At 38.9% G+C, this 105,150-nt stretch overlaps 3 protein-coding genes and 1 long non-coding RNA gene across 17 annotated transcripts in view; 1 reads left to right on the forward strand and 3 right to left on the reverse strand.

Moving 5' to 3' along the window:
- rufy3 (RUN and FYVE domain containing 3) overlaps window positions 1-15,599 on the reverse strand; it is a 21,629-nt gene extending 6,030 nt beyond the window's left edge. For 2 of the 3 annotated variants that reach the window (XM_046075530.1, XM_046075529.1), the window contains exons 1-12: window positions 14,944-15,597; window positions 10,842-11,015; window positions 10,312-10,429; window positions 9,936-10,037; window positions 9,618-9,741; window positions 8,785-8,849; window positions 7,856-7,921; window positions 7,696-7,765; window positions 7,504-7,593; window positions 2,632-2,715; window positions 2,270-2,437; window positions 1,120-1,217 (exon numbers count right to left, since the gene is read on the reverse strand). In XM_046075530.1, coding sequence (XP_045931486.1) covers window positions 1,120-1,217; window positions 2,270-2,437; window positions 2,632-2,715; window positions 7,504-7,593; window positions 7,696-7,765; window positions 7,856-7,921; window positions 8,785-8,849; window positions 9,618-9,741; window positions 9,936-10,037; window positions 10,312-10,429; window positions 10,842-11,015; window positions 14,944-15,193 — 1,409 coding nt within the window. In that variant the 5' untranslated portion in view covers window positions 15,194-15,597. Of the gene's footprint in view, window positions 1-195; window positions 947-1,119; window positions 1,218-2,269; window positions 2,438-2,631; window positions 2,716-7,503; window positions 7,594-7,695; window positions 7,766-7,855; window positions 7,922-8,784; window positions 8,850-9,617; window positions 9,742-9,935; window positions 10,038-10,311; window positions 10,430-10,841; window positions 11,016-14,943 lie in introns of those variants that run through there. The other variant, XM_046075531.1, reaches the window with a different exon arrangement.
- A 7,626-nt stretch (window positions 15,600-23,225) lies between these two features.
- Window positions 23,226-98,710, forward strand: LOC123987013 (electrogenic sodium bicarbonate cotransporter 1-like). 6 transcript variants are annotated; one of them, XM_046075526.1, is made up of 27 exons: window positions 23,226-23,338; window positions 24,064-24,161; window positions 34,012-34,085; window positions 45,151-45,324; window positions 56,297-56,432; window positions 58,617-58,777; window positions 60,759-60,953; window positions 64,326-64,402; window positions 69,722-69,879; window positions 70,822-70,909; window positions 72,595-72,749; window positions 73,843-73,953; window positions 74,468-74,642; window positions 74,724-74,857; window positions 77,645-77,919; window positions 79,511-79,581; window positions 81,228-81,413; window positions 81,514-81,627; window positions 82,090-82,251; window positions 83,011-83,189; window positions 85,294-85,366; window positions 86,245-86,313; window positions 86,488-86,661; window positions 87,832-87,993; window positions 89,614-89,707; window positions 91,244-91,323; window positions 95,787-98,710. In XM_046075526.1, the coding sequence occupies exons 2-26, from the start codon at window positions 24,145-24,147 to the stop codon at window positions 91,285-91,287; spliced, it is 3,258 nt and encodes a 1,085-aa protein (XP_045931482.1). In that variant the 5' UTR covers window positions 23,226-23,338; window positions 24,064-24,144; the 3' UTR covers window positions 91,288-91,323; window positions 95,787-98,710. The 6 variants fall into 6 exon arrangements, with proteins under 6 accessions (XP_045931482.1, XP_045931483.1, XP_045931484.1 ...); XM_046075527.1 differs by having other exon boundaries at window positions 60,759-60,938; XM_046075528.1 differs by having other exon boundaries at window positions 60,759-60,911.
- Window positions 49,759-89,807, reverse strand: LOC123987017. Of its 7 annotated transcripts, XR_006829047.1 has the most exons (7): window positions 89,563-89,807; window positions 86,548-86,653; window positions 83,026-83,178; window positions 77,664-77,812; window positions 63,431-63,554; window positions 50,082-50,212; window positions 49,759-49,950 (listed from the first exon to the last, which is right to left on the reverse strand). It is a non-coding gene; the product is annotated as an uncharacterized LOC123987017 (long non-coding RNA). The 7 variants fall into 7 exon arrangements; XR_006829045.1 differs by having other exon boundaries at window positions 49,759-50,212; window positions 63,431-63,551; window positions 89,563-89,806; XR_006829044.1 differs by having other exon boundaries at window positions 49,759-50,212; window positions 89,563-89,806.
- Window positions 98,711-103,439: 4,729 nt separating the features above from the next.
- raly (RALY heterogeneous nuclear ribonucleoprotein) overlaps window positions 103,440-105,150 on the reverse strand; it is a 109,571-nt gene continuing 107,860 nt past the window's right edge. The window contains exon 6 of the mRNA XM_046029642.1: window positions 103,440-103,477. Coding sequence (XP_045885598.1) covers window positions 103,440-103,477 — 38 coding nt within the window. The remainder of the gene's footprint in view (window positions 103,478-105,150) is intronic.

Below are 105,150 nucleotides of genomic sequence, written 5' to 3' on the forward strand. Positions count from 1 at the left end.
GGGGGGGGGGGGGGGGGGGGGGGGGGGGGGGGGTTTGTCACGTAAACTTATGGTAAAATGAAAACTTGATGAAAAGAAACATGGTTGGAAAGAGAAGTCAACCAAAACTTAATAAAAAAACAACACAAAAATGACAAACAGATCAAGTGTGTGAGGACTAAAAGCCAACAAGGACAAAGAAGATGAAGCAGGCTGTGTTTGTTTATTGTTTTATTAGCCTAATGATTACTACAGTTTACACCAATGTTATGTTCACATACACTTCAAAATTAATAAATTTATTTTGCCCTTTTGTCGTCTTACTTTATCTTGCTCCTGTACTGGACTTCTACACTCGAATGTGGAACTCCAAATGATATCAGTCCCTGAACATCACTTTAGATTCTCTTTTTTTATTCCGTCTCTGTTGGTCGAAAATATTCAAGCACAGTCTCTGGTAGTGGTCATATTCTTTGGAGTAACATTACAGCAAGTCCACTACCTTCCAAATATCCAGAATGTGTCCGTTAATCATCAGTGCAATAAATCTTAAGTCTGTCCACAACAGACTGTCGAACACTTTGCCATCTCCTCGTCTTACCTTTGCCAGAAAGCATTAATGGGGTATTTGTAAGAAATGCCTACCAAATAAAAGTATAAATCGGATGTAGCAAACATCTGTTAGAGAACACAAGGATTAAGGGCTGCTATAAGGATCGATTCAGTCCACACTACTCAAAGCTGATGCTGGAGAGCCACTGCAGGACGTTGTGGGAAAATGAGTTTATTTTCAACAACAAAGGAGCATTGTACAGAAAAGAGAACATCCTAGTTTGGTTATTTCGATATTAGGCAGGGTTGTATGTTTGTATTCAGATTCATGAAAGCGGAGAGCTACTGCTGCAGCTGCAGCAGCTTCCCTGCTGCTGAGTTCAGGTTTTTGGCCTGCTTCACCAAATGTTTCTCACTGATGAACGATTAAAAGAAATAATGATAATGAAGAATAATGGCAAGGAGAGCGGGGAGAGAAATATGAAAACAGAACAATAAGATGTTTTTGTAGGCAAGTGATCCCATGAAGAAAAACTAGTGTAATAATTATTCAAAACACCAATCATGGCCGTGGAGAATCGTCCTCACCTTGTCTCCAGCTGTTTTACAGTCCCCGTCATCTGGTTTACTTTCTCCTCCAGGCGAGTGATTGCTTCACTCTTCTGTTTAGAGCTGGCATCTGCACTCTGAAGAAGATGACAGATGATGTTAGTCAACTGGAAACAATAACTAGTACAGTACATGATGTTTGTCTCATTAAAAACTGGAACAGTTTGGTGCTCCTTTATTTCAATGATTTGTCTGCAGCAGTGTTTTAATTAATTCGTTTTAATTCAGTGCTGCTGGTTCCAGAGGTAAAAGTAATTTTTCCCATAGACAGTGTTAGATGACATTTCTACTGCCTGGATCATATTAAAACTCTTCTGGTTAAATCATCAGTGCAAAAAGATTAAAAACTGTGCTGGCAACTATCTGACTCCTTGATAAAATGTCAAAGGTACAAGGCCATGCACGGAGCTTATAACTCTGCTACGTACAGCGGTGAAGCTTGAGATTACGGTGTAGAGAAAACTGAAATGAAGAAACAATAATGAAGATGTAATATTTATAGAAAGAAGTCAGGATTTTTGAGAATAAAGTAGTAGTATTTTGAACCATTACAAGAAAAAGTAATATTATAAAGCAGTAAAACCCTTAAAATGATATTCATGGCTGGAGTCTACCTTAACGCAGTGCAAAGACTTCCTACCTCAACAAAAAGTCTGACGGTAATTAAAAAAAAAAAGTCAGTGCAGTGTTCACCGTCTCGGTTATTCAGTTTTATTTATACAGCCCAATATCACAAATTTACAGCATACGACACCCTCTGTCTTTAGACTATCAGTAAAAACCCTCTGTTCTTCCCGGTCTTAAAAAGAATCCAAAGTGTTTTCATATAAGTCACTGTGCATTTTGCCACCATATCTTTTTGCCCAGTAAAAAGGAACAAAACACATTTGACATTTCAAACGCAGGCAGGTGTTAGGACCTGACTACCAAGTAATTTCTGTGCAGTATGAAAAAAAACACACAGCGAAGGCTGCTTAGTAGCCAAATTGCATCGCCAACATTTGACAGATAAACACTAAAGATGAAAAATAGATGATGACATTTTGATGTCTGTGAAACAGACAAACCAGCAGGTCAAACACGTTTCCTGCACAAACGTGAAGTGACTGGAGCAGAAAGGCAGCCTCACCTGTGACTTGTGGCTAAGCTGTTGGTTGATTGCACGAAGGTCCTCCAGCTGCTGTCTGAGCTCCACCAGGGCATCCTGCTTCTCACAGATGTCTTTCTCCAGCATCTTCATGGACATCTCCATCTCCTGCTTCATCCCGATCTGCACCTCCAGCTCCTTCTCTACATCCTGCACAGAGATCAGCTCCAAGTTCAGATACACACTTCACAAGCAGCAGACCGCTCACATTAAATACAGGGACAGGCACAACCGACTAGATTTACACCAACACATGTCCCAGTGTTTTCCCCAGGGAATATAACGCTTTATCAGAATTCCATGACAACGTTGAAATCTAAACATGAGAGAAGAAAAAGACGCACCAATCGAAGCAAAGTTTCCTCTTTGAGTTGTTTGCGTGTTTCACCCAGCGCTTGTCCGTCTGGTGCCGAGTCGCTTCTTAATGCCTGAAAACAAACATTACAGGACTGAAAAACAAATTTCCTTTTCATTGCAAATGTATATCGTACAAATATTTAACTTTAAAGCCAGTCCTGATTTGCCTTTGAGAATAGTAGTTAATCGGAAGAAGTCACGTAACATAATATCACCAGTCAAAATGGTATCAGGTGAATCAGGCCCGGCCAATATGTTTGAATAATGCCACGACATGAATATCAGTCCCATACATGCCAAAATATGACATATGTAGGATAAATTATAACGACATGTTTAATGCAATGAACAGTGTTCCACTGTTATTTCTCTCTCTTCACCTGTATAAAACAAAAAGTTTGTTTTACTTTTATGGACATTTGATCATTAATTTAAACAACATCGTTAAATATTATAAATATAATATATAAATATAATATTGTCCCGATACAATTGTAATAAAAGTTGAAAGACGCTACTGTTAAATTATGGAGTTGAAATTTGATGAAAAGCCACTAAATTTTGGTTAATGTTTAGTGAAACTAAAGTCAATATCAATCATTCCCTGAACCTATTTGTCAGACAGCTCAACGATACATACAAATCAAGAAACAACATACAGCCTGAAACTAGTCTACTGATAATTAACACTGGTGGAAGAAGTACTTAATTTTCATACTTAAGTAAAAGTACAGACACCACATGAAAAATGACACTCAAGTAAAAGTAAAAGTCATCTAGTATAAACCTAATCAAGCCAAAGTTTTAAAAATACTTAATTAATCAAAAGTACAAGTACTACACATCAAAATCTATTGATCTTACAAAACGCAATCTATCTTTTTAAATTCACTCAAGGCAGGTTTGAATACAGCATTATAAAGTATAGTGAATCACAATACGGAAAACTGAGTCGCAAGAGGACAAGTAGGATAAGTCTGCGTTATTGCTCTGCTGTTGTGGTAGTATCCCCTTCACACCGTCTGACAGACACAGAACCCCGTTTGACTTTGGGTATGTTAAGATGAGACAAAACTTACTGAAACATTTCTCAATTCACAATCTCACCAAAAACCCACATGTTAACTTCAGCACCTCTCATAAAGTGCAGCTCACGGACTCAAACAGAGCAAAGTTAGTTTCAGTTTTCAGATGTTTATATTGCAAAACTCTACCAGCTACGTAACCACTCGGTCACAAACTGGCTGCAACTCAAAGTGCAAAAACAGAGCTCACAGTCACACCTGACACCACAATGCTCTCACTAGTCCTCCCTCTTTAATAAGCCTGAATAGAAACCCAGAAAAGTCCAGCGCTGGTTTGAACAGACCTCTTCACACCAACTCAGTCCTTATGAAGTCTGTTAAGACTGGGGGCCAGTCTGCTGGGTCACTGTGTCATGTGCTCGTACTGGCTGAGGGTGGATGTGGATCAACTGTGCTGGTACTGGCTGATGATCCAGTATCTACTCTACTGACAAACTTCAGCACAGCCCCTGTAAATTAGCTATTTTCTATATTAATGTTATTAGCTCCATCAGGCCCATTCAAACTCCAGATTTCCTTCAATACATTTTCAAATATAAAAAACTATTTATAAAATGACTTGGCTGATTATGTGATGCTTCTCATTTACTGAAATGTGCATCCATATTGCCTGTCCAGCTAATCAGCATTTTAATAGTCGATGCGAATCCACTGCTTCCCATCTTGTATGAGTCCATAACTTAACTTCACTGTCTTGTTTTAAAGTGATGTATGACGAGTGCCCTCACATCCTGTCTGGACTGGTCCCACAGATGTTTCAGATGCTGGAATGCGTGAGTTTAATTACGTGCGCGCATATGAACGCATTTTTGCAACGTGATTATATTTTCCGAGCTGCAGTTTATAAACACCGTGGCCCGTCGGCGTTTATCAAACGTAGTAGTTATGTTTCACTCAACATTGTTTAGTCACAGTCTGACAAGCAACCAAGACACAGACAGACAAGAGCTGCGCTGCTCAGCTGGTTAGCAGGACAGACAGATTCACTGCAGCTGCACATTAACATTAGGCTACATGTTATCTGCTGACCTCAGACTTTGAGAGAAGAGAACACAAATAATACCAGACGTTCACTCTCATTGAGTTTTTTTCTTTTCTCGTTCCCAGAAGGACAGTCCCTCTTTATGCCCTCATCATAGTTGTAAAAACTCACTTTCACCACTGACATGAGAGTGAGGCGGGGCCGTCCAGCTCTGCGCTGCACTGTATGCCGGTGTCGCATTAGCTGGGCGAAGTTGATTCACACCAAGCCAGCTTTATCAGTTTTACAGTTGTTTTTAAATGCTGCTCCACTCAGGTGCGCTGCATAGGCGACTAATAACAATGTAACGAGGTCTCGTGCACAATGTAACAGAGTAAAAAGTCGGGTATTTGGTTTTGAAATGTAGCGAAGTGAAAGTAAAAAGTTGCAACAACTAAAATACTGAAGTAAAGTACAGATGCTGAAAAAAAACTACTGAAGTACAGTAATAAAGTACTTGTTACCACTGATAATTAATGATGACTTTAAACTTTCCATCTTAACCTTAATGACTAAATCAATAATTTTATGATCACAACATGAGTTGCCAAAAGGAAACTATATCCATTCAATGTAATGTTACACTGAGCCAGAAACATTTTTCTTTATTGTTTTGATGATGGTCAGTGGACTTTATATATTTAATACAGAGTGAACTGTCTGAAGGCGAAGAGTAATCCTTGATGTCCACATAACTGTATGTCTTTTACTTGCAGGGAGTTACAAACCACATTTCATTTTTACAACTCTGTTAATGTGACCGAATAACCTACCTTGTAACTTTTAAATGTCATTTAGTTTTTAGTATTCCTTTAGTGCTACTTTCATATACTTTTTTCTATTTTATATATTTTTCTATCCAATTTTTGTTAAATACTTGAAAATTTGTTTATACGTTTTATGTGTGTAGCATGCAGGAGGCTCCAACTGAATGTCATTGTGCAATCCTGTATTGTACAGTCCCCCCCAAAAGTATTGGAACGGTAAGGCAAATTTGTTTGTTTTTGTTGTTCACTGAAGACATTTGGGTTTAAGATCAAAAGATGAGTATGAGTATTCACATCTAGCTGTGTTAAACAACTCAGGACATACCACCGTTTGTTTGAACCCACCCATTTTTCAAGATATTTCTTGTTGCCCAGGTGTTGCCTTTTAGGTTGATTGTCCAAACATTAAATAACTCTGCATGACTAGTCTAAGTTTTCATCCTTGGTTCAAACCTATAAAGACTGCATTTCCTGTTAAAGAGGATAAACCAACATGAAAACCAGAGAGCAGTCTATGGGAGAAAAGCAAGCCATTGTCAAGCTGAGAAAAGAAGGATAATCGACCAGAGACATTGGACAAACATTGGGCATAGCAAGCACAATAATTTGGAATGTCCTGAAAAGAAAGAAACTACTGGTGTAGTGAGCAACAGACGTCGAACAGGTCGGCCAAGGAAAACAACAGTAGTTGATGACAGAAATATCGTGAGAGCTGTGAAGAAAACCCCCAAAACATCAGTAAGTGACATCAGCAACGACCTCCACAGTGCAGGGTGAAGATATCACAATCCACTGTTGGAAGAAGACTCAGAGAGCAGAAATATAGAGGCAACACCACAAGATGCAAACCACTCATCAGCAGGAAGAATCGCAAGGCCAGACTGAAATTTGCTAAGAAGTACAGAGATGAGCCGCAAAAGTTCTGGAACAAAATCTTATGGACTGATAAGACGAAGATTAATCTCTAGCAAAGTGATGGAAAGGCCAAAGTGTGGAGAAACAAAGGAACTGCTAATGATCCGAAGCATACAAGCTCATCTGTGAAGCCTGGTGGAGGTAATGTCATGGCTTGGGCGTGTATGGCTGCTTCTGGAACAGACTCATTAATATTTATTGATGATGTAACTGATGATGGTAGCAGCAGAATGAATTCAGAAGTGGACAGAAACATTTTGTCTGCCAATTTACGGAGAAATACATTGAAACTAATGGGGAGGAAGTTTATCATGCAGCAGGACAATGACACAAAGCACACTGCCAACAAAACAAAGGACTTGATCAGGGGGAAAAAAGGAAGGTTTCAGACTGGACAAGTCAGTCACCTGACATTAACCCAACAGAGCTGCATTTCACCTCCTTAAGAGGAGACTGAAGGGAGAAACACCCAGAAACAAACAAGAAGTGAAAGAAGCTGCGGTTAAAGCCTGGAATAGCATCACAAATGAAGAATGCAACAGTTTGGTGATGTCGATGGGTCGCAGGCTTGAGGCAGTTATTGCAAGCAAGGGTTATGCCACCAAATATTAAATGTTATTTACTTTAAGATTATTTGTTCCATTACTTTTGCTCACCTAAGAATGCTGCGGTCTAATACAAACGGTGATATGTCCTGAGTTGTTTAACACATCTAGATGTGAATACCAGGAAATGAGAGCTGAAATTCTGAACTCTTGTCTCATACTCATCTTTTGATCTTAAACCCAAATGTCTTCAGTGAACAACAAAAACAAAGGAATTTGCCTTATACTTTTGGAGGGGACTGTATAATGACAATAAAGCTGAACCTTGGACCACATGGCCTGGCTAATTATTATCATCATTTGTCTCATCCGTGCACACATGATTTTAAATTTGCAGCGTTTGGAAGACATTTATGACTAAATAGTTAATACTGTACTGGATTATCATAATGTATTTGTTCATTGTAGATTTATCTAAAATTTAGGAAGGAAAAAAACTATTTAATTAAACTGATGATGTGATCACCTTTCTGGACTCCAGCTGATATGAACTTTCCTCCTTTACCCTCTCCACATCTTCTTGTAAAGTGATGATCCTGTTATTGGCCACTGCAAGCTGTGGAGACAAACGACAGTTCCGTAAACGAAGAATCCCAGCAGCTTTGCAGAGAAGCAGAAAAGAAAGACAATTTGAAGTGCAGCTCTGTATGGCTCTCACCTCTTCTGTTAGCTTTGTGTTGGACTTCTCCAGTGCATCCACCTTGGCCTGGAGGTTATTTACTGATGCGCTGTAAGCAGAAACAGAGAGAAATATCACATTAGTCGACAGCTTGTTGAGCTGCAAAACACGGTGCAGAGAGACGGTCACTCTGACGAACCTTAAATGTCTGTTCAGCTCCTCCACATAATTCTTCTGATCGAGAATCGCTGTGATCTGACCGTCACTGAAGAAGAAGAAAAGACACTGTACCATTTACAATACATAATAATTTTAATAATCAATTGTTTATCAGTGATTGCAGCCCACTGAAGAATGGCTAATATTTTCTGTAACTTTCATAATGACAGAAAAGTTGATGTATGAATCATCTGCATCAGAATGGAAATACAGACTCAAAGATGATCCTATTTTTATGTTTTAGCATCTTGCTGAGCCATGTTCTGTTTTCCAAAGTTAGCAGCAGGGCAGTGACGAAACATGGGTGTTACAGTTACACCGAAAGTTAAGTTAACTAAAGTTAACTCTTTATTTCTAACAAAAGGACGCAGCAGATACAGTACAGTAGATCTCAAATCAGTTTCTAGATTTAACATTTTTTTAAATCCCCAATAACAGCTTGTTTAATGCCAGCAGAGCTGCAACGATTTCATGAACAGAAAATTACTCTGAAACTATTTCGATAATCGACACATTTTTTAAGTCAGTTTTCTGGCAAAAATGCCAAACATCTGACGGTCCCAGCCTCTGACATGGGAGAACGCTCTGCTTTTCGGTATCTTCACAAATTGAATATCTTCAGGTTTTAGTGACTATTAGTAAATTTGATGACACCAAACGAATAACCACTATAATAAGTGGCGGATTATTGAAACAACTGACCAGATAAACATTAAACTTAATGACCAGTCTATAAAAATAGATTAGATGTCACCTACAAAGATCAAATCAAAACAAAACAACTAAACCCATGAAAGAAAGGCCCGACCTGCTGACTTTACTGTGGTTTTACTGTTATATTGTTTGAGATCCTAAAATGGACTGACACAAAATTCCCAGTGGTTTTATGATTAGAAAGGCAGCACTCACCCCTCGGCGCTCTTACTACTGTGTCCGCCATCTTTGAGGTACATTGAAAAATCAATCACCCCGACCTGCAGAAGTAATTTAAGAAGAAAGAGGAAATCAGTTGTGAAACAAGTGAAAACTGCACTGCAGCTCTTATGTCCAAAAAGAAAAAGAAAATCCAAAAGTAAGATCCTCGCACATTTGCATTTTAATCCAAAAACGTTTTGCATTCAGGTTATCTAAAAACCTTGGCAGGCAGTACATCCTCCAATTAACAAGAGGCTTGTGACAGGAGAGGTTTCACTTCATTGTAGAATGACACTTGTTTACTAAGCTGATGACATACTGGCAGCCTGCCAATCCTCCCAGTCATTCTGGCCTCGTTCCCAAATGGTTGACCAGTTGAGCATGAAACAGAGATTCCTGAGCAGTTCTGGAAAGGCTACTGACTGTCTATGGAATTGCTGCAGGAACAATGATGAGGGTAAACACAACAACAGTAGAACATTTTAATGTAAACAAAGATGGACTTATGGCACACAGGTCCCATATTTTTGCCTGTGTGTGTTCAGATTTAAAGCTAAATCAAAGTGATTTAACTCCTGTCCACTGTCTCGCTTACTGGTGCTCATATCTATTTACACAAACGTCATGCGGTACCGTCAGTTATTTCAGAGACAGATCTGACAGTTTAATCTACACAAAAAAATGAACGCAGCATTGTGTAAGAACCAGGAAGTGGGAATTCTTCTTCCTGCAACCATTAGTCAGAGATTAGGTGCTTTCCAGTTTGGTCTTTCATGTGTTACTGCTGCTCTGAGCGGTGGTAGAAGTGGAAGTGAAAGCAGAACTACCTGAGAGTCCAAGTCCTCTCCCTTCATACACAGATTGGCATCGATGACATTTAGTCCAACGAGTAGCCCGGCGATGACGGCACCCTCCTCCTCCATCATCAACGCATTCGGCTCATAGAATTCACTACAGAGAAGAGACGAGAGTTAGAAATCCAGTCACTGACCGGAAAACTGCTTTTTGTTTAAGCATTTCTAAACGTGCATTATGTGCTGAAATACTTCTTGGGTAAAATAAGACCTACAATCAAGACGTAACAACAATGACAAATGTTTTATTCCAGAAGCCGTGGGCCTCAACTCAGTACGATACAAACACACCTAAGCAGGTCCTTTCTGTTGATGATGGTCTTCATGTAGTCAGACAGTTTCTTCTGCATCAAGGCCAGTCGTAACCAGGCACGCCCTCTTCCTAGGGGAGTTCTGTAATCGAACAAAGGAGAGGTGGGTATAAATACACCTGAAACTAAACAAGTGAAATACAATACATAAAAAAATACTCCTTGCAATCTTTACTCAACAATGGCAACTTGCAGCTCCAAATGGCAGCATTTAACTTCTGCCAAAAGGAGTCATTCCCTTAACATTACATCTTGTTACGGCATTGTAAAGCCATGACCAAGTATTGAGAAAACCAACGATATTTTAAGGGACAAATCTGTCGGCCTTCTTTAGGGAAGTGATATAATAGACTCACTTGAGGCCAGGCAGGTCTTTCACACTGGCAGTGATCTCTCCTGCCTCAGGCGTCAGCTTCTCCACCAGCTCCAACGCACCCCAAAATGACTTGTTCTGCCCTAGGAAGGTCTTCTTGGCTGATGATTGAGAGACAGTGCTTGTTGAGTTATTACATTTTTGAGGAATTGCGTTATCATAGTAGGCATAATAAAGAGCAACAGAAACCACCCAGGAATAATCTTTTAACAATAGCAAACACAAACGACTAAAAATAAATACACTAACCTCAGTAAATAAAGAACATTTAATCAGCAGATTTGTCATTATATTCACTCGTACATCCCTGTGGCTGATGGACAGTCTTAGCAGGTGGGGAATAAAATTGTAAACATTCCTCACAACTACACAAACTGTAGATTTTATGTGTGTTCTGGGAATAAACTACACAAACTGTTCCTATAGGCCAGTTGCCGAGGCCATTTTCAAACTTTACAGCCACTAATCACGCAGTTTTGAACAGATGACAGTACGACGTGTGCCATTACATACTTTTCAACCCATGTTTCAGACAGTGCTCCATCACAACAAAGAACTGCTGGAGAGGTGCATAGTCAGAGTCAAGCGTGCGCCCCAGGTTGAGAGCAGACTCGATCAGGCCCTTGATGCTCAGTTTGGCCATGTTCATCAAGTTAAGCCTTTCGATTGCAATGGGATCCTTGGGATCTAAAAAGAGAAACACACAGGAAAAGATCCTTATAGTCCTCATAGGAATGACACAGACTATGGCCGGGGTGGGGGAAGCATATTTCCTTTAATAACACAAGATCCAGTGTTTTCCAGGAAATGAAATATACATTTTAATATAAACCCAAAAGAATGGATAGCTTAGGTAAAGAGAAAATGGTTCAACAAGGAACATCTGCCAAACCATATAAAGCACTTAATTCTCGGTGTGATCCATACATCTACAGTATGCCTAATCAATTATTTATTTATTTAAGTAGTTAACAGACACTAAAAGGCTTTTAGTAGAGGAGTCCTATAGAGTTAAGCTTTCCTTTAGCGCTTGTTTACATTATCAATACATTCATAAATTTGGTCTGTAGTTTGTATTTGCATGGACTATAGTTATAGAGCATGAACATTTTTATTTATAGCACAAAATTATTGAAATCAAAAGGAAGTTAGAGCAATAATTTGGATGTGTTATAGCTACAATTGTGTAATTCTTCATCAGGATTTTAAAAAGGAAAAGCTTTCCTCATCAAACGGTAATTGTAATGAACAACTGATTAAAACCTTCTGGCCAACATTTCTGCATTTCTTTAAAACTCTGATGACTGAAGGAAACGAGTTTCCCCCTTTAAAGCAGAAACACACGTAAGTAAAGACAGTCAGCTTCTTCCACGGAAACATACAAGAATTCCCCTGCTAAACCAAGACAAACTGCAAGAAACTGGCACTAAACACCATCCACTGTCATCTAACTCAGAACTGGTGGTTTTTATTTATTTATTTTTATTTATTTTTATTTTATCTTATAGTAGTAAAACAAATGTTTCTGTCATTCTCTGTTAATATGTAATATAATTACAGTAGACAAAGTGCTGCAGTGTTGAGCTTGCCAGCTGGCTGGAGGAAAATCTGAGCTGCCTCCCTTCCTCAAGAAAACCGTGGACCTGCCGATCTGCCTTATCTGTACTCAGAGAACTCAAAGTGGCAAGAGATGAGGAAGAGGAAAGCCTTCGTGTTCAACAGATAGCGTGTTTGCCATCAAATGGAAGAAGCTACAGTACATACTGCAGCATCAATCTGTTCAAAACAAGTTGCCTATTCACTGCCAAAGCTAAAAACACCTGAATTCAGCTGTGTCCTCTCTTGTTACATCTCAGTGAGAGTATGAAAACATACAAATACAAACCTATTTCTGCTGTGTGACTGTTAAATTTTGTATAGGGAACACAGGGAAAACAGACAGCAAATCTATCAAATCCTTTTTTGATTTACTGCAAGCGAATACATTCTCACAACAAATCAACCGGCACTTCCTGGTTGTTTTGGTGCCCGGCCGCGGCTTATTTCCCCTCAACTCCATCATGACACAGCTCAAACAGGACACATTAGCACAGTTCACTAGATGAAACGTGTAGTGTCTGGGGACCTTGTGAATCACCACGCCCTAAAAGAGATCACACTGTGCCCACAAACCTCCTCGGATGCTGAGCTAATCTGTCACATTACCTTCATGGGCCGGCTCTGGGTCTGGGGTGAGGGAGATGTCGTTGAGCTCGCGGAGGCAAAGCCACTCGCCATCGACAGACACGCGGAAGTTGCAGAGATAAATGGTCTCCCGGGCAGCCTGGGTGATCTTGTCGGTGGTGGGAGTCGGGGTTTCGCTCTGAGGCGTCAGATCAGACATGATGACTCAGCTGATGCAAAGCAAAACCAACACCACCGAGGGAAAAAGGCGCAGTAGCTTTTGTTCCAGGAACCAGTGAAGCCCCCCCCCCAATAAAAATAAAGGAGAGGAAATTAGAGAGGATGAAAAACAAAGAGGATAAAAGGCCAAGACGGGGAAGGCCCACAGCAGCTTTCAGCAGGTGTTTGAAAGGGTGCTGCTTCTCCTCCTCTTTATGCCTGCATCATCCTCCCCTTCCTTGTTATAACTGAGTGAAATTCGCTGCTGTCTTGAGAAAGGCTACCCTGCCCTCTCCCCCTCAGCCTCCTCCTCCTTTTCGACCTCTTGTTATCCCTTTTGTGCAGGCCAGGGATTTAAAATGCAAGAGAGCACCGTGCTGAAAATCACAGCCCTTCTCCGGTCAGCTTCGCATCGGTTCACTGTGATTGGACTGCCTGTGCACCGCAGTGAATGCACTGGGTGGGTGTTGACCAAGATGGCTGACGGTAGTGCTGGGTACAGCAACACACTATCACGTGAGCAGATGGTGCATGCGTAAAAAAAAAAGGGGGGGGGGGGAGGGGTCCCCAGAGTACCCAGCCAATGCTAATGATGCAGCAGAGGACTCATCTGTCTCTCAAGCATCACCAGCGTCCCCTGACCTGAAGCAGGGGCCTGTGATTTGACAATGCAATTACTGAGCTGGCTACAGCAGGAAAGCCACACACCAACAGCAGTGAGCAACAAGGATAATAAGGCAGTAAGGCCAAAGGTCCGGGATGTAATGGTTATCATGTTTTTTTCAATTCCTACTTAAGAAATCCTTTTTTTAAACACCAGACAGAGCATTTTGCGCTGCTACAACAGTCAGATTAACTGAGAAAATACATTCGCTATGACTGCTTAGCAGCCTTAAAAACCAGGAAAGGCCAATATTTAAGATCAGTCATTTTTTATGTGTCTGGTTGCTTGCAGTCCACTTTCCATAATTGTTTGAAAAGTTGCTGTATAAAAGGCGTTAATAGGAATCACCATACCTAAAGAGAGAATCATAGGATTTCTTCAACTAATTTAATTAAAGAATTGCTGTAGGTCAAGTTGTTGTGTTGGAATTATTGTTCTGTCACAGATTAATGCAAAAGGAAGACCAGTGCACGGGTGTCCCTGTGGCCAAGACACTGACCATGTAATGGCAACTTCTCTGGTTTAAGCTAGGCAGCACGTCACCGCCTTACATTGATCTCATATTATTTTATTTTTAAATATGTTCAAAACAGTGCCCACCATCATTTCCCCACCCCAAACCAAAGATATTGAATTTACAATTACATATAACTAAGAAAAGCAGCAAATCCTCACATTTAAAGAGCCAAAACCAACGACTGTTCAGCATTTTTGCTTGATACATGACTTAAATAAGTAGTTATGAGCTATTAATTTCATTGCGACCAACTCATTTCAGTACCAAACTAATTCCCTGTAAAAAGTCTTAGTCGACCAGTCCACTAAGAAGAGACAACCCTAGTTTGAACCCAATCCCAGACAATTATTAGTTTACAGAAACAGCACAGATAAGGCGGGGCACAACCATTATTGAGCTCCTCACACATTAGTGTGTGGTTACTTCGCTTTTACTCCTGATATATGACATATCGTTTAAGACATAAACAATGTTCTGAAAATGTCACAGAGGAAACTTGCAAGTAACTAGTTTTCATGTATTATCTGTTCAGTTACATCAGTGAACAACTGTCATAACTGCAAATGTTTGGTAAGGTAATGTGGAAACGTGGGTGAAACATCTCAGATTTATCTCAGGCAGCTTTGATGTGAACAACAGATGACTCCAATCCACCATAACATTTTGCAAAGCAATCAACCAAGTCTGTCAAAACAACACATGACTCCAGCAGCAGATTTGCTCACAGGGCAGATGTTTACACACCTTGTTGACATGAGCTGTGTTAACTGACCGATACGCCACCTAGGCCATTTACTTCAGAAAACAGGTGTTTTGTTGTTTGTCGCAAGTAAATTTAAGGATGACAATCATTTGTCAAGAGAGTTTGTTATTTATAATATTCCTACAATAGCTAAGTTGGCTGTTTCCAGGGACAGAAGAAAGTTAGCTAACGACACTAACAAGCTAGCAACACGAACTGCAGGTAACGTTCATCTTAGTAAATTAGGTTATTAAGGAGGGTAACGTTAGCTACGCGGCTAACCATCTTTTCAAACTTTGTTAGCACTTACTTCTGCGCTTAGACTCGATTCTTTCAATCCTGAAGTCATATTGTCGAGGCAGGGTGGGGGACAGCGACCCTGCACTCCCAAACCTCAGGTTAGACGAGTTTAAAGCCTCCTTGAAGTATATAACCGAAGTCGGGGAGAGGGTCTCATCTGGACTGTCAACGTGTCCATTTTCATCTGAGGAATTAACGTTACGTCTCCCAGAACTTTCTGAAACCTCTGAAGACGACTGCAGTGTATCCCGCTCCGCCATCCTACGTCCAAATTCACTTCATGTGACCGGAGAGTGGGTCACGGGTCACTCCGCAGCGTAGACAGCGGTCAGCTAGCTGGGGGGGGCGGTTAGCTACTGCGGCCATGCACCGCCGTGGTTAGCATAACAATCGATAGACCAGTCACTTCGCTCCAAAATCTCTACAAAAATCTATCCGCCTTTCGTCCCGTCCTCCACAGCCTCCTCCTGACCCGGAAATAGCTAGGCAAAGCTAGCATTTTGGTTAAATCTGTTGTTAATTTCGCGAGACTTTGAGCGCTGTGTCAGCGGTCCAGCAATCCGTTCACATGACCAGAGATAATACACGAGAACAGAGATGAGTCACCAGTGGGAGATACATAGACATAAGTGGGTAGATCCATGAAAGGAGCTGAGCCTCTGGATCCTCCCATGATTCATTGCGACATACGCCGGAGCTCTTGGACCTCTCCTGTTTCTTAGACTCTCTGATTAACGATTTTTACACTCCTGTGTTAAACATTACGAAACAGCGCAGCTTGCTGGAAAACAATAAAAGGTACAGTTCACAAAAAGGACAACAGCAAGATTATTGTTTACATGTTTGTAGAAAGGCCTACTTATATATAACACGTGGATTGAGAAGAAAAGGTGTAAAAGATGTAAACCCAATGTTTATGGTCACTACGGTGATTAAATTCAGTTTAGATACCAAGTTAAAATCTAAACAAACGAATTAAATCATACAGCAATGCAGAATTGAATAAGGTTTCAATTCGGTTTAAAGTTAATGGTTATTTATAAGCTTGAAAAACAAAAGAGGGGGCTCCATCTCACATGTAATACCCAAAATGGACAATAGGAGGAGATGGAGGACTTCTATTCAGTCAATAATAAGAACACGGCAGAAGATAACAGAGTCTGAAGTCAGTGCTTTCTTTCTCCACTGACATTTCACTGACTTCATTCCTTTATTCTGACCAGCTGCACCTCCCAAGTGTGACATTTTTAATATTTAAGACCTGAAATGATATACAAAGACATGAATGTTATGTTTCCCATTCAAACTTGTTTCCAATGTGTTTCCAAATGTTTTTTTGTTTTTTTTAATGGAGAGAGTAGCTTTATTTAGCTCTTACAGAATAAGATATGCCATTTAAGGTTTTGTATTATCTGATTCTGGCCCCAGTGTTTCCAGTGTTAATCAGCATGACATCGGACATACTTTCCATTAAAGCCCACTTAATCCAACCACTGAGCCACATTAACCACTATAAAACACTTTTGTCATGATATAATCTTTTGAGAGCAATGACATAAAAGTAAAAATTAACAGGAAGAGTGCACCTTAAGGGACAGAAACCAGCAGTTCACATCTGGATGTGGCTTTCCTTTGACACAGGTTAACTATTGGCTGGACTGCCATGAAACTTGGCTTCCTCAATTTTAGTGATTCCCTTACTTTTTCATCGGGTAAACAATAATCATTTGTCTAATAGGCCTAACTAATGTATAATATGCTAAATGAATGACATTCCCATCAGCCTCAGCTGTACTTTGAGTTTAGTGTCGCACTGTTAGCGTGCTAACATGCTAAACTAAGATGGTAAACATAATACCTGCTAAACGTCAGCATGATAGCATTCATTGTAAGCTCATTAGCAAGCTGATGTTTGCTTTTAAGTGAAAACGCTGCTGTGCCTAAATACAGTCTCACAGAGCTGCTTGCACAACTGTTGACTCTATTGACAGTACAATGACTTTTCAACTGCATGTAGGATACTCACTTGCTCAAATACAACATATTACAGGATACAATGTCACTTGGCAAGCTAACCAACACACAATAAAGTAATTCTTAATTTGTTAATTTGGTATTCTTATGTTATGTTCTATAGGATCCGAGAAGCTTTTATTTGCAGAAGTTAGCATCAATATGAATTTAAAAAATATTATTCCTGAAACATGTGGCCTGAAAATAAGTACCCCATGTGTTTTTAAAGCAGTCAGTCAAAGGTGGGCCTGATAAGAAGCATGAGGGAAGAGGCATTTCTGTTTCCCCTCACAGGCCTCTGCCGCATAACTTACTGAACTGATGGTTACTACACTAGAAACCTCACATCTGTATGAGAACATCTGCCCAGCAAATTAAAGCATGCTGCCCTTTTCTCACTAGTCTAAACAATATACATTTATAACCGATCAGGACAATTGTAATTTTCATGACCTGATTATAATTCCGTGTCAAACAGTACCAAGTATCAAGTTGCATGATGGTTTTTCAAGGCAGTTCCAGACCATGTACTGAAATTCATGGAATTATTAGATTGTTTTCGGTTTTCCTTTCATTGTTTTCCCTTTCAGCACGTGTCTTGTCACATGTGTTTATGCCCTGCTTTTGCACAATCCGTCTCCATTTCCTTTGCCAGATTTCTGGCCTCCTGTTTGGCTTTATTCCAGGGGTTTTTGGTAGTTATTTTTCACATCATCTCTAGAATGTTCTTTCAAAAGTTGTTGTGTAACGAGGCTCACTTACCGAATTCAGGGTTAAATCAGGGACATTTTGAAAAGATCAGTGTAAATGTACCTTGTCTAGCTCAACAGTTTCTTTGCAACTAAAATGGAGTAATATTACATCAAAGGCATGATCTGGCACAAAATAAAACCCTGTGGAAAGATGGGATTTAAACAGCAGCATCGTCACAACATACTCATTTCAAACTACAAAGGGCCAACAAGCAAAGCAAATGCATCTCAAATCCTCTTTTAAAGGAAAAAATCAAGTCAAATACTTTATGTTTTGAAACTGAAATCTGAAGCAAATCTGGGGAACTATAAACCAACTTCTGTCTTCCTGTTCCTCTCAACTTTGTTGCCTTTTCCCCCCACAAATAAAAGTTGCCGTACATGGGCACAAACATGGAAATGCTGACATGCTTTGGGTTAAAAATGTTGCTGTTTTGCATTATACATTCATGTATGAGGGAGAATCCCTTTTCACACCAATTTGTTTGAGAAATGTTGACGATGTTAACCTTTAAAAATATTTTGTGTTATGAATAAAAACATAAAACATTGTTTTGAGAACAAATTTCAACTTGAGGAAGATTCAAGTTGTGAAGGTAAAAGCAAGACAGCAATCTCTTACTTTTGACTATGGCATGTTCAGATGAAAGTATTTATCTTGAAATAACCATTCAAAGCCATTACAAAATCATGGTTATGAATTAATTTCCCCAAATGATTTGGCATACAGCCTGAACTGATGAACAGCTGACTCTGACTCACAGTGTGAGGAACAATTCCTGTGCAATAACCCAGTAACTCTGTCTCTAATCAGCCACCTGTTCACTGGCTACCACCTATTATTTATTCATCATTCTCTATTTCAGAGCCGTTCATACTGTATATTGTCATATTGTATATTATACTGTATACCAAATCCACCTACCTCATGTACATAACACCGCACATAATACTTATTTATTCCAGCGTCCTTTGCACCATGCTCCATCACACTGTGTACGTGTATACTTGTATGTGTATGTGCACCTGTATATCACATCCACCTCCGACATGTACATAATAATAACAACAATAATGGTAATAATAATTTACTCCTGCATCCTTTGCACTCTGCTCATCGCACTATTGTTTCAATCTGTCTGTTTTGTTTATAGTGTGTATTTCTGTGTTCTCTATACTGTAGCCTGTGTTTGATTTTGTTACTGTATTATTGTGTTATTGTATTATTGTATAAGTAAGCACATCATGAGCATTGTCTCTCTTTTATAATTATCCATAGAAAATTTATTTTAAATTTGATTAGTGCTCAAATTCTGCGTAAGTGAAAATGACATAATATATTTTTCCCTGAAATGTTTACAATGTCATTTTTTTATTATGGATAAATATCTTTATATATTTATAAATAACGAACAATGTACGCCAATGTGTCAATTATTAATAGAAAATAAGGGTTGCCAAGCAGTATCCATGTGAAATGGCTTAATCAAATAACTTTTTGGTGAATCTCCTTTCAGACATACGTACCAATCTTACATAATGTGTTTTAAAGTACATGTGTAAAATACTTTTGATATACAGGACTTTTAAAAATCCTTTACAAAAATAACCAGTCTCAGTTTAGGTGGTGCAGACAGACGATGTCGCTCAGATGATAGTCACCTGACAGCAGAAGTCACAGCGTGTTTTGGCAATAAGCCCTAACTTTTCAAACAGTATCAGGTATCGGAGCGTGTCTTGCTGTAGATGACACGTGAAACATTTAACATCCCAAGCAACTAATGTTTAAACTTGACTTTCATACGAGTTAAATGTCAATCTCCAGTTACTGTAGGCCTATGTAATCCAGTCAAAGTTTGAAGAATGTGAGCTGAGTGCAGGGTTAGAATAATGACTGTAAGAATGTTAAACAGCAACCAAGGTTAGTGTGTGGACAGATAATGAAAAATGCTGAGTCTGAGTGTTATATAATAAAGACAAGATTTCTTGCTTTTGAACGATTGAACATTAATGGCATCATTGCACACCTCTCTTCAAGTGAGTCCCTTCTAATTCTAAAAAGTTAAACATTTACAAACCTAAACTGCACGACATGGGTGAAACCAATATCCTGATATGAATACAAACATTTTTCCAATATTAATGGGTAGATATGGGAAAGTATGCAAAAAAAGTAAAATGACAGTTCAATACAATGAGCTGTGTTCCAGGTGTTTGATAAACTTACAGGCAGGGCTGGCTCAGGTGAGTCCTTAACCATCCCTTAGTTTTGCTGCTATATGCCTAGACTGCAGGTCTGATGCACTGATGCATGCAACCTTATCCCATTAATGCATGTTACTAACTCCACTTCTTCCCTCTTCCTTAGTCTTGTGCTTGTCCTCCTATCTCTTATCTCTTTCTGGAGTCTGGAGCTGTGGGCTGTGTGTCACCTGCTGCCCTCCTGTTCCTACACAACATCTGCTTCTACTACGAGTACTATTATTATTATAATTAATATTACTATAATTATCACTACAATTATTCATTTTCTGTAGGCTACCAATACTACTTTTACTGTTTGTATTTTTTTTTGTAAGGATGTTGTGTTGGCTCCAGATGGCCAACCACCCTGAGCCGTGGTTCTGCTCGAGGCTTCTGCCTCTTAAAAGGGAGTTTTTGCTTGCCTATGTCGCCAAGTGCTTGCTCGTGGTGGTAACTGTTGGGTCTTTGTAAATAATATTACAAAGAGTACAATCTAGACCTGTGCTGTATGAAAAGTGCAATGAGATGACTTTTGTTATGAATTGGCGCTATATAAATAAAACTGAATTGAAATTAAATTATTACTCCACCAAAAATCAATAAACAATCATGGGCTATTATTAGAGACAAGACCTAATACATACCATTTGCCATAGGCCTAATGAAAAAGGGGTTGTTCATAGTGATGAAACCAAAGAGAGTAAACGACAATAACCCAGCTTAAAGATGTCCCCTTATCTTTTGATTCATTTCGACCTCATGGTCAGGGTCTCATTCTTTGTTGCTCCCATTAAGTCTTCCCTCTGAAAATGCATCTTCATCATAGACTGTGTAAAAGAAGATCTTGATGGATATGAGAGAGAATAGTGTTGCTGAGGTAGGCATGCTCGAACCATTAAAACCGCCATGAAAATTTGCCAAAATTGTGATAAATATTACCAATAACTGTCTGAAGCAACTCTGTAAAAGTTGTCAGTAACTAGCTCACTTTATTTTATTTTACTTCAGGCAGCCAATAGTGTTGGGAAATCCGCAAAAAACTTTTTTTTTATCTATCACGTAAAAACAGAGCTAATGTTATTTTATGAATGACATTAACTACTTTATAAAAAGCAGTAGGCCTACACCTATTTTTGTGACTAACAGGTTGTCTATGCTGTAGCCTGTAACACTTAAGGTAAACTATTCAGATATCAGCAAATTGGTTTGAGCTCAAGTCATTAACTAAAAGCTGAAACTGGTGGGAAAAGCAAGAGGAGATTATCAAGTTTAATGTTTGCTTTTTTTATTTCCAAGTAAAGTAATCCTTTAACTTTCCCTGGTAGGCTAATTCCCTTACTTGTGAAGGAAAAGAAACCCGTGACAACCATTAATCTATGTTCTTTGTTCATTTGCCCTGACTTAGCCCTGACATGCTTATATATGTTGAAACGTGGTAACTGTCACCTGATGGATTTTCCTGTTTTGCAGTAGGGTAACTTCAACTTAAGGACTTGAGTAAATGTGTGCTCTTTTGAAACCATTTTAAACCTGTTATTGATGGATAATCCGAAAGAGGCATGGGGGAGTTAGTTACACTTGAATAAACCTTTGACCCAAGAGGTTCTGGACCAAAAATAGACAATTAACTGCCTCCTACCCATCCATCCTAAATAACCTGTTTCAACTGTTTGACATTACACCAATTAAAGTGAGCATGACATAACAGGGCGCTATGGGTGTATAATTTATGTAATGAAGGTAATGACAGCTAAATTTACCACGTGCCTCCAACAGATGGCGCTCTAGATTTAAAATACATCGTCTGTAGCTGAAAAAAATAAACAATCCCAGCAAGTGTCTCTTCTGTGAAGACACTGCAGTAATCCTGCATACATTACAGAGAGATGCGGGACGAATATCCCTGAAGAGCAGTACGTGGCGGCATACGCATTTTCCTGGGGTGCAATACCAAAACTCAATCAATCATGTATCATACTAAGCATATGTAGCCTACTAAGGTATGGCACCTGTAGTTAAGCAAAGCCTAGCCAAGAATTCTTTGGTGCCTAAACCATATCAAACTTTTAATACTACATGTTTGAAACATTTTACATTTTCAACACATGTTAGAAAGCTTTTGGTAAGGGTTAGGGGAAAATCATTGATGGATTAAAACAATAAGTCAACATTAATTACACAGGAACCAAACCCACACCTCCAATATGAAAGTCCTGTGTCTGACCCACTCAACCACCCACCCTGCAGGAACGTTACACTGACTTCCTGAAGCCTTTCTGGCAGAATGATTTAGGAAAGCCTTTCTTTAGTTGCCAATGACTTTTTCCTGATTACTACAACAATTGAACAGCAGGCCTATTTCTCTTAATGACAGGATCTTGTTGCTCTCCGGAGTTGAGGTAACATTAGCCATGTTGCTCCTGAACGTGCACGTGGCGCTGCCTCATGTGATGTTGTATAAATCAGAAGAAATAGTTTCCAACAGTGCCTGCAGTTAGAAAGAAACTATCTTAACATGACAGTTTATCAGAGCGATCTGGGCGATTTTCAACCAGACTGTAATTGCCGGAAATGGTAAGTAGGCTACTTCATGGAACACGATGCTGCGGCTGATTGGACTTGGATATTCAGAGGCAGGATAAACTGCCTTGAAAATGTGTTTAATATAATAAAATCTTTTTAAAAAATATCAGCGATGATGACAATAATAAATAAATTAAAAAACATTTGTGGGATGGTTCATCTCTATTGGCCAGCTGCACCTGCTGTATCCCTGAGGAAATATACTGGTTTGGGATGCTGTATGTCTGTGTATCTGTAAAATTTGGGATTAAAAACCACAATAATATCTCATTTCACACGCCATTTTACCAGTGCCACACATAGGCTACCTTTTACATTTTTACTGGTGCAAGTACCAGCAGAGATGCTTACAGAAAGAATTTATTCAACTGTGTTTCCATATATCAGGGGTATATTAAGTTTCAGTTTTGTTTATCAAGAATTTAAGCCTCTTTATCTCTTTATTTAATTAGGAGAAATGTATGTATATCTTATTGTATGCACGTTTCATTATTATTTTATCAACCTGCAGTTTTTTAAAACTTTACAAAACTACCAATACCTTTTATTGTTGTGCATGTTTTAATAACGTCCAAAGATTGCTGACTTCATGATGAACTGGAGCGGAGGGTGTGGAGGGCTATGATGATGCAGCAGCGGAGCAGTTTGACCTCCCACCGGAGGAGTGGCGTTGACAGAAGGATGGTCCAGCTGATAGAGGCGGCAGCATGCTGAGCGCAGCCGCCGCACAATGCCATATACAAACTCACCCGCGCAGTGGAAGTAGACTTCTTTACCTTCATGCCACCGCAGCCAAAGATCAGAAAAGCAGCGGTAAGTCCTTTACTCTTGTTCCACCTCGAAGTTGTTGACAAGTGAAACTAATATTTTCAGGCCATGTGGTGTGAAGAGGCGTCTTGAATATAACCCACCATAATATTCCAGTTAATAATTTGTCTAGGCAACAGCGTGTCACTGATGCCTTCAGGACTTTAGCGACCTTGTTTGCTTTTATGTCGCTTTTATTATGTATTTTGAGTCACGCTACCTGTGTGGTCTAAAGTTTTAGTGAAACGCAGCTGGAGTGTGTTTTGTTTTGGTCAAGCAGCTCGTTGGACAAGTTAGCATGATTTATGATGATATTTGAAACGCCTGTGCTGTTTACTATTAGAGTTTTGGAGACAAAGCAGCTACAACATGATTCATCATTATAACGTCTGCTGTTGGTCAGTAAAGGGTCCTGAAATGTATCACTGGGTTGCTACACTTCTTGCAATGGTGCAAAAGAGAGTGTCAGCGTGATCTTTGCTGTATTTTTCTTTTTTTTAAAAAAGTGTGCCTATGGTGCTCCTGTGATGATATTTTGGTGCAATATGTTTTAAAAAAAAATCAAATCAGTCATTAGTTTTTGGACCAACAGCAGGCCCATAATACGGCTTACTATGATACCTGTGCTGTGTAATATCCTTCAAGTCAAGTGCTTTAGTTGTGAAAGACTGTGAGTGTTCATTGAGTCCACAGGGAGCAGAGAATGACCTCCCCATGTGTTACATTGTCAGGTTAAACATCAGCAGCCGCTCCGGTGATCCGCTCTGCTTAACACATTCAGTAAGGAGATTTATCACACGCAACCTGAAGAGATGAGCAGCAGCAAGAAGTAAGTGACTTCAACAAGGCTTACAGGAATGCTTTCACTCTACGCAGAGTTACTTGACTGTTACTTAACTGAAAAAGGGCACACCTGTGTGCAGAAGAGCCTACAAACAGCTACTGATGCTTAATATAAGTAGGAATAAATGCTTATAGAGTAGGTGCACTTCAGGAACAAGTGGTACGGTAATGAAGCCCCCGAGTTACAACATGTGCTCTGACTGCCAAGAAGGTGAAATCGATGCTTTCCAATAGTGATCTCAGATCTCATCTGATTTAAATGTCAGCTACTTTATTTACTTTGACGAACCCCCTCTATACAGGCAAACTACACAGGGTGGGGTGTTACCAAACTCCTTAAAGGTAATTGACGGTTTGAATATATTCAAAAGTTTAAGCGTCAAGACGTGAACAGCCATGTAATTGCTTTGCAAGGATCCCAGCCTTGGAGATGAACCCCAGATATGAGTGTAAACTAAAATGACACTAAACAGTGTCAAAGTGACACTGCATCACCCAAATGTTTCCCCTTCTGATGCAGAAGAAAACACTAGCTAGAGTTTGAATTAACTGCCTCACATTGAAAAATCTAAATCTGTTGTTATTCCAGTAATAGTGATATCCTCAAGTCAAAGTCCAAAACACAAAATGGGGTGGGGAGAAGGCGGATATTAAAAATTAAGAAAAAAAATCAGGCAGAATAGCATCAATCGAGTGATTTAAAGGCCATTTGACATTTGTCCTGATAACATTGGAATCACAGTTCCAGGATGTTAAATCCAAGCTGAGTCCTGCTTTTTGTTTCCCATGTGACCTCCATTCATTTAGAGTAAGCAGGGAAGCTTTTGGTGTGGTTTGTGTGACAACCTCAACCTCGTACACAGTCAAAACTAGTGTCACACGAAAGTGCAACGGAAGAAATTGTTAAACAGAAAATGTAGGCATCCTTTCATTGTATAGAGAAACCTTTATGACGTTCAGGGAAATCTGATATCTGACGGCATTTCGCCTTCAATGCATGAGGGATTTGACATTGCAACCTTGATTGGAGGACAGGATACTAGATACGTGACCTGTACACATTTATACATATCTTATGCAATGGCTGCAGCAGATACTGTATACCATAACACACTCAGAATGCCTTCAGGCTGTTTGATGTTTCCATGGTTTGGACACTCCGTCGACAGTTGAATCAGTTTGGGTGCAGAGAACACATTCTCCTCTCCAAACAGATAGTGAATGTAGGCTACATGCAGTTTACTGTAGGCCCTACAAGGACAGGGAGACTGATACGTTATCTGTGAAGAGAACAGATAACTAAAACACAATCAAGAGTGCAATATGACGGCGTATTAGGGCCATTGTAGATAAAATTAATAATAATTAAGGAAAAAAGACATTCCTAGAAAAAAGACATAAATTAACTGAAAAGAAACTTGTGAACTAGTGTAGTAGTTTTTCCCCCCAGTCATTTATAATACAAGACAAGAGTCAGTGTAGACAGAAGAGAAGAGGTGGAGCTTTCAGACAGATAAGCAGATATGAAGGACTGCAACAAAGCAACTAACAGCATGTCACATCTTAGTCATTTATTAATATGAAAAATCAAAAACAAGCCCCCCCCCACACCCTGACATGAGTTTACTACATATAGTAAACTCATGTCAGTGTTGCTAAATTCTGTGACCTAACAGCACTGACTGTTGTTACTGTGCATGGGGAATTTCTTGTTTTATCATTTAAAAATATCTTCTCCAATTGTTTTGCTTTTGGTCATAAGGAAGTATATTTTAATACTTGTTGGTGGAAGTAGTGAAGATGTGAGTGTTGCTGTTAATAGGGTGACCAAACATCCCGAAAAAATTGTGAGAGTCCCAAAATACTAGCCGTTGTTCCGAATCCCAACCTGTAACATATATTGAACTAAACCTGAGTTTTGATTAGTAATAGTTATATAATAAATCTTGTTGTGAAACATTCCCTATCATTCCGTAACATTCCCATCTACACTTTTCTAGTGTAGATGAAGACAGTAGAAGTTACAGATGCAAGGACAGGTGAGGTGTAGCCGCAGGCAGCCACGGAGAAGGAGAGAACCGACACAGACAAATGTGATAATACACTGATGAATGAAGTTAAATACATTTTATGTATATTATATTTAAGGGATCATGATTTATACCCTGTTGCATACATCACAGTCATTGTGTGTTTTCCTAATGAGAGAAAGTTGACTTCATGAACCAAAATTAGTAATTTTAGCCTTAAGTTTTGACTTTTACGTTTTGTAGTGTTCGTTGACACCGAATTTAATGTAGCCTCCTGAAGGCCGCGTCCATCCCCAACTCCCCTGCCTGGAACTTTATCCTAGGTGTTATTAACATTGCCATACCACACTTTAATAACACGAATTCCACTTATTTACAATGCCCCTAATATGCTGTTGTAGTGCAAAGTAACAGCTGATCAAGTTCTGATTGCTTGCACAACTTCTAATAAGGTTGTTTGAAGGTTGAGCTATTGATCATCAATACATGCAGAACTTAAAATACTGATTAAAGGAAAAATCCACCTTGAAACTTTTAAACTCCTAAAAGCACAGGTGTTGCTAGTGTAATTTTTTTGATAGGAGACCAATAGGTTAACATGAGCGTCGACAGGAAGCAGGGACTCGCGGCCGTTCCGCCTCCTGTGTTCCAGGACAATGACAATTTTACACCCAGCCTGCCCAGTCAGAGACAGGGATGTTCAAGTGGTGGCAGGTGACAAAAAAGTTTAGGTCAGGCAGCACAAGGGAGTGGGAGAGAGAGAGGGACAGCAGCTTGTGCAGCAGCATTGATTGACAATCTCTCGGGGCAGCAGTACATCGTCGTCCTCTCATGTTGGAATAAGATCACAAGTGGTGTTAGAACACAGGACAGGCCGAGGCTAGTGGGGTAGCATGCTAACTTCAGTAGATATTTCTGCAACACAATACATAGACATCTTTGTCAGAGCTTACTGCTTCACATTCTGTTTATGTTAAGACCTAAAATTCTGGCCAAATCTTACACATTGTACCTTTTTAAGGTCACAAAGATTACTGAGCCTGAAAATGAAAGTTAATCTGCACTTTACTTGCAATCAGGCCTTTTTACACACCTTATTATTTTCTTTTTGCATTGTGTGTGTAATATATAGTATATTATATTATATTCTGAACCGATGCTTTGTGCTGCAAAGTACAAGCCTATATCAGCAGCCTACCTAGTACACAAGAAATTTGCACCATCACTGTGTTTGTTGTGCTATTGCTGAACCTGCTGCTTTTGTGTTAAAGCCATTGCATGCACACATTATTAAAACGTGGTAGAATAATCAATCAAACATTCCTAACCTTTATTGCCGTAGCTTATCTTTCATTGTGCAATTTAAATTTTGTGTAGAATTTATTATATCCCTAAATGACATTGGCTTGTTGATTATAATATAATCTTTAAAGCCAATGTTTATCATTTTGGTAGAATGTCAAATCCACAAAAACTGCCAACTAATTTAATGGCTATCCGGCCATTCCCTGTCAGGGTTTATTCTGATTGTTGGCCTTCAAACTAAAACTAATTCTAGGAAAAAAGAAGAGTTTAGGAAAAGGTACACATGATCACCAGGCAAACTTAAAAATCTGAAGGTAAAAGCAAGCTGAATGCCTTGTGGGAAATATAGGAAATCACTTCTCAAGTGAACAGACAAAGCAGGGCAAGGGGGGCAAGGTAAATAAGTAACTTTTTTTAATCACAAAATAAATCCTGGAATAACATTTCAAAATTATAACAATTTTATAAAAATTTCAATATACAGCAATGACAGTAGATTTAGTCGTACACCATATCAAACATATAAACTTCACTAAAGCATGTTTTCCTCCCCTTGTCTGATAATATGTTAAGTTTGGTGTATAAATACAACTTAGTGTATGGAGTCATAGGAGTGCCATAAAAAATAATAAACCTGTAAAAGAATAAGAAAATAAATTTGGAAATATTAAGGGAAATAAAAAATATGGAAATAGAAATAGAAATAACAAAAAAAATTTTCACATGTATTTGTTCATTTATTTCTGTATATTTATTTTGAAAATGTATATATATTTTTTTGCATATATGACTCTTTTTCTGTTTATTTTAAAATGTATTTGTTTATGTTTATAAAATGTCTTTTATTTATTTTTAATGCATTTATTTTTCTTTATTCTTTCCGCTTTTGCTATTCCCAAGTGATCAATCAGCTGGCGTTGATTGGGCCTTCTTGCTCTGGCTAAGTAGTCAATTCCTGCACACGCGGGAGCTGGTTTTTTTTAGCATGAACAACATGAAATAGCATTGCAGTGTGAATGTGGTATCGGTTTGACAGCTGGCATTTCACTTAGACCATGCTGACACTGTTATTCTTGATTGGTAAGTAGCTTTCTACCTCAGACAATGTTCAGCTAATGCTAGCTAGGCCCAGATAAAGTTAGTAGTTTGCTAACAACCTATGCTAACGCTAGCACAGTAACTTAACTAATGTTAGCTAAGTTTTCTGCTGGTTGCTCACACTTTTACAATGTTAATGTGTATTTATTGTTCCTCACATATAAACAAGTCACATCAAGCCCACTGATTAACATTATTGGTAATCTATATTGTAAACAGCATTTATTATTTAATATTGATATTATACACTACACAGCTGGCCCGTGTTTTTGGAGAAAGGTTGGGGCAAGCATTACTCCCTCTCTTTGTCGTGAATAGTTAATGTTACTAGTCACTAACACGCTTATTATGTGTACGATGATTGTGGTTTTGGGATGATCCAAGTGACCCACCTAACTCCACACCCAGCCAACAGAAAAAGAAAGGCCACTTGATTCCTTTCAAGTGGGATGTCCTGGGATGCCCATTGCCGTCGGTTCACTTTCACCTTGGGCAAGATACTGAACCCCGAATTGCCTCTGGTGGCTGTTCCGCCAGTGTATGAATGTGTGTGAATGTTAGTTTCTGTCTGAGCCCTTAGGCTCAGTGTATGAATGTGTGTGTGAATGGTGAATGCAGATGTAGTGTAAAAGCGCTTTGAGTGGTCGAAAAGACTAGAAAAGCGCTATACAAATACGGAGCATTTACATTTACCAGACCGGTGAGTATTATTAATAATGTTCCAACTAGCTTCCTACATTAATGTAACACACAGATTCTTAATGAGTAAAAGAGCAACAAGTGTAAACTAGCTAGTAGATTAAACATTTTTTGTACTGCTTACTGATTCATAGTAATTCAATCAGTTTAGTATCATTCATTGTGAAGAAAAATGAGTGTGAGGAAGCTTGGGAGTCACAAAAAAGGCATTTAGCAATATAAGTTGACTGTAGTCCAAAATTTTAAAGATACATTAAAATTTGGTTTAGTGAATTCACACTATTTATGTTAGCAATCTTAACGTGGTGCATAAAGCATCGACAGTGACATTTACAACACAAAATACACATACACAATTAAGTTTAATTTCCTGTAATCATATTTTTTTTTATCATAATAGTATAATAGATTTTAATATCATATATAGCAGACTAATTTGGACGATATAATTCTATTCAGTATTTCTAAAACAGAGAATTCTGCAGTCATATTAACAAATGGTAGCTAGCTAGTCAGGGTTTTCAAACTTTTTTATCGCTACCCTACATCAGAATCAGTCCCTATCGCAATGCATTTTCCATCCGTAGCCAGTCTGTCTCAGCAGTCCATGGAGACCACGAGGACCAACTTTGGACTGGATGATATTTGGGTTGTTTCGTTGACCAGTCCCTACCAGTAAGAGCAGTACCAGATGACCTGAGGAGGTCACCGGCATCCGTCTCGGACCTGCATGACCCGCCTGTCATCGCTGCCCTCCACACTGCATTACTTGTCTCACCCAACGATGCAGGTGGAACAGCTGCTGCCAGACAAAGACAGACGAGCCCCGCATGTTTGTGGACAGTGTTATGGCTACATTTCCTCATTGTCAAGTGGCAGCTTTGTATATCACCATCACATAAGGTTTGGCTAGCCTGGGCTATTTTTGTGTTCAAGTTCATTTCATCCCTACATTAAACAGTATTTTTACACAGTAGCCTATTGCTAAGTGTGTTAAAGCCCAAATCCAACAACATTAGTTCTGTAATGTTAATGTTACTATTTCTACACTGTGTGTTATCATGTCAACTGTCAACTATTGATGCTTAATACTGTTTGTAATACAGAACTGAAAACCTACTACCTACTACTAAATTTGTCTTAGCATAATTAAGCTCACTTTGGCCTTTCACCATGGTAAAATCATTCTACTGCTATTTTTAATGTGCAATAACATTCTTTATTAAATTGTTGGTCTAAGTCAGTTTTCTACTATGGTACATATCTGCAACTAAGTTTAATATCAATTTGTACAATAATCAAACCACAGGAAGACATTAACAGCATTTGTTTGTCAGAATGGAGATTATTCATTAAAAGGCCATATTCGATGCTGTCGTATTCATCTTGCATATTTATAATTTTAATAGCTGGTCACTATTATTTTAAATTATTCAACATGATAGCAAAAAATATTCCCAATGCATTCTTCAACTAAATATAATTTCTACACAGCTCCATCTTTATTTACAGTCTGTTAATTTAATATCCAGACCTTGAAATGGAAACGTTTCCGCTGGCTGAGTGTATGACACAGTTGTCACTTTTAAATGCATTATGACATGGATTTAAAAGTGAAACTACTAAATAGTGAACTGTTTAATGAATTGACTGAAAAGTAAGTCTTATTCCTTGCAATTGACCTGTCTACCTGTATTATGGGGATTCCCCTCAAAGTGCTCAGAGTGAATTGAGAGGAGGAAGTGGGCCAAAAACATTATTTTGTATTACGTCTTTACATTCTTGTGTGTTGATCCTAATCATTTCTTTTAACAAAGCACCACGTCTACCAGGTGAACTGCAATGCAAATAGCTTTTTGACAAATATTTCTTGCTTATATTCACATCAAAGCCTTCAGATTTTCTGTTATGGTAGCTAGTTATTTCTTAAGTCTATGATTTTCTGAGAAATTTACATTATTAAGTGTAAACTTTATCAGCACACAAATGACTAGTGGGCTACATCTACTTCTCCAGTATGTTACATCAATGCTGTATATTAAGATCAAAATAACAGGAAACATCAGTCTCTCGCGCGGAGAGATGCTAGCTAACGAGCTTGTTGACAGCAGCCGACTGTTGTAAATTAGTGAGCTACCAGCAGTAAACTTGGCTAACTTTGGCTAAGTTACTTTGCTAGTGTTAGCTTAGGTTGTTAGAAAACTACTAACTTTACCCAGGCCTAGCTAGCATTAGCTTGTAATACGTCTGTAACGCAAAATGCCAACAACTGCCCTACTGTAATAAATTAAATTTAATGTCTGAACTTGTTGAACATATATAAACATTAATTTAGGTAGAAAACAACTTACGGATGAAGAAGAACAGTAGTGGTGTGGTCAAAGTGAAATGTCAGCTGTCAGACGTCTGCACCGTGTCTACTTCCTGTTGTCCATGCTAAACAGCTCCCGCCAATGCAAGATTCTCATGTGTGCAGATATTGACGCTCAGCCTGGGCAGGAAGGGCTGGCTAATGCCCTTTAAGGAATAGCAATACAAAAGGGGAAAAACATTAAAAAAATTAAAGGTATGAAAACAAAGAAATTATATAATGTAAAATAAATAAAACATTTAATTTATGAATTTATTAGAATTATAAAAATATATAAATATATACTGAAGTAAATAAATGAAAATGCTTAGCATAATATTTCCATATTTTTTTATTTCTCTTTATATTTCACCATTTTATTATTTACTTATTTATTATTTTATGTATTTCTCTTAATATTTGCACATTTTATTATTTTATTATTTATTCTTTTTTATGGCACTCCTATGACTCCATATGAGTGGGCTGTCAGCTCAGGTTGAGGGGAGTTTGGCCTGTTATGTCTGTGATTGTTCCATAGGTGGCAATGGAGGAAGTAGGAAGGCCAGTATAAGTTGTAAAGTCCAGAGATAAAGGACCACCTTTAACTAAATCATGCTGTTGTTTTAAAACTCTTTACAGGTTGAACCAGATCATTTACATAGTTTGAGAAGTTGGTGTCTTCTTAAAATGCATTTGTGTTGGTTGGAGATTTGTTTGTCTACACACAGAGCTGATATTATCACAGAGTAATAGCAAGTGTAATAGAAATAGAAATTCAGGTAAAGTGCTGATTTTTGTTATAATTACACTGATGATTTGGCAGAGGTAGCTGCTGCAAACGTGCTTTTCTTCCTGTTTACTCTTTTTCACTTTTCAAAACAAGAAGATGATTGACTAAATCTATTAGTATATGGGACGTGAAGATTATGCAGCGTGATGCAGTGAGCAGAGAATGTCATCTCGCGCTGAAACGTCCTTAAGCAGGTCGCAGAATCCCGACCAACTGGAAGTGTATTGTTTTGTAGCTGACCTTTGACCTTTTGAGACCGTTATGTCCAGGGTATCTTCCTGCCAATTTACTTAGCCTGTCCTGTACAGTCCACTTTTACCTAGAATGGACTAAGCTGCTGGAGAACATTATTCAAAGAATTAATGAAATTATCATATCAAATGTGATCAGTTCAAGGGATTACCGGACACAACATTAAATTACTGCCTCATATGAGTAGGTAAACAACTCCCCAATTAACACAACAGCTAATCCAAATACTTCTACCCCTCCTCTTCCTTCTACCAATGTTACATCATTGTTGATTTTTTTTTTAAATTGAAACACAACTATTAACCCTTTAATCTGGGGGGGGGGGGGGGGGGGGGGGTAATTTTACTCTTATTGAAAACTGTTCATCCTGACATAGCTTCTAATATAAAGATGCAAATATGTTTGTCTTAAAGACTTCAGTGATTTCTTTGTTCATTCAGCATGTATTAGCTGACTGAGCAACTGAGCTAGCTTGAATGAAAAATTTTAAAACTCTTTTTCACGTCGATGTTTGTTGGGAAACCGTACGAGGTGGTATGAGTTTGAAGATGTCTCAGAGAGCAGCGGAGGCTCCAACAAGCCGGCCTGTCATGGGCTTGTGTGTGTCTTGTCACTTAAGTAAAGCCAGTGTAATCCTGTAAGGGCGGATGAGTAGACAGACATGTGATGCCCCACTTGTTTCTTAGGTGGAGGGTAGTGGAGAGTGGGGGCTGGCAGGCATTACTGACCAGATGGAGAGGCTTTGTAGTGTGTGTGGGCGTGTGACTAATCAGACACAACACTAACTTGATACTTTTTCAGATCTGTTTTTCCCAGTAATAAAACTCCACACCTTGATTCAGTGTCTAATAGGTGAAGTGGAGGTGGAGCCAGATCCAGATTTTGTTGGGGTCAAATTACAGTCAGTAGGGCATTTTTTGCACACGAGTAGCACCAGTCACTCTGACCATCACACCCAATTAGCAAAGACTTCCTGTCCTGTCCCTCACCCTCCTCCGCTAGATTAAATCCATTCCACCGTACCTATCGACTGCGCAATTTGGACTCCTCAAGGACAACACATTTTCTCACACTTGAGGGTAGTTTACTAACTGTAAAGCAGATCTTAAGGTGCTATCTCAGAGCTCTGGGGTAGTCACATAGCTTATCTGTCAATGAGTCTTTAATGGGTGGATATGAGCGCCACCAGCAGCACCAGACTGAGCCCCAGTCCGAACTTACTGCAGGTGAACGAGCCAAAGCGCTATGGCTCCACGTTGTCGCTGGAGGAGAAGTGTGAGCAGTCTTTCTTCCTCTTTTACTACTACAGGATGGAGGATGAGGCGGTGCTGGACCGGGGGGTGTCCTTACTCAAGCATATCTGTGACGAGGAGGAGGTAGAGGGTAAGTTTGCCCATTCTAATTTCTTCCACAGATACTGAATCTCTATTTCTCTAGAAACTATGCTACCCGCCAGTTAGATTCTTGCTGGAGAACTGAGTTCTTCTGAATTGTTTTCAAAGCAAGGGCAGTCACTAAGAGAAACAGGAAGGACGTCATTAAGCCTTTTAGAGACTGCCAAATTTCACACACTTCCTGCATGTACACTGTGACGCTCACCTGTTTAGTGAGCTGGCATGAGAAAGATGTAGAACATGGAGCATGTGATCATGTGTTTACCTCACTAATCCTCTCAAAGACCTACAGGGCAACAAAAAGAAAATGTTATGCTAAACAAGTGTCTGCTGATAATTTGTAAGCAGCAAAACTAAAATAGTTATATTATAATTGTACTATTGGCATGTTTTTAAATGGATTAAAGCCACCAGGAAATGTACAGTAATTGTACAGCAAATATTTGAATTTCTCATCACAGTGAAGCGTAGATTATTATTTTTTTTTTTGACAAATTATTTATAAAATTATAAATTAATAAAATTAAGCATATGAACGTTTCTCTCTTAATAACACAATCGGATAAGGCAGGAAAAGTGGTCTTTTTTTGTAGTTGCTTTAGTATTTCTAAAGTTTCTGTCCCAGTGTCGTAGAGAACCCACAATTTATTGTAGCTTTTCATTGCAAACTGTCCAATATATGCAACATTTCTCTTATTTCTGACCAAGTTGACGTTGAGCAAGCTAATTTCAAATTGATTCAATGTCCCATTTACATTATTTCCCATTTTTAACCTCAAACTCTCCTCACTGCTCATGATACTTCTTGTTGCTTAGCAGCAAGGTTAGGTTTGCATGGTGATGACATCAGCCTACACCCAACATCACAGGTTTCTTGGCTCTAGTCCAGCAGCTGAAAGGGCCTGGCATAGAGCCAGTTTTACCACCCAAGAACCTCATGTTTTCTTTTGTGGCAGAAGTACTGTAATCAAAAAGGTTCCAGCACTACCATTTGCTGTTGTTGGTGATTTTAAAGGACAAAGTCCAGGACAAAATGAGAACAAAAATCCAAATTAATTCTCTCTAAATGTTGACACTAGGAGAAATGAATTTTTGTTTTAACTAAATTCCATAATGTTGCTTGATTAAAGGGCTGTGCCAGTAATTTAAATGTATATTCAAATGCATGGTGTAGAGTTTCATGTTATAGAATTTCTGCTCCATTACAGACAACCACTTGTTTCCATTCATTTCTATGCAGTATTAATCTATTAGACTCTTGAAACACGAGCTATGTCAGCCATCACAGTGAACAACCAAGTCTGCATTATTTATTTTGAGTTACATTATCAGTGCATGATAATGCAGAACAGATTTTTCAAATCAAACTGCCTTACCATGCAGCAGTAATGCAAGTTAGACAACAATAAATGCAGAGTTGAGGTACACTCTGATAGATGACACTTCTTAAGTTTCAAAAGTCTGCTTTGATTAGACTGTACAGAAATTAATGTAAAACAGTGGTTGTAAAACAGCAGTATGGTTTGTTAACCTTAATGTAAGGTACATTTGATTTTTAGTAAACGGGGTAAAACATGCAAAACCACTGGTATAAGTAACTTACTTGTATACATGAATACACAAACAGTCAACACTGGAATTTGCACAGCAGTGTTACTCATGTTGGAGGTCAACATTTTGTCAGGTGTCTCCTCAGCTAGAACCCTGCTTCAGCTTCATGTGTGTAACTAGCGTCTCAGCTGTGTCTGCGTGTGTCCTCTTCTGCTGGCTAAATCTCTTTTTAGAGTCTCCGCTGAGCTCAGTACCCTCCCCGCTGCTTGCTCAGAGCCGACAGCCTCACTCAAAGACTGACTGATAAAAAGAACAAAAAGGGATGAGGTAGCTTGACATTCCTCACATTGTACGAGATAAAGGTCTGTAAGAGGAGCTTTGGTCCAATGGCCAAATTAACTTTATCTAACACTGATTAGTCTGTGATTTCACTCAAGCAAAACATTTGATACCTAAACTCTGCATCACAGGCCGTATTAATGCTCAAGAGAGGCTTCAGTTTTCAGATTCAGCTATGCAGCCCAAGCTCCCATGCTTCTTAACACAATTTTAAATTGATGTTTTTACATTTCTGTGATATAATTAAACGTTTCAAGATATTGCCTATTACAGCTGAGTCAGAAGCGTAAGAATACTAATTTCTTCCCCCTAATCCAATATTACATAACTGTTTTATATTAGCATGCTGTCGGCGATGTGTGGCATGCTGCCATCCTCCCCACTGGTCTGGGCAGATCCCACCGATGCGGTTACTGGGGAAACTGGCGGTGGTGTTGCCTCTCCTTAGAAATCTAGTGAGCTAAACAAACCTCCCAGCAAACACAAGGATTTTATTTTATTCAGTATGCTTATGGGCAGCTCCAAAAGAAGTTCTTCTTCCACACAAAAAAAGAAGAGGAAGTAGTTACACAAAGCTGCTCTGGCAGTATGCAAATCTTCCTTTCCAGCTCCTTGACTCAACTATATTTTATTCCTTCTCCTCCATCACTCTCCTCTCATTCTCTCACCTCCTTTCTTGTTGTTGTTCGGCCTGTGCAAGCGTTGTCACACTCGGCTTTATTGCTCATCTATCAGCCCTAATAGCCCTATGGTCTTTATTTCTTTGTGTCTGTCTGTGTCTCTGTTCTTTTTTATTGTTGCTCTCCAGCCATCTGCTTCTTGGTCTTTTTGTAATGCCCGCTTGCTGTATGGCAAAACTGACTACTTCTTTGGTTGACTCCCAAAGGTAACACAAATAATACTGGGCATTTATGTAAATGTAATTTATCAATAAGTTCTGTTTGTATTACTTTGAATTAAGGCTGTGGAATTAATCAAAATATAATCACTATTTCGATTTTGGCTTCAGTTCATCAAATTAAAACCATTATTGTGCCGCATGCTGTTTCGCAATGACACTCGTTTTGTCTTGTGTTATAAATCCAGCGCACCTTTTCCTTCACAGCGGCGCCCCCTGCCCCTCCCTAAACACCCAAACTCACTCTCAGCCAGGCTGTTGCATGTTTACTTCAGCTCGAGCCGAAATGACGGGTTACAGTTGCTACAACTTGCTAGTCACCATTATTATCTCAAGCTTACGGTATCTTACACTGCAAAAATTAGCCTAGCGGCCATTGGACTTTTCCTCTACTCATAGCATAACAATTCACATATTATTTATGTTATTTATTATAAACCTGTTCGTGCTTGTAAAATATTCACCATGTCCCCGTTTTATAACGTATTACGGGATTTATACTTTTCTCACCATTAGTTTAAATAACTGGATCTCCCGACAGAACACCACGGTTGAATTACAGTCCAGTACACCAAAAATATAAACCGAGGAGCTGAGTAAAATCACATCATCATGAAGGATGTTTGTGACTGTGTTACACAGTTGTTATATTAGACTTTGCTGATTCATTGTTTTAATCCAAGCTTATGTCAAATTATTAACATTCCTATATATGAAATAGGTTGTATGCTAAAATACAGAAAATCTGATTTTTAGGGAACCGTAAGCCTTGTAATAAATATTTGCCCATCCGTGTCATCCACCTCCGACATGTTGGTGATTTCTTCATCGGAGCAACTGGAAACTATACACCCATGACAACTTTTTTTGTTTGCATATCTAATGTAGTTAAGTGACATTTAAATGTTTCAGAAATTTCATTGCTCACTGCACACCTATTGCACAGCCACATAGGTGTTTTTCCTTAGTCCTGAGAAGAGGTCCAATTAGCCAAACTCTGTGGCTGTGTACAAACTGAGCTCCGTTGACACCTCTCTCACTGTCCTATTAGTTTTATTGCATTTGTTAAAAAGGTGGTATTATGCTCCTTTTCAGGAGTCTGTCTTATCTTATTATCTTATTTAGGGGTTGTACCAGAACAGGTTTACGTGGTTTCATTTTCAAAAAACACTATATTTTTTTGTCATACTGCACATTGCTGCAGCTCCTCTTTTGTGTTAAAGGCTTTGTTTTAGCTATGGAGTGATACATCTTGTCTCTAAATGATCTTTGTTGGGAGTTGCACATGCGCAGTTCGTAGTTAAGGACTTCCAGCCAATCAGAAGCAGAGAAGGGTGGGTCAGTGAGAAGCCGGTAAACGGCTTCAGTTCAGCTGTACATGTTGCCGACCAGGTTGGCAATTTGGACTGGAGCAAGAGTTTCTGAGTGGTGAGTTATTAATCTGTAACAAAAGTATTTTTCATCCATAAAGTTTTAACTGAGCTCTGTCTCTACATCACAGTAACAACTTTATGTCCATTGACTGGCTGGAGGGTAGCTAGTGTTTGGAAGGGAGTTTTTAAAGGGCGAGTCGGACTAACCGCTTGGCGAGCGTTACATGAGGCGCATTCAGCTTTCATCCCTGTGATGTCACAGTGGCTGGACTACAAACAAGCTGTTTTCAGACAGTTCAGAGCAGTGTTTTCTGTGGGAGATGGGAAAATAGAGGGCGTCCGTTCTTATTTAGGCGTGAGCTGTGTCCCAATTGTATACTTCGTACTAATTTCAAGCAGGTTTCAAGTTGTAGTGTTTACACTTGAAAAGTATACTTGAAACAATCAGTATGCATACTAAAAGTGCTGCTGATGTAAACTATTCTCCCAAAATACAATGCACAGAGGAAAAGGAGGCACTGCTCACAGCTGGAAAAAATAAATCTATTGTGAATGGTGGTGCAATACAGTATCTCCAGCACTGGCCAACTTGAACCTGAGCAGAGGTGTTATCAGTTTAAATAAGTGAAACTCACCTATGTGGGTGTGCAGGGCCTTTAAAAGTGTAGCGTTTCCCTATAATAGAAAGGTGAGGTAGGTCATTCTGCGATAACGAGCTGCTTGGAATGTCTTTAGCAATTTGTTTAATCATTTTCACTGTGCTTTTGTGAGTAGTAGTATAAGGTGATGATTTAAATGTTGACATTTGTAATGCTTTATGAAAATGTCCAAAATTACAGATATTAAAAATAGGCACAGAATACAGCGCAAAAACATTTCAGAAATGTGATACAACCAAAATAAACAGTCTGCATGGACTACAAAAACAACATGCCATTTATTCACTGATCCAATCTTCAGCTTAATCTGCTGTGGTTTACTTTAAGCAACGTGTTTTCTAGAGATGAATTGTTTATCTTTATGGCCGGTGACGCCGTTAGTGTTTTAGCCACGGTGTGTACGATTGATCTAGTGTTTTTATGTTATTCGATAAACACTGGACAGGTACCATCTTTGTTGAACCAAAAGCCTAGTAGGCTGCAGCTCTGGTGTGGGTGATGCGGGTCTGTTTCCCAACTGTTTGTCTCTTTTTTTTTTTTTTTCTTTAGCGTTCTTCCATCTCTGTTTCTGTCCACTTTTTTTTTACTATTTCTTACCTGTTTACTAGCGTTACTCTCTTTGGCTTTCATTCATTCTTTGTCATATGAATGCTGACCAAATATTTATTCACATACATATTGTTATATATCTAGATATTATATCATTAACTTATTTTAAACGGTTAACACTTTTTAACAAAAAAAACTTAATAATGGTAGTCTAGAAACTAATGGGTATATTGGTTTAACTGAAATATGAACACTGAAAAATCAACCGTAGAAAGAGAAGCAGAAAGCTTGACCAAGTAAAGTATACCCTCTGATTTACACTAAGGCTTCATGTTTTAGGTTACTTTTTTAGATCCTTCTTGTCTCTGATGCTCAGCATTTGCTTGGGATGCTGAACCGTTGGTGTCCGTGAATTTAGATGAACCCTTAAAAAACAAGGCATTGTGGTACTAGTGAATAATGAATGCTGTTGTGCTAAAATAGAGATCATTGTTTGTTGTGTTGAGGGGTTCAGCAACTTCCTGGTTGGGTCATGTGCAGTGCTTGGCTCAGCATAACCCGGCATGCTCCAAAAGGATACGTTTGACACTGATTGCATTGAGCCTTTTGTTTCATGAGGACTTTTGATGTTTACTCTGAAATGTTGCTTTCAGTTGAACTGGGACAAGGGCAGTTAAATGAAAAGTATGCAGGTATTAGAGAGAAGGTGAAGGTTATTTACTTGAGATACAGTATGGCATTACTAAAACTAAACCCTGGAACTGAAGAGCTGAAGCTAGTCAGCTTACAATGTATTGATCGTACTGACCACAATGGCCATTTGGCCAGCTGTTGTGGGATGGGAAACTCTACTGCCATGTACTGTACAGTACTGCATCTATAGAAAACTAGTAATAAACTACTATACAATACTGTACACCTAATTACTAATATAAAATTACCTAATATTGTTTATTACACCTAACAAAAACTAATGCAGTCTAGGAGCCCATTTCAACCGCAAGAACTTTTCCCAGGAACCATTTATGGAAATAAAACAATCAGCTGTCTGCCAGAGGCTTCTTAAACTGTCATAAATTGACATTTCTATCCAGTTTTAAGTCACAATTCTAAACTACACGCTTAGACCTTGGTTGTTTTACCTATATGGTAACAGTTTGTTCATCCAACGTGTGACTCTGAAATGATGCTAAGCTGGCTGTCAACTGGACATCATTAGCTCTAGTTTGTATTTAGCCTGGTGTCTGGCCTAACTGGTCCCTTTCAGGATTTTATGCTTTTACCACTTTTACAGACTGGATTTTAGTTTTAATGAACTAACTTTCCTGCACTGGAGGGACCCTCCCATCTTTCAGCGGTCAAGTCCTTCTCCTCTCGGTGCACGTTGTTGAAAGAGGCCATGATCAGGAGAAGCTCTGAAGGTCTCACTTACCCTTGGTTAAAAAGGAGGTTGTCCCCTCTTTGCAGCAGTTCTCAGCCACGACCACCCCACGTATGGCTGCTACAACACAGCACTCTCCACGATCATCGTCTCTGCCTCTTCTTATCCCCCCAACTACGCTGATAGTTGGAGATTCCATAGTGAGGACTGTCCACTTTGTTAATGCAGTCACACACTGCTTTTCTGGAGCTACGACCCTCGACGTCCTCAATAAGCAAGGCTCATGGCTTCACCCCTGACGACTATCAGGAAAATTATATTCGTTGGCACCAATGATACTGTATGTCAGCAATCCAAGCTGACGCACCTCAGGTTTGATTTCCATGCTGGGTCGTGGAATTGGTGGTTTAGCAAGATCCAGCCTTCACACCTGGCTCTGGTCTGTCCTCCACATGTGACTATTTAAATCACCTTTCTAGCCTCGCTTTTTTTTTCTCTTCTCTGCCCACTAAACACAGTCATGCACCCTCTTATGTCACTGACTCCCCCTTGTGAAAGGATAGTGCTCCTATTATTTTTCCTGTCCATTCTAGGAGCCCAGATCTTTCTTGCACTGCCCCATGTAGTTTTAAGATTCCTAGTAATTTGCATTGGCCTGTAAAAATGAAACAGACACATCCTACACAGCAATGTTAATAATTTAATAAAAGTCCAGCCCTAACTGAGTTTCCCCTCAGGGGATTAAATATAGTGTATCTTCTTCTTATTCTTAAACCCAGCTCCAGTTTCAATTTCAGTTTTAACCCAGCACCGACTGTTAAAGATGACTCTTCTTAATCTTAATCTTTTTCTCTTAAAAAAATATGTATTTGAAATTATTTTATCTCTTCTACTGATTTTGCTCAACGTGGGCAGCATTATACGTTTGCCGGTCATTAACTGAGCAATAGCTCAAGACAGTCCATGGTAACTGGTATATGGTTAAAGCTGGGGGTATTATTTGCGTCGGAGCGACAGCCCCGCCTTGTTGCAGCCAGTTTTACGATCGTAAACAGCTAATACGTGCTTTACAGTGTACTGTGGGGCGGGTTCAAACATTTGACGCTGCCCATGTTGAGCACTGCCCAGATCTGCACACTGCAGTCAGCGGCACTTGGGCTTGCTAAACTGTGTCCCCCAGATTATAACTGCTTTAGCTGTCCTAGGGATTGCGGTTGTGGTGGTGACCTTGTTATGGGAAGCATTTCAAAAGCAACCTAATAGCTGATAGAAATGATTTTTCTTCCTTTGAAGTAGGGCTGGGCAATATGGCCAAAAATTTAACCAAGATAAGAAAATCTCATATCATTCGATATCAATAATTATTACGATAAATGTCAAATCATTATTTCTTCTGAGTTTAAAGGCTGACTTTAGCTCCCGAGTGAAAGTTGAAGAAACCAGGTGGTTAATTGTGGTTCTAAACTATTCTTTATGGTCAGAACAAACACTTGATGCCAAACAGCGGATCATTTAACAAATCTGAGGTAGAACATTCAAAAGAATTATGACAAAATCTTTTTTTCAACGAATATGCATGAATAAAATTAAGTAAAATCTTAGTCCCTTTATAAGTCATAATTTGTTCATGATTCAAATGAATTAAATCAAATATTGATTGAACATGTTGTTATTGAGGAAAATTGTATGGCGATAATTATCATTGTTTTATTGCCCAGCCCTACTTTGAAGTACTGTTTTAAACTTGGTGGCCCTCTCCTGGTCATATTTGCTGTTATTCATCACCTCACTAAACCAGCTGGCTCCTTTTTGATGGAGCGCCCTGAATTTTTAGAGTCTTGTTTCAAATTATGACAGAATTGTTCTTTGTGATGATTTTAATATTCACTTTGACAAGTCTTCTAATGTCCTACAGATTCTTAAAAAATATAACTAATTGTTTTAACTTTCAACAGCATGTGTCTGACCAAACTGTTTACCATAGCCGCACTCTAGATACACAGTTTTTATTATGGGTTTGTTGAAATCATGGACATTTGGTTAATTCTTTTAATTCTCTGTGTTCCTCAACCTTAGATTTCATAGCTTCTTTGAAGAATTGCCCAAACTCAGAGACTGGAAAATAGCCATGGTTAAATGAGTATTTGTAGTTGTAAACGGAAATACAGAAAAGCAGAATCTAAATGGAAGAAATCATGTCTCCAGGCCACTATAAAAGAGTGATTACTCCTTTATAATAGGATGGTGACAGATGCAAGAACAGCACAACCCTAGGTTTCTTTCTAAGACTATCAATCAGTTAGTTAACCCAGCCTCTCCTTGTGTCTCTGCTAATTGCAATGCTAACTGAAATGTTTTCATCACACTCTGGTATTACCAGATGTTAATCTTCTGCTCCGAGATTCCTTGAGCTATTTGTATTCTATTACTCTGCCTGAACTCATGTCTCTATGAAAGGATCCTCCAGCCCTCTTGACATAATCCCAACTAAGTTTTTATTTGAAGTTATGGATTGTATTAGGCCCCACTATTTTGAACAGCTTAGTGTTAAAAGTGAGCAAGTGAATTTCCCCAGTGTGGTATCAATAAAGTCTATCTAATCTTATCTACTGGTTGTGTCACACATTACTTTAAAACTGCTTGTGCTAACCAGTCCTACAAAAACCTTTTCATTAATGCTGACGCAGACATGTTCAGTTCGTGTGCTGCTGGACTAAAGTGCAGCCTGACACAGGATAGAGGCACTGGGTGGGCATATGTGGTAATACATATGGTCAATTATGGTGTGCCTCAGGGGTCAATTGCTGGACCAATTCTGTTCCCCCTATGCTCCCCTTTGGGTGATGTCATCCATAGACATGATGTTTCTTTTCATTGCTATGCGGATGACACACAGTTGTACCTCCCTATGAAGTCCACTGACCTCAGTATGCTATGAGTTCCCTACAGGACTTCCTGTCTGAAAAACCAAACAAAAACTGAATATCAGTAAATTGTCTTCAGCTCAATTCTAATTAAACAGAATTGTTATTGGGCCCCAACATATCACAAAAAAATACAGCAATTCACTGGTTACCTGTCACAACATATCGAGCCTTTTGCAAGAAATCTTGGTGTCTTTTTGATAGCAACACATCACTAAGATCAGAAATATTGAAAAAATAAGATCTATTTTAAATTTTAGATATGCAGAAACAGTGATACCTGCTTTTATCTCCTTGCACCTTGATTATTGTAAGAGCCTCTTCTATGATCACATGATCACACATGTTTTAGCCTTATTACATTGGCTCCGAGATTATATTTTGGACCTTTTAATCCCTTATGAACCTTTGCATAGTTTGACATCTTTGGGCAGGGGTATTCTGTCTCTTCCTGAGGTCAGGCTGAAATCAAAAGGAAGCAGAGCTTTTGCTGCCCTGAGGCTATAGAACGACCTGCCAGAGGAAATTAGGCTGTCTGAGTCAGTGTTTTCTTTTAAGTCTCTTCTAATAATGCACTTTTATTGGAAAGCATATCCTGATTTTGTCTGTGCTGCCTGTTTATTGGTTTTTATTTTCTTGTTATTATTTCTTATTTTTATTTTGCCCCATATGTATTCATATTTCTCTTTGTGTCTCTATGAAGCACTTTGCTTTGATAAGTACTTTATAAAAATTCATTATTATTATTATTACTATTACAGTATATAAAAATAAATGCCCCAAACCAGATACCTTACTTAAATATCAGTCACATTTTCATGACTAAAAATAGATGTTTAGCATGCTGGCATGAAATTCATGTCCATCTGAATGGCATGTTTTTAGCAAACAGCCTGGTCTGCTTGTTATTATTGACCCTAAACCACCAAACTACATGTAAAACTGCACCTCCTGTTGGTATTGTGCCAACATATATAAAAGGGATGTAGTCATGGCGTCTTCACTGCTATGTTCTACTTCTTTTTCTATCCAAATATTTGTTTTAACAGTGTGCTGCAACTTCTATAACCCTGCTCTGCTACACTGCCTTGAAAACATGAGAATCTTCCCTGCTTAACTGAATTCACAAGTGGTCAAGATTGTGTTAAATTGATGATGTATTTTACTTATTTAGCACCTCTGTAGTGCCATGTCATGATTTTCTAAATGTTGATACTTATAATTTTTCATTGCTTTGCAATCCTGGTAGGGTTTTTGATTGTGCCTTGTCATGTTCAGAAGGTGATCTGTGAAGTTCAGGTGCATAATTTGCATCATAATCTGGATTTGTCAGGATGTTTGGTGTCAGAGAGTTCATCTGCTGTTTTGCTTTTTGCGCAGGTCACCACACCGTTTACATTGGTGTGCATGTGCCCAAGAGCTATCGGCGTCGGAGGCGTCATCGTCGGAGAACCGGCCACAAGGACAGAAAGGAGAAGTTGACGGAGAACACCTCTGACAAGTCGGACACAGAAAATAACGATGAGGCCAGCAACAGCATCCTCAAACCTCTCAGTAAGTTCTGATGGACTCATTGTCGTGGCTGATTAGGGCGCATGTCTGTCTTTGCTGAAGGCTGCTCTCTTTTACAGTAAAAAGTCCCTGTAACTCCCCGTGACCCCAAGGAAGTTGCTGAGTCCACTTTGTGGCCAGAAATAGCCGTGTATGTCCTGCTGAGTGACAAGTCTGTTTCGACAGAGGAGAGAGAATTCTCTCTGGAAGTAATGGCTAGTTGGATAAAATTGTACTTGCTGATTTGAGTCTCTTGGGTACAGTGTGTAACTACATGCCGTCTTGTGCCTTTGTCCTTGGTTGTAGACATAGTGTATTTGTGTTTATGTGCATGCGGGTGTGTTAGCATCTATATGTGCTTGCGCTCTTGGTTGGCCCGTAGAGTGTAAAGTACAATGTGCCCTCAGGCGCAGCTGCTGCATTCTGCGGCTGCCTGGACAAAGAGCTCCGGACAGTTCGAGGAGAAACTTGAGAAAGGAAGGGAGGAGGAAAGTTTACGTTGGGTGACTGAGATGTGAGTTAAAGACTAAGCCCATCTCTTACTGATGTCAGCATTTTTTCAAAGTTAAGGTTTGAATTGCCGTAAGACTAAAGTCCTATTTGCATTAGTTAAACCTGTAGACGTTGTGTAGAAGTTTTTCTATTTTATATAAGCTAAAAGTTACCCAGATTAAACAATAACAAAAGGGAACATCAGTATGGTAAAACATAAGTATGCTCATAGACATAAAGGGTCACAAGCCAAAAAGATTAAGAACCACAGATTTATGTCTATATATTGGTGGAGACAGTGGGCTTTTGATAACAATAACATGCAGTCATTTTGGAGAAAACAGAGGATGGAGGATAATTCTCTGATGAGGCCCATGTCTAACAGCAGTCCTCTGTGAATAAGGCTTAAAATGTCCTTGCTTTCTGTCTAATCCATTAATGAGGCTGGCTACTGTTATTCCTAGAGAATGAGGTACTTTTACACATGCCTTCTTGCACATGAAGTGACAAGAGGACCAAAATACAGCAGAAATGGACACGTCACTGTGGGGGATTTTCTTCAGGACATAAATCCAATCAGAGAGTAGATTACAGACAGCCCATCTGGTTGTTGCTGCAGACTGATGATGCATATTTAGCAGGTTTTTAGATTTTTGTCTATGTTCTTTGATCACAGTCAGAAGTATTACAGTTAGAAGTAACTACTTTGGGAAACACCAGTCTTTAATAAGTGGCTGAAGAAGTGATTATTGATGGCGGTGTTTCAGATATCATGTTGCTAGCTGTTTGGAATGGGAAGCAGAAGAGAAGTGTAATCTGAGCTTTTCTCTTACATTCAAGTTTAGTTTTACCCTGAATTACACAGTTATACAGCTCCTGTGGTTGTCATAGGTTGATCATATCCATGGGAGTGACGTTCACTTCTCACATTATTAAAGGTAAAACTGCATTTTGTGTAGCAGAGACAGCAAAAAAGAAGAAAGGAAGAAGAAAATAAATATTTGTCTCGCCATCCCTCACAATTGACACGCAACCCCTTGGTGGGTCTCGACTCCCAGGTTGGGAACCACTGAAGAACTACTACTACTACTAAACAAAGAGACATTTAAAAAGGTATTAAAGAATACAGCCTCTTTGTTCGTAGAAACATTTTGGTGTTCTGGAGAGGCTGATCTGTCTGACTGACCCGGATGATGGGTCTTTGCAGCCAGTAGTTGAAGAGTGGTTGTCCTGTATTTCCTTTTCTTAACACATTTTAGACTATTTTGTATTTGTTTACCCTGTTAAAAGCCTAACCCTAAACCAAAGAGTTTGGTTATTGAGCATTTAGGCTGACCTGGCAACAATGTTGTACTCTCCAAAGCTAATGGATCGTGTCCGTGGGGCCATGAAGGCTGCGTTTTGGGTGGGGTAAATATTCCAACCTGTTGTGTGTAAACAGTGTTGCAGTTACTCTTTGGCCTTGCCGATTCATTTGCTCACACTTGGTTTAACAAGATTAGTCTTTTTGGAAACTTCTACCTGTATTTGGAGATAAGATGGATCATGGCCTGGACAGCATGTCGAGGAGTGTTTGGGAGTTGTTGTTTTTTATTGTGCCGGTGGTTAAGTTGATTGCCAAGTTCAACCTTTCTGTTAGGGTCATGGAAACAGTGTGCGGTAGTTTGTTTTTAATCTTTCTATTAGGGTCTTTCATTTGTTAAGTAGATTTATTATTTTAAGATTGATGATGTTTGAATGTGTAAGATTAACTAGTAAACAACAGCATTATTGTTTCTTCCTACCTTTATTTGAATTACATTAATTGTTATCGATACAATTAACCACTAGCCTTGCAGCTGAAGAAAACTATATTCCAAATCAGCCAAATGTCCATATTTCACTCTCCATAGCTCAAGTAACAGGTGCAAAGCAGAGACCAAAGTGATGTATGCGTAGAAATTAAGGACAATCATTTTTCATTTTACTTATTATATTTGCCATTTCTGATTCTCCTTCAAATCCAGACTATCATGGCTTCGTCAGGTTTTTACCTTTTGAATTCAAAATCCTTTTATTCTTTTATACATGCTGAACTTTGATTGCATAATACCAAAAAATATATGTATCCAATGGGAAAAAACCCACCCTTGATTCCTAAAAGGACTCAGTGAAGTCAGGCAAAGATGAGGAAACATGTGAAAGCCTACACACCTCAGTTTGTTTACAGCAACATTAGTAATTCTTCATTCATGGAAAACGCGACTGCGTTGGCAGGAGAATGTGCGCATTGACATTTTGTTAACAGTCAACACTGTGGTACTCTGTTGATTCATGGGGGAAATAGCCTAAATGCTGTTGATGTTTTGATGCTCTGTCATGGAATTAAGGTGTTAATGAAGTGCACAGTGACATTACATAACACAAACAGAGAGCACACAGTATAACTGATATTGTTGTACAGTTCAGTGGTTCCTTTACTATGTCAGCAGACTTTTGTACAATTTATTTTTCATTTGATGTGGACCGTTGAGTGCACTTTTGGACTAGTCCCTATTTAAATAACTAATTGTTTAGTTTGGCTGGATATAAGTGTTTTGTTCCTAATAATAGACTGTACTTTTCAATTGATAGTTTCCCCAATTAGAAAAGGCCAAAGTGTCTCAAAGTGAATCAAAGATTTTCAGCATTCTGAATGCATGAAAAAGACTCACACTTGTATTAGCAGAGAAAAGATAGAGAAGCCACTGTGATGGACACAATATCCTTCGCAATGGGGATATTTTCTATCTTTTGCAGAGTTAGTAAAAATATAAACAAGTCCCCTAAAAGAAAAAAAAAAGTCATGAGGAAGGCAAGGATGAGTCTGAGCCCACCTGCAGGGTACTGGGACAGATTGGAGTCCAAACATTTCTCAGCGGAAGAAACAGAAATGATCTTATTGGCTGAGTTGTGTTGAAAGAGGGCAGAGATTAAAATAAACACACACAGTTGCTCTTGCTAAATGACAGCTACATTTGCTTCATGTAGGATGGCAATGATTTGATGTTTTTTTCCGACTTGCAAACATACATGTTTTTAATAACAAGTGCAGTTTACACACTGAATTAATCTATCATTGTTGTAGGCTTATTTAGACAACCTTTGTAATACTAAAACGTGAATCTACAGGCATCTATCAGGCATGCAATTACTGACAGGGTTGCTGTATACCGAGTGTCCGACTGTTATTCACCGCACTCCTCTGGGTTACTCTCTCTGGTAAACATGGCCGCCCCCAGGGGAAGGCCCTTGTCTGTAATCCTCTTGTTTGGTCAGATGGACGCTGCAGGGACTGCAAGTACATCCTCCTGGTTACATGTGTCCACTGCAGGGCCATTTGACCCCTGCTCATTTTGATGAGCATGTCTCTTTTTCAAAGCGTTTTTGCCTTCCTTTCAGTAGGATCAAATGTTCTTGCAAAGTGGATTACAAAGATTACTTAGAAACTTGGTTCTTATACAAATGGGTTTAATTTCCGCAAGTCAGAGAGAGCAAGCTGCTGGGATGTATTCAGTTTTTTTTGTGACTACATCCCTAATTGAAAGTAGAATCCTGAGATTTATGAAGACTTTTAAAACTGATTAGATAAATGCAAAGGTCGAGGTAGGTACCTGGCTGTTTTTCTTCTGCTTCCTGACATTTTGAAGCGAGCCAGCTTTCACAGGGCAACAGTTATGTGTTACATCCCTAAACATTTATAGCTATCATTCTGTAAGTAAACTATAATTCTCTTGGAAAGCTTTTACACAATGCTAGATTTGATTCACGGGGTGCCAAATATTTTCTGAGAGTAACGATGAAGGATCCAAACTAAAGAGACATTCCAGAGTTTTTTAGTGAGAAATTAAAAGTATTCATAGCTGGACAAGGATTACATCTGTCAGGTTTCAAAGCTGAACCCAAAAGCAGATCGGACACAAAGAGTAAAGTTAAACAATTTATTGTGAAACAGTAATTTAATGTGCAGTGAGGAGGGACTGGCAGAAGAAGGGAGTCCTGTGGGTTATAGAGCTGGCTGGCTGGCTTAGCAGGTTGGGCAGGTCCAGGTGGTGTGATCCAGAGTGGTGAGGGTTTTCCAGGTGAAGACACTGTGGCAAGGGATCCTAGTGGTTTTTCCTGAGGCAGAGAGAGAGAGATTGGTTAGAGCAGGCAGGCAATACAGGAAGGTGGCAAAAAACTCTTGACAAGAGTACAGGTCTTTAAATAGCAGGTTGGCTGGTGCGTGGTAAGAAATATGCTTAACCAACAATCTGGCGTGGACTGGATGTATGGCCGCTCCTCAAAATACAACAACAGACAGGTGGATGCTGGTCAGGTGTGTGATTGCAATCTGGAGCAGGTATGTTAGGAGCCGATCTCGGGCACGCCCCCATCTCTACTGCTGGCAGAGAGACAGAGGGAGAGAGAGAGAAGGAACAGAGAGGAAAAACACAAACAGACAGACAGAACGGATAGGCACCAAGCACACAGCACCTAAACCCCAGTCGCAAAAACAGACAACAAACACATTCACTCACTCTCATACAGGTGTCGCAGCTGGGCATTCGTGACAATGTGTCTGGTCAGGACACAGTGGACAGAGAAGACAAGAAGTACATTTGCTTTCCCGCTAATGCTCATTGGCCTTCCTTTAATGATTCTGGTTGGTACAATAAATTCAATTATTAACATCTTTGACATATCACTAAGTGATAGTAGGTTCTATAAAACCGTCTGTGCTTGCATAGTGCAAACAGTGTGGAAATAGATCTGGAGTTGTGAGACTAGACTGTTGGAGATATTTTTCACTGTCATAGGAAAAAGAAAATCGTATCAGTAGAAAAGGTCTCTGGATATTGATTGGATAAACTCCTTAAATCCACAAATTTAGTTTGAATGTGTATCTTTCTGGACATGAGTTATTGTTATGATGAGTTAATCTTCATTGATTAACACTTAGATCAAAAATGTCCCCCAACCCATCACATACACAGCATTTCTTTAATCCCTGTGTTCTTGTGCTGGTGTACATGTACATCTTCCTGCTTTATTTTCTACTGCAAACAACCAAGATGGGACATTTTAAGGGTATAGGAAAAAGGCAGTCAATATTTTTTGCTCATTTTAGACAGTGAATTGGATAAAATAGTCCCGCATGAAGATTATAGGCTATACATAGTCACATTTTAGCTTAGCTTAAAGGAGATGGACAGCTAGATACTATTCTCTGCTGTTTCGTTGTACCTACCCTTCAGTCTACCTGTCTCATCTAACTTACTTCATCATAAATGATAACTTAGACAGTGGACATGAGTGGATCTGTGTTTATTGCCATCATTTGAAGGTGTTTTTAAGGTTAGCCAAGTTAGTGAAAACTGCACAGCCCACGGCATGTTTGACGCTGTGGCTTTGCCCCTTTTTCATCATCTCATGACAACCTTGCATTCTGATGTGTTGAGACTAATGTCAGTGGAGAAATTGGAATATCTGATAGATCTAAAAAGATTGAATCTTTTAGTCCTTGAACAGTGTTTAAAAAACCTTTCAGATGTTCTCATCCCCTTGTCAGCCAGTAAACAATCTCACTTTCTTCAGTGAGCTCTTTGATTTTGTATCATTAAACATTTTCTCTGATTGGACTTAACCCTGCCCTGGAGATCACTATTGACTGCAATTTTGATTCTGCCTAGAAATAAGAAATGCGCTAAGAGAAAAAGTTCTTTGATCTGATTTACAGATCACTACCAAAGGCAATAAAACAAATTTGTAGCAAACATGAATGAAAATCAATTCTCCATAAGAGAAAGTATAATAACTGACAAAAGTTAATCTCATTCATCTATTTATCACTCATCTGATGCTACACGGGGCAACTTTTCGAGCAATGTGCTGGGCAATCTTGCTGGTAGCAAGTCCAACTATGTTTTGAATGGATAGTGGCAGGCGGGGCGGCGTGGGAGGGGCAATTTCGGTAGTAATCTTTACTCATTACCATTGCCCAGCAACATTGCTCTAAAAGTTGCTCCGTCTTGTTTTCTAATTTCATTCCATACCATCATAAATGTGTAAAAAGACTTGCATACCTCAGTCTTTTTACATTTAGTTTCCGTATATTAGATCCAAGTGGTTTAATATTCCCTCTGCTCTGGTGCAACGATGCACCGCGGTGTGTTGAATGGTAATATGAGAGGAAAAATTGGTAGATAAATGTGATGAAATAAGACTTTAATGGGTTTGCCCTCATTGCCAGAATGGTAAATGATTCACAAAAAATACTTGTAATGTTGCTGAGTCTTCCTGGACAAAGTAGTGCATTAAGCCCTTTTGTAGACAAACTTGACCCTGCTGTGACGGGTTGCGTTGTGCTGTTCACAGTGAAAGCGTAGAGAAAATGTGCTTACACATTCAGTATACCTGCAGACATCACAGCGGTCATTTCATTTCAGGTTATGTCCCCTCAGCTGGTATTTGTTACATTCTCTTTAGAACCTGCCCACCACAGCTATCACAACAAAATACCAGAGCTAGATGGTCTTGGTATAAATACTGTGCTTTCAGTGAATCCCCCTCTGGGTGTTACTCTGCATTCAACCCAATCCCTGTTCGCTGGCTGTGTGCTAGATGCCCTGCATACCTAATGTCAGACTTTGTGGCTGGGAAAACCTTTCCTGTACTGTGAGTGATCCTCTCTTTGCTTTGAATGAGTGTCGCGCAGTTACATTATCATTGCATGTACAGTCACAAACAATAAACGTGCTATTAGATCCCGTGTAGCATTTTACTGTGCTGAGTTTTTCAAAAAGGTCAGAGGAGATGGAAGGTATTTGTGTAGGATGCATGTCAAGAGTGGGACTAAACAGGCCTTTAGTGGCAGCCACACTAAGCTTTCTGCTGGGCAGCGGGCATTCTTCTTCCATCCCCTATCCCATGAGCCTCTGCTGCTGGGACAAAGTCCTCTTTGTATACCCATGGCTCTTGGCTAGAGCACACAGAGCTTTGAAATTGCGTTTGAACGATGGGATTTTCATTTCTATCCCTCCTTTTCGTGCTTGCTCTCACCCCTCTTTGCTTTCACTGTGCACTGAGCCTCACCCCTAACCCTTCTCACCCACCCTCCCACCTTTCTCTTAGCAACTACTCCAGTTAGCAGAGTTTTTGCTGGATATCATGGATATGCCGCATCAGTTTCTCATGAAGAATTAGAAAATCTCTCTTGGATAAAATCTTGACAGTTTTATATCCCTACTGTGTATTATCTCAAATTTTTTACAATAGTTGGTATGAGAAAGTTTCAAATTTACACATATTTTGGGTGCCCCACGACAGGAGTTTTGCCATGAAAATGTGTTTCTTTTTGTTATAGGCTGTAGTTTGAATTGGCAGAAAGTAGAGGATTACAGCTGTGAACACTGGGTTTCAGGTAGCGTTTCCTGTTCTTGTGCCACAATTTATTTCTGCTAATGTGTTTCCTTCAGCCGGATGGCTTTACCTTGGTTTCATAGGGAAGAAAATAACAATTTAGCATTTGTGGATTGTGTTATTACAGTTGAATTATAATGATAAAATATTTTGTGCTGCTCTTGGAAAGTAAACACCCTGTACTCTATGCACATTGTAGGAACACAGCAGTGGGTTCTCTGCATGAGCCTTCATGCCTGAGGCTTTGACCCTCGCTTTGCACTGCTTGCTATTGTTTTGCATGTAATTTTGGCCATATATGTATTTAAAGCTTCTATTAACTGTTTACTGTAATCAGTGTAAATCGCTGTGGATATGAGCGTCAGCTAAATGTGTGAAACGCACATGTAAATTATTTCACCTAAGGTGTTATTAAACAGGTTGCGGTGACTTAAGTGTGTATGTGTGTGTGCCAGCAGACAGTTTATCTCCCACCTAGTAATCTCATAGCTGCTTGTCTGGCTCGTACCTGCTGTTATTGTTATTGTGCTACAGAAAACACAATAGAGGGAAACTTCGAGGCTTGGCCTCATTTACTGTTTGGCCACTTGCTGCTGACTGACTGAATGAATGAATGAAGGTTGTAGGTGATTATAAAGTAAGTTGGGGTGTGTATATAAATGTCTTTTCACCTGCAAAGGGAAGTCTAGTTAAATACTCAATACAAGGCTATCCGGGATTATTGTCCTTTGTCTCTGTTGCAGAGATTTTATTAAAATCATTTAAGAGCAGGATAGAGCATAATAATATCCCTTATCCCCAGGTGAGTGGTCACTCTGCCAGACAGACAGTTTTTTTTACATGCTTTTTTATTAAACTGACAAGATTAAGAGTCCAAAGGAAACACTGAATAACTCCATTTTGGGGAACAAAAATGGTCAAACTTGAAGCAGTCTGCTGCCACAATATTAGCAAGCTGTTATGTTATCAGATCAGGCATCTTTGTTATTATCCTCACATACAAACGTTTGTGCTTCTGTACTTGTTAGGACCTTCACTGACATAATGCATTCCTTAATTCTTCACCTTCACAACTACATCTCCATACCCTTAACCCAAATCTAATTCTACCACAACCCTAAAACCAAGCCGTGACCCTCGATGGGCCCTTTGAAGAAATGAGGAACAAAATGTCCTCCCTTTCCAAAAAGTCTTGGAACTCAAAGTGGTCCTCACAAAGACAGATGTACGAGAGCACTCACACAGTGAGAACATCACATTGGTAATTAAGCCACATAGAGCAATACAATATAATCTTTTTCAAGTTTTTCAATAGCATAACATTTAAAAAACTATCAGTGTTAACTTTTCTGTGTTTTGTGTTCAAACTAATATTTTTTTTAAATAAAACAAAGGAATCCGGCAGATATACTTAATTCAATATTATTTATAACAGTTATCTTGTTGCACTTTTCATACAGAGCAGGTCTAGATTGTAATCTTTATGATATTGTTTACAGATACCCAACAAATCCCACCGTGAGCAAGGACTTGGCGACAGAGGCTCAGGGAGGGCGGTGCGTTTAAAGGATGCTTCTGTCGTTACAGTAGTCTCCACTTTTGTGGGAGCCAAACACAGGCAGACAAAATGCAATGCATTAGGGATTAACACATTCATAGGGATTTTATTAGTTCTAATAAAGTATTACTAGAATACAAGCCAAAGCAACGAACTGCAGGTCTGAGAAGGACGTTCTCAGATCTCATCATCGGTACATCATTTGAAAATGAGCTGCTATTTTCAGACCAGTCAGAATTTTCTTAAAAATGTATTAATTTTATTCAATTCACTCCAACCTTTTAAATAAACAGGTGTTTGTCTTCGAAGCACTGTGTTTGTTGTATCTATTGGTGCAGAACAAATTACACCTTTATACTTCCTATTGGTGCATTGAGCTAGGTGACGTCACAAACCAACCTAGCATAATTTTCACCTAAACAGAGGTGTAATGATCCAAAAAAACACCTGTGTAGCTTCCACGTAGCTGGTTGCAGCAGCTGTTCCTAAGTTCAAACTTAGCCTAGTTCTAACAAATGTGGAGTATACTATGCAACTAAATTAAAAGGGGTCGTTACACACAAACTTGCAGCATGTGCACAAGAGATGAGCAATTTGCAACTAGCAGCGTGCTTTCTTGAGCAGTTGCCATCATTTCATTTATGAGACCCTTTACAGGAACAAGCTGTAGCTTTATTGATGCAACATTAACTCGTCTTGTGTGGTTTTTTGCTGATGACAGTCATCTTTGTGTACAATTTTCTACATGCATGGGCCTGCTTTCAAATGTCGTTTCCACTTGTTTGAACACGCTATGGCGATGTCAACCATTTACAACATGTTTGAATAGCACTGAAAACTATAATTTATGTATCAGTCCTGTTGTAATTCTGTTTGTGTTGCTCTCTAAATATTCAAATGAGAAGACAAGGGTAAGGAAAAGCTCAAGCCTCTGCTGAAGAATAGGCCAGTTTGTGAACCATTTCCTAATTGTTAATGAGGGGCTCCGGGGCAGCTTGCCAAGGCTGGAGGGCCAATGGCGAAGGCCTGTTTGAACAGAGGGGGCAGAGAGGGAGAAGGGGCTCGCTGTCACTGAGGGGACCCCTAAACCCTGTCAGCCCCCTCCTACCTGGTTCACAAAGTGCTGGAGCAGGCAGCCGAGAGCGACTGTCACTTCCACCCGAGACTTTAATGAGGGTCTAGCTGCTGCTTTGGGACTCTGGTGAGCTTGTGTTGCTTGCCGATTGCTACCTGAGGAGCCTGGGTCAGCTGATTTGGAGAGTAAAAGGGGGGTCACAGAGTTTTTAAAGATGTCCAACAACAACAATAACCAAGAGGAGAAGGAGGAAAAGGAAGAGGACACGGAGGAGAAAGGAGAGGAGGTCATGGTGAAAATCCCACCACCTCCACCTCCTCCTGAGGTCAACGGGAAGGGTCCAGTTGAGAAGGGGAAGCTGGTGCCCAAACCCATACCTAATGGGCACCATTGCCAGCCTATGAACCGCAGTATTTTTCCTCTCTCCACAGTCTCGCCGGCAGCTGAGAGGATCCGCTTCATCCTCGGGGAGGAGGACGATGGCCCGGCGCCCCCGCAACTCTTCACTGAGTTGGATGAGCTGCTGTCAGTGGATGGACAGGAGATGGAGTGGAAGGAGACGGCCAGGTAAGGACCTCAGTCTCAGACAAGCCTTCATCTTAAAGTTCCTGTATGTGCACCATTGATTTTCCAATTGTAATGATGTATAGAAAGCGTCCTCTCTGACTTTCACTTAGTCTTTCAAAAATATAAAACACTTAACTGTGAAAAGTCTACACGGCAATGTTCTTGCTGTCCACTTTATGTTATTTGTTTCTTCAAGTTCGCCTCAAAAACTGTTACTTTAATGCTTCTGATAGTTTTTTTTTACAGCCATCCCAGATTACTGTATAACTGAACAAGCATTTTTAAACTTTAGCTAGTTGTCAGTCTAAAACCCGTCTAACGTTTTCACATTTGCTGTGTGCATTGAATTTGGAGCAGCATAAAAAGAGAACAGACAGAGTTTCACAGGTTTCTCCAGTGTGGCCCACTAGTGGGATGGGATGGGATAGAGATGGGATGATTGTTTGTGTGTCATTAGTGTTGGATGGGTGAAGCTCTCTCAGGGGGAAACTGGATCCCTGGGCTGCTGTTTGAGGCTCCAAATGAGTTGCTATGTTATTCTAACCTCTGACCAATTGTTCTGCAGATAGAAGTTACTTTTTGGTTCACTCTTGGTTGAAGTATTTGCAGAAGAACTTGACTGAAGAGCTTTTACTGTTACTGAAGAATAATTTAGTTCTGTTTTTGTTCAAGTTGTTTCAAGAAATTGAGTCTCTTCCAGCATTGATATTGACAGATGATAAATATGTCCAGCTTCTGTCACCCTGCCTGATGCATACAGTAAACTGAGATTAGAGTAGTGAAGGATTAGCATAGATGAGCTTCAACTGAGTCATTATGTCAAAATTCAAAAGGTGACAGCTTGTCGGTCCTGCAGAAACCTACCCATCGGGAGGCATGGTTATTAAACCTTAGTTTGCCGAGACATTTTCTCAAACAAATAGGATAGAAGTTGTGTGATGGTGACAATTCATGATGGAACTTCCCTGCAGTGAAGAGTTTAAGAAAGTACCACAATAAAGTGAGGTCGAGGAATCAATACAGGAGGATCAGCAGGGTTAAAAAGTAACAAAAAGGACTACAGTTCCAGACCCTTCAAAAAAGTGTTTTTAAGTTTAAAATACTTAGATATTTGTTACCAAAGGTGAAATAAATGAATGCTGCACCTTCAATGTCAAACTTATTATTCTGCAAATAACTGCAGAGATTAACACCCATTCCAATGTCTCACCAAATGCACTCATGGGACTGAATAAAAGATGTCACAAGTGCTGGGTAGTACTGGCTGTTAACCAAGTGCAATTTTGGCAGCCAAACTGGCCGAATGAAACCCTGGTCTAGAAACAACTGCTCAGTACCAGTTCAGTTTCTCCTCTCTCTTACTCTGAGGAAGGGGTAAGGGGGAGTGAGTTAAACAAATTCATGAAGAAATTTATAATCCTGCTTCTGAATTGAAGAACTGATGGTTACCTTAAGCATAAACAACGCAGAATTGAATTCCATCAAAGAGCTTCGTCACACATGTATCTATGCACCTGTCTACCAGGTATGCAACCAGACATCACAACACCTAATGTGGCTTTAACTGTAAACAACATGAAATAAATGACAAAGAGACAGTTTTGAAGTGCTAGCATTAGTTATAAAAAGGAAAACTTTGTTTTACCATTTACTGAAGTTTTATTCATTTGTCACGCACTTGTCCACAGCTTGGTGCCAAATTCATATAATCTTGTCCCACACAACAATAATTATTCCGAGATGGTTTTTCTTGTCAGGTTGTTGCAAATTCTGAAATTATTTGTATATGATGAATTCTCCAATGGTTGCTATCAGATTTGAGATGGAGCTGCAAAACCTCTCTTGTATATGGGCCTACATGATGCCTGTGCATTGCCCATGTAGCCCTCCATGGGCCCTACTTGTGCGACTCAACCCCACAACCCTACAATTTACTTTGCTATTGATATTACTATATTGACTTATTTGCATGTTGATATGTTTGGTCACGTAATGTAGCTTGTTTCACAGGTCACCATTTGCAGGTGAGTTGTTGTTTCTTTCATGTAGTTAATAGCTGTTCCATGTATTATATGTAAGAGGATAAAATATATTAATATCAAACCCTGTTTACATGTTCTGTGATTGCCTGTAACTGTCCCCAGTTAAATCCAACCTTTTTTCTCCCTTTTAAAATTCCTCCAGGTGGATCAAGTTTGAGGAGAAGGTAGAGAAAGGAGGTGAACGCTGGAGTAAGCCCCATGTGGCCACCCTGTCCTTACATAGCCTTTTTGAATTGCGGACGTGCATAGAGAAAGGCACCATCATGCTGGACATGGAAGCTTCCACCCTGCCTCAGGTTGTTGGTAAGTTGGGAGTGCTTGATAGATGGCATTCAGTACACTGTCTTCATACATCATCAGTATATAGCACAGGCTCTCTGTTATACATTGCTACATTCTTCAAACCCAAACTTACATTAGTCATTATTTCCCCCCAAACTGATATAGCTGATGTAAATTAGTTGCAGGTAGAGCTGGGCGATATGGCCAAAAATGTTATCATGATAAAACATTTCATATCATTCGATATAGATAATTATGACGATAAATATCAAATCATTATTTCTTTCAAGTTTAAAGGCAGATTTTTGCTCCTGAGTGAAAATTGAAGAAACCTGATGGTTAATTATGTGGCTAAACTTTTCTTTATGGTCAAAATGTGACAAAAACTTGATGCCAAACAGTGAATCACTTACCAAATCTAAGGTAGAACAATTCAAACTATTTATGATAAAATCTTTTTCAACAAATATGATAAGTAAATCTGTTTTCAGTCCCCTTTCCACTACAAAATAAATATTTTAATAGAAAAATTAAGTGCTAATTTGTATGTCATTCAAATGAATTAAACCAACGATTATTGACGATAAATTGAACATTTGTAATATTGTTATTGAGGAAAATAATATTGCGATAATTATCATTATTGTTTTATTGCCCAGCCCTAGTTGCAGGTGAATGTTATTTGCAGTTAGGGCTGGTTACTAATTAAAAGTAATTTCCAGTGTGTTTTTCATGTGTAGTGTTATACATTGACACATTGATAGAGGTCAGCATCTTCCTGCCTGTGATACAAGAACCCGTCTGCCAGTTTGATTTTATCTGCTCCGTGATGTTCAGTCTATTCAGAGCTGGTCTGCAGTGTTGCGTGCAGGTTTAGAGATTGATGCACATCACACACAGTGCTCAGAGGTTGTATTCCTTCCTCTTCTTTGCTTTAAGGGTAGCAAAAGGCCAGAACTCTAAGTCAAGTCCAGCCTATACTGTACTTTATTTTAGAACACCAAGAGACTCAAATTGTAGTTTGTAAATGGTCACACAAAAACTTCCTAATTTGAGGACAGCCAACCCTCTTCCTTTTGTCTGCATGAGGGAGCAGGAGGAACAGTAACCACTTGGAGTGATTAATGTGAAGTAATTGACTGTGCTGCATGGAGTGTACAGGCCGAGCGGAGCTGGGCCTCTTGCTTTGAGGCCAGCCGACTTGACTGATGGGCCATTAACAGCACTACCCCTCCGCAAGAAGAGAAACTCCCCGAGGCTGCTATCTGTCAGCATTCAGGCTTCTGACCTTCTTTTTAAAAATAGGCAGGACCTTTTGATTGAGCTGTTTCATGATGCCACAAAGATTTTCATGCAGGAGCATTACAGTCTGGGAGGCACTAATTGAGTGCTTACAAGTATGAAGAGGCTTTTTATTGTGCTTTGAGTGATGTTACTAAATTTAAGGCTGTCTAAGGGAAAAAATAGACCCCAAATGAAAACGTGATTTGAAAGCCCATCATAATTTATTGATTTATTGATTTTTTTTTTTTTAACTGTTAAGTATTGTTGCTCTTCAGAACTTTAGAAAAATTTGTTGTTTGGTGTAAAAATGTGTGATGAGTTCATCGAACAATTTAGCTAAGTGCTGAAACAATTTACAGAAAACTTTTCAGTAACAGTTCTGATAAATTAAATTGCTCATGTTGCCTATAAAATAAAAAGACAAGCCTTTTTTTAATTGTAGCATGTTGACATTGAGGTTTTGCCTGCTTTTAAAACAAATGTATACCACTGTCAGTTGAATAAATACGGGTTTTAAACTGTTGGTCTGACAACATAAGCAACTGTAAGATACAATCTCGTTGGATTCCAGTTGTTGGGTGTAATTATGTAATTTGTCATGTCTTAAATGCAGTTTGGTTAAACTCCAAGTTGCAAAACTTTATTTTCTCCAAAAAAAAGAATACTGAAATAATCTTTCCTCATCTTCTTCCTTCCCTCTCCTCTTCTTTACCTTCAGAGCTGATCACTGACAACCAGATAGAGATCGGCCAGCTGAAAGCAGACCTAAAGGACAAAGTGATGTACACGTTGCTACGGAAACATCGTCACCAGACCAAGAAATCCAACCTGCGCTCTCTGGCTGACATCGGCAAGACGGTCTCCAGTGCAAGTAGGCTGTTTTCCAACCAGGAAAACGGTAATACTGATGCCAGTATGGTGCAGTCTTCTTTTAATCATTTTGATTTGTAACGATGAATTGAAACAAAATCCATTTTCAATCAATTTCACTCTATAATAAATGTAGCTATACTTAACTGCATTACTGGGTTTAATTTAGATTTTTTTTGTCACCTCAAGTTAAGTCCTGACGTGTGTCTAGTGAGTTTTGAGGGCAGCGAGGAATGCCAGTGTGCGATAAAGGACACACTGCTGCCCTCCTCTGCATGAACCCACTAAAGTGGCACTTAATAGTCCTAAAGAAATGCCAGCTTCTCTGTGATACTGAAAACATGTTTTTTTTTTAATTGGAGACCTTATCAGAAATGTTGGCCCTTATACCATGTTTTGAAAAGCAAACATCCTTCATACTAGTGCTACTATAGTGCTCCTACTTGCTCACTAAACCTGTCATTTAACTAATTTAACTTTCATCACAAACATTTGGTGTTCTCACTCTAACAACAGTTTTAATGTATTCACAGTAGGCTACTGCACAAACTGCATTCACAGGTGGAGCTAATTTCAAATTGACTCTGTAAATCCTCTGTAAATTTCAACACTGAAGAAATGAGTTAGTGCCTGAATTTATGACACTGGAGATAAAAGTCCAGGGCCATCGGAAATCGTAAAACTGACCTAGTATCTTTATAGGATTTGAGTGATCGAGAACTTTAGAGATTGTCATTTACAGCTGTTAAAATCTCAGAATCTGATATGTTAACTTCACTGAAAGTTATTCCAGACAAACAATTACAAAGAGAGCGGAATTCAGATTTCTGTAAAAAGTACACAAAGTAAAGAAAATAGGTGAAAATGACTTAATTAGCCATTTTAATAGAAATATTGTTGCCATATGAAATGGATTCAACTTGAATCTGGTGTTTTCTGTGACCATTGTTACAAAATCCTTCGTTAATGAAATTGAAATGAACAACTAATGAACGGTAAAATACTAAGAAAACCATATCAAACAGCTGCAAATAGAATATTCAATCGGTCTCTGAAGCAGTGAGATTTAAACTTGTCTCAAATGTGAGGTAAGGTGACGGCCCTGAAACACACTGACGTCCAACTGACCTTAATATGTGTATGAGTGTTGTGATTATAACACAGAGAGTAACTAGATGTTTCACCGTGTTGACAATGTAATTAATCTGTTACCAGCCATGGGACTCTGGAAAGTTATTAAGTACTTGTTATCAGATTTATGAAACCAGTTTATGACTTCAGATGAAAAGCTCCGGCTGTTCATGATCTCTTATCAAGATCACAGTACTGAGATAAAGAGTTTCACCGATAATCATTAATTGATTACAACTTTGCAAGGATAAAGTACATCATCCAGTTTATTAAAATACAGGTTGACTCCTGTCAAAGTATTCCTGTCCAGTGACCCATGGTCTCCTGATTTAATAACACCACTTCTCTTACTTTCTCTGCAGATAATTCATGTTTTACAGATCTTTTAACAGACACTTGATTTTGTTTTAACAAATCTCTTGCTTTGGCTCAGTGGGCTCGTCTATCAACTCTCCTGCCATGTCTCCCTTCCATCTCTTTTTCCTCCTTTTTTGCTTCCCTGGATTGGGTTTGATAACCTGCTGCCGCTACTAAAAGCTCGCAGTCCTCTCGAGAACTCTGTCACTTGCCTGTCGAGTCGCATGTCAATGGAGGACTTGCAGACACAAAGGAGTACCAGCATGGACTGGCTTAGTAAGTTCACTGGTCCCAGTCTACGTTCACACTGCAGACCGCTGATCAGTTCTGAGTCACTGCTCGCATTAGCAGTAGTATTTGTAGACACAGAAACAATACCCAGATAGTTTCATATTTGTTCCTTTGACTTCTGACTAAAAATACCAATTAGCTTGTGTATTTGGCCCCCCCCCCCCCCAATTAGCTCACTGTCCTCCATATAATACCACTTGCTCAGCCAAACTGCCAAGTCACCTAAATTATATTTTTATATATTATACTCAGAAAGGAATTGGAAAATGTGAGCTTTTTGTCGTTGACACAATCAGACATCAGATTTGTATCTCATGGGAGTGCAAACAGTCAGAACTGGAAAGCTTTCAGCTGCAGTTTGAATGTGATCGTGACTTAACTGTAGTGTAAAATGAAAACACACCTGTCATTCGGACCAAGTGTATCAAGTACAGTAGTAGTAGATATGTAGTTGTGTCTATGAGTAGTTTTTCTTCCAGTCAGTTTAGGCTACTTTTATTTATTTTAAGTTGTTCCCCCCAAAATACTTCACAGCTATATTTGGCTAAAATATTTCCCTTAAATGTAGTTGTTTTTGCTCTTTATTACTGTAGCTACTCAATATAAGTACTACACTTCCGTCATTTATCCTGGCTGCATCATACTGACAGGCATGTTATTACCCACAATGCTCCGGTGGCAGATGGATAAAAGGCTACAGTGGCATCAGAATTTGCGCTTGTACCTCTCTGGACACCATACCTTATCTCTCAGCAGCTCCAGGGCTAATGTACTGTCACGTTCTGCTGTCAGATCTTTGATGCTGGAGTTGACGAGCTGAAACTGACAGTCGGCAGAGCGTCAGTCAGAGTCTGCAGTCCACCTGCTTCAGATGAGGAAAGCACTTAGTGGAAGACTTTGATGTGAAAGATGGACAGTAGGATGATCAGATACTCTCAATAGTAAAGCTCTTGATTATTTTTACAGAGTTAAATATGGATGCACAAAATGAAAATATTAGTTTAATATTAAGCAGTGCATTTGTCATGTTAGTTTATTCCCCACAAGCTAAACAAGTTTAGAGAAAGATGTTTGAGGAATAATAATTTCATTCTTCTTGTAGAATAAAGTGGACCAATCAATACCGGCTCTGTAATTTGAGATTTGTTGTTGAAGAGTCAACATCATGTTACACATTTGAAATGCATTGTTGTACGAAGAGTTCTTGGGCTCTCTCCTCTTAGGGGAGGCTGTACTTCACACTGATGTGAAATAGCTGTAAATGGCTGACCTCTGACTTTGAATAGAACAGCATCAGCGTTCCCGAGTCAAGATTTTCAGCAGACTGTATGTAGATCCAACTACTATCCCTCAGTGAAAAATGTTTTCTGCTTGACGTAAACGTTTGCTTGAACAGTAATTGTAAAGTAGTGAGGAATTTGTTCTCTGGTGTGCACTGGCCTTTATTGAATAAATGATAGCCTTTGTCCCACTGTTTGCATGAAAATCACTGTTGCCTTTTTATTCTTTTCGGCGCTGCATGCGGAGCAAACTGTCTGGGCCTCTCTCTTTTCTTGGGTCTCATCCTCTCTTTCCATTCAAGACTTAGATCCTGGTGAAGGTGAAGCTGGTGTAACTGTTAATGTGTTTTTAACAGATAGTCCCACCACAACTCACCAGAACCTGACCTCCAGCAGCCTGAACGACATTTCTGACAAACCAGAAAAAGACCAGGTGAGTCAACATGACAATCACACCTGTGGTCATATACAGTGAAGTCAATGAGTGTCTGTAGATGGTGTACTTTTCCTTGTCATGCTGCTGGACTTTCAAGAGTTCACGATTTGCAAAAGCTTGACAGACTGTGTCACACTACTGGAAATTTAAAATGCATAACTGTACATAGAAAACAGAGATCGAATATAAAAGCTTTCATTAATACGGGTAAATAGTTGAATTGAATCACATTGAACTAAGATTTAATACTAATATCTTACATACAGTCTCACAGGTCAGATACTGTATGTATCAGATCATTTGATCTGACCTCTCACTGCCTCTTGAAAATCTCCAGGTTTCAGTTAAATTAAGTTGTCTTCACCAGTGACAATCAAGTAGTGCTTTTGTTAATACTATGTGTTATAGATGCAAAATTAGGCATAATTCAGCCACGGCTTTTTACTCATTTCCAGCATATTTCCAGCATATCTGGTGTGTGTTTTTTCCAACTGAAAGTAAAAAACAAAGTGGCAAATTGGTCCAGTCGTGCTGAAAAAGAGCAGTAAAGGTGAGAAGTGTCAAACATTTATCTAACAGTGTACTGTATGCCTTTCAACTACAGCTCAGCCACAATGACAGAACCGCAAGCTGGGATTGCAAAGCTAACATAGTTAGCCTCATGTAGCTCCATCCACTGCTGAGCTGGAAAAGCCAGTGAGAGCAGACAGTGGCTGCTGATTCAGAACACTCCCTAAAGTGCATTGTTCCAACTGCTGTTGTCATTTCCCACTCTGCTGCAGCTGCTCTGAGCCTGCTGCAGCCAAGTCTTTAAAACTAAATTTAAGTTGCTTATGCCATGTCTGTACTCAGCTTAGCAGTTTTTTTAGAGTCTATAGAAAATCTGAATAAATGTAAAGGTCAGTGTGGAGATTTAGTAGCGGGAAGGTGCTGCAGTGAGGACAGCGATTAGGTTAAGATTCTCCTGTATAACAAAATACAGAAAGAGAGAGTAAAAAAATAATTATGATCAAGTTACAATGGAAAATGCACACCCAAACACGCACAAGTTTTACTCTCCCAGTCGACTCCCACTCCAACTTGACGATACGCTAGGGAGGAGATATCAGAATATCTTTTTCTCAATGTGTTTATCAAATGTCATTTGCAACATGTTTACTTCTCCTTTGCCTTCTGGTATTTGTAAGGCTCACACTATACATCCTTCTTATGCCTCATTAAATGGCAAGTGTACCAGATAAAATACTGTAGCTCCTACAATATTTGCCATTCCAGCCAAAGAAAATGTAAGATGTATAAACTTAATTGGACTCGAAGGCCCAGTTATTGGAAGGTTTATCCAAACTGAGTGGATTTATGAATTTTGAATATTATATTAGCAGCAGATAGATCTTTCTTTTGCAGAAATCTGTTATTGTAGTGAGTTACATACAAATTGCTGCAGATGACCACAAAGTAGTCCGTTTGCAGAGTGGTTACATCATGCCGTAAGCTCCATTGATTCTGATAGTGGAATAGTTAGATTACCACATTTCACAGCAGGCATTGTTTGCCATATGGTTTCACCCCAGACCAGGCCTCTGGGAGAAGGGAATTAGGTCAGAGTAGGAAAGAGACAACTGGACAGGAAGCACATGTCCTCAACTGAAGCTCTTCCATACCCACTCAGCCAATAACTAACATTCAGAAGTTTCCTATGGGGGCCAACATGCAGTGATCATTTCCACACCGGCCACATGTCTGATAACATGGTGCTTAACGATAGATAAAACCTTGGCTCATCGCTGCATTGTTGGACTGTCGAGAAGGCCAGCATTCTGTTTTACAGTAAGACGTGTATTATTTTAATTAAAAATTAAAGCGTCAGATTATCCTAATGATTAACCACATACAAATGTCATAGCACATACCTCTGCTGGTACTCATGCAAACCATGCAGATTTGAGACGTCCATCATTGAGATTTCTGCCTCTGCCCCTACACAATTGAAGTGACTGGAATTTAGTTTGTGGTGCTGAGAGCATTGAAAACATAATTTCTAAAACATTCAACAGCAATGTCTTTCTAGAAAAAATGTCCAGTAATCCACAGTACAACTTCAACCAGTTTTCATGGGAACTATTTTTTGCCAAAGAAATGGTCCCTATGAAAACTGCTGACAACGCGTTGGGATGGTAGTAAAAGTCTCTGACATATGTTCAAACCTGGCTAAATAAAACTATATCCACTAGAGCGAAGTAGAAAAGTATTTTTTTAAATTTGGGTAAACTGACCTCTTTAAGAAGGAGGCAGCACTGAGCACTACTACAGTTTTAACTTGAAAAGAACAAGGGAATGTCATTCAGTATCTTACAAGGTTTTACAAGGTTTTACATCTCAGGTACTCAATGTCCCAAAAAACCTGAGTATATTACATGTCTGAGATAATAATAAGTTTGTGCGTTATGCCTGTTCAGAAACAAATGGGGTAGGAACAGATTCAGGTATACGTAGTTCATGAGGGCAGCGTGGTGTGGATTAGCAGTGATCGGACTTGGGCCAGAGGGTACAGTTGTGCAGGTTTAACCTCTCAACTCAATCATTGACAGACAAACCCGTTGCCAAGACGGCTCAACAGCTCTGATTGGATCCGTTTGGAACTCACCACTTGGAGGTCACAAGTTTAGGGCACTTCAGTCCCCAGAGGTTGATGGCGGCGATCCTGCCAGTAGAGCGGGCATGATGACAAGTTATAGACAGACAACCAGTCTTTTGTTCTTTTTAACTTCCTATACGTGCTGTTTTTTAAAAGTTTTTAAATGTTAAATGTTGATATCAAAGAGGATAAGTAATTAAGTGAATTATCTTTATTTACAATTGAATTCTTATCTGATCTTATTTTAGTCACTGAATTAATCTAGAATGTCGAAGTTGCTCCCAGACTATTTATTTTAATCTATGTATACAGTATGTGTAGTACTAGCAGTGCCACACTGATTGGGGGACAAGTCAGCATTGTTTATGATCTAATCCAATTTAAATCCTGGCACAGATGATTTTAGAGCAGCATTTAACATCATCCGATACGGAGTTTGGTATCTTGAAACTTATCAGACTGTTCTTTAGACAGGTGATGATTATTTTCTTGCCTTCATGTTAAAAAAATCTTCCTTAATGTAGCCCCTTCATTAACAGCTGAAATCAAAATGTCACATTTCAAAAATCACGTAACAAAAATACCGTATCAATACAGAAGGAACCTGACATACAAAGCAACAGAAACAACAGTGACGATAAAGTCAAAACTGAAGTAAAACTGGAAAATGTCAACTTTTCAGACAGCTTTGCTTCAGCTCGATGACAACATGTATTTCACATTATCTGGAGGATTTCTGAATAGGTTAGAAAGTGCGTCTTCTCCTTAATTTGAAAGCATAAAAATCAATCAACTTTGGAAATGTTTACCCTGGTGGTCGTTCTAGTTGTCTTCCACCATTCCACCATATTTACTGTAAGGCATTCATGTTTGTTATTGTTATTTTACAGAAACAAATTTTACGTTGAGAAGGTGAGGATGATTTTCCGGGAACAGTTAGTTTATTTATGTGGTGAAATACAGTATCATAAGAACTTTTATTTACTTTTATTTACTTATTAACAAAAAAAAACACCAGTTTGTGCAGACAGTACATCTATTTAAGGAATGTTTTGAATGCTTTGAGATGTTTTATTTAGAAATTCAGCAAACAGTGGAGGATTGTTATGTTTTTGGTGTTATGTTGCTGTAGTTGCTGTGGATGGACTGTATTTAGGGATTTAGTGGTGAACGTTTATTTTAAACCATTTTGATTCTGAAACAGTCTTGTGTAATGGAAGAACATTGTCAGTATACTTTTTAGTTTGGGGTTAATTAATCAATCCATTCAAAACACTGCACTGAAACTTCAACTTTAAGTGTTTCATGTGAAGAGTATAGTATAAATAGTATAAAGTATAAAGTATAAAGAGTATCCTCCAGGGCACAGAGGTCCTATTGTCACTGGCTGTGTCTTAATAAATGTTGCCTGCCTGCTCTCTGCTTTTTTTAAGTTAATATATTACGCAGTAGTTTTCCATGACAGTAGTCTTATCTATAGGTTTATGATTAGTTGTTTTTGAAGTTTTATTTATTAATTATCTCCACCTGTTCATTAGCATGCCACTATCTTATCATAGGGAACATCTTATGAAGCAGATACGATTGATAATCGTCAAAAGTGAAATAGGTTTTGTGTGAGGAAGTGGAGAGGAAGAGGAAGTGTGTGAATTGCCATGACTTGGTAGCTAAAAAATCTTTTTATTACAGAATGTAACAATTAAACAAATCCTGTAACATCAGTTACCAATCAGCAGTTTGTACTCAGGAGTTTGAATTTCAATTTAAATCTCTGACATTAAGTGTAGTAACAGTGTCAGAAGGACATACTGATACACAGTACCAATCCAACAGATTATACTAAGAATAGATAAGAAAATACCCAAAAAATGCTATAAAGGCACTACAGAAAATATGTTACCCTCATTGACTCACAAGTTCTTTTTATGCAAATCAGTTCAGAGTAATTTTATTGCTTATTTCGGCATCAAATTTCTCTTGAGCTTCTCTCGTCTCAGTCCATTTCTTATCGCAAACACAAGTACAAAGAGCACTTTATGCGCCACATAATCCTCAATTATGTGGAGCACAAATAGCGTTCTAACTTCTGCGTTTACACACCCCTCTGCACACAGAGAAATCATTGTATAATAGCATCTTCAGAATTCCCCATGAGCTCCATTAATGATGATTTTTCTATGTGATGGATTACCTGTCACAGCAGGGTCAGAAATTTTCAAGTTGATTTCCACACCAAGAACAGAAACGGATCTAAAAAAAAGGCTCAAACAATAACTTGTAGTTCAGAGGCTAAAAAATGTAAAAACGTGAGTATGTTCCTTTAACCCTGATCTCCGTGGAATCAGAGACTGTAGGTAAAACAGTAGCTTCCTGTTATTAGTCTTAGATTCAACTCTACATCTTAGTTCTTTTGATTCATACTTACACTTTTAGCTCACTCTACTAAATGTTGAACCTGTGGAGCTCAGCAGGTGTCTGACCTCCGTCCTCACACATCTCACCACCGCCATGACAAAGAAAGACAGACCTCATGTTACTACTTGTTCCTTTGGTATTTAAGCTGACTAGGATTGTCCTGGTTGATGGAGGTCGTTTAATTCTGTTTGCGCTGTGTTGGGTGGCTTGCTGGTGTGAACATAACATTTAATGTCTCCTCCTGTTCTTCTCTTTTGTACTTTTAGCTGAGGAACAAGTTCATGAAGAAGTTGCCGAGAGACGCCGAGGCCTCCAATGTGCTGGTGGGGGAGGTGGACTTCCTGGACGCTCCGTTTGTGGCGTTCGTTCGTCTGCAGCAAGCTGTGATGCTCGGAGCCTTAACAGAGGTTCCAGTTCCCACAAGGTGGCTGACATTCATGTCTGAATTTATAAATAGGAGCTAATGTTTAACGTAGGAAGGTGCGTCAGACCAGAATATCTATGAAGATGACTGCTGTGGTTGTCCAGGTGCAACTCAGGCTGCCATGCATATATATTTTTAGGCTTAATAACAATGACTTTACATTATATAGGAAGAAAATATACAAACTGCAAACCATAAAATTGCTAAATATTTTCAGGCATATGTAGTAGTATGTTTTTCCCTGTGTTCACCTTAAATTATAAAGAAATCTAATTCACCCCTGTAATTTAAAGACTCAAACTTTCAGTTACAGCTAGATCAACAAGTGACACTCTGAGCTTCACAAATGCAATATTTATTGCTGAGCTTTTATAAAAGTGAGGATTAGTTTGTAAAGGTGTTTCTTTTATTGTGCCCACCCGCCTCATAAAGCTACAGGAGCGACACTGAACTGGGTTCTGTTGTGTTGTTGTAACCAAGGAGCCATAAAGCAATTTAATTTTCTGTAGCTCTTGGAGGAAACTTTTCAGTGAACTAGTAAAAATGTCTTAGATTATCTCCGCCATGGTGATGTAAATAATGCATCATCATTATGGCCATAATAAACACTCTTTGGTATAATATAGCTTGCAAAATACTTGTGAGGTATTTCAATGGATATGCAGCAGCCTTCCTGCAGTCAAAACAGAATGACAACATGTCCTTGGAGTGAATATGTCCTCATCTGAGAAAGATGTGAATAATTTCTTATGAGATTTTGCACTGTTGGATAATGTAAAGACGTAAATATAAAATGGGTGCTAACAATAAAAACTGAACGTTGACCTGAATTTTAGGACAGTTATGGTAATATTGTTTTATTTTCATTCAGAAGTTTAACTGTTACAGCACAAGTACATATAAACAATGTTACTAATACAAATGATTTTGTTCCAATTGCAGATTTTTATTCATCTTGCTTGGACCCAAAGGCAAAGCCAAGTCATATCATGAGATTGGACGAGCGATCGCCACGCTGATGTCAGATGAGGTTGGACTGCCGTTAACACACATCACCCATGTGATATTTTAATATGAAACTCTGGCGCACACATTTTTGCTGACGCTGTGATTCATCTCTATGCTAATCATTTAGGCCGTAGTTTATGGTGTTGTATTCAATTGGATTATGTTTTCATGTAATTTTGTCCATCCTGTGTAGGCTGACAATCAGTTTCTTAAAGTATGTCTAAGTTTGAGCTGCCTATACCTGTTTGATTAGCTTTTTCGTAACTTTGTTTACAAAGATCATTGAACAGTTTCTGAGCAAGGTACTGACTAGGCATGTACCCCCAGGCAGAAGTACCCCCTGAGGTACCAGCAGTCCTGGTTGGAAATCACTGCTGTAGGCTATTCATAAACTCTGTAAAGTCACATCTTTACAGTGTGGGAACTGATGCTGCATTGCATTCATATTTTATTGATGAAATCCAGAGGTTTTAGGATGACCAGGGCCAGTATTTATCAAGCTTCTCAAAGTGCCATTTTAGTCTTAAGTGCTGAGAATTCATGAAATTTACTCCTACTTTTAAACTTAAGAATAAAGCAAGTTATAAAATTTCTCAAAGCTAAGAATCACTCTTACACTCTCAGTTATTTAAGACAGCTCGAGAGGTCTCTCAAGTGGTTAGGAGCTGCCAGTAGGGGCTTGTGACGGCACTGTGGAGACAGAGACACGCGCAAATCTTTCAGAAGAGGAAGAATGTTTCTGAATTATTTGACTACGCGCAGTTAATAAGACGGGGTCGACAGCACAGGCATAAACTTTGTCAGCGAGTTGGTGAGGGACGTCATCTCACCACTGACTTTACGCAGTAATGCGTTTTCAGTTAAACTGAAGGTGGAGATGACGCTTCGTATATTTGTCACAGGACAAACGCAGCAATGCTGATGATTGTGGCCATAACAACCATCAATAAGCCGAATAGTCATGGAAACAATTATAGCACTTAGGCTACAGCTCCACACACTGTCACGCGTTTCATTGACTACCCAACAACACCCCCGTAATCCAACAGAAGCAAACAGTTCAAGCAAAAAGCCGGCAATACAGGATTAGTAGGCGCATTTGATGGCGCTCATATAAAGATAAACCTTTTTTATCTTTCATTTATTAATGTGTAGGCCTATATCATAATGTACTATTCTCTTGAAAATTCTTTATTGTTAAACATGAGTTGAATATAAACTCCTCTCAGGAATTTCACCATTCACTGTGAATTTATCTGAGAATCTCTTCAGTGATTGGTCGTTGGCTACATCGTCATCCAAAATCCTGTTTGTGGCACAGCAAAGTGTCGTAAATCAGCACTAAGACTGACACTTAAGATTTAGTCCTACACTTCACTCAAATTAGGACTATGGTGCTTGATAACTAACTTTTAAGCACAGCTTTGAGCCAAGAATTTTTTTATTCTTAAATCAGTCCTTTTCAGTGTTCTTATGAGTAATTCTGAGAAGCTTGATAAATACGGGCCCTGATCTACATTTCTTCATTGCTGCATTTAGACCTGAATATTGTGCAGTGTTTGTGATGTCTTGTGTGTGTAGGATCTCACTCTCTTCCCCATTATTAATCCTCATATATGAGATTAGTGCTCGCTGCCTGGTGACACAGCATATTTTGACAGGTCTCTTTCACACTTGAATGCCTCTTCCCTCTCCGTCTGTGTTCAGGTTTTTCATGACATTGCGTATAAGGCCAAGGACAGACAAGATCTGCTGGCCGGCATCGACGAGTTCCTGGATGAGGTGATCGTGCTTCCTCCTGGAGAGTGGGACCCAGCCATCAGGATAGAGCCCCCGAAATCCCTCCCGTCCTCTGACAAAAGGTCTATAAACATGGATAAATATGAAGTCCATCTTTCTACTGTGTGCTTACTGATGCTTCTTTGGTTCTGCTGAGTCAACAAGAAATGTACTTTGGGTTTGTGTCTGCATACTGTGTTTCCCCTCCACCTGGCTCCTCGTGTTGATTTTATATCAGGGACGAACACGATAAACTTACTCACATATTCACTTTCTGTGGATTGTCTACTTATAATTGGCACATCAAATCACTTTTAGATCATTTTAGAGGATTATCAGCCTGAACAGTAGCCCAGTCTAATCTGAAACCACAAATGTTCACTGATTCTACAGGGACCTCACTCTGCATATTAGTCTGCTGGTTATTTATGAAACCCACTTCCGCACACACAGAGGAAAAAGGCAAAAAGACATGAATGCTTTAGCTGACACAAATTCTAGTTTCATTCTGGCACCTCATATATGTATAACAAGAGTCTTATTACAACCAGTGTCAAGCCTCTCACTTGAATAAAATTGTAAAAAAAAACAAAGACTATAGTCTCTGTACTGGGATTTAACAATATAAACAAAAATAATCAATGAAAGAGATTTAAGAGCAACGTTGTGGCACACATTGCACTGCCTTTCAAACATTTAAAAGACATTTCTGAAAACTGGGAAAGTAAGAGTACAAGACTATCTTGCATTAAACATCTAAGAAGCTGCACCTGTTCTGAATGCTGTGTGTGCAGTGACTACATTATGTTAAAGAAGTGCAATAGTTGCAAAATCACTTAATCACTCAAGTGCAGCACATTGTTCAATTATGAAAGAGCAGCAGTGGGTTTTATTTAAAGCTGCAGAAACGTTTCTGCACGTTATGTGAGCACTGATCAATCAAACTAATTAATAACGTAATGCCTATCAACATTATCTGTTTGGCAACATAAGAAGAGGCCAAGACAACATGTTGACGAGCTTTAAATGCTTAAATGCTAAAAAAAAACTGCCGGCTGTGTCAACATCAGTACATATTTGAGTTTTAAAATACATTACCTGCAGCACATAACTATTTTTAACTGTTAAGTAGAGGTAAAGAGCCTCCCAGCCTGAACAAAACTGTGTGTCTTTTAGGAAAAACATGTATGCAGGAGGGGAATCGCAGATGAACGGAGATATGCCTCATGATGGAGGTCACGGAGGAGGGGGGCACGCTGTAGGTGACGAGCTGAAGAAGACTGGAAGGTATGAAACCATAAACAAAACCAAATATTTTTCAAATTAATAGTTTTTATATGAGAATGAATATTAATGTACTCACTAACCTAAAACTGGACACAGAGCATTTCACTACCTTTCCAACACTGTAAAAAATGGAATAGTTAATGGCCATTGTAGAGTGTGCCTGAAAGAAATACATTGTTTGACAAGATTGTACAACTTGTAGTGCAAATATTGGCATTTAAACACTCAGCAGCTAAACAGTTCATTCTATTTTTAAACTGAAGTGCAGCATGGCTCACAGATATCCAGAGAAAATTGTAAAAAAAATGCCAAAGGACTATGTGTCTGATTACACAGGATTTTGTCTCATATCTTGCCCTCACCATGCTAATGATTCATTGTTATAATGAGTGTTAAGTGTTATGCTTTGTAAACTAAACATGAGTCATGTATTGTAGTTGTCCTGGTCTGCATACAAATACTGTAAATGCATGGTGTTGCTTAGTACACACACCATTTATTTCTCTGTTTTCAGGTTTTGTGGGGGTCTCTTACTCGACATCAAAAGAAAAGCGCCTTTCTTTGTCAGTGACTTCACCGATGGATTTCACATTCAGGTCTTGTCGACCATTTTGTTTATTTACCTGGGAACTGTGACGAACGCCATCACCTTCGGTGGTCTGCTGGGGGATGCTACAGAAAACATGCAGGTCAGACTGAGATTTGAACCTCTGAATAGTTTGTAATTATGTTCTGAATGGCTTCCTAACTGTCCCCCTCCATGGGTGCAGGGCGTGTTGGAGAGTTTTCTGGGCACAGCAATCACCGGTGGGGTTTTCTGTCTGCTGGCTGGTCAGCCTCTCACCATCCTCAGCAGCACTGGTCCTGTTCTGGTGTTTGAACGGCTGCTCTTCAATTTCAGCAGGTACATTTAGCATTTTCTCAGATTGCCAGAGGCCCAGTTACTAATCACAGATGATTTATGGCTTGAAAAGTACTTTATCTCCATGCTAAATCTGTGCCATGAAACAATCATGTTGACACCAAATCATTTTTAAAGAGGTGGTATTATGGTTTTTGGCTTTCCCCCTCTCCTTTATTGAGTTATATATCTTTTCTGTGCATGTAATAGGTTTGCAAAGTGAAAAAGCCCAAAGTCCAGTCCTAAGGGAGTTCCCAGCCTTTACTTCCCTTTCTTGTGACGTCACAATGAAAATACGTGTCATAATGCTCGCTGAGCGACTAGTCCGGCACGCCCTTAAAAACACCAGTGGGAAAACACAGAGCTGCAGCACATACCTCTCCTCTCCCTTCCAAACACTTGCTACCCTCCAGGCAGTCAATGGACATAAAGTTGTTACTGTGATGTAGAGACAGAGCTCAGTTAAAACTTTATGGATGTTACAGATTAATAACTCACCACTCTGAAACTCTTGATCCAGTCCAAATTGCCAACCTGGTCGGAAACATGTAGCTTACAGCTGAATCGAAGCTGTTTACCGTCTTTTGGCTGACCTGCCCTTCTCTGCTTCTGATTGGCTAGTAGTCCTTAACTAGGAACTGTGCATGTGCAACTCCCAACAAAGATCATGTAGAGGTGAGATGCATCACTCCATAGCTAAAGCGAAGCCTTTAACATAGGGTGAAAAGAGGAACTGCAGCAATGTGCAGTATGACAAAAAAATATGGTGGATTTTGAACCTGAAAATGAGCATAATACAACCTGTTTAATGCGAGTCATGCTGCTGCAGAGCATCAGGGCCACTTACAAAATGAAATCTGTAATTTTGAGAATAATGTCGATTATATTTGAAACCTGTGGGGCTTATGATATATGCCTACTGGTGAGCCTGCCCCAGGCTCGTGTTCAGAAATAGTTACAAAAATACAGCGAAATGTCCACAGTTAAAAGACAAACATTCATTCCAAAAGCAGTAACATGACATCCATGTCTGCCCTCAGTCCCTTCTCTTGTCTAGTGCTCTCCAATTTGAGGAGAGCGCTGCTACACTAATAGTTATTCTACACAACTTTTAGCCCGATTTGCTGCTCGGCGAGGCTGTGATCAGGAGTAAATCAGCGATCGGTGGTCGCCAGTCGTTATGTGTGAACTACACAACGACGCAGCAAAACGGCTCCCAGACACATCACTGCCACATCGCCGACGTCTGCCAGATATCTAGCATGCCAAATATCTGGAAGAGTCGGCCGACTCGACATTCACATCCAGCCAACGAGAGCAGGCAGCTGCTTTTTCACTGCAAAACACTTTTTATTCACCTGCAGCTCTCTCTGTAGCTCAGACAATCCCTGCTACCTGTAAAATAATCCATTCTTTAACCCATATTCTTTGTCTTTATAATTTCTATCTTTATTGATTCTATGCTTTAGGATTGATTTTAAGATTTTATTGCTTGTCTTTAAAATTTTAAATGGGTTGGCACCTTCTTATTTATCAGAACTTTTACATATACACACTCCAGTCAAAGCACTGAGGTCATCCAATCAGAGGCTCCTCGATGTCCCCAGATCCAGGTTAAAAACTAAAGGTGCCTTCTCAGTAGCTGCTCCTAATCTTTGGAACACTTTAACTGTTGAAATAAGAAATGCCCCGACTCCTGACACTTTCAAATCCTTGCTAAAGATGTATCTTTATTCAGTGGCCTTCAAACAGAGTTGAGTAGTGACATTTATTTTATTTTTTACTTTTTCTACTCTTGTTGTCATGTATATTTGTTGTCTATTGTGGAAAGCACTTTGGTCAACTAGTGTTGTTTTTAAATGTGCTATATAAATAAACTTGAACTTTATAATGACAAAATCAGCTGTTTCATGTATAGGTCGCATCACTTCTCGTTTCACATTTCACATGTGTTTTCTTGACAAAACGTGGTTTGGAGACCTGCGTTGGGTGACAGAGTCCTTGTCAGCTCATTTAGTGTGTGACCCCCTGTCACCGATCAGTCATGTAGTGTGAACGCCACAACGACTTCAAGACTCCCGTCACAAGACGGCAAGTTGTGTAGTGTTAACAGCACGGCCATCGGCCGACGCTGAAAGTCGTGTAATCTGCACGAGCCTTTAGGCTCAGCCGTACTCCTAGTTGCTATAGACTACTCTGTCACTACGGTTGCTCCCCCTTCAGCTCTGGCAAACATTGCCGGTTGACATAAAATGCTTCATTACCGGTGCTCCATTGTTGGTATGTCTTCACAGACACATATTGAAAAACTCCAGTATACTGCGAAATACAGAGATTTACCTGGTGGTTTATCAGCGTTGTGGGAACTTTTCTTGCGAGGACTTAATTGTAACGGATGTTCATTTATATGTAAAAGTCCCGCATTCCACTTTCTTTAAAGTTGATGTCATTGACATAAAGTCAGAACCGATACATCTTCACATTATGTTGATAATGTTAGTTATTTATAACAAAAGCCCAACTTATAAAAAAACTCTGGGCAAATTTTACACATTGTACCTTTAATACTCAGGTGAGACCAGTCAGTTAGCTTTCACGTGTGAGATGCAGATTTAATTATATGACTTAATTGAAATATTATACCTTTTTCTCAAAGTATTACAGCTTTATTCTCATAATGTTTTGTCTTAAAATAACTGTGTTCTCAAATATCTTTCTAACAGTGGCCCTAATACTCGTAGTTGTATAAAAGATCTGACTATTTTTGAATATTTGTTGTTTTTCATACAGAGAGAATGGCTTTGACTACCTGGAGTTTCGCCTGTGGATTGGCCTGTGGTCGGCGTTCTTCTGCCTGGTGCTCGTGGCCACTGATGCCAGCTTCTTGGTGCAGTACTTCACCCGGTTCACTGAGGAGGGCTTCTCCTGTCTCATCAGCTTCATCTTCATCTATGATGCCTTCAAGAAGATGCTCAAATTAGCTCACCACTATCCCATCAACAGCGAATTTAAGATGGAATATGTCACACAATACGACTGCCTCTGTATGGCTCCTGCTGTTCTAGGTGAGCTGTTGCTTAACTTTGAGGCGTTTAACTCACATTGGTATCCAGACACTGAATGAGCAGGTGTGTTTTACCCATGAATCCATATAAGACCATGTATAAGACACATCACTGTTGATTAACCAATTAGCTGTTGCAGGTTTTGACATCCTGTTGATGAGAAATTTTCAGTTTTTACATTCGAATCAGAGTTATTGCAAGGTAGGTTTTCTAATATGAAGAATTTACCTTGGTATTTTGGTGCATAATAGTAAACACAGTAAGAGAAAATACTATGAAGGTTTACTCTAGATTGAGCATTAAAGTCGCAGTGAAAGTGGATTTTCATCATTTCAAAGTTGCAGGCACAATTCAAGGAGGGAGTATTTTGTAAATCACTGTTTAGACTGTTGGAGAGAAACACTGAGTTTAATTTGATGAGAGGGGTTAAAGGGAGGGTTTTTTTTTTCATGTAACATGTGGTTAGATGGATGGCATAAATACTCACTTTAGCTTGTTTGGTTGTAAGGGGTAATTGCAGCTTTGTGGGCTGCTGAGTTTTAGTTTCTGTTTTGTTTTGGCATAAATGGCCAGATATTTCTGTGTTGTTATGGTTACAATAAACGAAAAAGCTTTTTTTTTCCCCATATAAAAAAGTGAACAAGCGCTGTTCTCATCAGACTTTAATACAACACAGCATGCCTCTTTATTTTTTTCTGATGGAGGACGGGAGATGAAGAGGGGGGCAGCCCTGAATTACTGGTCATCCCCTACTGCTTTCAAAAATCTCTCTCTCTGACACACACACACACACACATAGAAATATGTAATTCCCCATGCCGCTCCAAATAGAGTAGGCCTACAGTGCATACCAGGAAAGGGGAAACAACAGATGCTTACTTTTAATGAGTGAGCAGCTGACACATCATCAAAACAGGCTGGTGTAACACAGACAGTCAGTCAGGGAAACTTCTGACTGGTTGCAAGCTAGCGGTTTGGCACAACACTGAAATTTCTTTTAAACTCTTTTTTTGAGGCCATTTTATGCTTTGTTTAGACAGCAACAGTCGACTGGAAACAAGGGAGAGACTGAGATGCAACAAAGGTTCCCAGCTGGACGGGGGGGGGGGGTGTGACAGTGTGGTTCCCAGTCGTTGTGTTACCCGCTGAGTGAAATCTCTTGACAACAACTGGATTGTCATGAAATTTGCTACAGACATCAGTTGTACTGAGATTAGCTAACATGCTAAGCTACATAACTGTAATCATGTTATTTCAGATGATATATTTGATATATGATATATGCCAAGTAAGCAACGTGAACAGCTTACAACAATACAACTTATATTAATAAAATGTCTGCCTAATGTGTCAACAAAGAGCTGAGCCATAAACTGGCAGCTACAAAAGAAACTCTTTGATTTTCACCCCATCCATTCAACAGTTTTGTTTCTCTTCTATTATAGCTGGTTGGGGGTAATACAGTATATTGTGGTTTTAGACATAGTGTTGTTTAAAACTTCATTCATTGATATTTATAAAGCTTATTGAGGAAGCACTGTGTAATGTGCTGTGGTAAAGACTTTTGCTGAGAGGATTTTTGTTTTTGCAGAGAACAGTACAGATATCATCGGTGACCCATTAGAAGGTACTTCAGTCTGGTACTGGAACAACACTGATCTGGTAAGTTTTCCAGTTTTTATTGCTGTCTGTGGTGGAAAAAATAGATTGACAATATTATAATTACCTTTCTATTGATATTGTTCTGAATGCCAAATCATCCGTAGTGATAGTGTATGTAAGATGTCATCTATGCTACTGTATGCTATCTGAACTATACAGTAGCTCTAATATACTGTAGTGTGCTGTCTGTTTTTCCCTGATTTATTTCAAGCTGTGTTCAAACTGAAGGACTTTGGTCTGACAATCTTGAAAATACTTACCAGCATATCAACCACAAATTGCGAGATGAAGAAAAAACTCAAGATGACAGTGTTACAAGGAAATGTTGCAAGGAAAGTAGAGCAGTCTGATAAGCACATTGTTTCCAATTTAAGGTTACTGTGACACGCTCGGTGGACTTGCCTTTATCTCTCTTTACTCCAAAACACTGAAAGTCTGCAGCGTTGTGCAAGTTACTGAAAAGTAGTTAGTCACTGGTTGTTTCTTCTTTTAAAAGTAAGTGAATTATTTTACCAATTACTGCGGTATAAATAATTAGTTATTTGGGAAAGTAACGTTTGTGTTATATTGTCTTAAATATCTGCTTCAATTCTCTTACTAATACAGCACAGCTACATTATTTTAGGGTTGCTGTTGCACAGTGTGGGACAGGATAACTGTCCCACACTGTGCCGTTTGAGGCTCCTCCCCGGGGTGTTTTGTGATCAGCTTTGTAGAACCGTGTTGTTTTGTTAGGTGCTTCAGAAGATTAAATTGATTAATTGGTTTCTGTTACAATATTTTTTATATGCAATTTAAGTGTCAATGTTAAGGTTGGTTTGGTCAGGAAGACTACTACCATACGAAGCTGATGTTCCAACCATTGAACCAAAACTTTTGGCTTTTCATTTGTGTGGCTGCCACAAACAATTATTTTTATTGTTGATTATTTCACGATTAATTGATTGTTTGGTCTGAAACATGGCTGAAAATGGTGAAAAATGTTGAACCTTGTTTCCCAAAGCCCAAGATGACGTCCTCAAATGTCTTTTTTTGTCCACAACCCAAAGCTATTTGGGAGTGTACTGTGATAGATGAGTAAAGAAACCAGAAAATAGTCACATTTAAAAAGCTGGATTTAGAGAATTTTGACTTTTTTCCATAAAGAATTCCTCAAACTGAAAATTAAAAATTGTTGGTGATGAATTTAATAGTTGACAATTAATCAGTAAATTGTTGCAGCTCTAATCATTTGAACTGTTTAGTCATTACTTTTAGCTACCTGTTAGGATTTTTGCTTTCACGCATTATTGCAACAGTTAGAGTGGTGTTCAGGTTCAGCAGTGCTACACGCTACAGCCTTAATATGTGGATATATTGTTTTAATCAAATAGTAATTTATGTTCTACTTCGCAATCTTTTCATCCACCAACTGCAGAAGTACCCCTGGTTGGGTAACACTGTAATAGCAAATAGGCTGCGTTCCTCTGCTGTTAGGACAAGAGTAACGAGCCCATTTTCAGAAATTGTTTACAGTTACAAGAGTTGTCACATTTCAGTACTTTACTTTACCCTTCTTTCAGATTGGTCACAGCTTTAGTGGGACACTAATTTGCATGAATAACTGTTTCTATATAAACATTATGCTCATTGTTTTGTCTCTGCAGCCAATGAACGCCACATGGTCGTCCCTCACAAAGACCGAGTGCTTAAAGTACAAAGGAGAGCTGGTGGGGAAGGCCTGTGAGTTTGTCCCAGACATCACCCTCATGTCCTTCATTCTGTTCTTCGGCACTTACACCTGCTCCATGTGTCTGAAGAAGTTCAAGACCAGCCCCTTCTTCCCCACCACAGTGAGTCACCGTCAGCCACACTTTGCTAATTTAATCCAACTGGTCATCCATCAAGGAAATGACGGTAGGTGTTCAAATGTTTGTGTTAACATTCACCCAGGTGAGGAAGCTCATCAGTGACTTTGCCATCATCCTGGCCATCTTCATCTTCTGTGGAGTTGATATGCTTGTAGGAGTTGACACTCCAAAACTCATTGTGCCATCCGAATTCAAGGTGAGTTCCTCCCTCCCTGCCTCCTAAGTGCTCATGCCCAGCGCACAATTCAAGTGCATTTTGTTTAGGTGTATTGCTTTAGAAAACATCATAAAACATATTAAGATTCCACTAGACTTTGTCAAAAGGTTATAATCCAAAAACCAATCTTACATTTACAGTACCATGTGACAATAACGCAATTTAGACAAAAACTGTTGGTTGTGGTGGTTTACATTTTAATCACTGGAGTATCCATACCATAGGGAAACAAACTGAAACCAGTGGTTTTAAAGGCAGGAAGCTACAACCCTAGCTTAGGTGGAAGAAGGAATGCCAATAAAATGTAGGGTTGTTGGTTTAATCCCCGGCTCCTCCTGTCTACATGTCAAAAGCAAACATCATATTTCCATAACAGTTTCTGTCAATGCCACTTTATCTAGTTGACTGACATGTTGGAGCTTCTGTCTTCCTCCCTCACAGCCAACAAGTCCAAACCGGGGCTGGTTTGTTCCCCCGTTCGGAGGAAACCCCTGGTGGGTTTACCTGGTGTCGGCCCTTCCTGCCCTGCTGGTCACCATACTGGTCTTCATGGACCAGCAGATTACTGCTGTGATTGTCAACAGGAAGGAGCACAAGCTGAAGGTAGAGAAGAAACTACAGCGATAAAATATGTATTCTAAGCAGGTTCATTTGTCACCCAGGTTATATAAGTCTTCAAAATGCAAGATGTCGTTGTTGTTTTAATATTTACAGAGTTCACAGGGTTGATGTACTGTATGAGTGAGAGGCAGTGGTGGGTTGGGAGTCACTTCAATAATACAGGTCATGTTCTGATATACAGTCAGAATATAACCAAAGGTTCAAGATTTTGCAACGAAATCTGTATTTTTCATATTATAGAATGCATTGTGTTTAAATTATCATTGCAGTGTAAACAGTGAGGCCTTTTGTTTCTTTCCTTTTCTTTCTGTTTGTCTTACTTGCTTTATGTGAAGTGAGGATTTCCATGCGTTTCCCACAACAAGCTTCAGTTTGTACAGGACACTGGCTACCTTCACACTGCAGTTAAATATTGTTGTCATTCTTCTCATGGGAGTGAGAGATGTTTCATGGCAGTGACTGAACACAGTTCAGTTCAAAAAGCAACTACTTGAGATGTTCAGGGCCACTGCTGAAGTTTCTGCGGTGTGACTTGTCCCTTTAAAGATAACTGCAGAATAATTTCAGAGCACTTTAGTTCTATTCTGCTACTGTATTACTCAACATAATATATGATCAAACCCTACAAGAGCTATTTTCTGGTTTTAGGTTTCCCTGTGTCTGCAGCTGGGCTCTGCATACTGTCTATGCTTGAGCATGCACATACATGACCTTTAACCTTGAGTTTGTTGTCTGAAACAGAAAGGAGCAGGTTACCATCTGGATCTGTTCTGGGTGGCCGTTCTGATGGTGATTTGCTCCTTCATGGGTCTGCCATGGTACGTGGCTGCCACCGTTATCTCCATTGCGCACATCGACAGTCTGAAGATGGAAACCGAAACATCGGCTCCCGGAGAGCAGCCGAAGTTTCTGGGTGTGAGGTAAGATACAGTACAATAAGTTGGAGAGTGTTTTATTTATTTATTTTTCATCTGCATCAACATCAAAGTGCACATAATGGCAGACAATAATATTTATGAGGATAAAATGTAAAGATGAACTGATTCATAGTAAATAACATTTACCCTGTTGCTGTAGCACCATCTATAGGACAGATGCCAACAAACTTTACTGAAACACTGGGAAGTTGTGTGCACCTGTCATCTTGCAATGAGGACAGTTTCATTTGGCAACCAGTGCTAATAGAAAGCAGTACAGCATGTCATTAACACGGATAACCTTCGGGACTCCAAATATACTATATATATCCAAATATTTAATGTAGGGCTGTACCGAATAGTTCAAAGCTTTATTCATAACTTCAACCTTCAAATTCTAAATCTACATTCAACAACTTTTCTTTCATTTATTCTGTTTAAACATGGTATTTCTGCACAGTTGCCGATAAAGATTACGCTACACTAATATTATTAGTATTATACTATTTGTAGAATTAGATACCAGTGGTGGCTACGTAGGATTGTTTACGACTCATGTGATCCAAACATTTCCAATAACTCCAGAGTGTTGTCCAAAAGTCCAAATTTAGCTACAATAACAAATCTATTTCGGCTCCAGCTGTTTCTGACATTGTTGCCTAGGTTACAGACCCTGTCCTTTTGCACCAATGAGTGTCGGTCACACTGAACTCGTGCACCGGACTTTCAGATTTTGGGATTAGCCTGCTGCCTACATGTATTTTATGTTGACTGATGAGTTATATTCATTTTTCAAGAAAAGTGATTTAATAAAAAGTCTTTCAAGCTGATCAGTTGCTTTATTCAAATTGAGGATTTTGTTTGAGGATTTTTTTGGGGGGTGATGACATCATAAAATATGACGACAGACATCGAAAAACATGTGAAAAACAAAACAAACAAAAAAAAACCTTGCTACAACCCTAATTTCATGCACTAAATTAGACTAGAATCAGTTAGAATAAAACTGTAGAGGGATTGGTGAAAACTGTTTTGCAAAAACATTTAAATGGTGGACATATTTCTTTTCAGGCAGAAACCTGTGGGGTTTATATTCAAGGGTTAGGTTTGAACCAAGCAATCCAGGAAAAGGAAATAAAACATGAACTGCTATATATTTAGTCCCCTGATTTATCTTATTTTTATTTTCTATTTAGCTATATTTAAATGATCTTTTATTTTTGCCTTATGTGCCTTTTATGTTTTATGTAAAACACTTTAAACTGACTTGCTGTTGAAATGTGCTATACAAATAAACTTGCCTTTCCTATAAATGACCAAACCTTTGCACTGTCTGCACCAAAAACAAATCAGGTCTTCTTTGGCCCACTCTCTGGCAAATCTCACAAAAATGTGTTCAGTAGTTTTGAAATCTTGTTAGAGGTAATTAACTAAACTGCAATAAAGTCATTTGGGTCATTAAGACAAACTTCAAAAACATTTACAAAGTAGATTACTGTTGGATTGTTAATCCTGACTGGTGAAATATTATTTATTACCGCCTCTCAGAAGTTTACACCACCTCCACAAAATTAAATAAATATTACATTGATCTCTTTCATTAACTTTTAGAGAAGACAAGCAATTTATTGTAGTGTCTATGTACTCCAATTAAGCTGCATAATTGGCTGTTTTAAATCATTGTGTTTTTGTACATGAGTCGGTTTTGCCTTTTGTGTTCATTAACAGATGGTAAAGGTACTTTACCATCTTCCTGTTTGATTTTCTTCCTGTTTTTAGAGTTTTTTGTTTTTGTGTGGTGAAGTTCTCCACGACCTCCCGATGTGTCAGCTGTAAGCTGAACTAACAAACTCTTGTCTTGCAAGACAATGAAACATCTACACCAACTCTGAATCTCCTACAAGTGTTGTTGGGTTGTCTTGGCTTTGGCCAAGCTGAATGAGATTTGGGGAATCATTGACATCCTCAAATAATCAGCCCCATTATTCAAGCTTTTCTGGGACTTTGTCATTGTTTGTAAAAGAGGTAAAATATGTCCAAATCATGAAACAGTCATTTGAGTTTTGTTAGCATAACTATTTTTCCCCCTCTTTATTTTTTTTTGCAGAGAGCAGAGGGTCACTGGTGTGTTTGTGTTCATCCTGACAGGACTGTCTGTATTTATGTCTCCCATTTTAAAGGTAATTAATCAGAGATTGTCTTCTGATTTGCATCTGTTTGCAAGTCTCTCAAGTTTAATCTTTTCAAGGTGACTGAGCTATGCCAGATGTTGGAAACGAACATTAAAACATTTTAAATGTTCCCAGTACCTGTAATTAACCTGCTAAGTTATGTATTTACTCCAAGGCTCAAAGAGAATAGCTGGTCACTGTGAAACAAAAACAGTTGGATTTAGTAATAGTGGTTGTACTATAACAGAGCACCAATGCTTTGATGTTTATCATGAAAATGAAATAAACATGTCAAAATAAGGTAATTATTCTCCTCTTACTACCAAAACTAGGTTTATTTTTTGGATCTCTGACTAACAGTCTGAAAGGGAGATAAATAAGCTGTTATTTCTGTATCAGTCAATCAACTAACTCTCCAGTTGGCTGCTACGCTGCAGTGTGTGAGATCAGAGGTCAGCGGCCAGTGGAGCACAAAATCTGAGTATAGATTAACTCCATGTTTGACGGTGTAAAATGTGGGATTATTGCAGACTCAGCTATTGAGAGAGACATTTCAGTGGTTAATGGTTGTGTTTGCCACACGCAATAATAATAATAGCAATAGTGAAACTTGTGTTCTATAAAGATGTTAACATATTTTATCTTTAAAAAAAATAATACCAATGTTTTTAGCTCATCAAACTAGTTAACATCATTAACAATTTTTCTTCACATTAACCTTAAATATTCTGCTTCTATTGCTTAGTGAAAGCTACACATTTTAGTAGAGTAGAGTTGGAGTACACAAAACCACGTCTCACAGTATAAATCGCAGTAATGTGTTCTGAACATGTGCGTTGTTTGCTTTTGATTGTATTTCTTCATTTTTCTCTCTCTTTTTTACCTAGTTTATCCCCATGCCGGTGCTGTACGGAGTTTTCCTATACATGGGAGTCGCCTCTCTTAATGGAGTTCAGGTAAATTACCACCGGACACGTGTCATGTTAGTAGTATTTATACGTCAAATCTTGAGGCTGACCTCAAGATTTTTGAATATCAAAATATTCAAAAACAATGCAAGCCAGTGACTAGCTGTTACTCATGTGTCGCATCTAGTGCTTCCTGTGATGTTTAGCTCTGTCTGTCTGTAGTTTATGGATCGTCTCAAGCTGCTTCTGATGCCAGCGAAGCATCAGCCGGACCTGGTTTACCTGCGACACGTTCCTCTCAGGAAGGTTCACCTCTTCACCTTCATCCAGATCCTATGCTTGGCTCTGCTCTGGGTCCTCAAGTCCACTGTGGCTGCTATTGTATTCCCTGTCATGGTAAGAGACATTTATATTAAGATTAAGAAGTTCTGAAGCTGCAAATTAGTTTTTTAGGAACTTCATCCAGTGGCCTTCATCAGGGGGAGTTTTCTAAGTTGTCATGTAGGTTCAGTTGTTATCACACGACCTTAGTGTAACAGGTGCATATGTTAATCCAGGCCACAAAAGCTACAGCTGAAAGGTCAGAAAAAGTTCAACTAAGTGGACCATGTGCTCTGAATCTTTTGTCAACCTGCTATTTTAAAGGTCAAAAATAAACAGTCAACAATTAAGCTTATATTCATTTTAAGAGTTCATAGTTAGTATGTGCAGCAACCAAAAAAAGTGATGATGATATGAAACAGAAAAGAACATGTATTGGTAACTCCAACCAGCAGTAATTTTCAATTTATAATCAGTTTTCTGTCATCCTCTAAAATGAATGAGTCAGATATGCGCGAGCAAAGATAAAAACAGCTTAATCCAGTCAGCTTGACATGATCAGACTGAATTATGGCGACACTGAAGCACTCTGACATGTAAATGAAGCTTATCATTGATACTCAGAGGATTATTTATTTGAGTGATAAACCAGTGACGATTGTCATGATGTTTTATGTTATTACGGTTCAGGGTCATTGCAGCACTCAAGGCATTATTATGGTATTTATTGTACTTGTAACTGTACTTTGTGTTATATTTATTGTTTTTAGACAGGAAGTGACTGATTACAAATCACTCACAAACTGTACCTCGCCTTGTTTCAAGGATTTAAAATATTATTATTTATCAACTGTGATGTGTCAAGATGTGCTTCATTTATCATTTGTGTTACTTAAGGTACCGAAAAATATAACATTAAAATAAGCTACATCTTCTTTTGACACATATAAAGTATTTTTAGTATTTGTTATTAGGTTTAGACCTCCCAATTATCAGTGTATATTGTTGGCTTTTGCAGCTTTGGAGATTTAAAATTGTCTTTATTAATCTCTCATCAGCGCATATTTAAAAAAAAAGTCTGTTGCATATTTACAGTGAAGTTAGAAATGTACAATATACTGTACTGTATTTAAACTCCATTTAATGTGAAGGGCTCCATAGACCAGACAGATTTTTTAGTCACACCAACTCAACAAATAAACACTGCCTCAGTCCACTCTAATCCTCTGGTTCTTCTGCTTTTAGATCCTTGCTCTGGTAGCTGTCAGAAAAGTGATGGACTACATGTTCTCCCAGCACGACCTCAGCTTCCTGGACGATGTCATCCCAGAGAAGGACAAGAAGAAGAAAGAGGACGAGAAGAAGAAAAAGAAAAAAGGAGGCAGCATAGACAGCGACGCTGAAGACGTAAGGCTGTTTACAGTTTCAACCCCCACTGGGAATATACTTTTTTTCCTTGCAGAAACAAGCAAATGCCTGATTGTCCATCAGTTTCTTATCCATTGTTTTAAATGATAGCCCATTCCCAAGTCTTTCAACCTCACCTACAACCACCATCCCTCCTCCCAACTCCCAGCTTTTTTTGCAGCAGCAGCATGTTTCATCAGAGGTTTGGTTTATCCACAGGCTAACAAATATCCAGGTCTACAGACGTCGGTTTCCTTCATGCACCTGCTTTCTCATGTTGTAGAGTTTGTCCTTTCCTCATTTTCAGTTGGTGTAAAGCAGTTTCCCCATTGAGTGAAGGTTTGCTAGAAAGAAAAAAAATCTTGGAGATAAAGATACAACAGTGCAAGTGCCACTGTCTCATTTTGAGTGATTGTTCATGCCTCCTCGATGATAACGATAAACATCCTGCAGATCCTGGTTTGTGTTTTGGCAGTGGAAATCAGAAGAGACAGGGCATGAGCAAAGAAGAAGCAAAAAGACATATTTTTGCATTTCAGATGTCTTTAGGATGATTATACACAAATTGTATCAGACAAATTTCAAACGTGAGCCAGTCTTCACGCTTGCCGTTGCAGTGTAAAAAGTTTAGATTTTAAGTGACTCAGCCTGGAAACTGAAACATGGGTCCACTCAGTTCCTTGTAACCGACACTCAATCCAGGACCCATTATACTTTATTTGGACTAATTGTGTTGGGAGAGGTCCCACTGTATTGTCGCAGGTCTCTGGTGTGTGTGTCAATGTCTCTTATACTCGTGGATCCAAGCTGTTCGGATTACGTTGTGCATCTGAATTATGCGGCTGCCCGTGTTTGTGTTATCCCTATATGTCCATTTTCGGGCCGGGGTTTAATTAGCTTCAGGCCTGATCAATTCGGGTCTGTTTTTTTGAAAGCTCACTTATGGACACCGCCTTTGGGGAGGTTTGTCTTAATGGATCAGTTTCAGGTACAGACAGATCAATGAACTATATAAACGAATAATTTTTAAATAGTTGAATTACTTCGAGATTAAATCATATCAGTCGCCTTGCTCAATTTCTGTGGATCGTTTAGCAGAAATGTACGACATCTTTAGAAGAGCTGCTGTGTTTTTCTAGTTTCAAATTTCAAAACAGAGATCACTGACAGCCCAGTGGTAAATACACTTGTCCAGTTCTGGTGGAAAACTATCAGTCATATATATCTTGTACAGTCTTATTGACTCCTCTCCCAAGCTGACACCAATGAGTTAAACTGTTATTAAATTTATGAATGGGTGCCCTTTGATTCACAGACAGGCAGAAAGGTTTATATGATATCTGATTTTTAGCTGCAGCAGAAATCTCTCCAGTGCTGTATTACATTGTGTCTTTTACCTTTGGGAACCAGGAAAGTACAAAATGGACCCAGAGACACAAGACGCATCACCACTGGCTGTTTTATAATCAGTCATTTGTATTTTTCAGTTGCCCTTTCTGTCAAAATAAGTCACAGGTTTAGTAATATAAATGCATTTGTGTGTGTGTGTGTGCACTCGTGCTAACTCACCGACACCACCAGTAGTCCGGTCTCAGGATGTGTGTTTCCTCTCTCCAACAGTCTGACTATCCTTACAATGAGAATGTTCCCAGCATTAAAATCCCCATGGACATGATGGAGCAGGAGCCCTTCTTAGGTGATAAGGCGTCTGACAGTGAGTAGACCCAAGCTACCTGCAGCACCGGAGGAAAAACTACTTCTTCCTCTTGATCTTGCCCGACACTTTTGCTCTGCTTCCACATTCAGTGTCTCTGACGACTTCTTTTGCTACTAAGAGTTGATACTGTTGCTCGTTTGTCCTTCACTCACAGCATGAAATAAACATGTTTTTCCTTCTTTGCCTTTCTTTTTCTTGTGTTCCAAAACATGCATGAAATTAACTCACTTTCTTCTCCTTTTGTACTTTCATCTTAGATTATGATGTGTTCAAATAATTTTAATTTAATTTTATTTCCCTTTTGAAGGCTTGCTTGACCTAACCCTTTTTTTCCTTCAGTTTACAGTTTCAACTTACCTGTTTAAAATATCAATTGTTGAGTTAATGGTTCTTGTTGAATTTTGACTTTGTTGTAGAAATTGCTTGTTTAAAACTATTAGACTATTAGCACACCTGCAACTAATGTTTGCCTAATATATAAACTATTTGTAATTATTTTGATTAAAGGTATAATTTGTAAGATATGGCCAGAAATGTGTTTTAAAATGTTCAAAAAAGTATCTTAAGATCATCAATAGAGTTTGAAGTAGTAACTGTTCTGATGTTATGTCAAAGGCATCTATGTATTGTGTTGCAGAAATATCTATAAAGATGCTACTAAGTAAGCATGCTAACCAGCTAACCGCAGCCCGTCCTGTGTTATAATACCATTTGTGCCTCGAGAGGCAATAGTATAGCACAGGTCACCCCCTATAGTTTCATCTGGGATATATGTGCGATGCATTGTGAGGCTGACATATTTTCAGGAATCCTGTCAGTCACGAGATTCCTGGGTATTCCCATGGAATGGGAGTCAATTTCACTGTTCATCACAGGACTGGGACAGGACAGTAAAAAAGTCAAAGGGAGCAGGCAGGACAGGAATCATAGATCAGTTTTACATATAAATATGCAGTTCTAATATTTTTGAAATTACATTACATTATCTTTTTTAGTCTAATAAATAAACTCAAAATGTAAAAACAGGAAATATTCTTAACTATATTAACTTAACTATTTTCCTTATCAAACCAGTACACCTTCTGAATTCTCTCTTTCACCAAACTAATTGCCCTGTTAACACAGTGTAAAACCACCAAACCCTTTCCACTGTTCCAACAATCACTACATTAGCTGCACCGCTAACAGAGCTAACTTGCTAACAGCAGTTATGACCTGTGACATGCTGCCCCCTATTTTTCAAGTTCAACAGGTGGAGAGTAGTCTCAATTCTTACAAATTGTACTTTTTAAGTAACAGTTAACATTTGAACAAAATCCTATTTACTACATTAAATAAAATACTGGCTTCTCATCTACTTTATCACTGCACACAAGTAAAAACATTTCAGAATATTGTCAACTACCAGTAAGTAGTACTAACAGTAGATTTGGGTAAAATCTGTCCTGAATATAAAGTTTGTGTCAGAGTGGATCAAATATATTAACTTGGCTACATGTACACAAATGGCTGTTTTTGTTTGTTCTTCCACAGGAGAGAAGTCCCCATCATTCCTTGAACGACATACATCGTGCTGAGCAGCTTCGCTACTACCAGGCCAATTACTTGTCCAGGTGAGATGTGTGTGTGTGTGTGTGTGTGTGTTGGGGGGGGCAACATAACTAGCTAGCAATATAACTGGCTCTGATTTTCTTTTTTAATTCATTCATGGCTGTGGCATCAAAGGTCAGAAGGCGAGCTAACAAGCTAACATATAATGCTAGTCTGAACTTTAAAGGCCATCTAGGCTAATTAAGTTACCTATGGCTTTTTTTAGTGGCTGACAGAGTTGGCATGTTTCAGCTCAGATGCCTCCCCTCTCATGTCTTCTATTTCGCATAGGCTTCGCCCTCTAATGCGGCATTCAGACCAACCGCGAATTTTCTCCTCGCGAGGCTTTCCTTGCGTGAATACATTCGCTGCAAGGCGATTTTAATGCGATAACCTGAACAAACACAACTCGCCATTACTACAACTGTATGAACCCAAAGTAAACATTTTGCTGTGATTAAATAGCAATAAACGGATCAAACTGATGCCGAAATAACTACAACATGATGCAGATTTGTTAAACATATGAATTCATGCTTTGTCAGGTCTGCCAGCAGGACAACAACTTCTAAAATGTTTGTTTTCTGAATGGATTTTGGATCGATCAGGGCTATGCTATGCTAACTTGGTCACAGTAAAGTGCAATGATAGCTGGAATAAAGTTACAGACACGTTTTCTGAACTTACCAGGTAGGTCAACCTCCTCGCTTTCTTTTCTCCAAGTAATGTCCAGTTTTGTCCGGTTTTTATATAAATATGAAGTTGTAGTCCGACTAACAGACTACTAACGACGCTAACAACAACACTGAAGTGAAGATAAATCAACGTTGAAATCCCAAAAACTAAAGTAAAAAGCTAATTTAATAAAAGCAGTTAACTTCGAGCTCCTCCCACGAGTAAATGGCGTAGTTGTCAGAGCAGAATCCAACTGACTACGGGTGTTTATTTGTCCAATGGTTGCAGCGTTGCTCCCTGTTGCTCTCCCCCAAGTTTAGCAGCTCTCAGCCGGCCAGCAGATTTTTATCAGTACGGGTGTGCGTGCGGCGTCCGTAAAACGGGCTTCGTCCTGCCGGGGGACCTCCACCCCCCATGCTGGGTGCGCCTCCGACCTAGCACGCCAGCCGAGCGCTCACCCCCAGCTCACGCTGCTCTTTCTGCGACCTTCTCTCCCACGAAGAGAAGCTGCGCTGGGCGGATCATTTTGCCGGTAAGGACGCAGTGGCGTGGCGGTTCAACTGCTCTCTTGACGAAGCCCTCGACCTGTTTCTATCGGATGAGCAGGAATCCCCAACGGCTCCCCGCTTCCCCCGCTCCAACTTCCGGTGACGCCTGCCTCAACGTTGTTATGTTGCCGCAGCGAGGCAAGCGATCCTTAAGCTACAGAGATGCTACTGTCAGGCTAACGTTGAGCTAACAGGTAGCTAACTGTAAGCTAACGTGTAGCTGACATGTGGTCTGTCCCTGGATCAGCCGACCAAGGAGACCCCATGTGTCCACGTTGCACCACATTAGCTGCGCCTAATGACATCTAGCAACCGGTTTCATTGCTGGCCGACCCTCGTCGGTCAGATCGGACTACTGGTAAACTATGGGTTGAAAAAAATCTGTGTGTGAAATCTTGTTGCTCCTTTTGTGGAAGTTGTTGAACAAATGCTGACTGTGCCTGTCTCAGTCGAACCGGCCACACCAAGCACACATTTCCCACACTGTGTGAGCCAGCTGCCGTTAGCCAAGTGGCTAATGTGCAGCTTGAAACTTAAAGCAACAAGCAGTACACTCTGTTCACTCTCTGTTCACTGCTTGTTGCACTTGCTGCAAAGCTGCACATCCTTTCTCCCCTTGCCCCCCTCCCTGACATGGTCAGGTGGCTGGCCTGAGCCCACACGAATGCCTCCCCCCGCCCTGTTCCTTTGCCGGTCGAGCAGCGTGCCGATGAGTGGCATAACAGGAACATGCTGCAGCTGGCCAGATGGTTTTCATGCAGTCTGGCATCGATGCCACAAGCAGAACCAACTTCCCAATCTGTGATGCATTGTGGACATTTACGACGTTTTTTTTTGTTGTTGTTTTGTTTTGTTTTTTACTTTTATTATAGTGTTTTGTTCCCCTTTTTATTTGGCTTTGTAGAAAGCTGAGTAATAGAGAAGACGTGCAAGAAAGGTACCTGGTCAGACTCAATTGGGGGTCACTGCAGTCACATTACATTTTAAAACCCTTGGTCACCCCTATGTTTATTTTTTTTCATGAATGGAATCAGCTGAATTACAAATGCTCACAATGCAAATTACAGGTATTTAAGTAATAGTTTAAAATACGTTAAATGTTCCATAATGTTCATGATACATCTGTCTGAGTGTACCTGTGTAATGTAATAATGTTTGTATGGTTAATACCAACAACTGAATTCTCAAAATATAGATATCTGCCTCTATTTTTAACTTTATCTTAAAACTAAAAATCTTTTTAAACTCATCAGGTGGTGCTGCTGATTTAGATTTCATTCAGCAGTGAGACACATTTAGTTATTAGTAGTGATAATGGTGTGAAACTATCCCAGTCTATGTGTCACCATTGACCTTGTCACCCTTAGTAGATCAAGGCGAGTGTATGTTGCGTGCTAAACACAATGTGCTTCACTGATATGAGCTTAAGAGGAGACAATCAGTCTTAAAGAGGCAGAACAAGCCTTGTTTTTTGGGCAAATATTTAGAGCCTTGATTATGATGCTCACAAAGAGATTATGTTTCTCTGTCATGCCCACAACCTCTCATTGTGACCAGGATCCACTGGTTGTATGAACAAGGTCACATTTTGTTCTTGTATCACCCCATCTGCTCTACGCTTGTCGGAACACTGCTGACGGAAGAGGATTAGTGTTCGGGACAATGTGTGAGAAACAGCTGTGATCACAGCACATCTGTGATGCAAACAAACAACTTGGCAAGATTTCTTTTTCTAATTGGTCTTCAGCTGTAGAGATCAGACTGACTGACAAACATATTCTACTCACTGTAATGGAAGAAGTGCTCAGATATTTTACTTACCCAAAAGTAACAATACCACACTGTAAAATTGCATGTAAAAATACAAAGTATTTACAACAAAAAAGCACTTAAAGTATCAAAAGTAAAACTATTAAGCAGCAGAATGACCCCTGTCATTATAATGCTCATATATACTAGCTTGTCCGATTATTATTACTGTTACATTACTATTAATGTTGCAGCCGATGAAGGTTAAGCCTTTTTGAACTACCATATTTTATATACACGTTACCATTTGTCAGTTCAGCTAGTTTTCTGCTTAAAATTTTAATCTGAAATGTAACCAGTAACTTAAGTTATCAGATAAAGTACAATATTTCCTACTGAAACATAATGGAAATACTCAAGTAAATGTACTTAGTTTCTTTCCCCTACTGTCTACTGAGAGTATTGGAGTTTATATGAACTTATTGAAAATGCGTCTTCAACTGTCATTTTTAATTTTATATTTGAACTATTTAAATTTTTTATCGAACATGTGTCTGATATTGATACAACAGCTTTAATTGGTTCCATGCTGATGAAGAAACTTCTTTAATCTCCTCTCCTGACTGAAAATCCAGGTAAAATCACAGAAAGTCCATCCGTCCATCCATCGTCAACCGCTTATCCTGCGTACAGGGTCGCGGGGGGCTGGAGCCAATCCCAGGTTACATCGGGCGAAAGTCGGGGTACACCCTGGACAGGTCGCCAATCCATCGCAGAATCACAGAAAGTTTTACCCATGAAATCAGACTGGAAGAGTTTGATCTCATGTTACTACTTACTCAGGCATTTCAGTGGTCTGGCCACATGTCCATCAGAGCCGCTGATATTGGACAGGGCTTGAACTGTAGTGACATACTGGTGGTGTTGACCCCCCCCATACACAAAAAAAAACAACAACAAAAACCTAATCCTGTCTCCACTAAGACTGAAGCCAAATTGCTTTGATCTCAGATGACCTCAGGAACCATCACACCACAATCTCTAGTTGTATTTCTGCTGTGATCAGAGACCAAACCACAATGATTTATCTCAATAGTGCATTCCTGTTTATCAAAATATCATTTTATACAATACTCTTTCTGCATTTAGAATACAAAGGAATTTTGTTTCAGGGTTAAAGTACTGAGGCATAAGACTTTAATTTAAGAGGTGTCCTTTCTGGTGTCTGTTTGTATGTACTGGAGGTGTTTTTAGGTACCTTTGTGTTATTTATTCACCTTTGTGTGTTATATGTGGAAAGTTTTTTATAGCTTCAGCATGGGTGAATGCCCAAGCCAAAAGTTCCGCTTTGTGGGACAATAAAGTTAATTTTGAATCTTGAATCTAATTTCGATTATTTTGACATTTCCAATTTGATACTTTGATGCACAACATTGAAAACTGGTCAGCTAAACTAACCAGCTGATTTTTTCACTTAACATAATGTCCTAACAATAGATTAATTTGTGTTTCAGCCCCGAGATGAGTCCGCTGAAGTCTGTGCCTCAGATTAGAATAGACATGGACCCAGACGACGATAATTCATTCTACTGGAAGAGAAGAGGTTCTGAAACGTCTCTGTAGAGCACCAAATCCTGCAGCACCCGCAACACAACTATCTATTTTACTCTACTTTCCTTTCAACGTTTTCAAGACCTTATTCTTAATTAGGAGGTATAGGGGAAAAAAAGGGAACGCACCAAGGAACAAACACAACGATACATTTCTAATAATGAAGCTATTTTAAGGCCATTTCTTTCCTCACAGTCTTCTCTTGGTAGTTTATCTCACAGCTCCACAGTAAACAGTCTGACTCAAACACTGTTAAATGTAACTCCTTACTACTCTTCTATGCAACTCCTCCCACACGGCGCTGATCAACAGTGAATGCTGCAGCTCTCTCGGACCACGCATGGACTGCCCTTCCTGCTTTTTTTTATATAAATATCATCTGTCCGAATTTTTATATAAATTGAATTACTCTAATAACACTTTCCTGTAGCAGGAAATTTATGTTTTTTATAGCTCTACCTCTTGTTTTAGATTAAATGCTTATTATGAACAAATGCAACATGTTGATTTTTGACGCAGCATGGGGTTTTGATATTTTCTCTCTGTCCTCTTGTAGAGTTGATATGATTCAATTTGCTGTAGGAAATGTGTGCAAATAGATCTTTTAAGTTAATTAACAGTTAACTAACAATGCACATATATATATGTGCAGATGAGGTAAATATTTTTATTATCACTTTTGGTGCAGTCTTCATTGCTTCACCTTCTCTTTCTAATTTACTGAATCTTTCACACGTTCACTTCAAAGCTTTTGTTTCTTGTTTAAATTAAATCATGTCATTATCGTTTTTCTTTTTTTTGTAATGAGTGTGTTGTGTGTGTATGTTGATAACCTTTTCACGTGTCCTTCATTTTTGTCTTTGTGGGTAGAAAACAGTGAAGCGATTACATAATCATCCAATTTTTCCTCAGCCAAACTTAAACTCTAACTAGGAATGCATATCATATAATTGCTTGTGCTGCACAAACTACTTTACCTAAGTGGCTTATAAAGATTGATCCTGACTGAAATTATGGTAACGTTATGAAAAAAAAAAGAAGGGAATCAAATCCAAGTAAGCTCCATCAGCTGCTGTTGGAATTATCTGATGTGAATATGGGATCACGTTTTTGTTTTATACATTAAATAATTAGGATGTTAAGTCTTATGGTCTAATACTCACATGTCATATTGTACGTACAGTGAGGGAGTTATTGGTCACTGTTATGATTCTTCCTGTTCATACAGGCTGTGACGTGATCCCTCCACAGAGGAACTAAACTCAAAGTTATGTGGGACAAATGCTGAACCTAATATGAGGCTTCTGCTGTTAAAGTACGTCCAGACATACAAAGAGGCTGGCAGTCATCGGTTCAAGTTCTGGTGGCATGGTAAATTATGTCATAAAGAATTGCAAACCTTTTTTTTGTTGTAGAAAATACGACAGAATAAAAACAACCTGAAGTATTTTTTTCAAGTTGGACACTGGATAAACTTCTCAGCTTTCCAAAGTCACCACTGGGCGCTTTGAGTGTTGGTGTGTTTTTAAGGTCCAGTGCACAATTAATGGAAGCTTGTTGTTGTTTCCAGTGTTTGAATCTGTATAATGTAGAAGAGGCCTGAGTCAAACAAAATCTTCATCCTGGTAGTCATGTGTGTCAAGGTTCATTACTGGTGTGATGCCCTAGCAAGAAACCCATAGACCAGGACATATCCTCCTGACTCGGCTTAGCAAAGAAACACACAGAGGGAATTTCATTAATAAAAAAAGACCATCATGTTGGAGGATACCCAATGATTTTTTAAAATAGAATACATCTTTAGAATACATTTTTGCTCAGGATTGTACATTTTGTCGCCCATCTTTGCACAGTGTATAGGCATTAGAAAGATTTCGTGTCACGGCCAGTATGGAAAGGAGGAGTGATTGCAGCGACCAATAATTCTGTCTATTTTTCTTTTGTTTATTTTGTGTTTGTTATTATTATGTCTTTTGGACCAGGTATGTGTATGTGTATGTGAAAGCTTTGATTGATTGATTGATCACTGACAATATTGCATGTGAGTGTTACGTTCAGACAGACTCTACATAAAACTTCAAGTTGTTTTTAGGACTTAAACTACTAAAATAAGAGAGAAGATGTTGTAGGGAATGCAAACTTCACATTTCCTACATAGTGTCTGGTGAATCCACAGTCACATATAGAAAGGATCACGCCTCTCAAATCTGATAACTTGACTTGTATTGGCCAGTATTATCTACATAGTTCATTATAACAGTATCCCCACTTCAACTCTAAAGGGCACAGTTAGCACTTTCTCACATCTAAGCGGGTCACAGATTTAATTTGACCTTTCTGTCTCCATCACCACTATAAAGAATAAAATTAAACCATGTGATAAATGAGCCGCCTTCCTCGTCTGCAAATCATGTACATAAAGGCACGTTGGCTCAAACCAAAATGTAACAAGTTACCCTGTACCTTCATGGTCTTTGTGTTTAATTTGTTTCTGTCAAGTTGTTTCAGTTCATCAGCCGAAGTAACGATATCATTTGTACTCCACATCAGTGTTTTTAGCCGTCAACAGCAGACAGTGGAAACAAGTGTGACTTAATGTCTGAGACATATAATGTGGGGAGTTGTTAGTTAAAAGTGTGAGCATGTCGAACAGAAATCATGAAATTAAATATAATGTTAGCGTACGGGATACTGATATGTTTTTTTGTTTTGTTTTTTAAATTAACTTTTTTTGTGACTTTTTAGAACAGGTGAAATGGTTTATTTTAGAATTTATATTTTTCAAATGAAATGTATATTGAAAATAAACAGAATGATCAAACCGTGATGGTGTGCTGATTTTTCAGTCCAAGCGGGTCGTAATGTGCAAAAACCCAACAAGAACTGCTAGATATTTTGTTGAAACAGTTAGCCGCTTGACAGAAAATTAATTAGTAATTATTTTGATACTTGATTCATCGTTTAAGTAATTTTTCAAGCAAAAATACCAAACAATTCCTGGTTCTAGCCTCTTAATTTTAGTTACTACTCATAGGACGAGAAGGAATATGAGCTGTAGAGGAGCAACAAATGTAATTAAACAATTTTAATATTTGATTTATCAATTAAGTCATTTATCAAAGCACAAATGCTCAATGGTGTATGGAGATTTTACTGTACAAAACAAGCAATTTACAAATTGTGATATTATTATATAAATGGACTAAACAATCAATAATAATTCATTTCAGTCCATATGAGCTGTGTCCCAATTCCATGCTAAATATTGTAAAAGTTTCAAAATAAAATAAACTCAAATATTTCAGACTTCAAGTTCACTTGATTTCTGAGTGTGCTGTTGATGGACACAGTAGAAGCTTTACATTTGTAGAAAATGTTACTTTTCATGATGTGATTAATGTCCATCTGCTGTCATCTTTTGTAATTACCTGTTCAAAAATCTGAAAGCATACAATGAATATTATTATATTGCTTATAATGTAACAATTAGAATACAGTATACAATCAAGGTAAATATCCTCAGAAAATAAGTCCTTGCATTGAACATACCAGTAGTGGAGTAAGTATTCAGATCATTTACCTAAGTAAAAGAACTAATAATACTCGGCTCCAAGTAAAAGTATTGAACATTTTACTTAAGTAAAAGAAAGTATAATCAGGAAAATGTTCGTAAAGTATTAAAGATAAAAGTATTCAAAGCAGTAAAATGTTCCTTTTATTTGTATTATTATTATATAATTAGATTATTATTACTCATTAATGTAAAAGCATTATAGTTGTTGAGGTGGAGTTCAGTATGAACTATTTCATATCAGACTGCAACTAATGACCTCACAATTACTGAAACTACATTTGAATTATTAAAATAAAAAGGAAAAGCAGCAAACCCTCATGGAACCATGAAATGTTTTTACATGACTTAAATGATTATAAAAATAGTTGCCAATTAATTATCTTGATTAATCAACTAATTGTATCATCTGTACTTGTACTTACTGTTAAAAAATATATTATAAGCTCTTCGTATGAATTCTCAAAGTAGCTAAAGTTTTAAGATAAAAAATTACAATATTTCCCTCTGGGACTAGATCAGCTCTATATGAAAAGTGCAATGAGGTAACATCTGTTTTGAATTGGTGCTATAAAAATAAAACTAAATTGAATAAAATTGAACTGTAGTGGAGTGGCATGGAAACAAAATAATCAAGTAAAGTACTAAACAGGCACACACAGAGTTTAGTTTCAGGTCAGTCAACTCCATAACTCATTGTGAACATTAAGGTGTTACATTATCTCTAAATTAAACCTACTATATATTTATATTACTTAACCCTTCCTTGTCTATGTTTTATCATTTCCTGATCAATACATCAGAAGGCTATATGTTACTTATTCCGTTGCTCCCTCTAGCGTCTGTCCAGCTGCATTACAACCTACGGAAACGAGTCATCAATCAACGCCGGTGCTCCTGACGTTGGCAGATCTTCATCAAAGTCCAAATTAGGAGTTCAAAACTCCGCAATTGTTCCTCCACGCATGAGCGCCTGAGGTTTGCTCTTTTGTACACGGGTACAGGGTCTTCAGGCTTGGATACTTGAGTACTAAAATGTAGTATATGTGTGCAAGAAATACAGTTACAAATATTTAAATATAAATACTACAGATACAATAATGAATAGTAGCCTGGTTTTCCATTGTAGGTAATTTCAAGGTCAATTGTGAAATGTGCACTTTTCATAATATATTTGACATATGCATTTCTAATATTGTGTATATCAACAATTTAATTACAGGAGGTCAAAGTGGTCAACTGTTCAAAAAGTGCTCTCAAACTGAATGTAGTCAAACTGCGGTAAATACTCAAAATATCACTCATGCAGAAGTAAAACTTTAACTGACATTTAAATGTCACCATTAAACATAATGGACAAATCCAATAAGTGATGTCAGATTAGTTCATCTGATTTCACCTCTCTTTCTGTCAGATCAGGAGCTTTTCAGTTAATTAGCAGATTAACACAGATCAGCAAATTACAAAATGACTTGATATGCATGATTTCATGATAAAAATTATTTGCCTGGAAGAATCTCATTCACACAGATATAAAAACGTAACTGCTGTTTGTTTCCACTAGAGGACTAACAAGAGCTGTGGAAGAGAGATACTCTGTGTGTGTGTGTGTGTGTGTGTGTGTGTGTGTGTGTGTGTATTTGTGTGTTCTTGTACTTATATCTTTGTGAGGACCACTTTGACATTTGCAACTTGAAAATTATTTTCTCTTGACCTTACTTCTTCAAAAGGGGCGTTTTACGGTGTGGACTTGGTTTTAGGGCTGATGTTGGATTAGGTTTAGGTTAGAATTAGGGCTAGGCATTTAGTTATAATGTTTAAAAAGGGGCACACCACCAATGGTAGTCAATTCATTTTCCAGTAGGAGGTCTACTCAGATTGTGAAAACAGTCAATCAGCACAACATCAATGTTTTCTCCTGTGGCTCTGGAGGACCAGAGAGCCTGGGTTACAAGCTGAGATTTTAAATATGTGGGTGTTTACTGGGCAGTTGCATTTTAGGAAGTGTATGATAGTGTTTATCTAATGAAAGATTTGAACTTCTACTTGATGGATTAACATAGAATTTTGTACAGACTTTCACGGTCCCCAGGCGATCCCCTGACTTTTCCACTGGTACCATCATCCGGTCAAAATTTTAATTTGTTCAAAACTTCAGGTTTATGATCAAATATATGCAAAATAATGACATTCCCATCAGCCTCAGTTGTACTTTGTGTTTATTGCTAATTAGCCAACATTAGCGTGCTAACAAGGTAAATGTTATGTTTGCTGACAGATGTGTCATTGTGAGCATGCTTACATGAGCACTCAAAATAAAGCCTCCCAGAGCTCTAGCATGGCTGTTAGTCATGTAGCTTGTAACACAAGTACAAGTACACATTGCTTCAGTTTAAGGTTTTCAACCTTCAACTCAACCTCTGCACTTAACAGACATGTAATTAGGCTGTCACAGGCCAGAGCAGTGGTTCTCAAACTTTTTTTGTCATGTCCCCGTTTAAAAGCCGAAAAAGATTCAAGAAAATGGATTAAATTTGTCACAATACTGGGGGAGCAATAAAAAAGGAGCCAAGTTGAATTTGATCGAAATAAAATAAATGATCCCACCCCCCAATAAAATTCCTGTCATTTCAAAACTTTCCAGTAGCAAAAATCCATCCATCAAATCCATCGTCAACCTCTTATCCTGCGTACAGAGGGCTGGAGCCAATCCCAGCTGACATTGGGCTAAAGGCGGGGTACACCCTGGACAGGTCGCCAGTCCATCGCAGGGCCACACACGAACAACCACTCATGCTCACACTCACACCTAAGGACATTTTAGGGTCACCAATTAACCTAGTCCGCATGTCTTTGGACAGTGGGAAGAAGCCGGGGCAGCCGACATGCATCTAGTACTGAATATAATACACTCAGTTTTATTTTCATTCAGATTAAGAAATTCTGAGAGAGCCACAACTTAATATCATTAATGCCATTAAGCAGGCAGTTTAGTGGAACACTGTCATTAGGTTTCACAGGCAGATAAATTTGCAGGTCATTTGCATAACAATGAAATGACAGGTTGTGCTTGTCTATTATAGCCCCTAACGGCAACATATATAAAGAAAACAGGATGGGGCCAAGAATTGAACCCTGGGGCACCCCGCAATAGAGAGGAGCAGATGATGAGGAGAAATCACCCAATGTGACAGAGAAACTCCTATTTGTCAAATAGGAGCTAAACCATTTAAGTGCAGAGCCTTGAATGCCTACAAAATGCTCAAGGCGTGCGAGAAAGACTGCATGGTCCACTGTATCAAAAGCTGCTGTCAGGTCCAAAAGTACTAACACAGTAGGATCCCCAGCATCTACAGTCAAGGTAATATCATTGTGAACTCTTAGCAGTGCCAACTCAGTGCTGTGATGCGATCTACAACCAGATTGAAATTATTCAAACACTGAGTTCTGTTGTTGAAAGACTTGTAACTTTTTCCAGCACCTTCGAAAGAAAGGGCAGATGTGAGACTGCTCTAAAATTAGACAACACATTGGGGTCAAGATTAGGCTTTTTAAGTAGGGGACTAACCAAAGCACGTTTAAAAGCATCTGGGACATGTAAGATTTGTTTTTTTGTGCTATTTGGCACCCCTACCATTTAAAAGTGTAATTCACGTCATTAAGTAAGGACAGCTGTACACTTTGTTTATTTGTTATGAACCTTCATTGTACATTATATACTTTTTGCTTCTTCTTATAGTTTGCTTGCTAAAGACTCTTGTTGTGGTACCATAAAGCATTATGCTGTTCTCGTGATAGAAATCCTGCCAGGGATTTAAATCCTACATAGCGCCATAGCAAGCATCCCCGGGCCGGAGTGCCAATGAAAAGGGACAGAGCATCTCCAAAACTGCAGCTCTTGTGTGGTATTCCCGGTCCGCAGTGGTAAGTACCTATTAAAAGTGGTCCAAGCAAGGAAAAGCAGTGGACCAGCGACATGGTCCCCTCAGGTCTTCCGATACTGGGCTGCTTGCTTACAGTTCCCTTCACAAGAACAAAACATGGAGAAGCAACTTTCTGTTTTTATGCACCTCATGCCTGGAATAAACTCCCACAACACCTGAGACTGGAGGTTACCTGGTCTGATGAATCACGTTTTCTTTTACATCATGTGGATGTCTGGGTGCGTGTGCGTTGCTTACCTGGAGAACACATGGCACCACCCAGAGGAAAAATCTTTTGCTCAGGTGGTTTGCTCAATGGTCTTTTCTTTAACTCTTGAGAAAACACTAAGATCTCAATAATATATCTTTTTGAGATCACTCTCATCTGAATTGTTGCTCCTAAAACCCCTTAGGAGAAAAGGATGAGATGAAGAGAGATTGAGGTTTTGAGACTTAGGTAAGACAAATGGATACTGAATTGAGATTACAATAGGATAAATGAAAGTAACAGGTGAGATCTCATCATTGTATCGTTTTGAGTTCATTAATGTCTTGCTTATTGCTCCTAAAAAGCAGTTGGGAGCTCTGGGGAGATGTTTGTATTATATTGCTGTCTATGCTTGGAGAACTGTGCTGGATTTGAATCCTGCTCCTGCTGTTCAAAGGGGACCAACACTGCCGCTGCGCCATCCAGCTAAAATCAATTATGAAGGACTGATTGTCTTTAAATAGAGTAGAGTAGTAGTAGAGAAGTAAGGGGAGTAAAAGTACAAACCCCCATAAAAAGAAAATACTCAACTAAAGTACTAAAGTACAAGTACTAAAATAAGTAAAAATAACCTAAGGGGGGTCACTAAGACAACACTGAGAAATATCGTATAATATATAGTTTTTTTTCTGATCCACATTCTGGAGACTGAAATTAGACTTATTTAAGATACTGTAGAGATCTCATCTTTTGATCAGAGTAAGACAGAGACGAGTTTTTTGCTCCTTAGGCCAATATGAGAAAACTGAGACATATTTGAGAATAATTATGAGATCCCAGGAGTCATAGCTGAGTTTTCTTTGAGCTCTTTCTCTGATCTCACGGTCTAATGTTCAGGAGACTTAAATTAGACTTATTTAAGATCAGTTAGAGATCTCTTGTTTTGATCAGAGTAAGACATAAATGAGATTTTATATGGTTGTTTCTCCTGAGATGAATTTGAGAAGTGGGAGAAAAGGCCTTTGGTCTCACCTTGGTATTAAAAGCAGCTCATTTGTGTCTAGGAGAAAAGAAGGAAACAACCATTCAATTCAATTCAATTCCATTTTATTTATATAGCACCAAATCACAACAACAGTTATCTCACAGCGCTTTTCATAAAAGAGCAGGTCTAGACCTGCAGGTCTACTTTGTACTTGTTATTTACAGAAGCCCAACAGTTCCCACCAAGAGCAGCACTAGGCGACAGAGGCAAGGAAAAACTTCCTTTTAAGAGGCAGAAACCTCGAGCAGAACCATGGCTCAGGGTGGGCGGCCATCTGCCTCGACCGGTTGGGGTGAAGGAGAGAGAGAGAGAGAGAGAGAGAGAGAGAGAGCAGGAGAGGAACAGAGAGAAAAAGAGAGGGATGGAAGGAGAGAGAGAGGGGAGGGAGGCAGCCTACACAATATACACACACAGAGGTACAGACAGTAAAGGTGATGTTGCTATAGACTAAATGAAAAATGGTACAGATATTTATAGTAGTGTTAATGGTAACAGTCGTAATGTTAATGATTATAATAAC

This window comes from Micropterus dolomieu, linkage group LG18, assembly GCF_021292245.1.
Source record: "Micropterus dolomieu isolate WLL.071019.BEF.003 ecotype Adirondacks linkage group LG18, ASM2129224v1, whole genome shotgun sequence".
NCBI lineage: Eukaryota > Metazoa > Chordata > Actinopteri > Centrarchiformes > Centrarchidae > Micropterus > Micropterus dolomieu.

Bases quoted from the DNA above. Each gene is read 5' to 3' on its own strand.
- LOC123987013 (XM_046075523.1), top strand. The intron at 56,433-58,616 runs GTAAGGACCTCA...AAATTCCTCCAG, and splicing joins GAGTGGAAGGAGACGGCCAG to GTGGATCAAGTTTGAGGAGA. The intron at 81,628-82,089 runs GTGAGTTCCTCC...CCTCCCTCACAG, and splicing joins TTGTGCCATCCGAATTCAAG to CCAACAAGTCCAAACCGGGG.